General features: G+C 30.1%; 1 protein-coding gene and 1 non-coding gene across 2 annotated transcripts; one reads left to right on the forward strand and one right to left on the reverse strand.

Annotated features, from left to right (window-relative positions):
* The first annotated feature begins 14,415 nt into the window (after window positions 1-14,415).
* LOC123302706 (syndecan) lies at window positions 14,416-97,929 on the forward strand. Its single transcript, XM_044885752.1, has 4 exons — window positions 14,416-14,538; window positions 89,228-89,486; window positions 89,880-90,086; window positions 94,379-97,929. The coding sequence occupies exons 1-4, from the start codon at window positions 14,467-14,469 to the stop codon at window positions 94,546-94,548; spliced, it is 708 nt and encodes a 235-aa protein (XP_044741687.1). The 5' UTR covers window positions 14,416-14,466; the 3' UTR covers window positions 94,549-97,929.
* Window positions 97,930-109,038: 11,109 nt separating this feature from the next.
* Window positions 109,039-109,112, reverse strand: Trnan-guu. Its single transcript has one exon. It is a non-coding gene; the product is annotated as a tRNA-Asn (tRNA).
* Window positions 109,113-144,179: the final 35,067 nt, after the last annotated feature.

Genomic DNA, 144,179 nt, shown 5'->3' on the forward strand with positions numbered 1-144,179 from the left:
AGTAATCTTTGTTTATTATTTTTTTGTAAACTAATCGGCCAATTACAGCCTATTCAGACTAAAAGCATCTCTAATTTGTTTATTTAAAAATTAATAAAAGCCTTTCAGTTATAATTGAGGTTTATTTAAAAATTGCGTAAACTATAGACAAATAACTTATCGAGTATTAATAATCGGACTTGTTGGTGTCGGGTTAATGATATTTGACACGTTACACTCATTCCACTAGGCTTTAACACTTCTAGCAAAAAGTAAGCGGTTTATTTCATTTTCCTTAATAAGCGGTTATTTTTAACATTTTTTCCTGTATTCACACAGAGGAACTTGGGTAAGTGGGACCTGGATAAGTGAGAAACCTCCGTAACTGGAAGTCATGCCGTGGTCTCAACGCTTTGGCACTGAATTACCTCTGATAGTATAACGGAGCAAACTTCTATATTTGGGATTCGTTCTTTCGACTTTATCGACATAGCTACCTCTATAACTGAGACATCGAGTGATTTTTATTTGCATTAACCTCTGTAACTGAGATAACATCGTTTTGTTTTTTGTTTACTTACTTATTCTTATTCTACCCGCAAACTTAACTAATTTTGATCCTCAATGACCTTCAGTTTCGCTTTAACTTTATACGGATGTTTATTTGAAAAATGCCGAAACCAAGGCTCAAATCGCTATCAGTGCGCGAAAAATTGCCTCTGTTTATGAAAGTGGGACGACTCGCCTGTGTCGAATTTAATGAGTTAAAATCCACTCTTTGTAGAATTATTCAGAATAAACATAAAATTCAATCACACTGTTCTGAAGGACAAGTAAAACTAAAACGTAAACGTTTATCAGAATATTCTGAACAGTGTTTGCTAACATGGGTCAAACAACTTCGTAACAAACTGTTCTGGTAAGTGGATTGATAATTAAAGACAAGGCATAAGATTTCAAGCGAAGGCTTGGCTTTCGTAATTTTTGTATCAGCAGTAGTTGGTTAGAAGGTTTTAAAAAAAGGAACGGTATAATTTTCAAAGCAATTTGTGGGAAAAGTAACGCTGTTGATGTTAACAAATGCAGCCAATGGATTAAAGACCTGCCAGTTCTTCTGCGCAATTATTCTATTGATAATATTTTTAACGTAGGCCAAGCGGGTTTATTTTATGGTGTCTACCCGATAAACCTTAAAAGATGAGTCCTGCCATGGCGGAAAATTTAATAAAGAGCGCGTTACAGTAATTCTGGGTGCTAACATGGTAGGAACTGAAAAGCTGCCTATTCCATTAATCGAAAAATTAAAAACTCCAAGATGTTTAAAAGTATTTAAATTTGGCCTATTAAGCATGGATGACATCTTTTGATTCCTAATAAAGATTAAAACTCATTATTTAATACCTTATTTTATTTAATAATCACACCTCTGTAACTGAAATAACCTGTATTCTGACCTCTATTAATGGAACCCTCTGTAAATGAGACAGATATTACTTTATACTTGGAATAATTAAGTGAAATACCTCTATCATTGAAACAAATTTGCAGGTCCCTTGATGTCTCACTTAACCAGGTTCCACTGTATTATTGATATTCAGTTGTCGAGTCGAGTTGATAGTCAATGTTAAAATGTGATATTCAGTCACTATTTTTCAATAGTTTAATTCTGCGAGGTACAGTAAAAATTTTTCAAAACTATGCGCGCATTCGACCTGTACACCGCAATCTATATTCAGCGAGGCTAAACTTTTTCGTCGGTTTTTTCGTCGATGTTGTCTCAGGTGAAACTGCTAGAAAGCGAAGCATTTGAGGATGGATTTGGAATAGCAAGAAGAAGATGTATTCAATTTAAGGGATATTCTGTAGTAAAATTTAGTGTCAAATACATGAGAAAATTTGTTGTTGTCGGTGGTGAAAATGGAGGTACTTTTTATATTTTCTTTCATTTTGTTTCTTTTTTCTTAATTTTTCAAAATTTTTCTATGCATTATAAATCGTATGATTTATAAATAAAATAGTCCATTAAATAGTTTGGAGTTGCAAAAATCAAAGGACGGTTGGCTGATTTTGATGATTCTCGTGTCCATTGCTTTGTCTTAACCTTGCTAGTGCTACTGAAAATAAGGCAATAATGAAAATGGCGACCACCAGACGTAATATTGTGAAAAAGAAACAAATAACAAGTGGGATATCATTGTATAGCTATTAAATAGACAAATCGAGTTACGTAATAATCATTAAAATCGATTCACGCGTTTGGTCTCTAGAGCGCCACAAAGGACCAAACATACACTCATGGGCTGAAAATGAAAGTCGGCAAACTATGGTAAGTGAAGGGGTATCGTTGTATAGGTATTTGAAATCCCTAACTAAAAAGGGTAAAATAAAAAAAATGAAAAAATCCGACTGGGTTAAATATAAAATGAAAATAAAAACAAGTGAAAACAAACAATTGACTGAGTTAATTGTTGTTAATTGTTGTATATAATTAATATACAATTAATTCCCATATAATACATACTATATTTTCTTCATCTAAGAAGTTGAATGTATGGGTTATTCATTTTGCTAAATTAATTAAATGATTTGTAATTGTTTATTTTCAGATGGTTAAATAGAATGCGCACAATTTGCGTATAATTTGCGCTCTCATGGGTAAACAGAATATTTGAGACTGACTGAAATCCAAGATAATACTACTCTAGAGTCTAGACTGATTAAAATTAAATGGCTCCCATTCGACGCATTGAAGATTTATTGGCTCCTACTTTCCGAACGTTCGGGTAATTGGAGCGAAAGACACAATTCAGAATATTTATTAAATTTATCAGATAAGTACAACTTACGTTCGTAATAAATAAAAATTTAAATTATGAGTTAAACCCCACGCTTTCCTACTCACCAAGGCCTACAAAGACACTAGGTCCTTTGAAAAGTGCAAAATCACTGTAGCATGGTGCTACCATTGTGTACCCACGGTGTACCTACCCTCGTTATGGCCCTGACTTTGCATAATGATAAAAACCCTATCTGAAACATTTTGTACTGAAAAGTGAGCAGTCGGTATATAATGAATGCTACCCACATGTATGCAACAACATATGTTATACAGTTTAAATAATTCAGTTGTGAACTTTGTTTACACGTGTACGTGAAAAATAATTGAGTTTAGCTTTAGTTGCAATAAAATTTAATTATCTATTAATATTTAATGGCCACTTACCTATTAACTATAAATAGATATGTATAAATGTAGAACAAAGTAACTGCATTCAATCAACTTTTAATTGAAATCATCAATCCGAAAACTATTCAATTTATCAGAATAGTTAGTATGGTGATTTACCTGGAAAATCTGAAAGTGTAACGGCATTTTGAGATTTTAGAAAAGTCAAGGGATTTCTATATCGCTCAAAGCTTTACCAAAAGTAAATTATAGATTGTGTGTTGTTTGAAATTGATAATCGGTTTACTGTCTGAAACTGATAAGACAATGCTCAAGTTCTCTAGAACTTAATTCTGATGACCTGATTCTACATCTATATCTCGGAATGTATACAGTACAATATGTTCTATTATTGATATCAGAAAATTATACTAGTAAATTAAATTTTATCAAGACAAATGGAAAAGCTCTTTACAAAATTTAGAATCGTTTATATGAGACTCCCCTCTGTATTCTAAAGTGACACCTACTACGTTTAATGAGTTTGATTTGTCTGTGAATACACAAATCTTTCTATTTTTCCCATAGTCACATCTATCGAATTAAGCCTCAGATCGAAATTTGGTAAAGAGCTTTTACATTTGTCTTGATAAGATTAATTTACTGGTATAATTATCTGCTAATAATAATAGAACACCCTGTATATTCGACATAAATTTTAAGGTGTTTGTCTCTCTACAGTATTGTATAAAAGTTTTGGTTTATGTGCATGTATCGTGCATATAAACATACTTGTAGGGTAGGTAATCGGAAAAAAAAGACCCGGAAAAATAGATCGAAAATCTTATAGAGTATTGTTGCAATTGCGAGTGGGTTGAGTTTGTTGATTATAGAGATGTTAATTGGTTATGAAGTTTTAAGCCATTGCGTTCAAAAATGGAACTCTATTATAGAAATTTTTTTCGGTTTAATTTTTTTACTAAATCCGCTTATAGTAAAATAATGTGATATTTTTAGCTTTACAATACCACGCAACTATTTCTAATAATATTTGTATACAAAGTATAGTATATAATTTTGTTAATATAGATATCTCTCTTCAACCAAAAATACTCTAACTAAGTCGTTTCTGTTCAACAATAAAATTGATTAAATTTTTGTTATTATATCTCAATAAAGAAACGGTCAATAATTTTGTTTTTTTTAACTCGAAAAAATACATCAAGGATTAGTTAGTTTTTTTTCTAGAATTAAAAAACTTGTTGAAAAGACAATTTTTCCTTTGCTCTCTATGTTATCCAAATTTTAATTAAATTCATCTCGACTTAAAGACAGGCGGTCAATCGACTTTTATGATAATTGTATTATAATTATGATAAATGGCGTAGATCAGGTATGAGCAAACGTGGCTTGGAGAACTCCCTTAGACTTCTATAACTAACATACGAGTAAGACAGTGATAAAATAACCAGTGACAACCAAAAATGCGAGTAAGATAGAGATACAACATTTTTATTCTACCTATCTCATTACTATTAGAGAAACTGAGATAACTAGAGGAGTCGTATACCCGTCTCGCTTCCTCCTCTATGATCAATACGGACTTAGATAAAGAGACACACAATAAAGTTATAACAATGGTGACTTCGACTTAAAATAACTCGCCCATGTCTGGCGTAGATATAATTAGGGTCAAGTGGTGCTCTGTACCAGGTTCCCAAAATTTAGAGGGTCGTCTAAGCATTGAAAAGAAAGGAGCACTAAGCAGTCAGCTCCCGAAGATAGCAAACCTCGAGGCTACTCACAAGATTTTTTTATTTTTGATGATGTTAAATGAATATTAGCAATAACAGAACTCCTATTTTAAGACTTTTTAAGTTTTTTACCGTTATTTCTGTGGATAAAACATGTGTGAAATAGATTGCAGCACAAAAGTACATCTATAATATTATAAATAACTGATATAATTATATAATAATATACATTGTGGCTGCATAACCTAAGTTGGCTGCATATGGAAAACTTTTTTATTATAAGGTTTACGAAAAAAATTTATTTTTTATAAAAAGCGTTGCTTTCAATAATATTAACATCCAGCTATTCAATCTTGACATCGATGTATAGGGTGTCACAAATTGAAAAAGTTCGACAGGAATGCTAATGATCCTTGAGAAATGTAGACCATTAGGTACGAACAGATAATAACGAAAACGGTTCAAGAAGTCACTCTCGAGATATGTAGGAATCTATTTAAATAATTTTGTAAAAGAACAATTACATGTATAAAACACGAAGGTGGATATGATAAGGCAAAAACGAACTGTATTAATCTTTAGAACCTTTAGTAACCTGTATTACTCTTTAGAACTTCATTAAAGGATGTTCAAACATTGTTATAGAATTTTGATAAAATCATAAAATCTAATTTTATGCCCCGTTTTTTTGGCTTTTATAATGGTCTTTTTGGAATTTGTCCAAACATTAAACTGTTAATATCTGGAAAACGAAGAAGTTTACGAAAAAATCACAAAGCGCTTTTTTGACGTTAAATGACCCAAAGAATCTGGTGTAACTTTTATTTGGTTCAAAAAATTTAATTTAACTGTTTCTGTGGAGAGGGTATATCAAAATTGGACCAATAGGGTTTCTGGCAAATTCCAGAATATTAATCTATAAGCTTTTCTGAACAAGAATCAATTGACAAATTACGGTTCTCATATTTTGCACAATTCAGCCCCATCCAGCGCTTGCTCTAGGGGAGCGGAGGGTAATGCCGTACACCTAACTTTAAACGTGTATTTCTTCGAACCTACTTAATAGAATACAATGCTTTATGTATCAAGCCATCATAAATTTAGTCTAGTTTCATATAAATAATCTATTATTGACAGTGTCCAATATGACAGTGTCAAAATCAAATTATTCTAGAAAGTTATTTGTACGGAATTACCCGAGACTTGCGTCTAATTCCGTACATAATTTTAAGAACCTAAAAAGCCTGAAAAAAGGTATTTTTTCACAAATAAAAAAAATAATTTTAATTAACTGTGGGTAATCTTTTATTTATTCACAAGATATGCTTTTTTTTACTGTCTGGTAATGGAAAAATTCGGTGAGCTTAGAATCACTGCTTTTTCTGGAGACATGAGTTCTTGTGATATTTCTGATTCTAAATTTACTGCTTCTACTGGTGAAATGAGTTCATGTGATATCTCTGATTCTACATTTACTGCTGCTTCTGGAGAAATAATTTCATGCAATACTTCATTGCGGGTAATACCGTACAGTGTACGGAAATTCCCGAAACCGAATTCAAATTTCAAGAATGAGAATTTACCTAAAAAAAAATTCAATAAACGGATTATTTGATCAAAATCTTATTATCAAGATATTTATAGTCCGAAATATTATAATTTCATTATAAAATTTAATAAAAATAGGTACTTAAATCTTATTTTTTGATGTTTAAAAGTTGTAAAAACAAGCGCCAAATCACATAACATCTATTTATACCAAAATTATTACCCTTAATAACACAGTAAGTTAAGAGGCTACACTAACACTACTGCGCTAATGATTGACACCAAGCAAACGCACGCAGCTCAATTCCTTCAGGATAAACAGTGATGTACGGAATTAGCCGCTGTACGGTATTAGCCTCCGCTCCCCTACACGTAATAATTTAACCTTTTTATTTATTATTATTATTTTTTTGCAAAAAAGCAAAATGGAGGTAAAAATTTGGAGTGTTTGTTTTTTAATTATTGATTAAATTTAATAATTCGAGATTTTTAATTTTTTTTCTAGAATAAGAAACGCGTTAAAAAAAATTTTAATTTCTATATATCTTATATCAAAACGATATCGTTCTAGATTGTACTCACTGTATTAAATTATCTAATACGCTTGCTTGATAATTTTTGATTGTGGTAATATACATTTGATTTGATTTTTTTACGCAAGGTTGTGGAACAAGACAGTATGTTAATATTGTTGTTGGTCAGTTGATTTTATAATGGTAAGTATTTTGAATGGAAAATGAGGTGTAGGATGAAAGGTTTGTATATTATTTTCACTTTAAAAATATTAAGGGTTCCGTCGCCAAAAAAAGAAAGAAATTAATACAATTAATACAAAAACAAAACAAACAATAACAAATGTCGTAGAAAAGTGGTGAAAAAATAAAAAAACGGACAAACAAAAAAAAAACTCAAACTCAAATAATAACTTTTCGCAAACTTTTTGAAGACTAGCGTGTTTATCACGGCTCAAATACATAGGAGGATTCTCTTTAATGTTTGCCGCTGTGAGGGTTTTCGTGGCCGATTGAGTTCCACGAAAAAGACTTATGGATTTCGACATTTTTCTACTGAATTTATTAATCAAGGTCGTTTTTTCGAAAAGTGGTCGAGTAATATTTTAGAAATAATTTAGTAACACCTCGAAAGAATTTTTCAAAAATATTAATTAAAAAAAAAGTTACTAAAAAATTTCGTGAAAAAACCACTCTTTTTTCTTTTTAAAAGGAAGTTACACCGATTAAAATCATGAAAATATGTTTTAACGTTTTTTATGATTAGCTAAAAATAAAATAATAATATGGAAATGTCATATTATTTTTCTATTCAAGATAAATATTTTCCGATTTACTAGACATCTCTAATTTATTTTTTCTCGGATATATGATAATTTGAAATTAGATGCTGGTACTCGAATTGACTACTTTTATACAATTTTATTTATTATCTTGAAAATATTATTTTGAAGGAGCTACTAAATTGGAAATTGTTTTTAAGAAAATAATCTTTAAAGGTTTTAATTAATTTCCAACTTTTATCTTCATTGTAAACTGAAAAAATGTTAAAAAATTTGGCGTAAAATTGTTTGGCTTCGCGGAGCCCTTCTTATATATAAACTAAACAAGATTTGTTTTTCTTAAAAACAATTTTAAATTGATTAATAGCCAAAGAGGTTATATATAACATAGAGGCTTAAAAGCATAGGAAACGCAATAAGTGAAGAATTGACCGTTAAAAAAGCGCTTTATTAATATTTGTATAAACCATAGACATATGAGAATAGACTGATGAAGTGGGCGTGATCTGGCCAGACTCGATAAAAAGAGAACGATGCTCTGACGTACGTTTTGTTTCTTTTTATTTGCGTTTGTGCATTAACAGTCTTGGACAAGTGCTAACTATAAGTAGACAAGTGCGCCAGTAAGTAAGTCACGCCCAAAAAAAGAGACAAAACGTACGTCAGAGCATCGTTCTCTTTTTACCGAGTCTGGATTCTCACTTACACGATCGTCCGTTACTAGCGTGGTCTATTCTTATATGTCTATGGTATAAACACGTGTATGTCTGTACTCTGTACTACAGCAATACGCGTACTTTTTTTAGGTCTCTCTCTATAACGATCAACCGTTTGGATGCCACATTACGGTTCTATGTTGTTACTTCTGTGTTAATAACTCATTCAGAAAATCATTTTGAATGATTTTATAAAGAACTAGCCTTTTCCCACTGCTTTCAATTCATTTCTCTTAATTCAAAAAATGATTCCTTTAGTGAATTATTGATTCATTTAATTGAATCATTGATTCATTTAAAGATTCATTGATTCATTTATTTGGTTTATAGGACCACTTGCAATATATAGAAAATGTCAACTTTAAAGACAAATCCACCACATTTTATCTTTTAACACACTTCCACCCGCTTAGCCCGCCTTCTGAAGACCAACTTTACTTCTATCTCTTTCTTCCGAGGATCACCTGCCTTGGACAACAAGGTAGGCGGTTCTCGGTTACAGACATGTTTTATTCCGATATATGAGCTATATTTCATTAAAACTCATTCAGTAGTTTTCGAAAACGTCCAGCCAAACTACTACCTTTTTATATGTTTTTCCGATGTATAAGTTATTTTATTGTTAAATTTCATTCAAATAAATTCAGTAGTTTTTGCGTGAAAGCGTAAAAAACAAAGAAACGAAAGTTTTCGAAATCGTTCAGCTCAACTGCTATTTTTATAAATTATAGCCTATGTGTTTTTCTGATGTATGATCTATATTATTGAAAAGTATTATTAAAATCCATTAAATAGTTTTTGCTTGAGAGCTTAAGAAACAAACTGACTTTTGCATTTATAATATATAGGGAGAATATGGGTTAATTTGTGAATGGCTTATCGAAATGCATTTGAATACTATTACTTCAAGATTGTGTATGCACATACACCCATCTATTCGAACATTTTATTTAGATTCGAAAGGGCGTATATGCCATTAGTTTAGAAATAAAATTACATACACATACATACAAATTTTTTGCAGCGACAAAATTATATTATAACAAGTAAAAACAAACAATTGACTAAGTTAATTGTTGAAATAGCCTGTATAGTAAGGGTTGAATATCAGTGCTTACATTATTATACCATGCATATATGTAATATACATATAAGGTATACTAAATTTAGTCCCAAGTTTGTAACGCTTACAAATATTGATGCTATGAACAAAAGTTTGGTATAGGTGTTCATAAAATCCATTTCCGGTTGTCCGTCCGTCCGCCCGTCTGTCAACTCGATAACTCTAAAACGAAAAAAGATATCAAGCTGAAATTTTTACAGTGTACTCAGGACGTAAAAAGTGAGGCCAAGTTCGTAAATGAGCAACATAGTTCAATTGGGTCTTGACTTATGGGTCCGTAGGACCCATCTTGTAAACCGTTAGAGATAGAACAAAAGTTTAAATGTAAAATAATTAAATAAAAAAATTAACAACTTTTATTTGAAACATTTTTTCGTAAACATCAGTTTACCCGTGAGGGCTCAAATTAGGCGTAAATTGTATAATATGTATTATATAAATTGTATATGTATGTGCAATGTGATATAGTAATCAAGGCTATTTATGCATGGTATTTCAACAATTAACTCAATCAATTGTTTGTTTTCACTTGTTTTTCAATAAATTAAAATTGGGTCCCCATTAAAATTTATTTGGTTTCGAAAATTTTGGAAAGTATTATCTATTATTATTTTTTTTGTTTTTCGTGATTGTTTCACAAGACCACTATTTGAAACTATCTGCAAATTTTCAACTTTCTATCTTTTATTGTTTTGGAGAAATTGGACACCAAAGTTTTGTCCTAATTGCTTAAAAGTGACGTTTACGAAAAAATATTTCAAACCAAAGTTGTTTGTTTTTTTATAAGGAACATTTTGTATCTTTAAACTTGTGTTCTATCTCTTACGGTTTACAAGATGGGTCCTACGGACTCAAGACCCAATTGACCTTTGTTGCTCATTTACGTATTCGACCTTACTTTTTACATCCTGAGCTTGCTTAAAGAATTTCAGCTCGATTTCTCCTTTGAGTTATTGTGATGACGCACGGCCGGAAATGGACTAATTAGGTAATTTTATGAACATCTATACCAAAATTTTGTTCGTATCATCAATTTCTAAGCGTTACAAACTTGGGACTAAATTTAACCCTTGATATGTTTCATATTTACAGGGTATAACAAATCATTTGTTCTACTTATCAAGACCCAATTGAGCTATGTTGCTCATTTACGTATTTGACCTTACTTTTTACGTCCTGAGCATGCTATAAACAGACGGGCAGACGAACATCAGGAAATGGACTAATTAGATGATTTCATGAACACCTATACCAAAATTTAGTGCGAAGCATCAATATTTTTAGGCGTTACAAACTTGGTACTAAACTTAGTTTACCTTGATATATATTACACATATATAGGGTATAAAAATCGTAAATACGCTCCAAGATTAACTTTTTACCACATAGTAAATATTTTAGATGCTCCCATAAAAATATGCATTTTCTATTTTATTTTCATACCAGTTTATGCAATATTTATTACATTACTGTCATAACATTTGCTTAATAACATAAACTTTAAAAAATTCGAACGGACGTAAATCTCAAATAAATTATATAATATACCAAGAAGCATCCTGTAGGCTGTTTGTTATTGAAGGAAATTGTTGCATATGGTTAGGAAAATGAAATTTCCAATGCAGGTAAATTGAATCATTTAAATAGATACAATAATATAATATGATTTGTTTATACTTTATACTATGGGTCCGTAGTCAAATGGCAAACTCTTTTAGAAAAATTGTAACTTTGAAAGTCATTTTAAGTTTAGCGAAAAGAGACTTTGTGGTATTTTTTGTGATGTTACACTTTACTAAAACCTCTTTTTTTTTTGTTAATAAAAATTGGGTTCAATAAAAAATAACAATCAATTTTTGGATTTTATTTCAATTCTTTATCTTATATAATATTAAACTTCACGATAAGAAATTATTTTAGAAACTATGTATAATTATGGATGTTCTTCGAAAAGGACCAAAAAATTCTCGTTCTTAGGAAAATCTTTAAATCGTGTGTGGATTCTCAAATTCTCATGAATGCCCTATAAGCAGGTAAGTTTTTTAATAACTCTTACGCTGTTAAAGTTTGCGTTGAGGTGTTAAGAAGCTAATTTTCTTAAGAAAATTAGAGCAAGCAGCACTCTTTTTTCAATGAAATACATTTTAAATAATGAATTGCATGCGTTGGTTTGCTATTTCTTCTACAAGTGATTTTCTCTAAATCTTTAGGTATCTTATAAATAAAATTCGAAACAGAAGTCTCAAGTATGATCATACATTCACTTTTTGAGAAACTACCTTAAACACAAGTTAATTAAAAGTGAATAAAATATACAAAACAATTCACAGATTACATACGTTATTTAGGCATAGTGTTCTATGTTCGTAACGTAGAAATGTTAAAATACAAAGGCCTATGTATAAATATATACAGTGGAACCTGATTAAGTGAGACATCAAGGGATCTACAAATTTGTATCACTTATAGAGGTTTTCCACTTATCCAGTATCTCAGATATCCAGGTATAAATAAATATCTCCCTCATTTACAGAGGGCACCATTTATAGAGGTCAGAATATAGGTTATTTCAGTTATGGAAGTGTGATTATATTACCTATTTTTATTATGCGGAAAGCTAAGATACCATTAAAAGTTACAATTAAGGCCCCGAGCGGACTTTCTGCAAGTCATACAAGCCGAGAAAATAAATTGCGAAAAACGAAATTTTTTCACGATAAAACCTTGTTTTCTCGTAAAATGTTGAACGAATTTGACTTGAGCTAGTCTCATATTTTTCATTTTTTCTAAGCTCTACAACCCTCTATTTTTTGTTTTTTATGAAAATGCTTTTTCCATTTTTTTTTTTTTTTGAAAAAATAGTGTTTTTCTTACCTTCCCGATTGTTTTAATTTTTTTCATAAATATGTTTTCTTCAAAACTACTGTTTTCTCTTAATTTAGTGCAATAAATGAATCTAGAATTTTTTGATTCTTACGAAAAAATTGAGAGAAGATATATTTCATATATTTATTCATATATTCATATATTCAGATATATATATTCATATATTTAATTAATAAACTCCTTTATGCACCTCCCCCTCTCTTTCGGGGGTCTGAAAAACTCTCAAAATGAAAAAGACCTTTTTTTTCCAAATTTTGACTTTTAATAACGTATAAGGGGCTTTTTGGAGTTGCTGGTCTCAAATTTTCAGTCAAAATGTTTAATTTGTACTCCTCCCCCTCTTTAGCCCACATAGGTAGACCCCCAAAATGAACAATAGATAGCTTTTTTTTTAAAATTTAAACCTTTTTAAGGAATGAAATGGAGTTTTTAAAGTCGCCGATCTCAAATTTTTGATTAAATTGATTCAATCTTCACCCCCTCCTGTTCTTAGCTTACATAAGTAGACCGCCGAAACAAAAAATATATTTTTTTTTTTGTAAATTTAACCAATTTTCATCCCCACCCCCAAAGAGGGGGTGGGGGTGAAAATTGAATCAATCGGATCATGAGTTCGAGATCAACAACTTTAAAAACTCCCTTAAAAAGCTTAAATTTAAAAAAAAAAATTGGTAGGTATTAGTTATTTTGGAGGTCTGCTTATGTGGGTTAAAAAACGGGGAGGGGTAGCAACTTAAATATTTTGACTGAAAATTCGTTATCAGCGGCCCTCAAAAACCCCTTATATGTCAATAAAAGTTTTAATTTGCAAAAAAATTGTTTTTTTCATTTTGAGTGTCTTTTAGACCCCCCAAGGGTAGGGGAAGGGGTATAGAGAACTTTATTCATAAAAATATCTTAAATTTCGGGTTACTTTAGCATTTTGACTCTTTAAAAAATATATCTGATTTATTTTCCTCTTCATTCCGCTTCAAATCATATAGACTTTTTTTTAGGAAAATTTTCTGAAGCTAATGCAAAAAACAGCAACTCAATACATCCAGCAAACAATTTTTTCGTAAGAAAAGTTTCGTTTATTATATTTCTTATCTCGTTGAAAAAACGAACGAGTAATTTTTTTGTTAATTTTAAACTTTTGTGCCTGTACTAAAATGCAAAAAAAAAAAATTTATTCATTTTTAGTTTTCGTTCGAAATTTTAATGCAAAATGAGGAATAATCATTTATAGTGTGTTTACGATGATAAATGTAGCTAAAATTTTAAAAAATATAATTTTCTAATTTAGTGAAACAAACATATTCTTTTATATTACACCATAATCTTTTCAATGTTTACACCCAAAATATAAATTCAAAATTAGCGCCACAAAAACAAATAAAACTGAAAATTCCCCAACACACATAAATGTTTATTATACGAATATGACAAAAGTTGGCAGCACTGTGTATATTTAAGTATACATTAAAACCTAAAACTGTAGGTGTTTTTAACATTGCATCGAGCACGATATACATTGAATCGAATACACCAAGTGTAGTCTGAGATTGTGTGTGTTGAGAGTTGAGTTCTGTGTATTAAAATACATTACATTCGTATTCATTGATTTGATCAAACGGACAGAGAGCCTGAGAGGCGTTTTTAGTAGTCAACAGAGTACATAGTGAAGACATCTTTTTGTTAAAAGCATACCAAAACATCATATTATTTATAACATATACACATCAGTTTTTAAAAAAAAAATTTAATTTAGATTTCAATAAAAATCTGTTCGAAAATTCTAAAAACACTAATCTACAATGTTCGAATCCTTCTAAAAAAAAAATGTATATCTAAATATTAAATAAATAAATAATATAAAATTTGTTCTTAATTTTTTATGTGTACAAGTGCATTTTTAAATAGATAGCGAAAATTTTTTTGTAATAATTTAGAAAATAAAAATATATTTTTATTTTTTTTATTTTGAGTGAACTTTTTTTTTTGAGTATAAATTTTTTGTGATGTTGAAGCTTACGTACGTTTCGATAGCATGTACGCTAGTAATCCTTTTCGGATTTACTCACGCCGAAATGGTAAGTTTTTTTTCGAAAATTATCTTTTTTGGGTCGTTTTTTAATGTGGAATATACCTGACGGAAATAAAGGATGGGTTGTATTTATGTTTTATTGAGAGAAATCTATCATGTGTTGTGATGTCTCCAGGTATCATGATGAAGACAAAAGGTCTTTCTTATAATTCAAGACATGTTAAAAATGCCATAGGCTTTAAATATACCTTTTAAGGCATTAAAAATTCAATATTTCCAAACGTTCTTTATTTTTAAAACAATTTCATGTGGTATCAGGGCCGGATTAATCCTCAACGGGGCCCTAGGCAACCATCAATTTGGGGGCCCTTTTTTCACGCCCGTTCCCTTCTTTTTTCGATTAAAAAATACAAACTTAATCTGACTCAATGCAAAGTATACCTAACATCTCGAATCGCTCTTGTCGCGTTGTAGCTCTTTCAGCAGCTTTGATTTTTTTTTAATTGCGAGAAGGATCGTTCGGCAGAACAATTTGTGATCATTAATGTTAAAAAAATCCGAAGAGCTATTTCTGTGTTAGGAAATACATCGGCTAATTGATCTTCCATTAGAATCTTATACAAATGACTATAAGTTTTGTCAAAGTAGTCGGAAATGTCCTTTTTAGGAACTTTGTCTAGTTCGTCGGTCGTCGCCTTTTGAATGCGGCCAATTGAGTTTTATTTATTTGAGTAAAATTTATTTTCAGTTCTGATTATATTTCCTTTCACTCTCTAGAATTTTATGTTTGTAAGAAAATTTTAGAAGTCTTTTTCATTTTTTGGGGGCCCCCTAAAATCGGGGGCCCCAGGCAACTGCCTTTTCTGCCTACTTGTTAATCCGGCCCTGTGTGGTATATGTTAATTTTTTTTCAAAGAAATATTACAGGTGTTATTTTTTTTTGCATCACGCGAATCGGATTTTAAAATTTGCATTTTTTGATTCCAGTATATAAATTATTTAATAATTAGACCAGACTGAATTTATTATGCCAAGGATTTATTAATAAGGAAATTTTCAATTTTGTGTTTATAAGTGGCCTTGCTTTTAAAAAATTCATAACGAGATAGTTTGAGGATTGAGAAATTGTTTGAGATATGTTACGGTAAAAATTTTTTCATTTTTTGAAATGCAACAAGTGGAATTTTTTTGAGATCTTCATCAATTAAAAAATTGTTTTAAATCTCACCCGTGTGTGACGGATTCATAATCGCTTCCTGCTGTCCTATTGACTTTGCAAAAAATTATTTACATAAATCAGTCATTTAAAAATTAGTACAGGAAAATTAAATTAATAATTTTTATATCGGAAAAAATTCATACAAACCTTAAGAGAAAAGTTATATTTTGACAGATTGTGAGAAAATTAAAAAATAAAGGTTATACGGCCACTTTCAATGTATTTATTGCACGTACATAGTTGTAGAAATTAGCGCAAAAAAATAAAGGTTTGAAAAATTCATGTAAATCTTTGGGATAAAGGTATTTTTTGACAGATTGTCGAAATATTAGAAAATTAAAGTTATCCACTCACGTATTTATTACGTTTATACATTCACAATCATAATAAGAAGTAGCCAAAGTGAAGTTATGTAAAATTTTTAAAGTTAACGATGTTTTTAGTACAGTAAAAATGATATTTGTAGTTGGAAAAAATTCATCCAAAATTTACCAGAAAAGGCGAAATATTTAAAGGTTATAGAGCCACTATCTATGTAACAAATAAACGATCCAATTTGTTTTATTATAAATAATATCGAAGATAATAAATGAGAACTCTAGGATATTTCGAAATAAATTTCGATTTTTGCCCCAATTTCCTAGATCAGTTTTTTTTGTATTTTATAAATACGTATTTCGAATACCAAGTAGTCATCATCAGTAAGAATTAGCTAGTCTTGATTACTCCTATTATGAATGTTACTCTTTGCTAATTTGGTGGCGGACTGCAGTAGCTAATTCTTACTGATGATGACTACTTGGTAGTCGAAATACGTTTTTATAAAATACAAAAAACTGGGGCAAAAATCGAAATTTAGATCCAATTGTTATTCCCTTAAAATTAAGTAAATTATTTAGAATTGTTAAGGTTGTATGGATATCTTTAAGGCGTTCGTATGTGGACAGTTTTGGGCGATATAATAAGATCTAGATTTATTTCTGAAATGCGAATAAAACAAGTGAAAAAATGATTGAGTTAACTGTTGAGATACCCTGTGTAGGCAGTGTCAAATACCAGACCTTGTATTGTTTTATAAAATAGATTAATTAAAAAAATATAAATAAAAACATTTATGTCAAATAAACTGGTAATTTTCTGGCCACCCTTTCGAAATTTCGAAAAGTTTTCTATTTTTCTCCTTCATGTTATTCAACAAACGTCTATCTTAGATGGTTTTGGACAAAATGGAAACTTTCGTTTTAGCGTAATTTATGCCCTCACGAGAAAGCAAAGAAATGTTTCAAACAAAAATAGTACATTTTTTCATAGGTAACATTTTTTACATTTAAACTTTTCGATGCCCCTTTCGATTTACAAGATGGGTCCTATGGACCTAGACCTAATTGATCTATGTTGCTGGTTTACGTTCTAAGCCTCACGCATTAGTACGCCATAAAAATTTCAGCTCGATGTCTTTTCGTTTGTGAGCTATTGTGCCCACACCAAAATTTTGTTCGTTGCATAAATATTTCTATATAAGGGCCCCGGAAACTACCAGCGGCTGGTATTCTACCAACCAAAATAGTAAAAGACAAAAAGGTCGAGGCCGCCTCCCCAATCACCTCTCTTCTGTACACTTCGAGGAACAAATAAATACTAAGCAAATCAGAAGAAAAAAATTTCCAATAGCTTGTAAGGCAGAAAAGTTGAATTTCACCAGAGACTCCAGACCTTTCCTAAAGATCGAACTCACCTGTCCAATCACCTGGGTTTCTTCTGTGGACTTCGAGGAAGAAGTACATGCCAAGAAAACTAGAAGAAAAACTTGGCACCTTCAATCAGTTGATGACACTCCAGACCGGCCGAGTCCGTCTGTCCAATTACTCAGGCTTCTTCTGTACACTTCGGAGAACAATTTGACCTAAAAAAAGTAAACGTAAATAGATTTAAATTTACCTAATCTACTTCGGCTGGTGTCTTCAGTGGTGTCAACCCAAAATTTAGTTCCAAGTTTGTAACGCTTAAAAATATTAATGCTATGGACAAAATTTTGATATAACTGTTCATAAAATCACCTAATTAGTCCATTTCCAGTTGCCTGCAAGTCTGCATGTCTGTCTGTCCGTCTGACAACACGATAACTCAAAACCGAAAATTTCGTACGAAAAGAGATTTCAAGCTGAAATTTTTATAGCATCCTTAGGATGTGAAAAACTCGAGTTCGTAAATGAGCAACATAGGTCAATTGGATCTTGAGTCCGTAGGACACATCTTGTAAAACCTATGAGATAAAACATGAGGTTAAATGTAAGAAATGTTTCTTATAAAAAAATAAACTACTTTTGTTTGAAACATTTTTTCGAAAACATCACTGTTTAACCATGAGGGCGCAAATAATGTTCGAACATTGTATAGTATGTATTATATGAGAATATCAGTCATGCATGTATGGCTGGCTATCGCTCTTTTACTTAAATGACGTGGAAAAACAAACGATTCCGTAATCAACATTGGTCTATACATGATATTTCTACAATTAACTTAATCAATTGTTTGTTTTGATCTTTTTTTTATTGTAATTTCCGACCGCAATTGACTAACAAAAATGGATAAAAAATCGTTCAGTCGTCAGTTACTCAAAAGCATGTCAGATTTCTCTCAACGCATATTTTCAGATTTTAATTTAGAAAATTTGTGATTTGAAATTATTGCTAAAAAACAGGAAAAAGGTTTTTTTCAGACTTTCTTATCTTTCCCGGAATTGATCATGTAAACACTCGATGGAAATTAAGACTAAAATTTGTTGATATCTAGTTTTTGAGATATTGAACTGTCGAAATAAAAATTCAAAAACTATTTAATATACGCATTCGAGTCTCTATTTCGATGAAACTACTAACCAGAAAATACTCGAAAAATTATTATTGAGCCGAGATTTTATATAAAAAAGACTAACTTACTAATTTAGAGTCCTTGCTAGTTTAGTATAAGAGCGTCGCAGAAGACAATTTCAGCCTTTTCCAGAAAAAACAGTACCGTGCTCATACAAGGATGTGTGAGCATGGTAGCGGGGGCACAAAATAAAAATAAAATAAATATTTTTTCAATTTTGATAGTGAATCTATGCTATTCGTTGTGTGCGTAGTCATGGTAGGGATAATAAAATCGATGCCAGCTCTTCCAGTGAAAAATTTTGGCGATAAAGGAGGCTGTTATGATTAATTTGCAATACATGTTAATGTTATAGAAAATGTCAAATTAAAATTATTGAAAAACACTAATTAATTAAACTTAACGCATTAAAAGTTGTGGAAATAAGAAATCAAATTGCACAAATATTATTTTTCAGATGTAAATTATCATAATTATTTATTTAAATTTGTTAGACAATAATATTAAATTTTCAATGTAAATCATAAATGCAATCCATACAATTTGATAATTAAAATAGTGTATCGTTACCATGGAAATTCCTCCAATAAAACTCACACACGGTACGAATAACTTGTATTAATTTTTTAGCTTTCGATTTTTGGAAAACCAAGGCAGATATCGAAAATTTATTCTTATTTTTCGTCTACTTTCATGAATTTATAATAAAATCGATCATCAAAGTTGAAAATAAGATAAAAATAATTTCAACCCTAAATCTACCCTGCTCGTACGTCCCTTTCATGAATGGAGACACTTGGTTTTTTTCTTTTTCATGGCATTGCTAATATGTTTACTTTCTATAAACAAATTTTTTTTTTTTTCATTCGTTTGGTGAAAATTATCAAAAACTTTCAAAATATGTCGTATTTTGAGATTTCTCCATAAGAGCATATGTATTTTTATGTCGATTTCAATGATTTTTTCTTAAAAATTTGCATAGATAAGCTGAAATTTTAACCCCTTATTAAAATTTTTTTTGAGCCCTTAAGGTAGTACTATCAGTAATAGACTTTGCATTCAGAATTTAATGAAACTTGGCATAGTTGTCCATTATTATATCATAATTAACCAGTTAAATATTTAGGGACTTTCAGAGAACTGAAAAAAATATATTTTAAAGATATTTTAACATTGATCCTTATGGGAAATCACAGATTTTATTTTATTTCACAAAACTGGACGTTCAGATTTTCAGTTCTCTGAAGGCCCCTAAAAATTTAACTAGTTAATTATGATATAACAATGGACAACTATGCAAAGTTTCATTAAATTCTGAATGCAAAGTCTATTACCGATAGTACTACCTTAAGGTAGTTTTGATCATGCTAATCAAAATTTCTTATGGACTCAACCCTTAAAAACACGAAACCGAAACCAATAGTCAATGTGGTGTGTCCGGATCCTTTCGCCAAATTGAAAATGCTAAGGAGGCCTAAAAAATAAAGCATACTATAATAAAATTACACATTTTTACATTTTTCAAATATTACATACAAGACAAGAAAATTTTTAATTTTGATATGACCTTGACTTAAAAGTAAATTTTTTTTTTCTATGTATATATTTTGAGAAATTAATGACGTAAAAGTTAATTTCTATGGAATGCAAGTGGGATTTTTTATTTATTTTTTTTAAGTCCTGTTATTATCAAATTAATAAAAAACAAGTGAAAACAACACTTCACTTGACTGAGTGAATTGTTGAAAAACTCTTTATAGACAGTGTTGAATATCAGACCTTGCATGTATATGAAATATACCAAGGTATACTTAGTTTAGTCCCAAGTTTGTAACGCTTAAAAATCTTGATGCTTTGAAAAAAATTTTGGTATAGGTGTTCATAAAATCACCTAATCAGTCCATTTCCGGTTTTCTGTCTGTCAAAACGATAACTCAAAAACGAAAAGAGATATCAAGCTGAAATTTTTATAGCGTGCTGATGACGTAAAAAGTGAGTTCGATTTATTCAAAGAATGCAAAAATTTATTTCAAAGCATGTAGATAAAAAAAAAAAAAAAATAAAAAAACAATCCTAGAAAAATTTTCGAAATTTTTGAGATAAAATAATCATCTTATCTTCTTTTCAACTTTTCTTATTTATAAAAATAGTTCAAGCACTGATATCAACATTGTCTATTCGTTGTGTGCGTAGTCATAGTAGGGACAATAAAATCGATGCCAGCGCTTCCACTGAACAATTTTGGCGATAAAGGAGGCTGTTTTGATTAATTTGAAGTTCTTTACAAATTAATGTTATAAAAAATGTCAAATTAAAATTATTGAAAAACACTAATTAATTAAACTTAATGCATTAAAAATTGTGAAAATAAGAAATCAAATTGTACAAATATTATCATAAAAATTTATTTAAGACAATTTATGAGACAATAATATTAAATTTTCAGTGTAAGTCATAAATGCAATCCATAAAATTATATATGCATCCATACAATTCTATAATTAAAGTAGTGTATCGTTACCGTGGAAACGCCTCCAATAAAACTCACGTATGGTGCGAATACAGGATATATCAATAATGAACTCAGTCAATTGTTTATTTTCACTTGTTCTAATTAATTTATAGTTTTTATTTAGATTTGAATTATGTAAATTAATTTTCAAAGTTAAAAAGTCAATATAGAGCAGGCGCGAAGAAATTTTGTTTGCAAAATATGAGGATCGTTATACAAGGTTGCATATTTATCCCTGATCTCCTCAAGTTAGCCAGAATGTGTCTTTGTCTCGTACATGTTTTAAATTTGGTCTTTTTCCCAATATTTAACGGTTAATATCGGCGAACTTAACAAAGAAATCATCAGAAACTTTTTAACGTAAAATTACCTAACAAGTGACTTGAGTATTTAACTGTTTAAAAAACGAAAACTATGGCAATTACAGCAACATGGTCTCAATATTTTGCAAACGAATCTGCTAGCGCCTGCTCTAATAGGACAACACTGAACAGGAAGCAAATATTAATCCGTCACACACGAATGACACTTATAACAAATGATTTGTTATACCCTGTATATTTGAAATATTTCAAGGTATAAATTTAGTCCCAAGTTTGTAACGCTTAGAAGAATTGATGCTAGGAACAAAATTTTGGTAGAGGTGTTCATAAAATTATCTAATGAGTCTATTTCTATGTATCTGGTCGTGCGTTATCACAATAACTCAAAACGAAAAGAGAAATCGAGATGAAATTCTTTTAGCATGCTAAGGACGTTAAAAGGGAGGTCGAGTTCGTAAATGATCAACATAGGTCAATGGGGTCTAGAATCCGTAGGGCCCATTTTGTAAACTGTTAGAGATAGGAAAAAGTTTAAATGTAAAAAATTTTACTTATAAAAAATAATCATACTTTTGTTTCAAGTATTTTTTCGTAAGCATTACTGTTTAGTCGTGAGGGCGCTAATTAGGTTAGAACATTATATACCATGTCTTATATGGGAATATGAGTTCAATTGGGTCTTACGGACCCATCTTGTAAACTGTTAGAAATATAATAAAAGCTTAAATGTAAAAAAATAAGCAACTTTTAATTGAAACATTTTTACACATATTAGGTTAGAACATTATATAGTATGTGTTTGTTATATGGGAATATGAGTTATGTGTATTTGACACCACAGTCGTGTTATATATACACGACTGTGGATATCTATCAGTGACTATCATTTTTTTTTCTTACATGAAGTAAAATAAAAACGAACGATTGCGTCATCAACACTGTATATAAAAATTACTTTTTAAGTAACATGCTTTTAGTGACAATTTGTCCTATGACTTACACTCACTCATACTTGAATATTTGTAAAAGCTTGATGCGCTCAATGTCAGCGATGTCGATATAACGTGGATTTTGACTGTATATAGTGGGATAAAATTATATTTTTAAATAAAAAACTTATTTGACAAATGTTGTTAGTGGATTTCAAATACATGAAAAGCTTTTTGTAAAATCAAAGTTTTGTATCCTATTATATATGTATTGGATTATTCCTGGAAAATATATGAATGTATGATGCATAATATTTAATGCAACTAGCTCTCTCTATTGATATTGGATTACATTACAACATGTTTGACTCCATGTTCAAATTTTCATTCAATTTGTTACTTCATATATATAACAGGGCGATTCATTTTAATCGAATCTGACATTTTTCTTCTAAGAGGCAAAGTTCTAATTGCAACGAATATGTTATTACTTCAAGAAAATTTTAAGCAAGTAAATATTTTCGTTTTCCAACAATTTAAATTACTGGTTTATTTATTTTTCCCATAATGAAGAAAAAAAAAAAACATTAAATATGTTTATAAGGATGAATTCTTGTTGACTTCGAGTTGAGATATAGTTATTGACATAAATACCACGATACTCGAAATAAAATTGTATACTAAGAAATTCTATTTAAAAAATACAATTAAAAAACATACAACGGACTTACATGTCGCTAAATATCGATATTTCGATTGCAACGCAATCATCGTCAGTAGCAAAATGTTTTTTAATTGTATTTTTTAAATAGAATTTCTTAGTATACAATTTTATTTCGAGTATCGTGGTATTTATTTCAATAACTATTAAATATGTTATTTATTTAATTAAAATGTTCTCGTTCTAGTAGCTTAAGGCGTAACCAATTCCGTCCGTGGTATGCCTAGGGTAGCGGATTCGACTCCCGGCGTCACAAAACACATTAATTTAATTGATAGTTGTGATGGGTTGGTGTAGTGCATGGAATATGCATGAAGGAAGGTGCACTCAGCCTCTGAAAATAATTGAGTAGCTGACAAATGACATTATCAGCCGAAAAAGGTGGTAAAACACTTATGTGGTATCACAATGGGCTTTATAGCCTAAGTGTGCCCTTCGTGGACAGCCAATATAACATAACCTAACCTAACCTACTTTAAATGTTTCGTTTTTATACTCTGTATATATGAAAGATAGAGTTTAGTCCCAAGATTGTAACGCTTAAAAATATTGATGCCACGATCAAAATTTTGCTACAGTTCATCTAAAAAAATATGGGTTTTTATTAAAATACAAATTCAGTTAACTTTCATTTAAAACCGTAATAATGGGGTTTAACCTCCGTTTCTCTGACATATACGCCTATAACAGAGGCCACCCACATCATTACTTGTTAATCTTTATTTATTTAGTTACAAACATATTTACAATTACATTTTGATGTGGGTGGAGTCGGTTACTTCGTTCTTATCCAAGCGACGACAATGTGATCAATTCTGCACTCTCGTAAATTATAAATTGTTCACACTGCCGCTGCCTGGATTCGAACCCGCAACCTAAGTCTAAATGGACAAACAGACAAAGACAAACGCCTTAGACCGGTCGTCTATTTAGACTTAGGTTGCGGGCTCAATTAGTGTGAACAATTAAAATAATAATCATGGGGGCGGTAGAATTGATCACATTGTCGTCGCTTGGATAAGAACGAAGTAATAATAAGCATATGTCAGAGAAGCGGAGGTTAAACCCCATTATTATTATTATTATTTAAAACCGTAAGTATTATAAAAAAGTTAAAAGTAGTAATTATGTATATTATATTAATTATAATAGAATGAAATCGTTATTTGATTGGCGTGAAACTTAATTGATGGAAAAAAATATTTATAAAGAAAAGCGGTTTTCCAGAAAAGAATGGTTAAAGTTACAATTGAATTTCAAGCACTGCGATTATACTCTTTTATATCTTTTATTTATCGATTTGAAATTTGGATATGTTATAGGAACTCATATTCTATCTGCCCTGGTTATTTTTATTTCTCGAAAATCCTATCAATTTTCACAATTTTCATTGTTTACACTTAGGTACTTTTTCGTATTTCACTATACCTGGATGTGAACAATGAAAATTGGGAAAATTAACAGGATTTTCGAAAAATGAAAGTAATCAGGACAGGTAGAAAATGAGTACCTATAACATATCCAAATTTCAAATCAATAGCGTAAAGAGTATAATCGCAGTGCTTGAAATTCAAATGTAACTTTAACCATTCTTATCTGGAAAACCGCTTTTCTTTATAAACATTTTTTTCCACCAACGAATGTTTAAGAGGAGTCTTAAAACATTATTAAGTTTCACGCCAATCAAATAATGAACCTGAAGTTGGCAACTAAAAATAGCCGCTAAAAAAAAATAGTCGAGAAAATATAGGATAAAAATAAACATTAATTGTGACTTATAATGGAATAATTTAGAACGCTATATTATAAGATCAACTCCCAGTATCATTAAGCTACCCATAAAAAGTGAAATTAATAAGACAATCTTGGGAAAATCATCCTCTTTGTATCATTTTGACCAACAGTTTTATTTTGCTTACGCTAGTTTTAAGCTACGTTTAGCTATGAGTAATGAAAATAAGATATTCAAACGAAAAAAATATGGAAAATTACGGAAAATATGTAAGAAAATTGGGAAAAATTTTTTTTGGAAAATTTTCTTGAATGTTGAAAGACATACGAATGTGTGTGAGTACAATTTTTTTGTGCTCGCGAATTTTCTGAGTGTTATTTTTACGTTGCGGGTGTTTTTTAGAAAATTGACAATGATTTCACGCCATTGAAAAATGTGCATAGAACTGTTTTAAACGAAAACGGTCGGGCTCGTTTAAAATGGATCACCCGATATATATAATCGTATAATATGTATGAATGAAATAATCGGATTTAAAAAACTTTTTGTTATCCCATATATTATTAATGTTTTGTTTTGGAAACAAAATTATAGTTGACCTCAGATTAATATGGTGTCAAGTTCAATTTTAATTTTAATTTTCCTGTTTTTCATTTAGTTATTTAAGCTTAACTAATTAACGCCTTTGTTAAATTTTTGTTTAAACAAATTTCCTGAAAATGATTTATTATTCGTGAATTTTTATTCTTTAAATTTTAAAACGAGCAGTTTCTCTGAATGTAAAGATGTATAAAATTACAGACAAGTGAAATTTACAAAATTTAAAAAACCCCCATCAAATGCGAATTATTCCTTGTAAGCGGATTTTTGGAATCGATTTTGAAGATCATCGCCAATTTGTTAGTTTTTCGGATACGGAAATCTAAGTTCGTACTTGAAACATGGCTAAGAACACTCTCTCCTAAATTACCTTTTAAATGAAAACAAAAAAATTAAAATCGGTTCATGCGTTCAGACGCTACGATGCCACAGACAGACAAACACACAGACACACACACATAGCGGTCAAACTTTAACACCTCTTTTTTTAGTTCGGAGGTTAAAAACAAGTGAAAACAAACAATTGATTGAGTTAATCGTTGAAATAATGTGTACACACACAATATTTGGTTTTCGAAAATTTTCGGAAGTATTTTCTAGATTTTTTTTCGTTTTTCGAGAGGGTTTCGAAAGATCACCAGTTGAAGCTACCAGCAATTTTCAACTCCCCACCTTTCATAGTTTTGGAGAAAATGGACATCAAAGTTTTGTTTCAAACAAAATTTTTTTTTGTGCGAAACCTTTTTTGACATTTAAACTTTTGTTCCAGGGGCCATTCATTAATTACGTAAGCACGTAATTACTGAATGATTCCCTATCTTTCACAGTTTACAAGACGGATCCTACGGACCCGCAATCCAATTGACCTATGTTGCTCATTTAAGAACTCAATCTCAGTTTTTTTGGTCCTGAGTACGCACAAAAATTTCAGCTTGTATATCTTTTCGTTTTTGAGTTATCAATAATTCAATCAATTTGAGTAGTAAGATCAATATTTTTAGGTGTTACAAACTTGGGGCGAAACTTAGTATACCTTGATATATATTTCATATAAATAGGGTATAAAAAGATACAAGTATGTGTTATTTTAACCTCAAAATTCCAGTAAAACCGCCAACAAGGTTTTTTAAGCCCTATTTGCAGCTTATTAGGTTTGTAAAAAGTTGCGATTCGTTGAACATTTTTAGACAACTTGTGTTAATTAATTGCCTATATTACAAACATATTTGGATGAAAAAATTCTCTTTATATACAAAATTTATAGGCCTTGTTCATGGTTTTCTTGGCATTTTGTGCCAAAATACGTACTCTCTAAAAAAAAAAATAAATAAATAAATCCAGACAGCGTCTTTTTTTTCTAGAAAACAAGAGAGACACTTTCAGGAATTGTTTGAATACCTGAGCAAATCCTTTTTAATGAGGTTTTACTATAATAACACCTACACAGATTTCTAGCTACGTGACTTTATACATGCGACGTACTCATGAACTAAGTATTAAAAAAATTGTCTACAATATTTTAAGAGTGCTATTTAAAATGCTTTTAAGACGATGTTTTTAAAAATAATTATTCTGGAAAACTCGTGCATAGAAAAATAACGTTGGTGTCGCTCTATATTTTCCAAACGCCATAATCTGTAAATCAACTAACTCTTTGTCGACTACCCTCGCACTGTCAACAATATTGATGCAAAATTACTGACTCAGTATATAAAATCGGATCCCCGTTCAAGACAATAATACTGGTCAAATAATATCATGATTTAGACATAGCATGCGTTTAAAAAGGAGCTCAGTATTGGGTAACCATGGGTTCGATAAATACATTGATAGATCTTTTTTTTTATTTTTTCATATCAAAATTATTTTTTTACCATGTATATATGAAATATATTAAGGTATACTAACTTTAGTCCCAAGTTTGTAATGTTTAAAAATTTTGATGCTACGAACAAAATTTTGGTATAGATAAAATCACTTAATTAGTCCATTTCCGGTTTATGTCTGTCCAACTGTATGTCTGTTTGTTCGTCTGTTAACACGATAAATCAAAAACGAAGAGCGATTTCCTATAGCTGAAATATTTATAGCGTGCTCAGAGCGTAAAAAGTAAGGTTGAGTTCGTAAATGACCTAGGTCAATTGGACCTTTGATCCGTAGGACCCATCTTGTAAACCGTTAAAGATAGAACAGATGTTTAAATGTAAAAAATGTTCCTTATAAAAAAATAAACAATTTCTATGAAACATTTTCTTGTAAACATCACTGTTTACCCACGAGGGCGCTAATTAGGTGAAAATTTTGTTGTAAACGTCTTCTTTTGAGCCTTGGAATCAAACATTGTTGTCACGCTCATATATCCTTAAGAATTCCATTTTTAAAAATGGACTTAACCTTCATGATCAAGGCTAATGTCAAATCCAAGGTCACCCTTATACAAACGAAACCGTACAACTTTTATCTTAAAGGTGCTTTTTCCAATCATTATTTTCTAAAGTTCAGAGAGGGTTTCGAACTTTTTGAACACGTTGTATACATATTTGAAAAATTATACTTTTCTAATATCCTGTGTTTTTTCGAACCAAAATCGAATTTATGAACGTGAAAGAGTGAATGAAATATTTTTTGTATAAAAATAGCATAAAATTCGTGGAAAAATAAACATGTATTTACTTGAGTTATTCTATTTTCAATTATGCAGTGTTTAATAATTGAATATCCAATTCCTGGTTGTTTGATTACCTATAAAAAAATTTTATTTTTTATTTTTATAAACAATTTTATTAAAAATGTTTTCTATTATTAGAATTATTCGGTTTAATTTTATCTAGGAAGTATAATTTTTTTTTCAAAACATTGAATTGTTTTCGAAAGTAATTTAGAGATGGGAAATTATTAATTGTTTCTCTATAATATTGAAAATAATAACATTGAGCCATGAATAAGTTACAATAAAAGCAATTTTTGAATGTTTCCTATTTTGAATTTATTCACACTGTAGGAAATGTAGAACTGGCATGGCCAAACGTGACTTAGAGAAGTCCCTCAGACGAGTAAGACAGTGACATCCTAACCAGTGACAACCAAAAATACCTGAGAACGCTATAAAAATTTCAACTTCATATCGTGCTTCGTTTTTCAGATGGACAGACAGACAGACATACAGATAGACAGACAGACGGGCAACCGAAAATTGTCTAATTAGGTGATTTTATGTACACCTATGCAAAAATTTTTTTAATACCATCAATATTTTTATGCGTTACAAACTTGGGACTAAACTTAGTATACCTTGATATATTTCATATATACATGGTATAAAACAAATATTTCAATAGTACAATAAAATTAAATAACAAATCATGGTAATAAAGAAAAAAAAATTGCATCTTTGAGTTATTTGTCAAGTTGTAAAAACTTCATACCAAAAAATTGCCCCTTAGAGGGGCGGGGGCTTAACCCTCTTTTTTGGGGACAGTTTCCTGCCGCTTGATTTCTTTTAAATGGATATATGTCTAAAACTTTAAAATAATTTAACTGTTCCTCTTAAAAACGTTGTATTTTTGATAATAGACTGAATTTCGCAACTAGAATGCACAGAATTAAGGCCATATCGTCGAGTCGAAATCACTCATTTTCTTCCTTAGTTTGTAGAATATCTCATACCATTTGATCATCAAAGGTGTATTGGCATATCGCTTATCTGGTTCATGATATTTAGGTTAGTTCGTTTGTATTGAACAAAATTTTAGATAAAAATATAAATGATGAGTGCAATGAGCAGTCACACTCACGGGCGTTGTCGGTGTATATGTTACAGTTAAAACTCTTAACCAGTTAAAAATAATTTTAACCGAAAAAATCAGTCAATAGTACTTTTTGACAGCAGTCTTTCGACAATAGTACTTTTTGACCGCAGGCTTTCGACAATAGTACTTTTGACTGAAATAACAGTCAAAAGTACTATTACTGAATGTAACTGGTCAAAATTAGTTTTGACCAATTGATTTTCCTTGACTAACTGCTGGTTGGGCGGTAAGCGCGCTGAACGCCTGGGCCTGGCAGTGTATCACGACTACTGCATCAGCTGTCACAGTGGTGAGGAGTGGTGAAGAGCTGGACTTATTTGAGCCAGCCTCTCTTTGACGATGTCTCCCATCTAAAGTCCGCCGACGTCAAAGCACTCCTGCCGTTCTTAAACAGCTCCAAATGGTTCATGGAGTAGTGGCCCGGGATGGGCCTACCGTTTTTCGAACCTTATGGTCTAAGTGCGTCCCACCCCAGGACAGCCACTCTAACCTAACTTAATCTAACCAGATTTACCTTACTTCTACTTCAATTATTTTAACGTAAAATTAACTATAATGTAATTGTCTTTTTTCGTTATTTTATTATCAGTTTTTTACGTATTAATTGTTACTTAACAGGGGTAACATACACAGGGGTACCTCTCGATCCCGGCTTGAACCCCATGTAAAGTATGACCAACCCGTGAATCAGTCAGCCAGCTCAATCAAGGTTACCGCAAGAGCGTAAAAACCTGCAGATTAAAGACATGGCCAATTCAGTCAAAACCAATTTTGACCGCAAATTTACTGAAATTTTAACCACATTTTCTTTGAGTTAAAGTCTACCTATACAAAAAATTTTGAGCCTATGAATCAAGCATTGTTGCCATGCTCATATATCATGCTCATTAAAATGTTAATCGTTTCTTGTGAATGCGTATGTTAATATACGAATACTCGTCACTTCACTAGTACATAACAAACATAACAGCATATACATAGTCAGTTATACTCATAAGACTAGTATTTAAGAAATTTGAATAATAGACACGACCAAACCAAGACCAATGCATCGCAACGTATCGTATCGATTTAGATAACCTTGACATATCTGTATGGTATCTGATAGTAGGGAATCCTTTATTGTATTTGTATTTAGAATCAAACTTTTACTTATTATTTACTACTACACGCCAGTCAAATCCTACATTAAAATCGCAAAGAGCTATTAGTATAGGAGCTCGCAACGTTTTCGAGAGAGAATTTTATTATTGCTGATTTTATGATATGTTGTTCCCCTTGCTCTTTCTGTTAGAGCTTGGGCGGTCTGGCTGCCAGAAGTGGTTGCGTTTAGTACTGCGCAGCCTAAATGTACACGTCATAATAGTAAATTTTAAAAGAATTTTTTATGTCTGTAATTTTAATATTATATTATTTAAGTATACAAAAACCTAAAATTAATTTGCCAGACGGTAATTCGGTTGCTAAACCTTGAAAAAAAGCGAAAAAGTTATGAAAAATAAATGACATTTGTTAAATATATATCTTCTGGCAAATTAATTTAAGGTTTTTGTATACTTAAATAACATAATATTAAAATTACAGACATAATAAAATTCTTTTAAAATTTAGTATTATGACCTGTACATTTAGGATGCGCAGTACTAAACGCAACCACTTCCGGCAGCCAGACCGCCCAAGCTCTAAAAGAAAGAGCAAGGGAAACAACATATCATAAAATCAGCAATAATAAAATTCTTTTTTTGCCGACGTTGCGAGCTCCTGTACCATATGTAAAGCTTCTTTATTGGTATGTTATTAGTTTCCCTTAGAGGAGTGTGAAACCATGTTTTGCAAGCAAAAAAAAAGTTGTGCTACATGAAAAACTGCAAAATTATCGAATTTTCTTCAATTTTTTAAAGTATTTAAGAGGAACATTTTTTACATTCATTTTTGTTCTGTCTCTAACGGTTTAACAAAAGCATAACCCAAAATTTTAACATTTCTGAAATTTTTCAAGCATTATATCTCAAAAACTATTAGACATACGGAACTGTGGGTCGGCTTAAATTGTTCCAAATTTTTCGACTTGCTTACGCGTTTAAAAATCATAGTTTTCAAAAAATTCCATAAACATTTTTCTGTCCTTAGAAGCGTTTTGGTTTATCATATTAATTTAAAATAATTCATTTCTTTTAAAGTACTCTATATTTGCTGAATTTAAAAATATTGATTTACGCATTACGAAGCTATGCGTGAATAAATACCGAAGACATAAATCTATACGGGTCAAATAACCTTATGATAAAAAATTACAAACAAAATCGTTCACAAATTTATTATAAAAAATATACGAAGTATATAGGGTGTTATCAAAAAAATATCTTATCAAATCAGACTATAAATATATACTAGCTGTTAAACCCGCTTCGCTGGGTTGTTTTTGCACATTTAAATATCAAAATTGTTAAATGAAAGACTTTTTTTTAAATTCTCTCTGTGTGTACGGAACAGTAAGATTTTTTTGGCCGATCCCAATATTATGTCTACACTCTCTGTGTGTACGGAAAAGTAAGGGAAAGATCGATAGAAACCCATGGAACATTCCAGAATATTCGAGAAAGTTCTAGAAAATTCGATAGAAATCCATAGAACATTCCATAATGTTCGAGAAAATTCTAGAAAATTCGATAGAAATCCATGGAACATTCCAGAATTTTCGAGAAAAATCGAAAGACATTTGCGCCAGTAGCGCCATCTAGTGAAAATTGTACTATTGACAGTGGGGCCTATTGTACTATTAGAACTATTTTTTTAATCTATTTTCTATGAATTCCTAGATCATTTTTAATTCCACCCCCCACCAAACTCCCTTATTCACAATGGGAGCCTAAGGGCTACCCAATGACATAATCCCCTACCGAAGGTCAATGGTTAGTTTTAGGGAAAATCGGGGACATACAAACAAACACTCTCTTTTTATATATATAGATGAATCATTCTACGATAAGAGATATTTTTGCATAGAGAAAAACGCCACAACAAAAATTTTAGAATTTGGATCTAATTATATAAAATTTTTATTGAAATAAGTGATTTTTTCACTTTTGCAAAGTGACAATTGAATTTTTCATTTTTTTATGGTTTAATAAGAGAACAGGGAAAAGATTGCAGTGTTTATATGGAGTAGAGTCTTTTCCCTGGACTCATAAAACCTCTCCCTGGATAAAATTTTTACTGAACCAACTCATTTATGGACATCTGCAAAGTCACAACTCTATTTTTCATTTATTTATCGTTTTATAAGAGTCCAAGAAAAAGATATCAATGTTTATATGGAGTAAAGTCTTTCCCTTGGACTTTTCAAAAACAAGAAAAAGTGAAAACAAATAATTGACTGAGTTAATTGTTGAAATACCATGTATAGATAGTGTTGATGACGCAATTGTTTGTTTTTTGACGTCATGTAAATAAAAAATGATCCACTTTTAAATAGCCACACACACATAACTGATATTCCCATATTAATACATACTATAAAATTGACACCTAATTACCGCCCTCGTGGGTAAACAGTGATGTTTACAAAAAAATATTTTAAGTAAAAGTTATTTATTTTTTTATAAGAAACGGTTTACAAGATGTGTTCTATGGACCCAAGACCCGATTGACCTATATCAAATTGACGTATAAATTTAAACTTTTACGATATTTTTAAAGCATTAAAAAAAATTTACGTGATACAAATATTATTTTTATTCATAACTTGGATTTAAATTCAATGAATATAAATTAGTTGCTAATTTGATTAGTCATGTGACGGCCGAACTACTTTAATAATCTCAATATTTAAAACATTTCGGGTTAGTTCGACCATTTACAACTCAAGAACAGCTCGATCCATTTCATTTTATTATTATTTTATTAAAAGCTTATTTAACTTGCAATGGATGTATGTATGTTACGGTGGCTTCCTTGAACTCACTTTTGAAGTAGATATCTTCAACCGATTGAGCTGAAATTTTCCATACACATTAAGTTTGGATGACAATGCATGGTAAGCCACCATATTTTATATAAATACATTTATTTAGTCTTAAATTAAAAATTTTGATAATTAGAAATACTTTAAAATTGACAAGTTTTTATTATACTTAATAGTAGAAAATAATTTTATCTATAAGTCACTCATACCCGACTATTTGTAAAAGCTTGAGGCGCTTAATATCAAGGATGAACCGAAAAGTCATTAGGAATGTGGAGTAGATGAGGCGTTCCGATTTATTTTTGATATTTTAAATTAACCGCCTTAAGCTTTTACAAATAGTCGGGTATGAGTCTCATATAAATAAATTTATTTTCTACTTTTTAGTTCAATAAAAGCTTGTCCCTTATAAAGTATTTTTTATTAATTTTTTTGTTTGTTTTTTGTTTCACTAGTTTTTTTTCAGTGTTCATTCTGTATTTTATATATATAGATTTTTTTTTATTTTGGATATCAGTTACAGAAATAAATAGTATTTTTAAGTACATAAATTACATAAATATTTATAATATATTAAATATATGCAAAATAAAATAAATTTAAAAAAAAATATCGTATATCATACCAAAAAATAAAAATAAAAATATATATATGTCGATAAATTTGTTTGTACAAATAATGATTGATTATATATCTGAAGAATATTAGTCAAATATATATAATACGGCTCATTGATAATGATACTTATTTTATTTAATACAGATTACACAGATAGGCTGGTTTTTATACCATGTATATGAAATATATCAAGGTATACTAAGTTTAGTTCCAAGTTTGTTACGCTTAAAAATATTGATGCTATGAACAAAATTTTGGTATGGGTGTTCATAAAATCACCTAATTCCGTCTGTCATCACGATTACACAAAAACGAAAATATATATGAAGCTGAAATTTTTATCACGTGCTTAGGATGTAAAAAGTGAGGTCGAGTTCGTAACTGAGCAACATAGGCTAATTGGCTTTTGGTTCCGTAGGACCCATCTTATAAACCGTTATGGATAGAAAAAAAGTTTAAATGTAAAAAATGTACTTTTGTTTGAAACATTTTTTCGTAAACATCACTGTTTACTCGTGAGAGCGCAAATTATGCGCAAATTGTATATAATAGTAATTATTATATGCGAATATCAGTTATGTATGTGTGACATGTATGTATGTATAATGTGACAGTCATCAACACTATCTATACATAGTATTTCAACAATTAACTCAGTCAACTGTTTGTTTTCACTTGTTTATATAAAAAAAAATGCGCTGAATACGATGATCATAGAAATTTGTAAACTATGGGCTTCATTATTAAAAATTATGATTTTTATCAACCATCTTTATTGTTTATGAAAGCCTTTTACTTCTTAAGGAAAACGGTACGTCGGACAAAAAAAAATTAGTTGCTAAAAAATTAAGATTTGAACAAAATACGTTTGGGAATAACTGCGACTTTGTTTTTAATCTATATCCGTGAATAATTTCTTCTAATGTTTTATATGTATTTGTAAAATGTGCGTGACTAACTCTTAGTTTTGTGTAAACACAAATTGTCACTATTCGTTGTGTGCGTAGTCATGGTAGGGACAATAGAATCGATGCCAGCGCTTCCAGTGAAAAATTTTGGCGTTAAAGGAGGCTGTTATGACTAATTTGTAATTCTTTACATGTAAATGTTATAGTAAATGTCAAATTAAAATTATTGAAAAATAACAATTAATTAAACTTAATGCATTAAAAATTATGAAAATAAGAAATCAAATTGCACAAATATTTTTTTATACCATGCATATATATAATATGCAAGGTATACTAAGTTTACTTTCAAGTTACGCTTAAAAATATTGATGCTACGAACAAAATTTTGGTATAAGTGTTCATAAAACCACCTCATTAGTCCATTTCCGGTTGTCCGTCCGTTTCCATATATATATATATATATATATATATATATATATATATATAATATTTGAATACATAACACTATAAAATTATCACTTTGTCCAGTTTTTACATTCCGTAGCACACTAGTTATAACTAGTGTGCTACCTACCTTAAATGCTATACTACCTTAATTGATTCATTAAAAAAATTAAAATTAAGGACCACTCGTGCGAAGCCCCGGGCACAGCTTTTATGTATACACGGTAAGTATTATTACCACCGTATATTGCAATGTAAATAAAGGTAATATATGAGACGACACAAGTGTTTAAATAGTACGAAAATACAAAAAAATTATGTAATATCAGGTGATTAATATAATTGAAACAAATAAATTACGTCAGCCTTTCAGGCAGGCCATTTAAAAACAAATTATGTATATAATTTTTATAAATGTGTTTTAAGAATCGATTTTTTTGCCGAAATTAAAAAAAAGACATCATAATTTAACTTGAATCGCCCTAGCCCAATAATGTTATTGGAGTAATAGATATAGTCGATTCAAAATATTCTACAAAACTCGTAGCCGTGCTGAGTAAACTTTTTTACCGATTTTTAGCGGCCAGTTTATTGACTATTTTTATATAAAAGAGTTTTATTTTTTTTTTATTTCCCGTTGGAGCGGTCAATACCCCTTGATCTACTGGTGAAAGTAAGGGAGCTTGGTTGTGGGTGGCAAAAATGTGAAAAATATATATCTGTCCTTTTCTTACTCATGTGAACTTTCGGAAATTTTCAGAACAAATTTGTACCTTTGGCTAAATAGTATTGATTCGTATGCGAAATTTCGAAATCTCTGTAAGTGCAGTTTTACTGTCACTGGCTCCCGGGCTGTAAGTAACCTGTGACATACAGGACATAAGAACTGGCAGACTTTTTTCATGTTTACTACTTCTGAGATAAAAATTTTATTTACTTGTCTGTGAGTGTGTTAGTATGTTTGTTATGATGCCTTTCAATTTCAAATAAGTCAATATTTTTATTTATCATTTACTACAAAATAAATATAATCTACTTAAATAAAATTGTACTGAATTTGAAATATATTAAGTGTGAATGTATCCCGCCTCTTAAGGATTCAAACCAAGAATTTTATTCTAAAGTCTTTTTAAAGGACTCTGCCCACAATACATTGATTTTTGGTTTCGGTTAAAATTTTTGGAAAACTATGAATTAACATAGTTTTAATCGTGCTGATCAAAAGTTTTTATGGATTCAACTCTCAAATACTTCCTTTCCAAGCTACGGCCCTTCAAAAGTTATGCCTACACTAGATATTGGTTTTTGGTTTCGATTAAAATTTTTTGAAAACTATGGATTAAGGTAGTATGGGTCGTCAACAGAACAACAACAGTTTTTTCAAAATTTTAAATAGCATAAAAAATTAAATACACACATAACCATAATTTATCATAATAATTAAACTGATTTTATAACAATTAATAATACATAAAATTATATTACAAAAAAAAATTAATAGTATTTTGACCATTCATTTGATTAGTTATTGTAGTTATAATTCCTATGTTATCGACATATTATACTCTAGAAATCTTCTGTATCATAATGAACATAATGGATTTGGCAACGTTACAACGGTTTAAAGCACCGAGCTATGGTTCTTTAAAATTTTCGGAGTCGATTATCTATTTTATAAAAACATTTTTTTGTGACATATTAATTAAACTTGTCAACCGATGTCAACGACATCTGTTAATGATTTTTAAAGTTATCATACTCATAATGAGACATACTGAAATTACAATGTGAATTATGATTATTCTTCAATATTTTTTGATAATGATCGATAACATGTTTTAATATATATATATATATATATATATATATATATATATATATATATATATATATATATATATATATATATATAAATATATATATATAAATTCTTTAAACTTTAAGCTTTTTTTTGGTGCTTTATTTTTTTTTAAGAAACGGAATCTTTGAACAAATTATTTTAAAATTTTTATCATAAATGTGTTAAAAATTCACAAAATTAATCATATTTATTATTAATAGAATATCATTTTTTAATTAATAGTAATATAATTTTCAAATAACAATTATAGAGAATTTTATTATCTACAAAAAAATTCGTATTATCATATTTTTCAAGGTCAAAATGAAGCCCATAAGAAATTTTTATATATGAAATATGTCTGAATATGTTTACTTGAATCCCAAGTTTGTAACGCTTAGAAATATTAATGCCAATTTATTTTATTTCGTCCGCCATTTATTTGGTTTTCGAAAATTCCAAAAAATTTCTAATTATTTTCTAGATTTTTTTTCGTTTTTCGAGAATGATTCAAAAGACCACTAGTTGAAGTTATCTGCAAATTTTCAACTCCTTATCTTTTATAGTTTAGAGAAAATGGACAACAAAGTTTTGTCCTAATTTGCGCCCTCAAAGGTAAGCAGTGATGTTAACTAAAAAATTTTTCAAACAAGTTTTTTATTTTTTTATAATATACATTTTTTACATTTAAACTTTTGTTCTATTTCTAACGGCCAACATGATGGTTCTACGGACCCATGAAACAATTAATCTATGTTTCTCATTTACGAACTCAACCTCTCTTTTTACGTCCTGAGCATGCTTTAAAAATTTCAACTTGATATCTCTTTTTATTTTTGAGCTATCGTGATCACAGACAGTTGGACGGACAATCGGTAATGGACTAATTGATTTTAAGAACACCTATACCAAAATTTTGTTCGTAGCATCAATATTTTTAAGTGTTACAAACTTCGGACTAAACCTACTATACTTTGATAGATATTTAATATATACAGGGTATAAAAATAACATAAGCTCTCATATTCAACATTGCCTGTACAAGATATTTTAACAATTTTAACTCAATTATGTTACAAATACATTTTATACCATGCATATATGAAATATACATAGTATATTAAGTTTAGTCCCAAGTTTGTAACGCTTAAAAATAATGATGCTAGGAAAAAAATTTTGTCATAGGTGTTCATAAAATCACCTAATTAGTCCATTTCCGGTTGTCCGTCCGTCCGTCCGTCTGTGGACACGATAACTCAAAAACGAAAAAAGATATCGAGCTGAAATTTAGAGCGTACTCAGGACGTAAAAAGTGAGGTCAAGTTCGTAAATGAGCATCATAGGTGAATTGGGTCTTGGGTCCGTAGGATCCATCTTGTAAACCGTTAAAGATAGAACAAAAGTTTAAATGTAAAAAATGTTCCTTATAAAAAATTAAAAAACTTTTGTTTGAAACATTTTTTTGTAATCATCACTGTTTACCCACGAGGGCGTTAATTAGGTGCAAATTTTATAGTATCTATGTATTAATATAGGAATATCAGTTGTGTGTGTGTTTATTTAAAAGTAAATATCTTTTGTTATTTACGTGACGTCAAAAAAACAAACGATTGCGCATCAACACTGTCTATACATTTTTGTATGTGTTATGTGATAAAGAAATCAACACTGATTATGCATGGTATTTCAACAATTAACTCAGTCAATTGTTTCTTTTCACTTGTTTAATTTTATTATGATGTGAAATAAATTAATGCCTGTTTTAAACTATATAAATGCAATATAATTTTACACAAAGAAAAACTATAGTAGGCGTTCTTTTATTGTAAAATTGGTTTTGAAATAGATTGGCATGTCTGTCAACATTTCCATCAAATAAACTGAAAATATTTCATAATAACGTCATTCAAATTAATCTAGAAAATTATTGTTAAAATTCACTTATTTATAAAAAATTATTTAATTATAAATTTGGATATTTTCAAATACACTGAAAACCATCGACAAAATTAGTTCTGGGTCATTCTACGAGAAAAGGTAACATATGTGGTACTCATTTTGCAAGTGAAATTTACAAAATTTAAAAAATATCTCCCCACAAATGCGATTTATTCCTTGTAAACCGATTTTTGGAAACTTAGCTATAAAATGTTCTCAATCAAGTCGGTTCGACCGTTTAGGGGCTACGATGTCACTGAGAAACACACAGACACGCAATTAAACAATTTAAACTTATAACACTCCTTCTAAAATCAATATCAAAGTGATGGTCAAGGAAATTAGATGAGATGAAAAGGATGAAAATTTCAGCTTAGGTATCCATGAAAATTAAAAAAAAAATATCATTGAAAATCGATATAAAATAAATTGCTCTATATATTTAATAGAAAGTAAACATATTAGCAATGACCTAGAAAAGCAAAAAACCAAGTGTCTCCATCCATATAAGGATGTAGGAGCAGGGTAGATTTAGAGTTGAAACTATTTTTATCTTATTTTCAACTTTAATGTTGAATTTTGTGATAACTTCATGAATGTAGACGAAAAATAAGAATACAATTTTTGGATACCTGCCTTGGTTTACCAAATATCGAAAGCTGAATAATTAAACAAAAATTTCCATTTTCGATATTTTGAAAATTACGTCAGATATCGAAAAATTGTATTCCTACTTTTCGTCTTCGGCAAGTTATAACGTAATTCACAATCAAAATTGAAAGTATCAGGTTTTTAAATTTGTGCCCCCACTACCGTGCTTATACATCTTTAATGTACTTTATAGAACGAATCATAAACTGCGTCAATTTATTAAGGGAACAAAATCTTTACACAAAAGTTAACCTAAATTTCAAACAGATGTCCCCTGAAAAATCATCGAATTCGGAACTTCAATAGCTGAATTGAAAACTTGTACTTTCTAGTTTTGGCATCTATTGGTCAAAAATTTTTATTACTTCTTGCCACTTTGCACCTAGGGTTGAAAGGATGCGAAATGTTTTCTCTAAATTTTATTTAAAGTTTAGAAGGGTATCAAAATTTTAAAAATTATTTTACCTCAAATTTGTTTAAATCACTGGAAAGCTTGTTTATTTTCTTGAAAATGAGCTATAAAAAAAATTCCCGGTCGAGCTTTCTGGACCAATATATATGCTTCCGAAGCAAAATTGACACTTCTGAGTTTAAAACCCTCCATCTTTTGAAATAAACATCGCACTGAAATTTTTGCATGTCGTTCGAATACTTTAACTAACTCCTTTAATGAAGTAACAATTAAAGATATGCACATTCGATAAAATTGATAGTTTACGAACCAAGTACATTAATCTCATTTTGTAGACCTGTCAGTATACTAGTAATGTCATATTCATATTTCATCTAGAAATAAATTGATTACGATTCATTAAAAATTAATCTCATATTTAATTAAAACTTGTGAGTGATAGAGCTCCATCACTAAGGTCACATTTCCCTATCATTAGATACTAGTCCCCAAAAAATAAAGTGACATTGTATTAATTTTGAAAATTCTGTATTAATTCTTCCAAATCAATTTTATCCCCTTCATTCAAAGTAATCCCCTCCCTATGCAATGCACTTATGCCAACGGATTTTTCGGATCTTCGAAACACTGGTTGTAGTCACTTTCCGGGATTGCCTTTAGTTCCGTCTTCGCTGCGGCTTGAATCTCCTCTATCGTATCAAAACGGTGTCCCCGGAGCGGTCTTTTGAGCTTGCTGAACAGCCAGAAGTCGCGCGGCGTCAGATCAGGTGAATACGGTGGTTGCGGAACGATATGGGTTGAGTTTTTGATGAAATGATCACCCATTTTTAGTGCAGTATGGGATGGTGCATTATCGTGGTGTAAAAACCATGAATGTTCTTTCCACAATTCCGACCTTTTTAGGCGGATAGCGTTACGTAAATGATGTATAACGTTCAAATAATATTCCTTGTTGACTGTTTTGCCGGGCGGAAAGAATTCATAATGCACAACAAACGCGCGCAGTTTAAATTCATATGTCACCTTATATTTTTTGACACAGTATTACATTGAAATCGACATCAGATCAAAAGCATATCGACTTTATTCTTTTTTTAATTTTTAATAGTAGTAACTACCTACATGTTTATAGATCCAAAACGCCATAAATCGTCATAAGTCTGCATTTACGGAGAAAATATGAGTATAAAAAGTGAACTAGGACTATATATGGTAATATTATAAATAATTTTCATGTATTCATATTCAATATTCATATTAAAATGATTTTTACAGAATTTCTTTAATATAGTCTAGAAGCCCAGTCACGTTCCGTAGGCATTGGATGTCTATGACTACACCCAAGTTTTTATACCATGTATATGAAATATACCAAGGTATAGTAACTATAGTCCCAAGTTTGTAACGCTTAAAAATAAATGTTTAAATATAAAAAATGTTCCTTATAAAAAAATATAACAACTTTTGTTTGAAACATTTTCTGGTAAACGTCACTGTTTACCCGTGAGACTGCAAATTATGCGCAAATTGTGTAGTATGTATCATATGAGAATATCAGTTATATATGTGTTACATGTATGTATGTGTAATGTGACAGACTAATTAACACTGTCTATACATGGTATTTCAACAATTAACTCAGTCAATCGTTTGTTTTCACTTGTTTTTAAAATGCATTTTTATACGCTGAATTAAATTTTCGAAGAAGTTTAGTGATACCAAAAATTGTTATAAATTAATAGAAAAGTTGACTTTATGTTGATTACACTACCACATACATACATGTCACACATACATAACTGATATTCCTATATTACACAATTTACGCCTAATTTGCGCCCTCGTTGCTTATTTTTTGATAAGGAACATTTTTTACATTTAAACTTTTGTTCTATCTCTTACGGTTTACTAAATGAGTCCTACGGACCCAAGACCCAATTGACCTATGTTGCTCATTTACGAACTCGATCTCACTTTTTACGTCCTGAGTACTCTGTATAAATTTCAGCTTGATATCATTTTTCGTTTTTGAGTTATCGTGTTGACAGACGGACGGTCAACCGAAAATGGACTAATTAGGTGATTTTATAAACACCTATACCAAAATTTTGTTCGCAGTATCAATATTTTTAAGCGTTACAAACTTGGGACTAAACTTAGTATACCTGGCATATTACATAAATACATGGTATAAAAATTGGTTCAAACAATTGATATTGCAAATTTTGAAAATCAGTTAAATTACTAAAAAATGCTTAGACCGAAAAATGGACAACGAATAGGGAGCATGCCGGCCATCTGTAATTACCTTTTGATAATTTTTTACGGACTTGTAAATGACCATTCTTCTTTACAATACATTAAACCTTTTCTCTTTTGCATTAAACGAGCCACAAAACCGTAAAAAATCATTATCCAATTCAAAAAATTTTGAATCTCGTCAAAATTTAGAGCTAATCAGTTTTTAAAATTGAATTCGGCATATAAAAATTCTTTAACAAACCTCGGTGTAACCATAGATATCAATCGGCTACGGAATGTGTAGCATGGCTCCAAGACTTAATGTTTTAATTGACATAATTAAATTATAATTATTTTATAAATAGACATTAATTGCATTGAAAATCTATCAATCCAATGATATTATATTATCATCAATAAATAATTCGATAAAAACGCATAACTGAAATTTTATTAATACTCAATTTAAATCGTTTGAAAGTAAATTAATTTCCAATACACAATATTGATAGCATTTTCAAATGTTAGGAAATAATTGAGGTAAACTTTTATTGAGTAGTCAAACCAACAATTAAGGATGTAGAAGTATCATAGAAGCTTCCTTGAATGAAAAATCAATAAAAATTGTAAAGATAAAAACAAGTCCAGTAATTAAAAAAAATTGAAAAAAATACACTTGCACCAGAACTCGGACCCGAACTTTTTTGATTCATGCCAAGCGCCTTGGCCAGTTTGACCATACAAGCTATAGATACAGAGTGTAATTATTTAATTATTTAATTTATAAATAGGGTATTCAACTATATTTGAAAAAGTACTTCAAAATGTTGATTTTGCTAATAAAAAGCAACCAAAAATTTATTTCGGAAAAATACACACGCTTTCTTGCCAAAAACTTAAATTTTAACCTTTTTAAACTGTCAAAAACTCGGGCATCCAATTTGGTGATGTAATATCGGTATCATTATACGAAATAACTCAGATAAGTTTGACAGATATATTCATGACAATTAATTATAATAAATATAAATATTTATTATCTATGGATATATTATACCCAGCTGTCTACACTGAACTAACTGGTCTATGGTTCATACCGAAACGACTTCACATCAGGGCTTGTCCGCGTTTTGGTCACATGATATACAGTTTAAATATTACGATTTTTAATTTTAATATTATAAAAGAAAAACGTGCTTTTATGACTCGAAATCAGAATATTTAAGTATATTTTTACATAAATTTTAACTTTTTTCAAATTTCATAATTTATTTTTCACTACCGAAAGTACCATATTATATAAATTAATTGCTAACTTGACTAGTCATGTGACGGTCAAACTAATTTAAGAATAATTGGCAAGATGTTTATTTATGTTTACGCCATTGTGTCATTAAACATCAATTATAACCGAAAGACTTTGGCGTTTAAAATTGTATACAAGTTTTAGTAAACAAAACAAATAACAAATAAACAAGTCCAGTAGTTTACATAGCGACTTAAGCAGTCGACACCCAATATTGGGAAGCTTTGAGCCGGTCTAGATTTTAATGAGTACCGACTGTTAAAACAGCCATGTAAACTACTCTGAAAAAATTTAAAATAATGACAACCTTATCCCGAAGTTGGCCGTTTCATATTGAAATAAAGTAAAAATACTTTCAATGATTGGAACAAGTATAGCAAAATATTTTTATTAACAATAGAATGGGATTGAACTTAAAATATGAATTCATTGATACATAATCACTGAAGTTAATTTAAAAAAATGATGGAAAATGAAATTACACTTAGTTGGAGTATAAAATCGTGTAAATAAAGTGAACCGATGAATTAAAAGACAATGCATTTGCTTTAAATATAGGATTTGGTTACTACGAACACATACCTATCATGTCAAGTCCATGTGCGGTTGAGTCAATTACATGAAGATTGCTGTTATTAATTTACAGAGAGTTTTAAATCAATTTATTTATGATTTTTATAATATATTATATATTTTTATAAATATATAACAACCATCGGTAGGTAGCTCAGTTGGTGCAGCGGTGGACTTAAGACACTAAAACATTAGTTACTAAAATTTTGGTATAGGTGTTCATAAATTCAAATTATTAGTCCATTTCCGGTTGTCTGTCTGTCTGTCGTCTGTCCGTCTGTCATCACGATAACTTAAAAACGAAAAGAGATATCAAGGTGAAATTTTTATATCGTGCTTAGTACGTAAAAAGTGAGGTCGAGTTCGTAAATGAGCAATATTGGTCAAGCGGGTCTTGAGTCTGTAGTACCTATCTTGTAAACCGTTAGAGAAAGAACAAAATTTTAATTCGTTATAGTAAAATAAACAACTTTTGTTTGAAACATTTTTTTGTAAACATCAGTGTTTACCTGTGAAAGCACAAATTATGCGCAAATTGTATAGTATGTATTATATGAGTATATCAGTCACATGTGTGTGACATGTTTGTATGTGTAATGTGACAGAGTTATCAACAACACTGTCTATACATGGTATTTCAACAATTAACTCAGTCAATTGTTTGTTTTCACTTGTTTTTATTTAAATTATTAATTTTTATTTCTTTTTGTTTTAGGTAAGCTGGAGTATATTTAATAATTTTATAATACAGAGTATTTTGGGTAAGAAATTTTTATTAGATAGGTAATGGTATAGATAAAGGATTACCGACAAGTAATGTTTTTTTAAGAAAACAAAGTTTTTACTATTTTAGTCCAAAATATTATGTGTTTAATATTAAAATGCATTAACTTTTCAATCAACAAATTTTTTTGAATCAAGTAAAAGCTATACCAGGTTCTTTGGTTTATTTAACGTCAAAAAGGTTCTTTGTGATTTTTCAGTAAACTTCTTCGTTTTCGAGATATTAACAGTTTAATGTTTGGAAAAACTCCAAAGAAGCCATTTTAAAAGCTAAAAAAACAGGGCATAAAATTAGATTTTTGAGTTTATCAAAATTCTAAAATAAAGTTTGAACATCATTTAATAAAGATCTGAAGACTAATACAGGTTACTTCATTCTAGAGGTTCATTTTTCAATTCTTAAGAAGATGCTTAATTCCCATTATTAACAATGAGTAAGACAGAGATACTAAATATTTTAGTCTTACACACTGTTATTAATAAGAATTATCTTAGAAGAGTTAAAAGTTGAGGCTTTAGAATTAAAGATACTGTAATTTCTCTTCAGAACTTCATAAAGGATGTTCAAACATTATTTTAAAATATTGCTAAGCTCTAAAATATAATTTTAAGACGCGTTTTTCAGCTTTTAAAATGGCCTTTTTGGAGTTTTTCCAAACATTAAACTGTTAATATCTCGAAAACGAAGAAGTTTACGAACAAATCACAAAGAGCCTTTTTGACGTTAAATAACCTATAGAATCAAGAGTAATTTTTACTTGATTCAAAAAAAAAATGTCATTTAAAAGTTTCTTTGGAGGGGGGGGGCCGTTATAGAAAAATTGGACCAATAGGGTTTCTGGCAAGATTCACAATATTAATCTATAAGCTTTTCTGATCAAGAATCGATTGACAAAATTTGGTACTCATATTTTGCACACTCAACCCCATCCAGCGCCTGTTCCAATAGTGTAGTTAATCAACGTAAAAAATCAGGTCGAGGACAAATAATGTATAGAAATCCAAGAATGGATTTCCGGACTACTATACGGTATAAAGATACTTTGGGACTTATCCAAAACATATCAAAATACAGAATTAATATAATGAAATTTTCATATTTGAGTAGTGACGCATTCTGTTGTAAGTCTTCCATATTTGCTTAGACATACATCTATATTTAAAACAATCATATTAGTCCCGGCAAAATCCGTCATTGAGCATGCTTAGTTTTCGGAAGGAAAATTTTTCCATGATCCGGTTTAAAATATGCTCCTGAACGTAAAAGGGCAGGTTGCCGGTGTGTAACCCGATAGGATATTGTTTAAACTATTTTCTTTGAATCAAATCAGTAATAAAAACCGAATTGTTTCGGGAAAAATTTTATCATATAATTGGGGTCAAAATTAACAAAAAATGTTCTTTTTTTCTCTAAACCTTCCAGTTTTTTGAGTAAGAAATTCGTAAAATTTGATAAAAACGATTTTTACGATTTTCATTCCTTAAAAAGTGTATCAAAAAATCAGATTTTTAATATGTATAGAATTTGTATTTGTAGTGAAAAGCTTACTCAACAACATCCAACACAAATTTTAGGTCTAATTGCATTTTAAGTGCTTAATTGTTAATTGTTAAGAGAGCGGACGAAAAACCATCCCACAACAATGATTTTCTGTTCTATACATGCTAGAAAGATTCGATATTCACCAATGCAGTAGATTTAAAGTCAAATTAACCGAAAATTTGCCAAAATTTCATTTTCCACAATGCAACCCCCAGAAAAATTGGAAATTTGCGTTGTGGAAAATAAATTTTACGAATTTTTCTGTTAATTTGACTTTATTTCGAGTCTATTGGTGAAAATCCCATCTTTCTAGCATGTATAGAACAGAAAATCGTTATTGTTGGGTGGCTTATCGCGTGCTTTCTTAACAATTAACAATCAAGCACTTAAAATACAATTAGGCCTAAAAAATTTTATACATACTCAAAATCTGATATTTTTTCCTAAACTTTTTAAGGAATGAAAATCTTATAAATCGCGTTTTTTCATATTTAACAAAGTTTTTACTCGAAAACTGGAAGGCTTAGAAAAAAATGTCTAAGAACATTTGTTGTTAATTTTGACCCCAATTATATAAGAAAAAAAATTTTAAAAAATTTAATTTAAGGTAGTACCAGCATGAAATCACTTTTCGACAGATTTGGCCGAATTTTTTTTCTCGGGTTTATAATAGCTTTATTTATGAATTCCTAAAATTTCATAATTTTTGGCCGTTTAGATCGCGAGATATTTAAAGACAAAGTTCGCGATTTTGAGGGTCATGTCCCATTTAAAGCATGTAAAATGTCCGGTCTCTCCAACTATTTTTTATGATATTATTATATATTGAAGAAAAAGTAGAAAAAAATGTTTATACAATAAAATTCTAAAAAAAAAAATTTAGAAATTAGTTTTCACTTTCGAGATATTAATTTTGACGTAAATTGATCGAAATTGGGACGTTGGCATAATTATTTCCCATTTTAAACGGTCAAAATTTCTGAAACTTTGGGAATTAATAGTAAGCATTATTAAATTCTTAAATTTAATTTTTCGTTAAATTCTGTCGAAAAAAAAATTGTACCATTGCTTTAACATAGAAACTGCAAATACCATGCTGGAACATCGTTAAACACACAGGAGCATGTTTTAAACGAGACCCTGCAAAAAATTTCCATGCAGAAATTAATCATATTTAATGACGGATTTTGCCGGAACTAATTTATGTCAATTCAATAACTTCTTTGATTAAAAAATATTTTGAATAATATAATTAGTAAGTAATTTATAATAATTTTTTTGCCAAAACAATCAAATGAATTATATTCAAATAGCACAAAAACTCACAATGGTTGTGCTGTGTGTTATGACTACGACATTCTGTACCATGCACTGGATCCACGTGCTTCCTCATGCATTTGCGTTTTAATGTAATAAAGGGTTTTCCATTTAAAATAATAGAACTTAAATTAAACATTTTGTGCATGAGATATTAGGAATATTTTTTGAGTTTACTTCTTAAGAATCGATTTTCATTTAAGGCTACCGGTAGGAAAAAAATATGAGTAGTTTTTGGTGCGCAAACTATCGTATACATCTTTCACTTTTTAGTAATACGTGTGAATAACTTGTATACTTGTGTGCTGCCCATAAAGCATCTATTGTTTGAAACTGACAATAACTTGTCGGACACAGCACACTATACAACGCTTAGGAAGTAAACTCCAGCCGTACGTTGGAGCTGGCACATATTTTTTTTTTTTAATTATTTGAAAGAGTATTTTATGCCAATTTGATTTGTTTTTGTTCTACGAACTAAGGAAAACAATCGAAAAATAGCATGCATATAACCATGCACTACACCAGCCCATCACAACTAGTAATTGGTCAGTACAATAAATAAACCTAGAATTTTTTTAATTCTTTCGAAAAAATTGTTTGCAAGGTGTATTTAATTGCGGGTTTTTGCATTCTCTTAAGAAAATTATCCTAAAAAAGTAAATGGTTTAAAGCAGAACTTTCTAGTTTTAACCACCGCGTCATTGGGGTTAAGGGGTTTTATATCGCAAAGTTAATCAGAACTTTTAAAAGATTTTAAAAAAGTCAAATGCTAAAGTCTCCTTTACACACCTCCTCCCTCTCCCTTTTGAGGGTCAGAAAGACTCCCTAAATGAAAAAAAATCTTATTTTTTTGCAAAAGGGAGTTTTTTGAGTCCCTGTTTCGAATTTTTAATCAAAATATTTTATTTGTGCCCCTTCCCCTGTTTTAGCCCACATAACTAGACCCCCGAATTAAACAATACTCTTTTTATTGAAAATTTAAACATTTTTAAGAAATGTAAGGGAGTTTTTAAAGTCGCTGATCTCGAATTTTTGATAAAATTGATTCAATTTTCCCCCCCCCCCCCCTCTTGTAGCTCTTACATCAGTAGACCTCCAAAAAAAAAAAAAAAAACATTTCGTTTAGTCGCCCTATTAGCTCAATTGGTTAAGGCGTAACCGATTCCGTCCGCGGTTTGCTTAGGGTAGCGGGTTCGATTTCCACCGTCGCAACAAAATTAATTTAATTAATAGTTGTGATGAGCTGGTGTAGTGCATGGTATATGCATGAAGGAGGTGCACTCAGCCTCTGAAATTGAGAAGCTGATAAATGAAATTATCAGCGGAAAGGTGGTAAAACACATATATGGTATCAAAATGGGCTCTATAGCGTAGGTGTGTCCTTCGTGGACAGCCAATATAACCTAACCTAACTTTCCTTTAGCCTCTCTCCTGGACTAACTAATTCCCATAAAAAACACTCAACCTAAAAAATGAAGATGAGCTTACTGTAAAAACAAAAACAAAAAATGAACAGTTAAGTAAGTAGGTGTTGTATTTGATCTGAAACATTTAAAAAAATAAGTTGTGGTGGATATGATCCTTTGAGACCAAACCAATTTATAATATAACTTCAACCTGTAGAAACTCTGTATATATGTAATATATTATTATATCAAGGTATACTAAATTTAGTCCCAAGTTTGTAACGCGTAAAAATATTGATGCTACCAACAAAATTTTGGCATAGGTATATATAATCAACTAATTAATCCATTTTCGGTTCCGTTTGCCTGACTACACGATAACCCAAAAATGAAAAAAGATATGAAATTTTTAAAGCGCGTTTCGGGACGTAAAAAGTGAGGTCGAGTTCGTAAATGAGCAACATATGTTATGTTTCTGAGCAAAAAATGCTAATGAGCTGCTCATGTAAATGAGCAAAAATTAGGTCTTGGGTCCGTAGGATTCATCTTAAAAACCGTTAGAGGTAGGACAAAAATTTAAATGTAAAAAATATTACTTATAAAAGAATAAACATCTTTTCTTTAATACATTTTTTCGTAAACATCACTGTTTGCTCGTGAAGGCGCAAATTATTATATAACAGTATACAATATGTAATATACATTCACGACTGTGGCTGTCTAAGAGTGACTATTTCTATTTACTAACATGACGTGAAAAAACATACGATTCCGTAATCAACACTGTCTATACATGGTATTTAAAAAATTATCTCAGTTAATTCACATGTTCTTTTTATTCTATGACTAAAAACATTAACTTTCTTTCAAAAAATTTTTAAATAAAGAATTTTAAGCAGATTGTTTTGGAAGGAAAGATTCCACTTGATATGTCAAGGTCATTTTGAATCAATACACCATGATGCAGTTCTTACAGTTCTTTTTAAATTTCATTCAAATATTTTTAAAATTAAAGTTTTTTTGTAAAAATAATTCTATGAATTGATCTCAGTCTCTGAAGTCTCGCATAATAAAGAGTACTAAAACTCAGTACAGCTACAGACAACACCCATGGTGATTGATATTTGGCATATTTTTTTTACATAATACATAAATACACAATGTCTCAAAAAAATGTATACATTAATGTACACTAATGCGATGCAGGAATGAAAAAGCTGAATGAAATAAAGGCGTAAATTCAAGTCAGAACGACCACTTATTTGTTATTTATCTGGGATTTAAAAATCTGTAAACAAAAATAAAAATAATTAGTTTCTTTTAAGGTAGTACGAGCGCCAATGCAATTTTAGACAACTTTAATTTAAATACGAACCATTTACTTAAACAAATTTTTTGGTATATAAAAAAAATTCAAATCGATATCTCTTTTCGTTATTAAGTTATCGTGTTAACAGACAGACAAACGGAATTGGATTAATAAGGTTAATTTTACGAAAACCTATACCCAAATTTTGTTTGTAGCATCAATATTTTTAAACGTTACAAACTTGGACCCCCACACAAAAACACAGTTCGCGGTTCTCACCACTATAAATGCGGCTCTAGTGTCTGTGGCCCGCCAAAATTTAACTCTTGACCCACGCCAGTTTTCAAGTAAATTAATGGTAAAATAGGTCTAGTTTTAAAATAAAAATAAATTTTTGCGTTTTATCTCCTATGTTTTCACTTGAATGTAGCTTCAATTCATACATTTCTCATTCACCATAAACCAATTTCGCTCCCTTTTTGCCATCGGCTGGCGACGCCCTTGATGGACACTTCTATACTACCTTAATTTTCACTTGAATGTAGCTTCAATTCATACTTTTCTCATTCACCATAAACCAATTTCGCTCCCTTTTTGCCATCGGCTAGCGACGCCCTTGATGGACACTTCCTTACCTTAATTTTTTTATATTTTTAATATTTTTTCATAATAATTTCATATGTTACAGGCATAGATATATAACATACTAGAAAGATACCCGCCCGCTTCACTGGGCTTTAAAGTAAAAAACCACCGCTTTATATCCTCCACCCTCTCTTGATACACAGTTTTCAATTTTGTTGAATGTAAAAAAGTCATAATTCATTGAATATATCAGAATAGTTGGCCATGATTTGTTTGATATTTACTATTTTAAATTTTTACAGAATTCTTTAATTTATGGTTCAAAATGATGATCATAGGCTCTATCTATAATCATCATTTTGAACCATAAATTAAAAATTTCAGTAAAAATTAAAAAAAAATGGTAAATGTCAATTTTTAAATATCTTTATAAATTATAGTTCATGTGTTATTCTGATATATCAGCTATATTACATTACAGTTTCATTAAAAACAATTAGCTAATTTTGGCGTGAAAGCGTAACAAACAAACATGCTTACTTGCACATTTATAATATATAGGATAGATAGAGGATCTATATGGCGTTAAACAGCGCCACATTGAGAGAGGCTGGGAACAAAATAAAACCATTAAACCCATATGTTATATGTTCTAGTTACTTATTTGGTGGCGCTAGTATATATCTCAAATATATCAAAATTTAACTTCAATTTCAAAACATGGTATCCTCTATCTATATGTTATTGGCGACCGAAACGAGCCTCTACCAGGTTAAAATGTAACTTTTTGGTGGTAAACTTGTCAAAAAAAATAAAAAAGATTTAGACATGAAATGAAATGTTGTAGTTCCATATTTATGTCTAGATGTGTTATCAATCATTATTTTTAGAAAAAATTATATTAATAATAAATAATAAAAAACAACAGTATTTTTTATTTATTACATGTATGTATACAATCTATATATATATATATATGCAGAGAGAGTGGCACCATCTGTGAGCTAAATCTAATACTAATATATAATTGGCTACATTTAATATTAATTTTAATTGAGTGGCCATCTGTAGATTTTTGCAAGTATTAAAAAACTTCATAATGAAAAATACAAAAAACGTGATAACAAAACATAAACAATTAATTTTTGCAGTTCTACAGTAGAATAACTTAAAAATTTAAGTGATATTAATACAAGTAATGAAAAAATTTTAATTATAGTTATTATAACTTTTAAGTTATTTATTAACTAATTGTAATCGATCATTAATGCGTGTTCATCGGAAACGACGAAAACAAAATCAAGAAGAATTATATCTTTATCAAGATGATATTAATTTTAAAATGTATGCAGAAAATTTTGAGATTGCTCAAAAGAATTTGAATTTTGACGTATGTAATGTATGTCATCGTCGTTGGTTTGATTTACAAATTAATAAAAATGGGTTTTGTTGTAAATTTAAAATAAAAATGAATTGAATATTTTCACAGCGGATAATAACATGGATCCTGGTTTACAACATGATGTTTTAAAGAAATTAACGTTTGTTGAGGAACAATTAAATAAAAAATATTTGTCAATAATTGAAGTAAAATTTTATATTAGAAATATCTATTTTATATGATACCATTCGCGAGCCATTACAAAGTTATACTTTTAGCTAGTATATATATCCATGGTTACAGGCATAAAAAGAGTGTATAAATTTTATTTGGGACACTCTGTAAACTGTTTATTTTTTTTAAATGTATGTCTTTAAAACTAACACACCTACCTGCTTGCTTTGGTTTGCCAGTATGACGCTATTTTATTCATATTCCCAGAATTTATTATATTTTTTTATGGTTGGTATGGATGGTATGCTATTCAATGTGAATTGAATGATGTCAGATATTTTTATGAGCTTATGTTTGAAAATTATCTGGAAAGTTTTTTTATATTACCCTAACCCAGAGATGGATATTATTCGAATAATTTTTTATATGAATAATTATTCAAATAAACAATAATTCATTATTAATTTATTCGCAAATAAATCAATCGCTATTTTATTCGGATAAATCCACTAAAAATATCACTATGCTACAAAAAAAAAAGTAAACGGTCCGAAACATCGGACAAGACTTTATTATATAATAAAATTGACATATTATTCATGTAATATTTTTATTGAAAGCAGTCAATTGTAAGAATTATTTGAAAACAAGGAAAAGCTTCAGTTTCTTAACTTCAATAATTTGGCTTAATTAAGTTGAATTTATTTCTTATTTTGATTATATGAACAATTTGAACAATGATACAAGCATAGCGGTATATTTGGAATCATACGGTAATGAGGAACAGGCTTAGATATTTATTGGATTTAATATAATATTTAGAAGGGTGTAGTTTGGTAAGGGTGAGGTTAAAATTACCAAGTTACAAAAGTTACTTAAAAAGACATTTTAAATAATATTTGATCACTATTGGGTAGGGTTGATTTGACCACTTTTGACGATTCCATCCCCTCCAGCTCCACGGCTCCAGTTTGGGGGGGGGGTCCCAGAGGAGAGTTTTATCAAACCTAGGACCTTGTTGATATAAACTCTGATACGAAGTTTCATTGCAGTCCCCTCAGCCTAGAAAATCCCATTTTCCTGTATTTGGAAAGGTTTTCCCTAGGGTATGGGCCTCCTCGAATGTTCCCGGATATGTGGCTTATACCAATCCTAGGAACACCTTAAGGTCTAGCCTTGTGCCAAGTTTAATCGAAATCCTTATAGCCGTTTTTGAGAAAACCCCTGTTTTAGTCTAGAGGAAAGTACCCTTGAAAAAAGGCCTAGGGAAAAAATGAAAATATCATCTGGAATTATGACCAGACTCAACCTATGTACCGAGTTTCAGAAAAACCGGTTGAAAATTGAAGGCTCCAGCTTGGTAACAGACACACCGACATACCCAACATTTTTTAAAAACCACTTTTTTGGAATCAGGGACCCTCAAAACGTGTATTTCCGTTGAAACCCCGATATCGATTTTTTTTTCGATCGCAATACTTTATTTTATTTATAATATAATAAAGTAAAAAAGAAAAAAAAAATTGAAAGCACTTTTTGAGCGACCTGGCAGACGTTGTAGATCTTGGTGAGTACATCATGAAAATGTATTTAAAAATTGTCTAGCACTCACAAATTGTGAAGTTATTGCGAAAAACCCGTTTTTCATGTATATCGCGCACTTAAACAACTGTAGCTCCGGCAATTTTTAACCCCTACAAAAAAAAGAAGAGCTGTTATAAGTTTGACAGCTATGTGTGTGTCTGTCTGTCTGCCTGTTGTTAGAGTAATATATAAGATTCGGGGCAATTCATTCAACGAATAAATTATTCGAATAAGAATGATCATTTGATAATTTTAGATATCAGATATTTTTATGAGGTTATGTTTTAAACTTATCTAGAAAGCTTTTATGCGGAGGTGCTTATAACCTTTACTATAAATTTTACCACTTTTGGTACCCCTGCAAAACAAGTTTTACGTCCTCATTCGTCTAGGACTAAATATTTTAGAGATTAAATAATTAATTTCATGTAAAACGTAGAAAAGAAGAAAATAACGTAGGTTTGTTTATAAAAATTCGATATAATTTCTAATAATTTAATGGCCAATAATAATTATTTATTTATCGTTATAATTAGACGTTGGAAATGAAATAGAAACAATGATATTTAAATTATTTATATCAGATTTCCTACGCAAACAAATATTTAATTTTCTTAACCTCCGTGTACAAGACTATTGAGAGAGTAATATGAGAGTTTTAAAAACTATTATAACAAGTGAAAACAAAGAATTGACTGAGTTAATTGTTGAAATACCATGTATAGACAGTGTTGATTACTCTGTCACATTACAAATACATACATGTCACACACATATATCTGATATACCCATATAATAATACTACAATTTGCGCATAATATACGCTCTCACGGGTAAAAAGTGATGTTTACATACAAATGTTTCAAACAAAAGTTGTTTATTTTTTTATAATGAACATTTACATATAAACTTTTGTTCTACGTCTAACCGTTTACAAAACCCAATTGACCCATGTTGCTTACTTTTTACGTCCTAGGCACGTTATAAAAATTTCAGCTTTATATCTCTTTTTGTTATTGAGCAATCGTGATGACAGATGACAGACAGACAACCGGAAATGGACTAATTAGGTGATTTTATGAACACCTATACCAAAATTTTGTTCATAGCATCAACATTTTAATCGTTACAAACTTGGGACTATACTTAGTATACCTTGGTATATTTCATACACATGGTATAAAAATTCTTAATATGGAAGCTTTGGCTTCAACAATAGGTTTGTTCGACAGAAATGGGCGGTTCTACAGCGTCTTAGTGATCACAGACGATGTCTTGTAAGAAAAGGAAATTTTCGCAGGATCCCGTTTAAAACATGCCCTTGAACGTAAAAATTCAGTTTGTAGGTGGGTAACCCGGTAGGATATTGTTTTTTAAACAAATAAGTAATATTGACCAAATCGCTTTGGAAATTTGTATCCTATTTTGGGGTCAAAATGGTCTTAGACATTTTTTTCCATACCTTCCAGTTTTCGGGTAAAAATTCGTAAAATTTAAAATACGCGATTTTTACGATTTCATCCTTCAAAAAGTCAAATGAAAGAATCAAATTTTTAATGTGTATAAAAATATTATTTATAGTGTAAAGCTTACTCAACATCCCGCAAAAATGTTTCGCCTAGTGGCATTTTAAGTGCTTGTTGCATTTGATTTTCAACAATCGATTTAAAATAATGTCAAACTAACAGAAATTTACCCCCATCGCAACTTTTCGGAAAATTGGAAAAACTGCGTTGTGGTAAATGAAATTTTTCGAACTTTTCTGTTAATTTGTATTTATTTCGAGTCGATTGATGAAAATCCTATCTTTATAGCATCTAAAAAACAGAAAATTGTCATTTTTGGGTGGTTTTACGCGCGTGCTCCTAACATTTAACAATTAAGCACTTAAAATGCAATTAGGCCAAAACTTTTGCGGGATAATGTTGCACCACTCCGAGAAAGTAAAAAATTTCAAAAAATACTTATTTTGATGTGAAAAGAAAAACCCCAAAGTTTCGCTGTCCGAACTTTTAATCCATATAACAGCCTTTTTTAACAGTAATACTAAAATTTTGTTGGTAACTTCAATATAAGTCTAAAATTGCCTTGTCACTCGTTCTACCTGAAAGATTAAATTATATTTGTACGGATGTTATGTGTCTGTGGACACCAAATTTTATTCGATATCTATTTTAAATCCATGATTTTTACATCTATATATAGACAACTCACTGCGTGGTAGAAAACATAGAAGTATTGTTTTCTATGTTGATATTTCACTGGGCTATTACGATTGAAGATGGGTGGTTGGATTGAGTTGGGTGAGTTTTTATAAAAAATAATATCTTATAGTCAAGCAAAATTATGCAAAATTAAAGAAACTTTCAAAAACTGCTAAATTATTTTTAATTGTCATACCATCATCTTAAACCAACAATTAAAAGCATGGACCAGCTACGAGGGAGGGCGAATCGCCAAAAGCCTGTTGGGTGAAGGAAACTTGCTCGGTAACAGAGCCGAGGAGATCTTGAAACTAAACAGAGCTGATTTTAGAGTCATCGTAGAGTTACTCACAGATGCGCAGAAAATTCAGAAGAAACATCGATCCAATTTCAGCGAAAGAAATGGTTTGGTCCGGCCATAGTCCAAGAAGAAGTCCAAGAACCAGAAGAAATTAGGAAACTCAGCGCTAGGCAAATCCTGGGTTTCAGTACATCAGTTGGTTATAATAGCCACTGAAAAGCGTAGCGGGGATAGAGTACAAGGGTCTATTTGGCTAGGTGCTCTGAACCATTGCTTCGAAGCGCGATGCTCGAGCATGGCCCACTAGCCTCCATACCATACCATACCATACCATACCATACCATACCATACCATGTATATTCTTATACGTTTATGTTTCTGCACCCTTCTCTAGTGGTCGCATTTAGGTATCATTTGAAAAAAATTTGGCATCAAGATGGGTTTTGGTATTTGAAAGGTCAAGATCGTTAATGTGAAAAATCGACAGATAAACAAGGCGGGGGAGGGGGTTACGCAAAGTACAAAATTTTGCTGATGTACTACGATTTTTTTTAACTGGCAAGACTTGTATGTATTAATTTAGGAATTTGTGTATGTTTGGTCGAATTTCGCTGAAATTTTGCATACACGTTAAGTTTGAATGACAGTGCATGATTACCTAAGTGACGTCATTCCATACAAATTACGTAGGGGGTTTCCAATTAAATAATTTTGTCATAATGGGAAACCCATTACATAATTTTTTTGAACTGTTATAAAAACTTTGGTGGTTTTGAAAAATTTATTTTTTCGAATTTATGATAATTTAGCGGAAATGGGACAACAACTAAAAATTTGTTTGTGGAATGTTACAAAAAGTTTGATGGTCTTAAAAATATTATTTTTTCCATATTGTGCTAATTTTTGTATTTTTGTGTTACAGTAATTTTGTAGTGGGATTTCCATTTGGTTTCCCACTGTGGGAAAGTTATTTAATAGGAAACCTACTAATTGTTGTGAACTGTTACAAAAACTTTGGTGATTTAGACAAATCTATTTGTTCGATTTTGTGATAATTTAGCGGAAATGTAATATGAAGTATAACCAAGGTATACTACGTTTAGTCCCAAGTTTGTAACGCTTAAAAATATTGATATTATGAACAAAATTTTGGTATAGGTGTTCACCTTATTAGTCCATTTCCGGTTGTCTGTCTGTATGTTGTACTCGTCTATCCGCCTGTCAGCACGATTACTCAAAAACGAAAAGAGATATCAAGCTGAAATTTTTAAACCGTGCTTAGGACGTAAAAAGTGAGGTCAAGTACGTAAATGAGCAACATATGTCAATTGGATCTTGGGTCCGTAGAATTCATCTTGTAAACCGTTAGAGATAGAATATCAGTTTAAATCTAAAAAATGTTCCTTATAAAAATAAAACCAACTCTTGTTTGAAACATTTTTTCGTTAACATCACTGTTTACCCGTGAGATCGCAAAGTATGCGCAAATTGTATAATATGTATTATATGGGGATATCAGTTATATATGTGTAACATGTATGTATGTGTAATGTGACAGATTAATCAACACTATCTATACATGGTATTTCAACAATTAACTCAGTCAATTGTTTGTTTTCACTTGAGTATTTTTCGAGTCACGGGCTATCAAAACGGCTCTAAAATGTTCTTCGGATCGTTCCGATCAAAAGCTCTCACGACCACAAAATTTTTTAACGGGTAGTTTAAGATTATATAACTATAATGTTTGTGTACCTTTGATTTCCCGTAGCTCGAAAAATACTCGTTAAAAATTTTTGTGGCCGTGAGAGCTTTTGATCAGAATGATCCAAAGAACATTTTAGGATAAGTTTGAAAAAGCTTTTTTCCCATCTAATATTGCGGAGTCCTTTGTAAATAAAATTTAGTAAACAAACATAAATAATAAATTATTTTATTTTCAAAATCCTTGTAAATCCAGTTTATATGCGTTGGATGTTATAAAACACAAAATTAGATTTTCTCAGAAAATTTAATTGAGCTTGACATTCATATATTCACCAACTAATTTAGTTTTGATAAACACGACATCAATAATATGGATAAATGTTTTTTAAATCGGATTTTCGAAAACACTAATTTTACATCGAATAAACATAATATTGAGAGAGAGCTTCATGCCATAAGTGTATACCTGCAAATTTGTTAAATTTGAGCCAATATATTCCATAACCCAAAAAACATTAGTTTTGCAGACAGCCAAGTCACACAACATTAATAATAATAGTATAGAAATCGCAGTAAGGAACTTCAGACTTGGAACGACTTTGTCTAGATTTCATTACTTTTTAGAGATAAACAAGCAGCTCCATCGAGACTTGACTAGTTTTTTACAGAATGTTTTTGGTGGGATTTCACTTCTTTCTATAGAATCGTGGGCATATTGATTTATTTTATTAGATTTTCTTATTTGACATTTGACACAGTTTTTTTCTTTTTAGGAATAGTTTTTTTATTATTACAAATCTCTATTACCGGTTCTGATTCTTATACAGTAGCAACAGTTTTTCGTATTGCCAATTCGCGTTCATTATTTATTCTTTTTGGCGGTTTAATTTCTGAAAGATCGACGCGGTATTTTCGCTTAAGCCATTTACGCCTACGTGCTTTACATCCGGAGGGGTCTACATTTACGCCTTTGTAAAGGCGGTATGTCGATCTCTAATAGTTTGATTGGGCTCTTGTGTTTTCTAATCAGGGTCACCAGGTACTCCAGATCTTCGATTATCCTAGTTTTTATAGTTTTCCCTTTATGTGGCCATCAAACCCTAACTCTGTACCAAAGTTCAGCTCTCTGAGTTTATGGGAAGTACTAGTTCTATTCTGATGATCATTAGTGAGTGAGTGAGAGAGTGTCATAAATGCAAAACTTTGCTTTCGCTTAACTTCGGAACTAAATGACCTACAGACTTGAAATTTTGGATTTTAAGTATGTGATTATAGCTTACTGGATTTCTGCGTTCTGGTCTTATCCAGAGATTCTCAAATAGGGGCCTGAAAGTGCGGCGAAATGGTTCCAGTAAAGGATGGTACGGCAGTGCTTGCTTCGCGCTCGACTTGGCGAGTATTTCACAAGTAGTGCATTGTCTTTAATAAGCCAATTAGGCTACAGAGCGTGCCAGACTATATACTTAAATCCCAAATCATAACCCTCTTCTGGCGCAGTCGGGTGAAAAACTACTATTTGCAAGAAAATATGTCCTTAACATGGGCGCAAGTAAATTTTTTCTTGGTTCAAAAAAATATTTACTTGCTTTGCTTTAATTTTTAAGCAGTGAACTACTTCTCTAAGTGAATTAAGTAAATTTGAATTTTTTTACTGTTTAATAATTAGAAATTTCCAACACTTCAATCGGTTGCCCTGGAAAATTGTATCTTGGCAAATATACTCTAATGGCATGAAGCACTCTATATGTAATGCAATCCAATATAAGGATAGAAATGCATTAAATATATGCCATTCTACATTTTCCAGAAATAATTGGATAGAAAATTAGCTGGATACAAATTTTGATTTCAAAAAGGTTTGACATAGATGTAAAATTATTATTTCTGGGAAAAATCCTTTTGAGCAACTGTGTGTTTAATTGAATGCAGGAATTAAAATATTTGTTTATTATAATATACGTTATTTTACCTATTAATAATTCTATGGAATAATTTTATGTTAACAAATAAAACTAGATGCTCTTAGCAACAGGAGCAACAAATTCTATGGCCTAGCATACACGTTCTGGTGACATTTACCTTTATAGGTAAACCGAAATTTTTCTACAAAACGCGATAAAAACGTGTTTACTCGTTAAGTTTCGAACGAATTAAACTTTAACTAGTCTCATTTTTTTCGTTTTTGTTTTATCTGTCTACAATCCTCTATTTTTTATCAAAAAGAATTTTCCGTTTTTGAATGAATCGTCCATGCGCATAATTTTTTTAACCAAGAAAGAGCTGATTTAATTGCTTTTAGAGACAAAGGTGATATGCCTGTTTCAAGACGTACTGCATTATCTGTTTGTATTCCTTGGCAGCTGGACAAGTTGCTTCAAAAACCCGACTTGGACGGATTCAATTATAGATAGATAACGAAGACTCCATACTGGGGCACAAAAGAGTAGGGTATTCAATATATACAATGAAAAAAAATTAAAATAATGATAACATCATTTCTAAGTTGACCGTTTCATATTGAAATTGTACAACAGAATGGGATTGAATTTAAAATCTGAATTAATTGATACAAAATCACTGAAGTTAAATAAACAAAATCATAACTTCTATGAAAGAGATTGATTTTAGTTTAAAGTCATGCATTTTATTGATGGAAAATAAACATGTACTTAGTTGGAATATATAATCGTGTAAATAAAGCGAATAGGCGAATTAAAAGAAAATTGCTTTCCGTTTACTTTAAATGTAGGATTTGACTACTACGAACACGTACCTGTCATGACTAGCCAATGTGCGGTTGTGTCAACTACATGAAGATTGTTGTTGTTGAGAGTTTAAAATAAACTTATTGATCATTTTTATAATATATAAATTATTTTTTGGTATATAACAAGCATCGGTAGCGCAGTTGGAGCAGCGGTGTGCTTAACAATAAAATCAATAGCAATCTTTAGGTCCCTGGTTTAAGTTCAATTCGAAGGAATGTAATTTTTTTAAATAAACCTAATAAGCCTGCTCATGTGGTCCTGTCAATGCCATCAGTATTTTATTATAATATTCATAAGTCGTAGGACCAATCAAAAAAAGATTGTTTGAATTATATTGCATTTCAAAACAACAATATTTGAAATTTGTTAGACAGTATTTTACTTTCATACAAACAACTCATGCGTTTGTGTCAACTTCACCACTCAACCCCGTACGGTAGTAGTATCATATTCGGAGTCCCATTCGCCATATTTGCTATCGCGATAGGTTTTTTTTCCAGTGTACACCTGAGTATTCTTTTTAAGGGTAAATGGAAGAATAGAAGACTTTTAAATCGTCCCTGGTAAAGAATCGATCATTTTTAATCTAATTCGCACAATAGATACCATTTTTAACGAAAAACACTGGAGTATAATAAACGTTAGATGGAGTATGGGTGTGTACGCTAGAAAAGCGTCTGAGTGGTATGTTCATGTTATCTTTCCGCTCTTCCGACACAAACACACCCAATTATTTTTTCAAACACCAACGTTAACTATGAATATTATTACAGTGAAAATGGTATAATAAACGGGATGGGCTAATAACGTTTTTTTTTTTAATCATGAATTTTCTTCTATATATTTCCTTTGAATTTTCTTTTTTTGTTAAATTGAGAGAGTATTGTCGAATACGCTTAAAAATATGTTTATTTTTATATTTTTCTTTAGAAAAAAATATCTCTATATATTATAAATGCGAAAGTAAGGATGTTTGTTTGTTTAATTGTTTGTTACGCTTTCACTCTAAAACAAGCGAATGGTTTTTAATGAAACTGTACAGCAATATAGCTCATACTTCAGAATAACACATGAACTATAGTTTATAAGGATATATTATAAAAAAAATAAAATTTTGACATTTACTATTTTAAATTTTTACAGATATCTGTAATTTATGGTTAAAATGATGATTATAGATGGAGCAGACCTCTATAATCATCATTCTGAACCAAAAATTAAAGTATTCTGTAAAAATTTAAAATAGTAAATGTCAAACCATTTATGGGCAACTTTTCTGATATACTCAATGAATTATGACTATTTTACAATTCAATATGGACAACAAGAGGAGGCTATAAAGAGTTTTTTTTAATTTTAAGCCCAGTGAAGCGGGCGGGTATCAAGCTAGTTATAAATAAACTCTTGTAATCGTATTAAGAAAAAAAAAATTTAAACCTCCCTAAAAGTTAGCATTGTGATCCGATCGACTTCAGACAAATAATTTTAACACACTGAAAAAACAAATTTTAATAATGACAACCTCATCCCGAAGTTGGCCGTTTCATATTGAAATAAAGTAAAAATACTTTCAAACAATTACAGCTACATATTTGTATTTACAATAGAATGGGATTGAATTTAAAATAATTCATTGATACAAAATCACTGAAGTTAAATAAACAAAATCATTAATTCTATGAAAGAGATCGATTTTAGTTTAAAGTCAGACATTTTATTGATGGAAAATAAATTTGTACTTAGTTGGAATATATAATCGTGTAAATAAAGCCAATCGATGAATTTAAAGAAAATTTCTCTGCGTTTGCTTTAAATAGAGTATTTGGTTATGGTGATCGCATATCTATCATGTCTAGTCCATATGTGATTGACCCAACTTCATGAAGATTGTTGTTACCAGTTACAGAGAGTTTGAAATAAAAATATTGATCATTTTTATAACATTTACCATATTTTTTAGTATATATATAACAAGCGTCGATAGCGCAGTTGGTTAAGCTGTAGACTTAGAAAACTAAAATCGATAGTAATCCATGTGTCACTGATTCAAATTCGACTTGAAGAAATCTAATTTTTTTTAAATAAACCTAGTAGCATATATAAACGTTTAATTTTTTTACTTGCACGTGTAGTTGTGACAATCACATCAGTATTTTGTTATAATATTTATAAGTGATAAAACCAATCAAAAAATAATGTTTAAAACTATGTTGAATTTCAAAAGGACAATATTTGAAATTTGTTAGATAGTGTATTACTTTCATACAAACAACTCATGCGTTTGTGTCAACTTCACCACTCAACCCCGTACGGTAGTTGTATCACATTCGTGGCACCATTCGCCGTATATGATCTCGCGATGAGGTTGAGACAACCTCATATCGGTTGTTATTAAGAATTTTTTTTTCAGTGGAGAAATTCCGTTTGTGCGACATACCTTAAGGTTGATCGACCACTGAGCAAATGTCTAGATAAAATTCTGAACTTTTGAAATGATATTAATTGCTAACTCTTACATATAAAATAATTTGTTGAAAAAATCTGACGAAGGGTTTTTGTGTAATCTAAGTATTAAAAATAGTCGAGGAAACAAAACACTAAAAGCAGTCAAAGTTCCAAAAATTTTAACAGTAGGACTGATTTGAATGCAGTTTTCTGCATTCGATTCGTTATAGCGAAAGGAAATTTTATGGCCTAAATTCATTTATAAGAAGTTTAAAAATAAGCAATGTATATAGATATCTGATTCGCCAGTAGAAATGCGTCTCATAATTGTCTGTATTTACAGGACTATATTGTTAATTCAAAATTTTTGTGAACAGATTCTCAACGGGAGAGATTTTGACCCCCAACAATCCTCCTCCCGTACGAACAATCCTGACAGAATGATTTCCTCTTTTATGCTAATGATCAGAAGATAAATTTGTTATTTTGTAATTTATAAAAGATAACTTTTTTTTAATTAGCTAAGACTTAACTATCCGGTGTTGAGTATGCTAAAGTTGGTAAGATGTTTTATGTGTGTATCTTAACGTTGCTGAGAGTTTGTTTGTTTGATTGTACACGCAAATCTAAAGAACTACTGAATTAGTTCGACGCAAGTCCGAAAATTTGAACAAGTTTGGAATCATTTTCAGTACCCTTCATCTCATTGTGAATTTAATATATTTACGGTTAATTTAAAATGCAAATTACATATTTTTAACAAAATAGCGTCAAAAATTTTCTGGCGCTATAACGAATCGAATGCAGAAAACCGCATTCAAATCCGTTTTACTGTTCAAATTTTCAGAACTTTGACTGTTTTTAGTGTTTCGTTTACGCGACTACATTGAAAAATTCTTTCAGTGTTGGATAGATCTGATAATTATCACAAAAAGGTCCATCCTATGAATATATCTGTCGAACTTATCTGTGTTATTTCGTATAATGATACCGATATTACGTCATCAAATTGGATGTCCTCGTTTTTGACAGTTTAAAAAAGGTTTAAAATTTAATTTAAGTTTTTGGCAAGCGTGTGTTTTTTTTCGAAATAAAATTTTGGTGGCTTTTTATTAGCATAATCAACATTTTGAAGTACTTTTTCAATATAGAATACCCTATTTAAGCGAGACGCAAAGAAATGGGAGGCTCGCAAAGTTTCTTACCCGTAGTAACTCAAGCGTGATCAAAATTTTTTCATATTATTGAAATTTACATTTTTTAGCATGTAATTAAAACCCACCAAATATTAATCTGACGCTCGCGAGTTAATTTATCTATCGCAATTTTTTTTTACTAATCTGACGGTCTGCCCTACGCGGGTCCCCCCATATTTAGCGCTAATATTTGGGTCGAAGGTACCCCACATATCTTAATCTGACGCGGTTGAGTTCCTACAAAAATCCCCTCTTGGGCACCACTACTATAATTTCTTTTATGACCTTAAAACTACGATCCTCGAATGTTTCTCATACCCAACACCGATCAAGCCCATTTTCTCATCTAAATAAAAAGTATGAAATATTGTTGATAATAAATTTCTTGTAAAACAAGTAATTTTCATTAATAATTTGTGTATGCAAAATTAATGAACACACAATCTCTTCTGCGATGCACTATGCTATGCTAATAATTATTATTTCGTTGTTTTTTTTTTTCAATTAAATTAAAAAATAAAAATGTTTAGTAATCAATTCCGATATAGTCATGCGTCAGTCAGGATGTCTTTATTTAGAAACCGTTATTCATCAGAACATGCAAGGAATTGACAAAAACATATTTATGTTTTACAGGGCTGCCAACAATAAATATGTATTTTTATTTTCTTAACATAGTAATGGAATATATTTAAAAAATCGATATTGAGTTTACAATAGGGTTCTACTATATTTGAAAAAGTACTTCAAAATGTTGATTTTGCCAATAAAAAGCCACCAAAAATTTATTTCGGAAAAATACACACGCTTTCTTGCCAAAAACTTAAATTAAATTTTAAACCTTTTTTAAACTGTCAAAAACGCGGGCATCCAATTTGATGACGTAATATCGGTATCATTATACGAAATAACACAGATAAGTTTGACAGATAAATTCATAGATAGCTAATTATAATAAATATAACTATTTATTATCTATGGATATATTATACTCAGTGTCTACACTGAACTAACTGAAGGTCTGTGGTTCATACCGATATGACGTCACATCAGGGCTTGGCTGCGTTTTAGGTCACGTGATATACAGTTTAAAAATTACGATTTTTAATTTTAATATTATAAAATAAAAATGTGCTTTTATTACTCGAAATCAGAATATTTAAGTATATTTTTATATAAATTTTAACTTTTTTTAAATTTCATAATTTATTTATTAATTTCATAAGTTTTAACACACCTCGGATTCTAAAAATACCGTTTCATTGTTCCCTACTCAATATTTCTTTAGTTTTTTTGAAAACAATGAAAATTTAAAGTTGTACAAAAATGTATGGTGAGAATATCTGTGTCAACACTATATCTGGAAAAGGGACATCCATAAGTTGCGTGAACATTTTTTTGTTCAAAGTAGACGCCTCCCTTCCTCTTAGATGAGATTTAGTGAGATTTGTTGGGACTCCCTTCCCCTTCATCCATAAATTGCGTGAAAATTTTTTTATTCAATGTAGATCCCTCTCTCTTCCTCCTTAGATGAGATTTGTTGGAAACACTCCCCCCCCTCCTAGGTGAAATTTTTTTTTCAGTATGAAAAATAAAAAGAATGCATTTGACTGTTGAGTTTACGGAAAATCATTAAATAAATAAAACTTTCCGCGAATATTTAGTCTAATCCACAAGTAAATTGTACAAGCAGCAACGTTGTTCAATTTATTTACGTGTTGTGACCATTGTGCTTCTTGCTATACTATGTACACGGATAAGTTGATACGTTGTCAGATTTACTGCGCTAATACATTTACCATTTAGAAATCTATATTTGTTTTCTCTTTCTAATATATTTCGTACTCTCATTAGAAATATGTATCTTAATCTTGCAAAAAATTGAAAATTTCTTGTACAAAAATAAGAAAATAAATTCTATATAAACATATGATCTGAAACTTCTATGTTTCAAGATTTTCGGTCTTTAAGTTTTGGGAGACAATTGTTTACTTATTTTCTAATTTTTATCTGATCGTAAGTGTCCTTTAATTAAAAAGAAATGAAAAAATAATTTTTTCTTATATTCAAAATTTATTAGATATGTAAAAATTGGTTAATGATGACAATAAAATTAAATCGTCATTGGGTTGAAGAAATTGCACTTTTTATTACTTACAGCATATATGGTCGAACTGATAAGACGCTTGGCACGAATCCAAGAGACAAGGGTTCAGTTCCTGGAATCTGTGTTTTTTTTCAATTCAATTTTGTGTCCTGGACGTATTTGTGTTTTTGAATGTATCACCTTATTTCTAATTTTATCTCTCGGGGTAATATTGAGAATACAGCTAACCATTCTTCTCTGACAGATATCCAATTTATTACTAATCATGTCTGTTAGAGCCCAAGATTGACATCCATACATTAAACCTGATGTTATGCATGTACCAATGACCTGAGCTTTCACACTTAAAGAATAATCTCTGCTCAGGACTTCTTTTAGATACCAGAATTTCTGCCAGGCTTTGGCGCAACGATATTGAATTTCTTTGTTATAGCGATCTTTAAAAGATACAATTTAACTCAAGAGCCCGTAGTCTTCTACATACACGATCTAATTATTTTCTACAGATATTGGTGAATATCTTTTCCGATATAATCTCCGTTTTCTGTAACAGTGTCCCATTTTTGAAGGCAACGACTAAAAACTTCAAAAGCTTAATAACTCCTCTATAGTCGACAAACTCAACCCAACCAACTCGTAATTAAAAAAAAAAGAGATATAAAAAATCAATATCGGATGTGTTTGGGATTTATATTTCCGGATCTATTTTTTCCGTCGCTATTTTTATACCATGTATATGAAATATACCAAGGTATACTAAGTTTATTCCCAAGTTTGTAACGCTTAAAAATATTGATACTATGAACAAAATTTTGGTAAAGGTGTTCATAAAATCACCTAATTAGTCCATTTCCGGTTGTCTGTCGTCTGTCTGTCCATCTGTCATCACGATTACTCAAAAACGAAAAGAGATGAGCAACATAGGTCAATTGGGTCTTGGGCCCGTAGGACCCATTTTGTAAACCGTTAGAGATAGAACAAAAGTTTAAATGTAAAAATGTAAATGTTAAAAATGTTCCTTATAAAAAAGTAATCAACTTTTGTTTGAAACATTTTTTCGTAAACATCACTGTTTACCCGTGAGAGAGCAAATTATGCGAAAATTGTGTAGTATGTTTTATATAAGAATATCTGATATGGTATGTGTCACATGTATGTATGCTGTAATGTGACAGAGTAATCAACTGTCTATACATGGTATTTCAACAATTAATTCAGTCAATTGTTTGTTTAATACATACAAAGAAACAAACGGTTAAATATTTTATGGCTGGTTCACACTATGATGAATTAAATACAATATTAGACACCCCTGTATAAAAGACAGAGACAAACAAATAAAAATATTATTTATTTTATTTTATTTTTGATATATTCTTCAAAGTAAACACATTCAATAGTTTTTTTTTATCATTTAATAAAATCGTATATATTTAGTATTTATCTGAATACATATATATTTCTTTTTTGGCATATTTTTCTCAATAAAGTATTTCCCCGAACAGTTGTTTATGTATTAAAAATGGCGAATGTATTTATTTATTATTTTCAATGTCATTCTCTATTGTAGGGAAGCACGTAAAATCACATTGGTTGGAAAAATTTTTCGGATTCGAAGCATGAAATTAGAAAATTTCTTGGATGGGGTAATACGAACTTATATGAGCATTTTTTGAATAGCTAATAATATTTTAGGGAGCTGCATAAGTACCCATTCGTCGCCAAAAAATTTCGGATTCGTAGCATGAATTCAGAAATTATTTTACAAACTAAAGGAGAAATTGAAACTGATTTTGGTTCGACACTTTTTTTACATTCTATTTCCGAAATTGAGTCAATACTCAAGAATACTACATCGTTTAACCTATATTAAGTGGAGCACTCAAATTCTTTTAAAGTTTTAGATTTATGGACTTAAAATAAATCAAGCGTCAGGAAACTGAAAGTGTGGACTGAACTGTGGAAAATTTCAAACATGCAATACTTTTCCCTTTTCGATATTGAGTTTAATTGTAATATTTTTTTTCATAGGTTCTTGGGCCGCACCGATAACTGAGATCATTAGCAGCTCATATTGTTACTATTGTTTCTTATTTTAATTAATTTTTTCTTTTACACCTTTAGGAAAATTATTACCGAATTAAAAAAACGAAAAAAAATTTAGTTTCGAATTTTTATGAAACAAGTTAAAATAAACAATTGACTGAGTTAATTGTTGAAATACCCTTGTATAGCAAGTGTTGAATATCAGTGGTTGCATTATTTTTTTTTTTTATAAATGAGAAGAGTAAAAAACCAATACAATTATGCCGGCCTTTCAGCAGCCATTTATTTGGTTTTCGACAGTATTTTCTAAAATTTTTTTTCGTTTTTGGAAAATGTTTCACACAAGGTCACTAGTTGAAGTTACCTGCAAATTTTCAAATTTTTATCTTTTATAGTTTTGGAGAAAATGGACACTAAAAGTCCTAATTTACGCCCTCACGATTAAACAGTGACGTTTACGAAAAAAGTTTCAAACAAAAGATGTTTATTTTTTTATAAGAAACATTTTTCATATTTAAACTTTTGTTTTATCTCTAACGGATTACAAGATTGGTCCTACGGATCCAAGACCCAATTACCCTATGTTGGTCATTTACAAACTTAGCCTCAGTTTTTACGTCCTGAGCATGCTATAAAAATTTCAGCTTGATATCTCATTTCGTTTTTGAGTTATCATGTCTATAGAGAGACAGACAGACGGACGGATAACCGGAAATGGACCAATTAGGTGATTTGATGAACAACACCTATGCTAAAAAATTTATTCGTTGCATCAATATTTTTAGGCGTTACAAACTTGGGACTAAACTTAGTATCTTTGATATATATTACATATATACAGGGTATAAAAATTTAACCATAGGGTATTTTACTATATTTGAAAAAGTACTTCAAAATGTTGAATTTGCTAATAAAAAGCCACCAAAAATTTATTTCGGAAAAATACACACGCTTTCTTGCCAAAAACTTAAATTAAATTTTAAACCTTTTTTAAAATGTCAAAAACGCGGGCATCCAATTTGGTGACGTAATATAATAATAATAATAATAATGGGGTTTAACCTCCGTTTCTCTGACATATACGCCTATAACAGAGGCCACAAACATCATTATTTATTAATATTTATTTATTCATTTACAAACATATTTTTACAATTACATTTTGATGTGGGTGGAGTCGGTCACTACGTTCTTATCCAAGCGACGACAATGTGATCAATTCTACCGTCCCCATTAATTATATATTGTTCACACTGCCGCTGCCTGGATTCGAACCCGCAACCTAAGTCTAAGTGGATCTATGGATATATTATACCCAGCTGTCTACACTGAACTAACTGAAGGTCTGTGGTCCATACCGATATGACATCACATCAGGGCTTGACCGCGTTTTAGGTCACGTGATATAGTTTAAAAATTACGATTTTTAATTTTAATTTTATAAAATAAAAATGTGCTTTTATGACTCGAAATCAGAATATTTAAGTATATTTGTACATAAATTTTAACTTTTTTCAAATTTAATTATTTATTTTTCACTACCGAAAGTACCCGATTGGGTGAGATGTACGAAAAGCTTTTATTTCCGAGCGATTCGGGACATATCTCGAAAATTACGTCTTTAATCATCAATCGAGCTAAATTTTTAGCTTTTTTTTTACCTTAATTACAGTATATCTTCAAATTTTAGGCGTGAAAAACTCACATGTGAAAATGCAAAAAAATTTTATCCGAGATTTTTTCCCGACGACTTTGAGCTTATGTGCTCCTCTAATCTGTTTGTTATCATAAATATACACATTCCTATTTTGATGCGACAAAAGGTATATTAATCGAGTATGAGTGGTACTTTATTAAAACGGAATGCGTAGTGACTCACTAAACTATGTACCTGACGATTTATTCTTCCACCCGACACCCGAGTATTATTTATTTGAATGGGAAGTGACGGAGCTATTATTATTTTAGGAGAATGGTTTTTACTGCATTATGCTCTTATTACGATAATTCTACTCGAGTGCATTTAGTACAATTGGAGTTATTTTAAGCTTTCTGTAAGAAAATAAAAACTTTTAGAAGCAAATCATATTATTCTTGGGCAAAAGGTCTCTTCCCCCTATTTCGACCTTTCTGAATCCGAATATGCCGGTTGCCCAACCGAAATCTCGACAGGAAGTGAGATATTCAAGATGGCGGTCAGATTTTTGCCCCTTTTTTTAGTTTCTCAATATAAGTCCAAAACTATGCTTTTTTTTAGAAAATATTTTATACAAATTTTTAAAATAGAAGAAAATTGCTACAATTTGAGATCAAAACCAGCTCTGTAGGTTTAATACTTACTATAGTTTAGATACAGCTCTCGTAAAATTGGTAATTTTTTCTTAAAAAAGTGAAATTTTCATACTTGGTCTATTTTCGACTCAGATATCGAGAAAAATACTCATTTTATGGGTGAAATCATGGGAAAAAATATAAGCAAAGAACGATGTCTTTAGGTCATATCATTCACTCACAAATCCTAAAAACAAAAAAAGAAAAAACTGCATTTTTCGCCAATCTGCTCTGTTTAATTTTCATAATGGCTTGAAAGTAGTTTGAAAGGATAAATCATGTACATCCATAATAGCCCGAAAGTGAATCGCAAAATAAAGTGACATCTGGAGTCCGTGGCGATCAACTTTTAAGTTTGACTACTCTAACTTTTAAGTTTGAAAGACTTACTCGGTAGAGATGCTGAAACTTGTATACTACGATTTCACATTAGCTCTGATGGGCTGCTTCTCCTCTATCCTATCCTCTTTGGTACTAACAACATGGTCAAAAAGTTAAACCAATTTCGGATATATATTTTTTGAAATATTACAATTTAAATGCAAAAAAACTTTTCGGAAAAAAAATGGCTTTATCGTTAAACAACTCAAAAAATAATAAAAGTCATTTTCAACATATATATCCATCCATCCCCTCTGGACAAACACACCAATCGGCACCATATTACCATATAACTTTTCATTGAAATCAGTGCTATAGGTCAACATTTAGAGATTTCGACGTTTTTTCTCCTTGTATAATAATACTGTACCTACTGGTGTATAATATTTGAGTCTTGGAAAACTATATTTTCACACTGGCAGAATAGTCACGACAAAATCCATCATTCTCATTGAGCATGCTTAATTTTCGCATGGAAAAGTTTTGCAGGATCCCGTTTGAAGTATGCTCCTGAACGTAAAGGTGCAGGTTATCGGTGGGTAACCCGGTAGGATATTGTTTAAACTAAATTTTCTTTAAACGAGTAAAGTAATATTGACCGAACCGCTTCGGAAAACATTTTATCATATAATTGGGTCCAAATTAACAAAAATGGTCTCAAATATTTTTCTCTAAACGCTTTAGTTTTCGAGTAAAAGATTAGTAAAATTTGAAAAACTTGATTTTTAAGATATTTATCCCTCAACAACTCTCTTGAAAAAATCAGATTTTTAATATGTAAAAAATTTTTATTTGAAGTATAAAGCTCACTCAACAACAAACCGCCTTACTGCATTGTAAAGTTTGATTGTAAACTGTTAAGAGAAAACGCGAAAAGCACCCAAAAATGACGATTTTCTGTTCTATACATACTAGAAAGATGGAATTTTCACCGATCAATTCGAAGTAAAATAAAATTAACAGAGCAGTTCGAAAAATTTCTTTTTCCACAACGTAACTACTCGGAAATAAAATTGGAAAAACGGTTTTTGCGAAAAAAATCCTGTAATAGTAAAAATATAACAAATTTTTACTCGAAAACCGGAGTGTTAAGAAAAAAATGAATATTTTTTTTGTTAATATGGAACCAATTATATAATAAAATTCCTAATAAGTCCTGAACCTTTTGGAATATTACTTATTTGTTAAAAAAAATTATTTTAACCAAAATCCTACCGAATTACCCACCGTTTTTTTACGTTTACGTTCAGGAGCATGTTTTAAACTGCAAAAATTAACCATGCAAAAGATAAACATGACGGATTTTGCCGGGACTAGAAAAAATACCTAGGTACAAGCAAAAATTCAAATTGATTCACGGAAAAACGCCGAGGAAGAGTTGTTCGTCTCCTTCTCCTGCATCGTTTTGACATGGTGGCATAAGAAAATTACTTGAGTACATTTTTTGATAACATGGGACAGACTAATTAACAAATTTTTATCTTTTTCATGTAATTTTTTAGCTCAAAATATCATCTCAGATTTGATATTTCAAGAAAATATATTTTTCTTTTAAAAATTAATATTTCGTTTTTTGTTTTTGTTTTTTTTGCAACCTCCCTGATACACAGTATTATGTTATACCTTTAGACATGCGTATATTAAAACTGGAACATCTAGAATTTACTAACAGATTGAGCTCGTAGTCACAATGTGTTTCGAGATACATTGCTACCCATTTTACCCGTAAAACTGCTTACTTTGTTATATTGATTTTAATTGTGTGAATATTGTGTGCGCTTTCAAATTCATAAAAACAACTGAAAATTTTAATCCTCGAATTTTATCTTGTGAAACGAATTTCGATAGTGCAAAAAAACTTACAGGGTTTGTAAATTTTTTAATTTTACTGTGAAAATGTTGAAATATTTGCATGATTAAACAAATTTTTTTTGTGCTTTTGAAATTTCTTATTGTTTTTGAATGAAATTTTTGGTTAACTTTGTTTTTTGTAAAATTGGAAGCCATAAAATATTATTCGGATTGGAGTCCAATTTCTTTGAAAATATGGATGCAGAGAGCATTGTCTAGTGAAATGGGTTCAAAGTTGACAGGTGTGTTAATGTAGCCTCAAAAGATTTGACCTATTGACCAATATGTTTTTTTAAAGCTCGACAAGGTGAGCTTCCTTACATAACACTTACATATAACAATTGGTTTTTTTTTTAATGCTTTTATATTTTTGGGGGTTCCATTAAGAATACTTTTATTTTGAATCTACTTCACAGCTTCCCAATTAGGAGCTTTTTAGATATGCATGTAATTCTTTTGAAGAAATGTTCTTGTTTTTCAAAAATTATTATTTTTCGCTTTCAAATGACTTGGAAATTTTTTGCACTTTTTGTTTATAAATCCAAAAAATCGAATGATAGAGAAATTTTTAAGAATAAACTCATTTTTCTTAAAATTTTAAAGAAATAAAAATATGTATATGAAATTATCTGAATCGATGTTCATAATTTAATTTCAAAATATCAAATTGTTTTGGTGCGTTTATTAGATAATATCGTAATTAAAATGCGCTTAATTAATCATGCAATTAGCATGCAATAGGTCAAACAAGTATGTAAACAAATGGTCAAGTGTGTGTTGTACGCTTCAATCCTTAGGGTCCCGTAGCAAGTTATAAGTATTATCAAAGATAATAAATGCAAACTCTTAAGATATATCGAATTAAATTTCGATTTTTTCCCCAATTTCCTAGATCAATTTTGTAATATAGAAATACTTATTTCGACTACCATGTACTCATCATCAGTATGTGCTCTTATAAAGAGTGTATGTTACTCGTTACTTATTTGGTGACAGTCTGCACATTGATGTTTCAGGTCAAATACGTCTTAGAATCTATACTTTTTAGAATCTATAGTTCCTAGCCTAAGCTTTACCTATAATACATTATCTTAGTAAATAAATGCATCGATGGAAAAATCTTATACAAAAAACCATTGATATCAAAAACTTAACCTAAGTTGGACGGATAAGCTGTCCCTAAAACTAGACCTAAAAGAAAAATTTTTCGAATTAAGATTACACCGACTTAGTTGTAATCGACATCATGTAGCATGCGGTATCGTTTCCTGATAAACAACGTACGCAGGTCCAATTGGCTCAGTTCCTTGATTACCGGTAAAGGATTTTTGTGGGATGATTTCAAAAGTATTTCGAAATGGTTTGGATTTTTGGGTGGCGCTAATTTATACTTTTTAGTGTCTGGCCAATGAAATGTTCGAGTATTTTATCGTCTGATTATAAAACTAAAAATAAATTATGAATCTTAATAATTTTTCACTTTCAAAATTTATTATTATTTCTAAAAATTCAACTTAAACTTTGAAATTTTTACCAAATCCGAATTTGGATTAGTGTCCTTATCAAACTCCATTGCTTCATTGTCCAGTTTTTGAATGTAGATGCTTTCATAGACAACTTATGGGGTAGGGTTGGTTTATCCAAATTTGCTCGAATAATGCGAGGTGCACTAAAAAAATTTAAAATGAATGATCTCATTCCGAAGTTGGCCAAACAATTGCCTAACGATTGGAACAAGTACAGGTAAATATTTTTATTTACAATAGAATGGGATTGCATTTAAAATATGAATTCATTAATACAAAATCACTGAAGTTAAATAAACAAAATCATTACTTCTATGAAAGAGATTATTTTTAGCTTAAAGTCATGCATTCGTTTACTTTAAATATACTATATGATAACTACGGACACTTACCTGTCATGCCTAGCCAATATGCGGTTGTGTCAACTACATGAAGATTGTTGTTACTAATTGACAGAGAGTTTGAAATAAACTTATTGATCATTTTTATAATATATAACATATTTTTTGGTATATATATAACAAACATCGGTAAAGCAATTGGTACAGCGATTGACTTAAGATACTAAAATCAATAGCAATCCATAGGTCGCTGGTTCAAGTCCAAATCGAAGGAATGTAATTTTTTTTTAAATAAACCTTATAAACCTGCCCATGTGGTCGTGTCAATCACATCAGTATTTTGTTATAATATTTATAATTAGAAGAAACAATCAAAACAAGTGAAAACAAACAATTGACTGAGTTAATTGTTGAAATGCCATGTATAGAAAGTGTAGATTACTCTGTCACATTACACATACATACGTCACACATATATAACTTATATTCCCATATAATACATACTATATGATTTGCGCTCTCACGGGTAAACAGTGATGTTTACGAAAAAAGTTGTTTTTTATATTTAAACTTCTGTTCTATCTCTAACGGTTTACATGATGGATCCAACGGACTCAAGACCCAATTGACCAATGTTGCTCATTTACGAACTCGCCTCACTTTTTACGTCCTCAGCACGCTATAAAAATTTCAGCTTGATATCTCTTTTCGTTTTTGAATTATCGTGATGCCAGACGTACAGACGACAGACAACTGGGAATGGACTAATTAGATAATTTTATGACCAGCTATACCATCATTTAAATTTTGTTCATAGCATCAATATTTTTAAGCGTTACAAACTTGGGACTTAACTTAGTATACCTTGTATATATTTCATATACATGGTGTAAAGATTGTTTGAACTATATTGCATTTCAAAACAACAATATTTGAAATTTGTTAGACAGTATATTACTTTCATACAAACAACTCATGCGTTTGTGTCAACTTCACCACTCAACCCCGTATGGTAGTTGTATCACATTTGTCACCCCATTCGCCATGTTTGATCTCGCGATGAGGTTGATACAACTTCATATCGGTTGGTATTAAGAATTTTAATCAGTGTGTTTAGTTCAAATGTACTGATTGAAAAGTTCGTTCAATAATTATTTAAACGTGGCAGTACAATATAAATGATAAATGATATATAAACAATCCAACCTACTTAAGTATTGAATTGATCGTGGGTGGGTGTACACTGTATACTGTTGACTGTAGTGTGTCATTTAAATCAAGTTTAAGGTCGCAACATCTGTTCTCTAATTAGGAAAGTGGTTCATGTTTAAAAAATATTATTCATGTCAAATTGTTTATTTTCATTTTATCATGCAAAATGTATAAACAATAAAATCGTTTTCACTTTGCACGATTTATTTATACATTTCACGATTGAAATTTTCTCAGAAAAATTTAAGTGTTCGATTTATTGTTTTAATAATTTTAAGTTAATCATTTTTGAAAAAATTGTGTAGAAAATTTTTTAAGCTATAATTTATTAGCGAATTGCTTAAGGAAATGGAGTTCTTGCTTTTGTACTGGAGTTTTAAAAAAATTTCTGAAAATGGTCATCGATCCTAAAATAGATTTAAAATTTATGGGTGTATATACATACTAGCTTGAGACCCGCCGGTTCCACTGGGCTCTGCGTCTCCAGATCTCACTTATACCCCTTTCATAACACTCGAAGGGATTGATTAACACAGCTAAAATATATGCACAGTTTTCAATTTTTTTAAGTGTAAAATATCACATGAATTGTTTTACTTTTACTATTTTAATTTTTTTTACAGTAATCTTTAATTTATGGTTCAAAATTATGGAGCAGTAAAATGTCAGATTAAATTTAATTTTTTGTTTAATATATCTCTATAAATTGAGCTCATGTGTTATTCTCATGTATGAGCTACATTATTGTTAAGTTTCATTCAAATCCATTCATTAGTTTTTGCGTGAAAGCGTAACAAACAAAAAAACAAACATTCTTTCTTTCACATTTATAATACATATATAGGTGTATGTTAATGTGTCTGTAAACTCTCTAGCGGTCGCAATTTAAGCCCGATTTGAATAAAATTTTGTATCAAGATGGGTTTTGGTATTTGAAAGGTCAAGTTCAAATTACAAAATTTTTAATTTTTTCTAAATAAAAAATATTTTTGTATTTTTTTTTTTTATATTTTTTTCCCTAGACGCTTAGTTTTCGAAATAAAAATTCTTGGAAAAATGTGTTATTTTTTCAATCTCTAAGGGAATTCGCTAAGCTAAACCAGCTCTTGCGCCACGAATTTTTTATTTTTCTTTTGCATTTAGCCCGTGCAAAAAGCTACAACTTTGATAACAGATATTTTTTTAAATTGATGGGCAAAAAATTTTGAATCTTATAATTTTCAAGCTGGGTGGGTATTCTTAACAACTATCCAAAATGTTATTAAGTTCTACATAAAAAAAGGTTTGCGAATGCACTACCTTAATTCATCTTTTAAAACTAGTTTTGTAGGTCATGAAGATGACAAAATGACACATTCTTTTATTAATCAAATGGAACAATTTTATTTTTGTCATTTTGTTGAATTTTTTTGCATGTACGACCTCAACATGCTTTGAAAAGAATGTATACTTATTTTGTAATAGGTGAAATATTTTTAACAATCACAATTTCATCGTAACAGAATGTTCGATTTACATCTAGGCTTATAAATATCACGAGTATGACAGAGTACATGCGTTAAGCAATCCATCTAAGTAAGAGGTATGATAGGTGTTATATGAAATTGCAAAAGTGACTTGTATCGTGGCTTTTCTGTCGTAGTTCATCTATTCAACTATTGCAACTATCTCAACGCATATCGAAGCTTCAACACATGTATATAAATTCCTCTCACTTAAATGCATTGCTTAACGCATGTATTCTGTCATACTCGTAATATTAACGAATGATGAAAAAAACTGAATTTTTTTGTATAAGATTCTGCTATTTTCACCATGGTTTCGTTAGCTCCTAAAACTAATTTACAATTAAAATTAATTTCTTGACATAATTACCATTTATTAAGTGCCAAATTTTCAGGAACCTGCAGTATCCCTCGAAAAAAATCTAGTCAAAAGTTAAACGTGATTTATTTACTACAAGATTAAGGCCATAAATTAAACAAAAATAATTTTCTTGCTTAGGAGACATATTATCTTATTTTCCCACAAAAAGCCCTTCTTAGAATTTGTCCCTTGAGTTTTATATCAGGATCCTGTTCAATGTAAAATAAGCGAATATTCAAAATCATTAACGCGGAGCGTTGTAATTCAGCTGGGTCAATTTTACGTATAGTCGCAGAAACGATGCAATGAAGTTCGAAAAATTTGAACATTAAGTCGGATTTCAATGCGGTTTCGGCATTCAATTCGTTAGAGCGTCAGAAAACTTTGTGACCTAAATTGATTTGTAAGAAATTAATAATTTGTAATTTTCTTAAAAAATATGCATCTTATAATTGCATTTTAAATTAACCGTAAATATACTAAATTCGCAAATCGGTTAATAGTGATGAAAATCATTGCAAATTTTTTACCCAGGGGTTTTGGATGTTGCTGGACATGAATATCGCGCCAGAAATGATCTCCGAGGTACCTGGAGTTTTCGGGAAATTTGTTATATAAGCGGTCCAAACTCGTTACTCGGGAGTCGCTGTGCACGAATATCGCGACACCGCCGATATTCGTGCGTATTTCAGTATTTCTTTTAAATGGCCATGCCGCTCTATTAGCTCAGTTGGTTAAGGCGTAACAAAATCAATTTAATTAATAGTTGTGATGGGCTGGTGTAGTGGATGGTATATGCATGAAGGAGGTGCACTCAGCCTTTAAAATTGAGGAGCTGATAAATGAAATTATCACCGGATAGGTGGTAAAATACATATAGGGTATCATAATGGCTCTATATAGCCTAAGTGTGTCCTTCCTGGACAGCCAATATAACCTAACCTAACCTTTAAATGGCCATAAATTTAAAACGTGAAAATTTTTTTAAATGTCCCAATTAAGAAGACTAAAAGACGTTATATTCTTGGTAATAGACTGAATGTTAAGAAAAAATGTGATACCGAAATCGTTCATTTTCTTCCAAATTTTATAGAACATCCCATATAAAATAAAAACTGAAAGAAATCACAATACTTGTATATTATAGCTGCGTTTACAAAACTTTGAACAGTTTTAAATTCTATATAGATGGTCCAAAAGTTCGTGGAAATTTAAAACGGTTAAATAATCAGTGAACGCTTCCAACAAATTAGAACGACGGGCATGGCCCTTAGATTAACCATTAGGCAGAGTAGGCAAAAGAAATAAGACAAATTTACAAGAAGGGCTCCAAATTGATTTACGATGATTTAAAAAAAATAAAAAGCGGTTCCGAGAATTGCATTGCCTAGGAGAGTCGCGACATGGTTAATCCGACCCTAGCGGTGCAAAGACATTTTAAGGTGATTTTCGCATTTAAAATTTGTATATAAAAATGTACTTTAGTATCATAGAAATGCTTTCCTAATATTTTATTAAGAAATACGAAGTAAAAAAAATTTATAGCCGTGTAACGGTATCTGCGTATAATTCAAATTGGTTTCTATACAAAACTGCGCGCTCTAAAAAACTATATATGTGTTTTTCTCGAAACAAAATGTTTTAAACTGGTATAATGTTTTTCTGATAGTACTTATACGCGACCTATTTTTAACAAACCAAACAGTTTTTGAGTAGTTACTATAAAAACTAGACAATAAACCTCTAGAAAGCTAGAAAACAAAGGTACCTTCACCCTAAAAAATAGTGTAATTTTAAATTTTAAGAAAAACGTTTATAAAAATAATGAAATTTAACCTTTGAAAGGTTTATTGTCTAGTTTTTAGTCTCACAAATCGAAGGAAGGGTTTTAATTTTTTTTAAAAATGTACACATGAGCTTCTAGGCTACTCAACCTATACCTAAATCCGCCTTCGTTGATGGAAGTCATTCTAGAATAAATGTTTCCTATTTATTGTGACCAGTAATTCTGACTCCCTTCTCTCAATATTGGTCCTCAAAATTTTCAAACCTACATAAGAAAATCCTGGTATAAAGGAGAAGCATGCTATAAAAAATGCGATCTTAATCTTTCTGGAATGACATTATTAAAAGGACATGTCAAAAATAAAGCAATTCCATTTGAGATAAATAAGAGAAGTCAATTTGAATAACAATTTAGTGTGTGTCGTCTTTGTGACCTACATAAGTTTTCAAAGCGAATTAAAGTACACACCACCGCACATATATTAGTCTAGGCGCTAAGTGACATTTATTTTATGATACCATAACCGTGCACTGGCTGGTGAATGGATAGTATTAGATATGATTTTAAAGATAAAACTTTTTATTCTTTTTCACTTGATGATTCTAAGCATTTTTTGATTTCTAATTTTTTTCACCAAACCTCACCGTTTTCGATATACAACGTGTTCTGTTATTTACTTCAGACACCTAGCTTCCGAAAATAAGCTCATCAAGAGCCACAAAAACAATCTTTTCCAAATTTGGATTTGAGGCCTAATTTGGGAGATACGGGTATAGCAAAAATTGATACATTTGTTCATTCACTGACTATCATTCGATAACCAGTAGCCAATGATAATCAGTATATATTAGTAAAGAGAGATACCAAGCTGAAATTTTGATAGCGAGCTCAGGATGTAAAATGTGAAGTCGAGTTTGTAAATGAGCAACGTAGGCTAAGGTCTTGGGTCCGTAGGATCCATCTTGTAAACCGTTAGAGATAGAAAAATGTTCCATATAAAAAAGTAAACAACTTTTGTTTGAAACATTTTTTCGTAAACATTACTTACCCGTGAGAACGCAAATTAGCTTAGAAAGATTATATAGTATGTATAAATAGATTACTATTGTTTATACTATTTATACGTATATTATGTATATGTTTGTTTGTTCATCTTTCTTTACTTACATAACGTAAAAAAACAAATAAATGCGTATTTCAATCAACACTGTCTATACATGGTATTTCAACAATTATTCAATTGTTTGTTTTCACTTTTTTTTATCTATTTTTAACCTTCGGGGGTATCAAATAAAAATGCATAACGTGTACATTACAAAAATGTAACTCCTACGCAAAGGGATTTGGGTGGGACAGAGTGAAAGTGGGGATGCTATCGAGTAACAGCTAGTATCAGTACCTACAAATAAAAGAATCTAAAAAGTTATAATCATTTATAATTTATGATTTTAGAATTGACCTTTAGCTCCTAGACTACATACCATATGTATAATATTTTTTTTTAAATATTTATTTTGATTATAAGCTAAGCTGAGTTAAGCATCTAAGCATGGTCAGTCAGTTTAATATCATCAATTTATATAAATATTTATAATAATTTCTTCGAATCCAATTTAAATGTATTACTAAACGTACGATAGGTAGGTATATACAATCATATCAGTGTACTAACTGAATAAAGTAAGCTGCCTATGTCCATTCAAGTAATTGCATGCAATTTGTTTAAGTTAATTCAAGTTCACATCTCATCTAGATCTAGTCATCTCTATCTATGATCTCTGGATGTAATCTAATCATTATTGTATAATGTTAGCTTAGTAGTTGTATCAATCAATCAAAGTTGTTTTATGTACATATGTATAGAATAATTGAAATATTGAAAACGTAATATTATTTGAAAAACACGTATACTCCTCTGTGTCACAAAATCTGCACTGAGCAAATGTAAAAAAGGTGCCCTATTTTTATACCATGTATATATGTAATATATGTCAAGGTATACTAAGTTTAGTCCCAAGTTTTTAACGCTTAAAAATATTGATGATAAAAAAAATATTGGTATAGGGTGTTCAAAAAATCGCCTAATTAATCCATTTCCGGTTGTTCGTCCAATTCAAAAACGAAATATGATATCAGGCTGAAATTTTTACAGCGTGCTCAGGACATAAAAAGTGAGGGCGTTCGTAAATGGGCAACATAGGTCAACTGGGTTTTGGGTCCGTAGGACCCATCTTGTAAACCGTTAGAGATAGAACAAAAGTTGAAATGTAAAAAATGTTCTTTATAAAAAAATAAACAACTTTTGTTTGAAACAAACATTTTTCCGTAAACATCACCCGTGAGGGCGTAAATTATATAGTATGTATTTTATGGGAATATCAGTTATGAATGTGTGCCATGTATGTATGTGTTGTAATGTGGCAGTGTCATCAACACAGTCTATACATGGTATTTCACTAGTTTTCTCTAAAATATGTAGGCTCGCCCCCCCCCTGGATCGGCCTTTGTCTACACAATGGCTTCCATGTATGGCACAAAATCACGAAGGTGCTTAATTTGCTTCAGAAGTTTTTTTAAGGTGGTACGAGCGCCAAGGCAAACTTTAACTTGTGGTTGAAATGATTTGTACTTTATTTTCAACTTTGATAATGAATTTTGTTAACTTCATGAATGTAGACGAAAAATAAGAATTTAATTTTTCATATCTGCCTTGGTTTTCGGAATATCGAAAGCTAAATAAATAAACAAAATTGTCGATATTTTGAAAATTATTCCAGATATCGAAAAATTTTATTCTTACTTTTCTTGTTATATTATCGAAAATTGAAAATTTTAATTCACCATTAAAATTGAAAATATATATATTTTTTTAAATTTGTGTCCCCACGACCGTGCTCATACATTCTTTATTAATCGGACACAACAGATTTTTTTTGTTTCCAATAATTTACTAAAGTGTTAACTTTAATTTAAATAGTATTTTTTAATTTCCACAGACTAGTTTTGGAGTAATCTATGAAAACATATCATCTATCTACTGTTTTCTCATTAGATCAATGTTTAATATGCCTACTTTTGAAGTATTTATTTATTTATATAATCGGGCAACCCTACTTAAAATTTTCAGAATTACTTTAAAGCGAAGTTGGTGGTTAACTGCTAGTATTAAATATTTTTATGCATTATTGCATAATACATTTCTGTAAACTTGTGCTTTAAGATGAATGTGCCAGCTATTGAAAACCTCATTAAAATTCATATGAAAATCCTTGAATATTAAAAGATGAGACATTGTAAAGAAAAATAAAAGTAATAATTAAATAAATATGTCATGTCAAATACTCATACAACTTCCATCCACAGTTAAGGTTGTATGGGTCGTCAACAGCCCATCTATTTATTCAAAATTTTAAATATCGCACAAAATTTAATACACACATTACCATAATTTATCATAATAATTAAACTGATTTTATAACAATTAATAATACATAAAATTCTATTACAAAAAAAGTAAAATAGTATTTTGATCATTCATTTGATTAGTTATTGTAGTTATAATTCCTATATTATCGACATATTTTACTCTAGAAATCTTCCTTATCATAATGCAAATAATAGATTTGGCAACGTTACAACGGTTTAAAGCGCCGAGTTATGGTTATTTAAAATTTTCGGAGTCGATTGTCTATTTTATAAAAACAATTTTTTGTGACATATTTATTAAACTTGTCAAGCGATGTCAACGACATCTGTTAATTATTTTTAAAGTTATCATACTCATAATAAAACATACGGAAATTAAAATGTGAATTATGATTAATCGTTAATATTTTTTGATAATGATCGATAACATGTTTTTTTTTTTTATATATATAAATTCTTTAAACTTTAAGTTTTTTTGTGGCATTATTATGTGAACACAGTTTTTTGTGAAAGATGAAAATTTTGGTCTTGTATAAAGAATAACGCACGGGATTCTATTGAGCCAATGTAAAAATTACGATTTTTAATTTTCAATATTTCATTAAAAAAGTCGTTAAGGCCACCTCAAACTTGAATAAAACATTATTTAGATGCTTATTTTTAATATAGTAAAAGGTTAACTGTTCTAAATTTATTTTTATATTTTACCCATACTACCTTAAAAAATAAGAAGATTGATAAAATTTACCTGAAACCTCAACATTATTCTGTCTATGGAAGTAAAAATGCATTTAATACAATTATGAATACACTTAGATAGAAGTCCAAATGTTAACAGTATATTAACATTTTTTCTTCATTATGTATGTAGTGATAAAAGAGACAGTCGTATCACGAGTTTTCTATAAATCGTGACAATTTTTCCTTGAATTTTATTTTATCTGATAAAACTTGGAAAATATTCATGAATTATAACTAACAAGTAAAACTACAAACGTTAAAAATAGATTTAGATGAGGCAAATAAATTTTTTTTACAATTTCATAGGTTTTAATTTTTTGGTGCGGAATCCTAATTTTTTAAACCATTGAATCTAAACCATTCTCGAATCCACTTGAACTAACACACAAAAATTTCATCAATTGTTGAATTGTTTTGATAGAAAGTGGAGAATTTTGATAATATGTATATATGAATACTATATCAAGGTATACTAAGTTTAGTCCCAAGTTTGTTACGCTTAAAAATATTGATGCTTGGTATAGGGGTTCATAAAATCCATTTCCGTTTGTCCGTTTGAATGTCTGTCCGTCCGTAAACACGATAAATCAAAAACGAACACAGCTGAAATTTTTTTTGTTTGAAACATTTTTCCGTAAACATCACTATTTTTCCGTGAAAGCATAAATTGTATAGTAGTTATGTGTGTGTAACACATACATACCGTATGTATGTATGTATGGCTATCTAAGAGTGGCTATCTTTCTTTACTTAGCTGACGTAAAAAAAAACAAATGATCAGCATAATCAACACTATACATGGTATTTCAATAATTAACTCAGTCAATTGTTTGTTTTCTCTTGTTTAATTACAGCTTTAAAACTTCATAAGGACACATTCAAGGAATGAATGTCCGACAATATTAATATCAGAATCGAACAATAGATGGCAGACTTAAGAGTTATAAGAGCTTTTTTAAGTAAGACAGGCGGACATGACAAAATTATAAGCCATTGAGCAACGGAATCCTAAAAAAATTAATGTTAAACAGTACTCTCATCAACAAATAATATATTAGCTATTAATCAGATGAAGGAATCAAATAACACAATTATGAAAATTGTGCGTAGACCCAAATACGTTTCTAAGGTCATGGCCCATTCTCAGAATATGTCTACCAAATATTTAAAACGTATAAAATTAAGCTTTTGACCCTAAACATAATTACCAATAAAAAAATATATATAAAAGCAATTACTAATAAAAATATATATATCTAATAATGTTTACTCATTTGACTTATACGCAAATTCTCATTACATTCATTTATAAAACACACAAAAATTTCTCAATTACTCAGTAGACAAAAAAATAATACAGATTTTAATCTATAAATAATAATTATGTCATGTTTACTTACAATAGGGTATTCTACTATTTTTGAAAAAGTACTTTAAAATGTTGATTTTGCTAATAAAAAGCCACCAAAAATTTATTTCGGAAAAATTCACACGCTTTCTTGCCAAAAACTTAAATTAAATTTTAAACCTTTTTTTAACTGTTAAAAACGCGGGATTCCAATTTGGTGACATCATATTGGTATCATTATACGAAATAACAGAGATAAGTTTGACAGATATATTCATTGACAACTAATTATAATAAATATAAATATTGATTATCTATGGATATATTATACCCAACTGTCTACATTGAACTAGCTGGTCTATGGTTCATACCGATATGGCATCACATCAGGGCTTGCCCGCGTGTTAGGTCACGTGATATACAGTTAGAAAATTACGATTTTTAATTTTAATATTATAAAAGAAAAATGTGCTTTTATGACTCGAAATCAGAATATTGTAGATATATTTTTACATAAATTTTAACTTTTTTCAAATTTCATAAATTATTTTTTGTGTTTCATAAACAGGATATGGATCTATTTATCGATATGTATCCTTTATTTCCAATCACTTTTATTTATTATTCATGTTTGTTTACTAAATTTGTATACCAATTTTAAACGTCAAAGTTTGTATACCATTTTTTTTGTAAACATCACTGTTTACCCGTGAGAGCGCAAATTGTATAGTACGTATTATATGGGAATATCAGTTATATATGTGTGACATGTATGTATGTGTAATGTTACAGTGTAATCAATACTGTCTATACATGGTATTTCAACAATTAACTCAGTCAATTGTTTGTTTTCACTTGTTAAAATAATAAAAGATAATTAGAGGAAAGAAGTTATAAACATTTAAGTAAGAAAAAATTTCCTATGCGTTGAACTTTCGATTATCCTGGTTCGACTGAACTGAATACAAAATAAAATAGGGTAATCTTAATAAGGTTCTTAGGGGATTAATGCAATTGAAAGACACTTGAGTTTATAATCTTATCAACTTGAAATTAATTGAAATTGTCATGTTTTAATAAGACGTTGAATTTATTAGTTGTAAATAATTTAACTTAAGGTTGTTGTCGCCATATTTGAGTAGCGTCAGAAAATTCTAAATTTTTTTGTACTTACTAAAGACATGATTATACAATCACCCTTAAAATTTGAATCTGATTGACCGTCTAGAATCCGAGATAAATTTAATTTAAAGTTCGATATTTAACATGTATGGTCTACACTCTTTATACTTTTGCATCAGTTATTTATTTATAAAAAACAAACTAACTGTCAGATATTTTCCAAAAACTAACAGTCTATTAATTGATTTGTTTCGATTCTAAAAAAAAAATATATAATAATTTTCTCGTCTAGTTATTTTAAAAAAATGGTTTAAAGTTCAACAATTTATAAGCAAGTATACATAGTAGCGAGTAAGACAGAGAGAAGTAGTCGCGAATCAGGCAGAAGAGTGTTAGAATTGGTGTTGTATACGTACACATGAATATTGTATGTGTAACGTCTCCACGAGCACAGCTTGCTTAAATATTATGGATCACATGCTTGCTTAAATATTATGGATCACTTAGCTACAAGCTCGTATACTTTTACAGCGCGCATATTCCATAATATTTATATATTAAAGGAAATATTCAAATTTTAAACGGATATTTTTTTAAACAAATAAACCATACTCAATGAATGATTTAGGCTCCATTTTCACGGCCATTTTGACCTTCGACAAAAAACTTCCTTAGGCAAATAAAAGCTTATCCTGAGTACTGCGAGATATTCCTATTTTTCGAGGTATAAGGGGAAATTTTCGATATTTGAATAGATAATAATAACACTTCAAATGATAACAGAACGATCAAATTCGTTTTGAAGTTTATGTAAAATTTCCGGTTTAAATTAAATATAATTTTTATAAAAAATAATACTTTCTAAGGAACAAGCTGTTATTGTAATAAAAATTAGAAAATAATTTGGTTGTTGTAAAAGCTTGAGGCGCTCCGAATCATCTAGGATATTTTCGTTTATATTTTATAAACCATTAAAATTTGCTCAAACAAATAATACTTTTCATCCAAGTATTTTAAGCATTAATATATTTTGAAGCATGGGCGTCGCCAAGGAGGGGGGGGGGGCAGATACGGGCAACTGAAAACAAGGTTATTTAAGAAAAATGTTGCAAACAAAAGTTGTTTACTCTTTATATGAAACACTTTTTACATTTAATGTTTGTTCTTTCCCTTGTGGTTTGCAAGACTAAATGGACCCATGTTGGTCATTTTCGAACTCAAACTCACTCTTTTGGGTCCCGAGTACGATATAAAATTTCAGCTCGGTGTCTCTTTTCGTCTTTGAGTATCCGTCTTAACGGGAAGATATACGGAAATGGACTTATAAGGTTCATTTTATGAATACCTATATCAAAAATTTGTCTATAGCAACAATATTTCTAAGCGTTACAAACTTAGGATTAAACTTCTCTGATATATTTTATATATAGGGTATAAAAACTAAATAAAATCATTTTTAACAAGTTTTTTTGGCAAATGGCATCCATACGATGAAAGGAGATAAAAGGAATAGTAGAAAAAGAGGACCTCTACACGAAAATACAAAAAAGAGTCCACGGTTCACACCCTTATTAATACGGATTCTAGTATCTGTGATCCTACTCCTCCTCCCCCCCCCAAATTTAACTCTAAATTCACGCCGCTTTTCAGGTAAATTAATGGGAAATAGGTTTGATTAAAATAAAAATACTTTTTCCATTTTCCCTTGTTTTGAAACATTGATACTAAACTCGATATACACAGTGTATTTAATTGGTTGCTTGTTGTTACTTTTCTTGTTTATTGCACTTTTCACTTACTAGCTTTTTAATAACAAACCATTAAAAAAATTCGATATATTTTAACATTTTTAGTTGTATTATTGGCATCGACATTTTTTGGCACAATTTTGTAATTTTATAGAAATGGTTTAAAATATGATAATGAATAATGACACAACGTTAACAAACCCATAAAATCAGAAAGACAAAAGATGAAAATAAATATTAAATCAAACTTTTCAACATTTATTATTTCACAGTTTTTGCCTGTAAAACGTAAAACTTGGCAACATTCAATAATATATACATTTTTACTTGCTTGTTCGAAATACAGGAAGTATTGTAATCAGTGCCGCATTTAACATTTTGTGGCTGCCTAGATGGCAGCTTTATCGCTACAGAAACCGCAATTACTGTTTTTTAATGATTTTGCTGCACCTACTACTTCGTTAAGTCGAATTAATTACTGTTATGTTAAACTTTTTTTTAAAACTCGAAATATTTTTTACTCGAATTTGTATATTTTTTAGAATTTAGAAGAAATTTATTTTGGATTTTTTGTTTTCAGGGATCAGATAGTGGGATAGGAGCTGGTGCATCAGCTTCTACAAATCCAAACAGAAGATCAACATACGATAATTCATCCCCAAAAGACGATTCACTCATTGACATTGACGAAGAAGCAATCGAAGGTAGTGGAGGGGGAAGTGAATTACAAACAGATCTCGAATCAAGTGGTTCTGGTTTTGGACCGGATGATGAAGATGATGTATCCGGAAGTTCGGATATCAATCATGATCTAAATAGTTCTGGTGAAAAGAAATATAGTAAGTTTTTCAAATGTACAATTTTTTCCAAATTTGAAAGCTCAGCATCATATTTTGATCCGTTTCCTGTTAGCAGGAAACTACTTTTTCGTTCAGATTATTTTGACTGTTATTCAATTCCAAGAGATATAATTTTCCAAAGCATTATCAGAAAAACATATTTTCCCGGCCTTTGACCTAGAATAATTTTTTTTTGCGCACATGATTTTGCGATTTTGCAATTGATTTTTTGTAGGTCATGCATCCCAATAAAAATACTACCGGGGGAAAATCTTCACTTGGATTTTTTAAGTAGATCAGAGGTTTTTTTGTCTTATTTCGCTGGATTAAATTTGTAACAATTACTTTCTAATAAAATATTGATGATTAAAATTCGTAATTTATTTGTTTTAGACATTCCAAAGAAGATAGACAGATTACCAGATGAACGAAACAACATCGATAAGGGTGTAAAAATTGATAACGACTTAGATCATTTAGATACCAAAGTATCAACAGTTGATGGTGATTCAAATCAATTGAATAATGATGTATTCATCATGAACCCAAAAACGGAGGATCGTGCTACATCATTCTTTGCACAGCCTGGCATCCTTGCGGGTTTGTTATTTTTTTATTTTATGATTTTTACACACAATATGGCGTACACATGGTGATGATAACAAATGTGATAAGTGCAGAGTCAACAAATTGAATCATTATCAGTTAAACTTTGATGGATTTGATGCCATGCTCAAATCGACTGTAATCAAATTGAATCAATATCCGTTAAACTCTGGGTGTATTTGATGCTATGCTCAAATCTACTATAATTTAAGGACAGTGCCTCGAAGCTTGTATACACATTTTGTCACCAGAATCGGAGTCCATTCAAGTTTACAGCCACGAAAATTTGATAAGCAAGTCTCCGACATTGATACTACTCAACTAACCTTAGCAGTCATTTAGCTGAAATTGTATTTGAGGTTATTTCTACAAACTAAGAAACTTATACAGGGTGCCCGTGACTCGGTGGTCATAGCTTAAAAGTTTATTCTTTGAACAATTTTAAATCGAAAGTGCCTTTTGGATTTTTGTCCAAAACCCAATAGTTAAGAAGTTATGGGCACTATTCAATTTAACCAATGAGTAAAGCAGTTATTAATTAAAAATTAAAAGTGGCATATCTAAGCCAGTTTTGATGCTAGAAAGTTTAATAAAAAACGAAAATGTGCAGAAGTACATCAGCTATTGCTGTATAAAATTACCAAAACATAAACTAATTTATCCAACAATGTCTTTACTTTGTTGGTTAAGTTCAATAGTGTCCATAACTCCTTAACCATAGAGTTTTAGACAAAAGTCTAAAAAACACTTTCGACTCGAAATTTTTCGGAGAATACTCTCTTAAGCTATGACAATCGAGTCACGGGACACCGTGTATATGAAAATGTACACTGAATTTCGAAAAACCTGTACATTATGAAGTTCAGGGCTATATTTTATTTAAATGATACAATAATTCTGACTCACTGTTTAAAAATGTAACAAATGCACAATATTCACAAAAATAAGGTCATTGATAAGGTGTTGTTCCCTTATCAATCATCTATCAGGAAATATTTTATCTTAAAAAAAATCGTCAAATAGGCCACAAAAATGTGATAAAAATAGCAAAATTAACAATCGAGGATATTCGATTATTTATTCAAAATTAAAATTTCGAACTATTAATTTCATAAAATCGGAATAAATTTTACGATTTAGCTACAGATTTTAAATGAAGGGTAATTTTATCGAAAATTATCCCTCAATTAATAAGATTGTATCGCATATGATAATAAGAATCTCTTTAACGATTGCGTGAACGAAATTTATTTAAAATTTACACCAAATTCTATCCGCTGGCGCAAGTCATTATGATAGCACAGGCTAGATCCAGGTCCGTGCGCATGGGAAGGAGTTGGGGGGTCACAATCCCCTTTCCCCCTTCCATGGCTAGTCAAATTTATTTCGACATTTATTGATTTTTGATCCGGAGAGTGTTGACCTTGGATTTTTTGTGTAAAAAACCATGCATTGAAATTATTGAAAACAAAAATGTCAGTATAATAAGTATATCAATCAGAGCAAGAATCGTTAGTGAGTGTAATTAGGGTGAACCCTCAAACGCAGAAGAATTTTCGGATCACCATCTAAATACCGTAGTACATCGATTTTTTTCTGACATATTTACAAAATCGTCACGCTATTTTATCAAATTTAGGTTGTCTCTTTCCCAATAAAATCAAAAATTTTGATGAAGACTCTTGCGTTCAACTTTTTGAACCATACTCTTCAATTTTTTATGATTCCCGTCACATCTGAATCGACGAACATTAACTTTGGCACAATTGCCGGACAGGTCGTCAAAAGTTACTCGAAACACTCGATATTTGTGATAGAATGCGGCAACAGTGATGAATGAATGGTCTTTTTTAATTTTGCGTCGTCTCTAAACATATCTTATATCGACAATGTCTGATGATCGCCTAAACGGTTTAGCCTCGTTGATTATACATCGCGACGTAGAGGTCTTGTTGATAATTAGTATCCAGGGGTTTTTGGATCGCTAAATCCAAATTGTATATGAATTGTAAGCATTTTCGTGTTTAAGAAGATATATCCACCAAATCTGGGGAGAGGAGGGAGTAAAATAGCTAAAAATAGAAAGAAAATTTAAACTTTACTGAAAATTGGTATCTAAGAGTTTTTTTGTTCACTGAATCCATATATATGCCATTTTTCAGTTTTTTCCCATAGTCAAACTCTAAAAATCACATTTTAACCCCCCATTTAGGTTCTTATAGTGCTTTTCAGGGGTTGATTATGTGAAAATTTTAAAACTGTCATTTTATATAGATTCAACGACCCAAAAAATCCCGAAGACACATTTTTAGTAATTTTCATTCTATTTTTAGCTATTTTGTCTCCGGTTGGGGAATATATCACTTAATTACGAACACTTAAAATTTTAATTGGGATATATCCCAATCAACACATCTAAATCGGAGATGTGGGTCAATTTTTCCAGATCATGTGACTTTTTTGGTTCGTGTAGAAAAGATTATCCCTAAAAAATTAAAGAAGTGTCGTAATTGGCACTAATTGAGGATTAAACTGTACTTAATTTTCCTTTTCCCTCATGCGTATATTGTCGATTTACCGTTATCGGAATAATCGAGATATCTAAAATTATCAACCGCTTGTAAGAATTTTATCTTGCTATAACGGGTAATATTTTTAGCATATTGATTTAAAATTATCATTTTAATTTAAGTTGGTAGTCGAATAACCTTAAGACATTTCAAATTATGCATTTTTAGAAAAATGAGTTTGATTGTTTGAGCTAATTATTAAAAAAAAAAAATTATCACACAGTTGATTTGATTATACAACAGTTTGGATTAAGATAAAATTTTGAATTGTTTCATTGTGAATATATCTAAAAGTCTGACTGCAATAAAAATTTATTATTCATAAAATTATTTCAATATTTTACTTGTAAAATTTGTGAACAAACGATCGGCACGTGTTTAAAATATTTGGCATAGAGAAATTAAGATTATCCGGATACTCTCGTCATATAAATCAGGCATGGGCAAACGTGACTTAGAAAAGTCCCTGAGACTTCTGTAACTAAAATACGAGTAAGACAGTGACAACAAAAATTACGAGTGAACCAGAGAGAAAAAATTTTTTTCTACCTATCTCATTACTATTAGAGAAACTGAGATAGGTAGAGAATCGTATACCCGTCCCGCTTCCTCCGCTATGAGCAATGTCGACCTGGATAAAGAGGCACACAATAAAGTTATAACAATGGTGACTTCGACTTTAAATAACTCGCCTGTTATAAATGTCTGAATTTATAACATGCCTGTTATAAATGTCTAAATTTTTTAAATGTTAATTACTCGGCTCTACAGATTCGAAATCGCCTTGATCTCAGTTGCAGCTGTTAATCTAAATTGTTCTCTTCTAGAACTTTTCGCTCGGTCCAATTCTAAGTTAATATGCTCAGACGTCATCTAACGATTTCTCCTAACAAACTCCTACTGTCATTTAAATTGTCAAGCGTGATTTTGACATAAATATAGAAAAATTGAATTCCTTTCACGATTGGACCTAGAGTTTTCTTTCGCCAAAAAAATTAGATGGACATCTCAGAAACTATACCAATCGTGAAGGGGATTCAATTATTAGGTCAAAATTACTTTAGAAAATCATTTTTATCAAAATTTTTGTTCTGATTTGCTGCCTATTTTAATTAATAGCTAACTATCCGTGCATCGTATCAAAAAATTGAAGAGGACTTTTCGTCCTAGAATTTTATTTTCTACCTGATGCAACAAAAGCGTGCGGTACTTACAGGACACCCTGTATAAACCCGGCTTAATTGTTCGTGAGATTTTATGATCACCAACTGTAATTGACGAAATATCTACGATCTACGATATGTTGACATCAGAAAGAGAAGGAACAATGATTTCAGTTCATCATTAATTCAAGCCAGCTCAGTGGTCGTGCGATTAAAATCGTCTTCGGCTACTGACTGGGAGGTTGCGGGTTCGAACCAAGCAACAGCAATGTGAACAATTATCATTAATGGGGCTGTCAAATTGATCACACTGTCGTCGGTTGAATAAGAATGAGGGAAGCGACTCCACCCACATCATGCAAATTTAATTGTATATTGGATGTAATTTAAAATAAAATAAATAAAGATTAAAAAATAATGATGTGGCATGGCCTCTGTTATAGATTGTTATCTGAAAAACGGAGGTTAAACCCCATTATTACTATTGTTTCATCATTAATTCAAATAATAAATATTATTTTTCTTTTTTTATGTACAAAATTTGAACGAGCAGCTGTCATTGGTGGTGCCGTAGTTGGACTATTATGCGCAATATTAGTGGTTATGTTCATCGTATATCGTATGCGTAAAAAAGATGAAGGATCATATGCGTTAGATGAACCAAAAAGATCACCGACTGTAAATTCATATGCGAAGAACTCAAATCGAGAATTCTATGCTTGAATTCATCAACGTTCTTCGAACAAATGCAACATAAATCCAAGCACAACAACAACAGTAAACAACAACAAATTTCCATAACAAATTTTTTGCAAAAAATTTAAACAAAAAAAATGAAAAACTTTTTTAAACAAAACTAAAAAAAAAAATTAACGAGAAAATTTAAAAACTAACATAATCGACAGACGGTTCAAAAGGAAAATAATTGTATCTCGTTACGTCTGATCGACAATAAATAATTCGTAAAAAAATCAAAAAAAAAAAAATATTTATATATAGAATGGGAAAAAAAATGAATGCTTCTTCTATTTTAACAATTTAGTGGTTTTTTTTATTTACAAAAAAAAAAAGTTACTAACATTTTATTAACTGTAAAACTACATAGTTATTAATATGCTATAGACTGCAAAAATTATGAAAAAATGGCAACTATAATCCTAATAAAAAAAATGAAAACAAAAATATTTTAGAGACTTGTAAGTACTTGTATGTAACAAATTATGAACGTAAAATGGCGTGAGTGTTTCATCCATTTTATATTTTATTACTAAATACAACACATTTATTTAATATTCCTATATTGCTAATTAAAATGGAGACGTCATTTTTTTTACATAAAATGTGATTCACATCCATATGAAATACGATGACATCAAAATATTTTTATCATGTTTATTACATCAGATGACGTACGTAAGTGTGACCTCATAGTTAAGTATGATATTGATGACGTAAAGTTTACATAACCTAAAATTTCTTACATAAATACCAAGTCATTTTTGGTGATATCATGATATTTTGTGAGGTAAAATTAACTTCATATTTATAACATCAGATGGCGTTACTAAAAGTGAAATGTCATACATTTTATGTAAGTATGTCACTGATGACGTCAAGTTTACATAACAAGAAATTCGACGTAATATTTGTGATATCATTTTGACTTTAAAATATAATTTTCATATTACTTATGTTGAGGTCAAATTAACTTCATATTTATTATATCAGATGGCGTTAGTAGTTAGTAGTATGTATGAAATTGATGACGTCAAGCTTACATAATAAGAAATTCTTACATAAATACGGTGTAATATTTGTGATATCATTTTAACTTTGAAATATAATTTCCATATGTTATATATTGAGGTCAAATTAACGGCAAATTTATGACCACCTCATTCAATTTTACGTAAAAATGATGTAATATATGTGATATCATTTTGACAAGAAGTGTAATTCAGTATAAATTTTACATAATTTCTTGGATCTCCATCCGTAATTAGCAATATAGGAGTATTAGATATATGACTAAATACATTAAAAAAAATCAAAAAATCAGCTCGCTCTCTTTCCTTCTCTCTTCGTCGTATCACACACATTTTCATCTAAAAAAAAAAACGCTGTTTTTTATTAAATAATATGTGCGCATGTGCATGCGCATATTATATCAATGTGTTCACGCACATTTTGTTATAAACATGTGTGCAGTACGATTAATATATATATATATAGTCACATATATATATTTATAAATACATATTAAATTGCCATTGCGCACTATCAGATGAAGTCGTTTATCAAAAAAAAAAAATGTATGAAAAAAATAGTGCAGGTTTTTTGCAATTTTTATAAAAAAAAAAAGTTTAACATATGAAAAAATGTTTCCAATGATGGATTAATCAATTGTTTTGAATAGTGCGATTCCTTAGCTGGAAATACGATTCATTCTGAAAGAAAACATGAAATTTCTATGAAAAATTTGTATATACTCTCATTGTTGGGAGGAAAAATCAGTTTTTAGAAATTGTTCCTGAAAAAATTTATCATTGTTATAAAAATTTTTGTAAACAAAATAAAATATCATGCAAAAACTATTGGAGATATCGGATGCGAATTTCTTTGTTCAGGGATCATTTTAAGCTGTATGTTCTAGACAATATTGACCAAAAGAAGTCGTCTAATTAAATTTACCATTTCTGCAGTGCTGGTAGATTGTGCGGAAATAATGTAAACTCGATGCGTGTGTTAAGGAAAGTGGGAATACTTTTTCTATCGATCAAAAGCAAAAGTGTATTATCAAAAGCAATCTAAACCAAACCAAATTTCTTATCCGTCCTTCTGTATGCATTGGAATCGTGGCATGGCTAATTTCCAAACAACAAAAAGTGTATCGCTTTTATCTATTAACCACTGCCAAGGCCATATTTTTCAGCCTTTCTGGATTTATGTGTTCAAAGTAGTGATCTGTACAAACGGGTTGAATATTACTGCATTTCAGAGATGAAACTAGAGAGTTGTTGGTCATATTAACCATTTCAATAGAATGTATTTTTTCGGTTGAGTAAAATCAATAAAAATAAAGTGCTTCATGAGAAAACAACATCGTATCCTGAACAAGGAAGTCAAATCAATTAGCTCGATATGAGTTGTAGGTATGATTTCACATTTACGTTCCACACACCCAGCAAAATAAATACTCGATATCTGGATTTAGAGACAGTATTGTCCCTACGGATACTTTTCTTTAAAAAATTGCAGTTGAAGTTTCATGTTTTCCTGGAATTTTAATATAGGTCGAGGAAAATGTTAAAAAAATAATCTGAGTCTCTTGAATTGAATTCTTAAGACCTAATTTTTTATCGATATCTCGGTATATAGGTTTGCTTTACCATGGTAAATTTTTTCCAAGCGTATTTACCTTGAAACTTCAACACTCCGACCCAACAAAATACGGACCCAACGTAAATGAAAAATCTCTATGATTATAGACTACAGTATATCATGTATAGTCGTTGTTAAGCAAGAGCAGCTTGCATTTGTTGACACCTACTACGTGATTGATTTTTGTGCATAAATATTTCTAATTTTGTGATTTACTCACCAGCGCCGGCTCTACCCCAATCAAAGTAGAGCGAGATAGTCTTTCGAAGCCTTTTTCAAAAAATTAACTTGTATTTCAATAATCAATACTTGAAATATGAAATTGTTTTTCGCATTTGGCATTTTGGAGCCTCTTGCAACCTGAGGTCTGGAGCTTGCTCCACCCTCGACCCGGCGCTGTTAATCACGCACAAAAAGCACACTTTTGTACGTTACCAATCGAAAACATACGCAACAAAGTTGTATATCAGTATCATTTTGAGTCAAAGTGTTTTACAAACGACCAAATCAGGAACCAATTGAGGAAAACTGATTGAAAATACACAATCAAAGTTTCATGTTTTCTTTCCGATCAGAATCGTTTAACTGACGTTTGTTTTTCCAGCTAGGGAACCGTCCTACATACATACCGTATGTGTTTTTTAAGTCTCTTGATTATGAATTTTTATAAAGTAATGTATCCAAAAACCGCAATTAATTAATTTGATATTCTCCCATTTTATGTTCCAATCAATTTTTTTTTTTAATGTTAATAATATTTAATAATATTGAAATATATTTTTATATAATTTAAAATAATTTTTCTCTGTTAAGTGTTTTTATTATAATTTACTTTTTTTTTTCAATTGTTTTTCATTTGATATATTGTGTAGTCAACAAACAATTCGTAGCAAACAAAATGAAAATAAAAAAGCAGACACGACGTAAACAAAATAAAAAAAAAATAAAACAAACAAAAAATGGAAAAAATATATAAATATATATATTTTTACTTTTTCATATTTTTAATGGAACATACGGTATATTTAAGAAAAACAAAAAAAAAAAAAACATAGTCTAAGAAAAACTTGTATATAATTAATAATGAAAACAAAACAAAAAAAAATCATAATAATTATGTAAGGAAAATCAAAAAAAAATTCAAATCAAAATTTGGAAATTTTCATGGATTTATTAATTTCACTTTTTTTGTCGCGTCAAAATTTTTAACTTCTTAATTAATACATACATTAGAGTATGGTGTAATCGGCAAAGTTCAATCGGAATAGTGTAATCGGAAACGGGAGGCGCTGGAGGGATTTGAAACTTAGATGAACAGTGGGTCTCTTAAATTCCAGGGTCTAAATTAAATGACAACTGTCTAAACTAATTTTTTTTTTTTAAGTATATATTTTGGAAAATATAGTTATCGAGTTGGAGTATCACGTCTGTGAAAAACCAATGCAATGAGTATTCTCTGTCGCCATAAATTCTTATCGCCATAATGAGATTAGGTATTTTTACTTTTCTAAAATCGAAATATTTAACCAATTAAAACGATAATTAATTAAACTATTATTTAGATACTCGGAATATATCAACGTAAAATTATATATTTTAAAATTGTATATTATCGGCGTTCACTTTTAAAGATTATAAAAATGGAAAATTGTTCACACCATGCCAACCTTCGGCGCAGAACGTCAAGGAATTTTTTCGCTCAGATATCTGAAATTACAACATTGTTTACAATTCTATTTGGATGAAATTCTGTGCCGTTGAATGTATTTTATCTATTACAAAATCTTAAATTATGGCATGACAAAAGTTAAATATAAATAAATAAATTAAACTTTCCAAATTTGATTTTCGTTACAAAAAAAAGAAAAAAATTATAAAAAAAAACTACTACTACAAAAAGTAAAAAAAACACTGCTATTGCAGACAAATAGAGCCAATATACTCCCCTTTTTTCTCCCGTCTCACCAAAAAAAAACCCTAAATCCACAATTTTCCTTCTCAAAATTGAAAATTTTTTTTGAAACGTATTTAAAAAAAAAAAAACATATATTTAGTGTATTGTTATATTGATAAAAAAAAATTTGCTTTAAGAATTATGACGGCGTGTCCAATTTAGCCCTACAGAAAAAAATTTGTATTTCTTGAATACTCATACATGTAAATAAATAATGTTTTTTCCCTAATAAAAAAATTTCCTTCGTTTTTTCCGTTTACATAAAAAAAAATTTGGAAAACCTTGTTATTATATAAAAAAAAATTTCATGTAAGGTAGGGTTAAAAAAAAAAATTATGTGTTAACGATTATTTTATCGAATCATACAGTGAAAATTCGTGAAACGCGATTAAATTTTAGAAAAAATTTAAATTTTCATCACTTAACTACGTTTTTAATTTCAAATTTAAAAATTTTTGAATGTTTTTCATTAACATTGCGATTTTGTTTGTGCATTTTGAGATTATCCGAAGCTATGGGTGCTCAGCACACATTTTTACAGAATTTTCCAATCTTCAATAGTTTCTTCGGTAACTACGTTGAGTAATTGCATTTTTTGAAACCTTTCGATGAACTTTTTCTTCTCTTGTGGGGCCGATGGATGATCTTGGTCTTTCATAATGGTTCTTCAAGACATTTTGGACAGTTCTTCCTCAAACTTCTCTCGTTGGTAAATTTCGTTTAAGCTTCATTTGTTTTTTTGGAATGTTTTGTATTTTGACTAAGTGTTTTCTCACTATCGGCTGAATTTTACTTAAAAAGTAACTTTCGTCGAAGTGAAACAATTCTAACTCGATAAATAAAAATTCAAGAAATTACTTTATTGGAAAACACTCAAGGAGTTTTGAATTTGAAATAAATTGTTCAAAATTTTAATTTTTTCTACAAAAAACCGCGTTATATGAGATTTTTTTGGCATTGCAAATATTTTCATCACGGATTTTAAATAATTTTTTCGATAAATCGATCGTATCTAAAAAAAAAATTAAACCCTCTTAACCGTGTCGTATTTTTATTGCAAACAGTAAAACTGGGAATCAATAAGATTAATAATGTTTAATAGATGTACAAAAAAGAGGTTTTGCTGTACAACTTTAATTATTAAAAAAAAAAGGCCGTTCCACTACATTTAAACAAAAATGAAAACTAATTAAAATGAAAATTAGAGTGATATTTGCACCAATCGTTGGCATTTAATTTTCGCTAAATATTTTTGTTTCAAGATTTTCTTATTTTTCTTTATTTTTCCTGAATATTTTTGTATGAAATATATATTTTTTTCTAGAAATTTACGTGTGCGCAATTGGATTTTTTTTCGTTTATTTTTTGTCAATTGTGTCCAATTTTTCAAAATAATTATTTTATTCAAATCAGTGGTTTTTCAAAATGTTTTTTTCGTTCTTCGGGGGTAATCAATGTTTTAGAATCACTGAATCTTTAATTTTTTTAAAATATATTAGATAACTTTTATTATTACGATAAGATATTAATTTATTTAAAAACTTTTTTTTTGTGTTTTTTTAAATTAAAAAAATAGAGCCATATTCTGTTTCATGGAGATGTCTCTAAAACCTCCATAGAAAATATAAAGTCAATGAATTGACTTTCGAATATTTTCTGCGGAGATTCTAGAACTGGGACCATGGTTACAAAACTGTTATTAATATTTTTTTTTGAAAAAAAAATATAAGTAATCATAACCAGGCAATAATTGCAATCAAAAAAGGATTCATTGAAGTCGTGTCAATGTTCTGACGGATTGTAAGCTAAAAAAAATATATTAATTATGTGAGATTTAGTTTTCAACTAAATTTAGTACACTTGGAGCGTATCCTTTGGTTTAAGGTTTAATCTACAATCATTTTGTTTGCCGATTATCATTTAAAAATCCGTCATACCGTTTTGGATGTAGAAAACACTCAATAATACAAAATTTGGAAAATGTAACCCTACTTCTGTACAGTCGAGTAAAAAGAATTGAGCCGCATTTACACGTAGTTTTATTTTTTTAAATAATCAGCGTGGTACATTCTATTTTACTCGAATCTACTATCAGCTAAATTTGGCATCCTTGGAAGTACACTTAGCCTTAGCTTATAAATAAACAATTTAGGAATCCATAAATGAATTTATTGTAATATAATTTTGACGATTCTTAAAATTGATATGGTCCGGTTAAAGCGTCGAAGTACAACTTTTAATTGGATGCTGTTAAAAATAGCAGTTGATTTTCTCGGAAGATGTTGTACTGATGCACCAATCATTTATTTAAAGAAGGGGGAAAATTTATGGGTTGAAGAATAGCGAAACACTGGGTCTGTTTCAATCATACAGCGAAAAGGATAATTTACTTCTATGACGCCTTAAAAATAATAGTCAATTCGCGATAATTATAGACAAAAATTTGTTCAAAGTTCAACCGTGCACTTTAAAAATGGTTATTTAATTTCCGTTCAATCTGTCTGAATTCAAGATGGTGTTTTCACTTTTAAATAATACATTACCCCTGGTTACTCGATACGAAAGATACTTTATCGATATCGGGTTGTTAAATGACTTGGGAAGACATCTTTATTCTAAATTGGTTTTATTATTATTATTATCAGCCAGTCATCTCATAGGCTGGGCAAAAGCCTCCTCCAGAATACACCATTCGTGTCCAATAGATACAAGCTCATCGCGTCATATTTTATTTGGGCGAACTGTTCTCCGCGTTCGGAGAATTGCCTTTATAGCGGTTTAGAACGACCATTGTATAAGTTGTTTAATGTTTATGACCAACATTTCATGATATCAGCAATATGGCGGTGATTGAAACCGGGAATGTCTCTTAACACCAGGTTGTTTTCCGACAGTAACGTGTAAAGGGAAATTTTGAATCACAATGACAATTCCACCATTTCGATAACGACAAATGACTTATAATTGTAGATTAGATTTTAGAAAAAATTCATGCGTTACTTTTATTTCAAATGGTACCTAAAATGTGTAAATTTGGGTTGAAAAATTTTTAACTAATATTTAAAACTTTAAAAAAAAATCCTAATCACTTTTTTTACTAATTATTAAATAAGGAATTACCTACCCAAATAAATTACGTAAGTTAGTAAGACTGTTGTTAAAGTGTACTCAGTTTAGTAACGATTTTCCGATTTTATTCAAATATTTTTTCACAACACAATTTCAATGAATTTTCATATACTAAAAAAAAGAAAACAGTCAATCTTTAATGTCAATTCCCAAAAATAAAATTTTTTCTTTTTGACTGTTTTTAAAAAAAATGTTTTTTACAATATGGTGGCATAATGTTTTATTATTATAATTTTTTTTTAATTTTCCAAGAGAAAACAAAAAAAAAACATGTATACATATTTTTGTGCCATTAAAATTATGGTTTTCTGTATGATAACTGATAAGTCAACCGACAATTCAAAACTAATGTATGTAATGCAAAAATAAAACTTAAAAAAAGGAATTCCATTTAAATTGTTGAGTTTATTTTTTTCTATCTTTTTCGGTCGAGGAAATCTTTGAGATAATGAAAAACTTCGTATACTTGTTTGTGTATCGACTTGAGTTGTGAAATTCTGTTATGTCGGAGGAGTTATCGTCAATTTTTCCTATAATTTAATCAAATTAAACATTGGACCATGTAACAAATCAGGTATAAATGTAAAGGCAAAGTTAAATCCAAGTTTTCAACGCAAGGAAACGACCAGATCATACCGACAAATGAGCAAAACCTCGAAAATTTTAACCTTATTTCAGTTTTTGCCGATTTTGACCTGGAAGGACTTGTTTTTCACCAAAAACTGTATTATTTATTTTTAATGAAGGTTAAATTTGCAACAGTTTGAGATTTTTAGGATCGTTTTTTTTATAGGACCGATAGTTTTGGAGATATACCTTTTTTTTATCTCTAACGGTTTACAAGTTGAAATTTTGCGTAAAATCTTGTAGCTTGATAAAATAGACAAACTTTGAAAAGCTGTATCTCCGAAACTGTTGGTCCTATCTCAAATTGTTGCAAATTTAATCTGCTTTCAAAATACCACCATTTTGGTGAAAAACCAGTCCTTCCGAGTAAAAATCGGCAAAAACTGAAATAAGGTCAAAATTTTCGAGCTTTTTCTTATTTTTCGGCATGATTTGGTCGTTTGCCGAAGTCGAAAACTTGGATTTAACATTGCCTCTATATTGTAAACAACATAAAAACAAAACAACCCGATTTGATGCAAGGTTCACCCCCTTTTCATGTACAATTTGACTGCATTACTATCGAAAGTTGAGATTATGATTATAGTACGATATAACGTTTGTGTGTTCTATATACAAATAGAATAGCCATGAAGAGGTTACACAATTGGTGTCACTCGCATAAAGCAGGAGTGTCGGAATTGGTTATGTCCTAGACCGGGTATCTAAAGTATCCGGATTCGAATCCCTGCTTCTGTGTAATTTTTTCGTTTCTATTTTTTAAAATTATTGTCAGTGTTCTTCAATTGATTAAAAATAAAAGAATGTATTGTGTCAGATTAAAATAGAACTTGGGGTAAGTATGTTTATATTTCGTGCTTAGATAACAAGTAGTAAAGTGCAAAAAGTAAAATCAAAGAAAAGTGAAATTCAGATTCAGGAATAACTGGAACTCATGCTCCCAACACTTTGGCACCAAATTACCTCTGTTAGAGGGACGAAGCAAACCTCAATATCTGGGATTCGTTCTTTCGAGCTTATCGTTAAAGTTACCTCTATAACTGAGACAACGAGTGAATTTTATATGCATTAACCTTTATAATTGAGATAACATCGTTTTGTTTGTTTCGTTACTTACTTATTCTTACTCTACTCGCAAATTCCGCAGTTTATTTGAAAAATTCCGAAACGAAGGTCCAAATCGTTATCAGTGCGTGAAAAACTGAAGTTAATATGTGTTGATGAAAGTGAGAAGACACGCGATGAAGTCTCTGTCGAATTTAATGTGCCAAAATCTAGTCTTTGAAGAATAATTCAGAATAAAGATAAAATTCAATCACAATGTTCTGAAGGGCAAGGAAAACTAAAACGTGTACGTTTATCAGAATATCCTGAACTTGAACAGGGTTTGCTAACATGGGTCAAGCAACCTAGTAACAAAAACGTTCGGGTAAGTGGACCAATGATTAAAGAAAAGGCACAATATTTCGTTCGAAGGTTCGGTTTTCATAATTTTTGTAGCAGCTGTGGTTGGTTGGAAGGGTTTAAAAAAAGAAACGGTATAATTGGAGAAAGTAACGCTGTTGATGTTAACAAATGTAGCCAATGGATTGAAGAATTATAACTGTCTACCTGATAAAACTTACACCTTAAAAGATGAGTCCTGTCATGGGTGCTAAAATATCAGGAATTGAAAAGCTGCCTATCCTGTTAATTAAACTCATTATTTTATACTTTATTTTATTTAATAATCGCACCTCTATAACTAAAATAACCTGTATTCTGACCTCTATTAATGGAATCCTGTGTAAATGTGACAGATATTTCTTTATACCTGGATATCAGTTCATAATAACAATTGCAAAAGGGTAAAAAGGCAGTATTTTATCTTTCAATGGATAAAAGCAGTACACCTTGAATATGCTTTTTTACTTTGAACAATGAATTTACTGCTTTCATTTTAGAAAAATGTAACCAATTTAAAACTTTCGACAAACATAAAAAATACTATCTTTCCGAAATAATATTCTAAATGATTGATTTTGTAAATAATATGTAAAAAATCATTAAAGGATTTACTGACATCAAAATTAATAAAGACACTAAGTGAAGTTTACTGCGTTTTCTTAAGCACGGCAGTATGGTTAAAGAAAATTTTTGACATGGTGGCTACATTACTGGGAAATTTAGAAAAAATATACTGGCCTGCATAAAAAGTGGTGCACTTAAAATAAATTATAAATTTTGTCGAAATTTCAAAACTGAATTGCAATTTCTAGCTTTAGAATCAATATCTCTAAATAGTTTTCCGTTAGTCCGTCGTATAGTTTCATATAGTTTTCCATACAATTTTTTTCTTAAATTTTAAAGACTGTGTTTTACGGAAAAAGAGTACTTGTGACCCACAAATGTAGGAGGACAACCGAACGAGTGATTTAAAAACATACAAAAAGATAGAAATTTAGTGAAACTCGCGCACTTTATTTAATCTTCAAAGTGCTGGATAATTTTTTTAAGACAACTCGGCGATCGCAAATTCGGATTTAAACTAAAAGGTCCATATCTTGAATTTTTTTCCTAGGCTCAAATCTTAATGTTATGCCGCCCTTTACACCCATATATATATATATATATAAGAAAATCTCGTGCAAATATATAAGATTTGCCGCCCTTTACACTCATACTATATAGAGAGCTTTTTCAAATATGAAACTAAATTAAAAAATTTAATCGAGGAAAATGCTTCAAACGAAAAATATTAGTTTCAAAGGGACACATCTTATATCGGCATCGAATTCGATCTAAGGTTTCAGGTTCATTTAAAGCCTTTCTCTAATTCATAACTGACAAATCAACAATCTCGGAAATGTTTCAAACGATTTTCATGAAATTGAGTATACAGAGGTTTTTTGGGGCGAAAAGTCGATCTAGCTAGGTTTAATTTTTAAAAAACGTTGTTTTATCCATGTTTTCAGGATAAATTGAGACATAAATTGCAAAATATGACTCTTCCTGACATCTATTGGTGTGTATTCTAATTAACGAAATAAAGTACATTACCGGGACACTCAAATTGATATTTGTGTGGAGTCATTTTAAACGGTTCTTATATTAGTGATAAAATTTATATCTTTTTAACTAAAAAATTACCGATCAGAACTCGATCATTCAGGTACTATTATTTATGCCCGGAGCGGTTAAATAGCTATATCGGGCCCTGCTGATGGTAAATTATAAACGATCAGCCTAGCCTCAAATACAAGATTTATTTCTTTGGCGGTTAAATTTTAAATTTACTTGACATTTAAATTTTGACTTTTTATCCAATTATACGGTGAAATAAAATACGAGCTGGATACAGAAGATAATCAAATTACTCTGGTTTTGTATCCAATTATTCCATCTGGCAGCTCTGTTTATCATGATAAAATGCCATTAAAATACATTTTAGGTTAAAACTCGGCAATTATAAATTTCGCCTCTCGGCATATCAGCTATTGCGTCACGTCATAATAATTTTTTTGTTGAATAAATGGTAAACAATTTTTTAATTGCAGTGATAAAGTTTTGTTATAATGTTACATAAAATATGATAAACAATTTAATAAATTGTTTTATTGTGGAATTCCATAACAAACACCATTTTTTAGCTCCGTCACGCTGGAACTGGACATGAAGAAAGTCCGGTTTTTTTTGTTGATAATATTAAACTACAAACGATGCAATGGATTGTAGTGAAATTTATTTTTTATAGGGGAAGGTGGTCTAAAATAATCCCCCTAAGAAAAAAATGTAATTTATAGCCAAGCTATTCGAGATATGTACAACGTCGAAATATTTTCGAATTCTCTTGATCTGTTCAAATTTTAAGAACTATTCAATATTTCTCAAAAGGGATTGTTTTGTCCGACCTTGTAAGAATAGTGGGTAAAATGATCCCATTGCATTTTTTATCAAAGAGTTCACATAAAATACTAACTGTTCTTTTACATTGCATCAACGATTAGTATGAAAACAAAAATCACTGATAAATTCATCTAAATCGACACATTCAAGCTACGTGATGGGGGATCATTTTATCTATTATAATTTTATACACAAAATAGGGATCATTTTAGCCTACATAAAGAGGATCATTTTACCCGTAATGAAATATTTGAATTTCGTCATAAAAACTGACCTTAAAATTTATTATACGCCTATGAAAATGCGTTATAATATTATTAAAAGTCAACAAAACCAAGAGTAAAAACAGCCAGCCGGCAAAAACTAGTACAAAAAAAGTAATTTTACGTTGAAATTTGTCTTACCATAAATCATCATAAGCAGTATAATTAATATTTTTGATACAAAACACAAATTAACTTATACATCACCATGAGTTTTTGTTGAACGATTAATTTGGTCGCGCGGAAACCATCTATCGATAAATATACTAGAAGAAGAAGCTTTAATGGTTTACTTTAAACAACGAGGGATCAGTTTACACTGAGGGATCATTATAGATCACTTTCCCCTAGTAACGATATTTATCAAGGAAAATCCATAATTTAGAACCAGGATGATGAATAATTATAATAAGGAAATTAAACGTATTCAGATCTGTTCTAAATCGTTTGTAGTTTAATGTAGTGATGAGAAAAATAATTTTCAATTTATAGTATTTAAAAAAAAAAAAAAAAAAAAAAAAAAAAAATAGAAAAAGTAATAAGATAGTGAAGTTTTATTACCAAAAATTAGGCTATTTTTTGATAATCAAACTAAAATTCCATTGTTTTATTACACTTGATCAATTTTTTCAAAAAACTGTTACTTGAAAATTATTTTTCTCATTATTTCATAGGCGTCGCCAGAGGGGGGAGCAGTTTCAATGTATAGGGTACAAAAACTAAATAAAATCATTTTTGACAACAAGCTTTTAGGGGTTATTTAGAAAATAGGGATCATTTTAGCCTATATAAAGAGCGTCCATACGATAAAAAAGGGAATAAAGGAATAATATAAAAAAAGAAATTTTTAGATAAGGCCCCCACACGAAAACTCAAAAAAAGTCCATGGTTCTCACCAGTATCAATCCGGATTCCAGAGTCTGTGAACCCCTCTAAATTTAACTCTAAATCCACGCCTGTTCTCAGGTAAGTTTAATCTCAAGTTTGTAACTCATAAATATTTCTATAAATGAAATATATCAGAATATATTAAGTTTAATCCCAAGTTTGTAACGCTTAGAAATATTGATGCTACAAACAAAATTTTGATATAGGTATTCATAAAATTAACCTAATTAGTCCATTTCCGTTTGTCTGTCAAATTAATTCAAAAACAAAAAGATATCGAGCTGATTTCTTTTTATATTGTGCTTCGAACCCAAAAAGTGAGATTGGATTCGTAAATTGGCAAAATGGAACCATTGGGTCTTGTAAACCAGAAGAGTTCGTAAATGACTTTGTTATCCCGTGAGAGTCTAAATTACGGCAAAAATTTAGTTCCTTTTTTCTCAAAAACTATTAAGGATGGTTAGATGAAAATTTGTAGGTAGCTTAATTGATTCTAATTTCGTACTAAACTCCCTCGAAAACTGAAATTTGGAATTTAGTATAGTTTTACTTTTTTAAAGCAAGTGGGTGTTTTGAATCATTTTTGTGAATCTCTAGAGGGGGGCAGATGCCCCTACCGACCCCACCCCCTCCGGCAACACCAATGGCTACTGTACATGTCCAGTACATAGAGTCAGTACATGTTATTATTACACTATTATACATCTCATAACCTGGAAGCCTTAGATCGAAACTTTGATCGGTTAGTATAATTTTTTTTAAATAAAATTATGTAGGTAAACAGCGTTAGGATGTTGAAACTCGTATACTCTTTTTTAACATTGTCAGTAATGAAAGCCTTCTCCTGTATCTTATACTCTTCGGTCTAAGGTACCAAAGGTTTGGTAAACTTTCAACAGCTTAAAATTTTTGATGAATCAAGTCGAAATTCGATACGTTTCTAAGACAATATGCAAAAAATAAATGAATTTTTCTCAAAAGGTTACAATAGGGTCAAAATTATCAACAACAAAAAAAAAGTGTAGCAATATAAGCACTCGAGAAAAATTATTTAGAATAATTTTGATTTTCAAATATAAAATAAATCGCCCCCGGGTGGGCTCGAACCACCAACCTTTCGGTTAACAGCCGAACGCGCTAGCCAATTGCGCCACGGAGGCTCATGTATGTTCAATGAATTGAAATCTAGATTTTAATTAACTAATTTAATATATTAAAATTTAACATTTTAATGCAATTTTTTTGAATATTTGATAGGTTTGAGAAAGGGTTGTTAAGTATGTTTCATTCTCCTATTCCCACCCTAACTAAAGAGTGGGGGGGGGGTGGTTGTTGTATAAAAAACCGTTATTTTTGAATCCATTACTAAACCGATTTTAAAAATTCTTTCTCCTATAGAGAGTATTTTTACAATTAACTCAGTCAATTTTTTGTTATCATTTCTTTTTATTGAATTGCGTATACTTCAAAGTTGTACCACATAAATTTGAAGAAAAAATAATTTTCGGCCCTAAGTTTGGAAAAATAGGCAATGATGGATTTTCATCTGTGGACCGATTCTTATGTATGTTCACCGATTTCGGGAATTTTTTGTTTGGAAGGATATACTTTCCAGGTAGTTCCGTAATTGCTCACAAGGAAATTATCATTATTGGTTGGAGTCAATACCATAATTTTTTGAATTGGTTATATTTTTGCGAAATTTTGTTTTTTACTTTTTATGACGCGATAAAAAAAAGTGAGTATTATAAAAAATTATTTTATTTTGTAATACATAGGTAATTTTTTATAATATCTATAGACTTTGCTTATTAATTAAAAAAAAAAAAAAAACCGTGAGAAGCAGAGGTCTATAACTAAGGTCATATTTCCCCCTCATTAGATGCTTTTGAATGAATTGGAATTTTTGCCCTTTCATATTTTTGAACACATAAAATATTTACAAAACTTTCCAGTTACTATAATATTATAAAAATCTCAGAAAAAAGTTCCTGAATGAAAATTTACTTTATTTTATGTACAAAATTTTTATACTGGTTGTTTAATTTACATCTTGACATAGTACATCTCCCATGAGTATTAGAGAGTACCTATGTATACATGAAGTAACCCGTACAAGAAACAGGTATGTTTTCTTGCTATGGGTTGAATGTAGCTTCGATAAGCGCCAAGTTGGATACAGCACACACAGCAGCAGTAGAATCATACAGCTTAAAGGGAACCGAATCTACAACACTTTCAAGAAACATGTAACACCTATTCGCACCGTGCGTGAGTTTTATTGGAGGCATTTCCATGGTAACGATACACTACTTTAACTATAGAATTGTATGGATGCATATATAATTGTATGCATTGCATTTATGACTTAAATTGAAAATTTAATATTATTGTCTCACAAATTTAAATAAATAATTATGATAATTTACATTTGAAAAATAATATTTGTGCAATTTGATTTCTTATTTTCACAATTTTTAATGCATTAAGTTTAATTAATTAGTGTTTTTCAATAATTTTAATTTGACATTTTCTATAACATTAACATGTAAAGAATTGCAAGTTAGTCATATCAGCCTCCTTTATCGCCAAAATTTTTCACTGGAAGCGCTGGCATCGATTTTATTTTCCCTACCATGACTACGCGCACAACGAATAACACCTCTTTCTTACACGCATTGCTTAACATATGTACTCTGTCATACTCGTGGGAGATGTCTATGCCAAGATGTAAATTAAACGCATGGTATATTAAAGTTTGATTTTATAAAAACTAAAAGTTAAAGTGAGGTAATTATTGTATTTTTATATTCATAATAATATTATTTAATGCTGTGATAATATTAATAATTTGTAACGTATACAAAAAAAATTGCTTAATTTATATATTTATTGCTATGGAAAATTAATTAATTAGCTTATAATTATATTAAGCTTTTATTATTTTATATCAAAATCATCTAGTGAAGTTTTTAGGAAAAGTGTCCACATAAGGAGCAGTGCTGGATTTACACTAGGGTCAGTCGGGGCTAGTGCCCAGGGCGGCAAATTTTCTAGGGCGGCAAAATTTTGAAAGTGAGACAACATTTTCTATACAATATATAATTAACTAATTCTTTTAAATAAAGATTTTATCTTTCAAGAAATATAATTTATGCATTATGTATCAAATTAAAATTTTGTATATTATAATATATTAAATTTAAGTGAAAACTATTAAAATAAAATTAATTTATTTCCATAAAGGTTTGAACAAATAAAATTTGATACTTTTTTTTTCTGAAATTGATAAATTAATATAGTTTTTTTTGAAGAATTAAAAAAATTTTTTTTTCTCATGTTTATTGAGAACTCTAGACATAAAGCTGAAGATTTGCTAGTTGCTGTATTATCTGTTCTTCAGTTTTTTTATCTTGATCTCTCAGATTGTCGAAGTCAGTCATATGATAACGCGAATAATGTATCAGGGATTTATTCGGGCTTACAGGCAAGAATTCATGAAATTATATCTTGCAGAACATGCTTCTTGTGCTGCTCATTCTATGAATTTAGTTAGTGTTGAATGCGCCCCACAGTTGTAGTAGAATGCGCCCCAGAAGCTGCGCCATTCTTTCATACAGTACAAACTTTATACAACTTTTTTACTGCATCGACGCATCGCTGGGAAGTCTTACAGTCTCATACTGAAAAAAGAATTGCGTTAAAAACTTTATCTGCAACCAGATGGTCAGCTCGTTATGAACCGGTTCTTTTTTCTGCAATTAATTAGTTATTCTAATTCTTAAAAAATAAGATATCAAAACTATTAAAATAAAATTTCAGTCATAGGGCGGCATTTTCTTCAGTGCCCCAGGGCGGCAGAAATTTAAATCCGGCCCTGATAAGGAGCCCAAGGTAGATTGAAAAACGATTATGCTCACTAATTTTTGCGATGATCGTTTAAAGTCTCCAGTCATAGTACCCACAGTTTTGGTTAAAATTGTGAATTATTTTATTTTAAAATTGCGATTTTTAACACAGTACTTTATGGAAGAACTCACAAAAATCATAATTGTACAAAAATTAATCGGTGATGGAGGTTCAAAAAAGTTTTTATCGTGAAGAAAATTTATCACAGATTTCGTTTATGCAAAATAAAAAACATAAAAAAGTCAAATTGACGTATAATTTTTATCTTTTACGATATTTTTAAAGGGTTTTATTAAATTCTTATACCATGTATACTTGATTCCATAAAAATCGCCACAGTTAAAACATCTAAGCGTACTCATCATATGTTATGTTATAATAGTAACACTTAGAATGTTTTAAAACGAGCGTTTTTTTGACATAGAGTATATATGAAATATACCAAGGTATATTAAGTTTAGTCCCAAGTTTGTAAAGCTTTAAAATATTGATGCTATGAACAAAATTTTGGTATAGGTGTTCATAAAATCATCTAAGTCCATTTCCTGCTGTCTGTCTGTCCGTCTGTCATCACGATTACTCAAAAACAAAAAGAGATATCAAGCTGAAATTTTTATTGCGTACTGAGGTCGTAAAAAGTGAGGTCAAGTTCGTAAATGAGCAACATAGGTCAATTGGGTCTTGGGTCCGTAGAACGCATTTTGTAAACCGATAAAGTTAGAACAAAAGCTTAAATGTAAAAAATGTTTCTTATAAAAAAATTAACAACTTTTGTTTGAAATATTTCTTCGTACACATCACTGTTTACCCGTGACATGTATGTTTGTGTAATGTGACAGAGTAATCAACATTGCCTATACGTGGTATTTCAACAATTAACTCAGTCAATTGTTTGTTTTCATAATTTAGATTTAAATTCAATGAATATAAATTAGTTGCACAGAACCACTTTAACTCTTAGAATGTTCTGCGAATTTTCTGAATTGTGAAATTGGCTACATGGTAAAAAAACATTAAAATGTGGGTAAAACATTAAAAACGTTTTTGCTCCTGCAGTTTTTTCGCTTGATTAACATCGGTCCGTATTGAATTTTTATACTAAGAAAAACTCATAATTAACTAAAAAAAATTTGGTTGAAAATAATTTTACTAATTCTTAGGGTTCCGTTGACAAAAAATTAACTTTCTTTTTGATCGTGTCGTTTCTATCTATTTCAAAGATTCTAATATCATCTTTTACTCAATTCTAATGAATTTCTATTGCTCGATAGATCGAATAGCACTTAGTTAGATATTGATTTTTACTTATTTTTCTCCTTAGTATGGAGGGTACACTAATTAAGGGGAACCTGCTTTAAAAGGGATCAAAGTAAAAAAGTGTCATGCTGAAAGCATTAGATAACACTTCTATAACGGACCAAAATGGCGCTTGTGTAGACAGAGTGTATTTGATATGAACTTCTCTATAAAACTCAGGGCCGGATTTACACAAAAGGCCCATGGGCAATGGCAAAAAATGCCACCCAAATTTCTTCAGCTAGTTCAAAAGTATAAAACCGCGGACAATTGAGGCGGTTAGTGACCAAAATGAACCCCTTCAGGTCGAAGTATGAAAAAATATTAAAAATTCAAATTTTTTTATAAACTTGCCTTTCAGTAATTGTAGGATTAACATTTGGGGCATTTTTCTAAAATTTGGGCAATTTTTTTTTTTAATTTTAATATTTTTATTTAAAAAAAAAAAATTGTTAAAAATGTAATTTTAATTAATTTTTGCATTTAATTTTTAAAAATGCCCAAAGTATTAATTCTGCAATTACTGTAAGGAAAGTTAATAAAAAAATTGGATTTTTTTATATATCGCAGATTTTTAGTTATATTTCGATCTGAGGGGGTTCATTTTTTTTTTCAAAATACGTATTTTTATATTATCATCAATTTTCTCGTATAATGTTCTCAGCGAAAATCAATAATTTTCTCAAAAAACCGCCCATTTTTTAAATTTCTTAAGAAACCCGACAAAAAAGATCGTTCCTGGGCAAATTTTTGTGCAACCTCTTTGGGTTTTTGTTTTGATAACATTTCGAACTCACATCCATCGTCATGAAGTGTTTCCTTCAAAAAAGTTTTTTTTCAAATAGGGATACTGAACTATTGTGGACCTTTCTAAATGCAGGGTGAAATTGATTATAAAATCCGGGTGAAAACAATAAATTTCTTTCAAAAAGTTAAACAAATTATAACGAAATACATTTAAATTTTGGCACAATTTATCTTAAATCTAAGCGTTTTATTAACTTGTATAGTCTAAGTTACATGTTTTCATTCAGGTGTGTGCAGATTAATAACAAACAAGTTGCATGTTTTTTCATCCAGATGGGTTTTTTTTTGAGCTATATACTCCTAGTGTTCCATCTTTTTTTCTGAGTGAAATACAAGTAGGTAGCACACAGCTGATCATCGATTACATCAAACTAAAAAAATGGGTAAAATTTTTACAATAAACAGTAAATAAGGTTTTGTTGTTTTTTTTTTTTCGGTTCGGTATAAGTTTTTAGTCCTAGGTTCGTAGTTCGTCATATAAAACGTATGATTGCGTGTATACATAATCATCCCACGCAAAGAATATCGGTTGTAAAACTGATTATAAGCTACATGCTACTATTGATCAATTTTCATTCAACAACACAAGGGGCCCGAACCGAACGTACACATATATTTCGTTAATTCTTAAATCGACGACGAATTTATACGACCACTTTCATACACACAATATTGTGCTCTATCTCTGTCCAATATTTACACAGCTGTCTCTTAATACACTCATAGACAAATAAATTGTGTTATTCATATTTTTTGATAGTTATGAAAGATGACGTTCATATAAAAAACCCCGGGCAACAAGTAATTTTTTTATTTTTTATGGATGTACGAGCATCAAGGCATTATTAAATAAAAACTTTGATTTTTAAGTCTAAATCGATTCTGAAAATTTTAGAAGGAGGGGGGGGGTTGTCCAATTATTATATTTATAATAAAAAAACCCGTTGTGTACGATTAATTAAAGATGAACACGGTGGTAGAGACACAAAATTAAAAAATATTTTTTTAAATTTGATGGCGAATTATGCTATAATTTGACAATATAAGACGAAAAGTAAGATTAAATTTTTCGATATCTGGGATAATTTTCAAAATATCGAAAATTGAAAATTTTGTTTAATTATTTTGCTCTCGATCTCGAAAAACAAGGCAGATATTGAAAAATTTTATTCTTATGTTTCGACCACATTCATGACGTTTCAAAACAAAATTCATCATCAAAGTTGAAAATAAGGTAAAAATAATTTGAACCCTAAATCAAAAATTGTCTTGATGCTCGTACTACCTTAATATTTTAGAATTATTTCTTCCCACTTATGCATCGCTGATTCCAAATCGATCGCACGTATTTTTTACAAACTGCAGTTTTTATGCATAGATCTGGATCAACCATGCTGGAATTTACTTCATGGGACCTTTTTACCCCTTTACTCATTTTTAAGTTTCTAAAATTTATTTTTTTTACCACAACACCAAATTACCCACCAACCAATTTTACTTACCAAACAATTTTATGCATAAAAACTTTTTTGTGAAGTTTTTTGGGGCTATTTCGTTTTTGGGATGTAAAATTACTGCCTTCCTCCAGTAAAATTAACCTTCTTTGCGTTTGATTAAGTTTATGAACATCTAACTGGAGTTAATTGTTTAAGTATCTTTAACACACTGTAACCTATTTCAAAAATTTTAGGCAAAGTTTGTGAAAAGGGATCATTTTTTATGCTAGATGCCCTCATAGTTCCAGAACATGATGCTTTTGATAAAATTTGCTACTAATATTTATCAATTTGTTATCATACATTTTTTATTCCATTTTTCCAGTACTTAATAGTGCTACCCAGAGGCGGATTAGGAACTTTTGCACCCATAGGTAGTTTCAAGTTCTTTATTTCTTAGAACCTGTAAAATCGTGTTGGTTGTTCGCGGTAGTTCTCCAGCTCCTAATGAGAGCGAGGATTGTTACATTCATAAAATAAGCACTTTTCCAAATCCCAAGAATATATCGTGACTAACATGCTTGGTCTTTTTCGAACTTCTTCAGTGTTGCTTCAAAACGGAAACTCACTGTAAAAATTGCTTTACAATTCTGGCCATTTTTCAAGTTCAACCATAAATCCAGCGGCAGATTTAAGGGGTGGCAAAGGAGCAGTTGCCCACTGGGCCCTCAAAATAGGGTACAACAAAGGAACCCGAAGTGCTTTTACGAAGACTAAAATAAGGAGAGAGAGGAAAGACGAATTTGTATAAAAGTTCATGAGTGAAGACTTAAAAAAAAACGGCCCCAAGAATAGATTTTGTCCATTGGGTCTTTTTTCTTAAATCCACCGCAGCACAAGTCCATCTATAATTACTAAATACACTGTCACTCTGAATGTTTCTCGGCCAGAAATGAAGAAGTAATGTCTTCGGAAGATTCACCTGCTACGATCTTTCTCTTCCTTTGGGTCCTTTTTCTATTCTTTGACTATTGAGAGTTCCAAGGCTTACTATCATACATTTGAATAACCTTACAAATGTCAATATCAACGGGCAATAATTTTTTGCATTCTTACACTGTTAATTTTATTGTTTGTTTAAAAGCCTCCACTCTCGCGTTTCTTTGTAGCCTCGCGCCTGTAATATACCTTATGTACCTTTAATAATCTGTCTCTAATGCTACCCCCCCCCCCCCAAGTATTTATAGAGTAATTTTATCCAGATATTTTTTTAGATTTTTGAATCTCTGAGTTGAAAAACTGAAAAACTAGCATGGAAGAACAATATTCTCACACCTTTTGGAGCTGAGGAAAATCAATCTATTATATTTTCTCTTTTTTTATACTTGTTCAACGATGCTAATTTTATCATAATTGAATGAAAGATGATGTAGTTATAAAAAGGGTTTTGGAAATAGGGACAGGTGAGCATGCCAAAATTTTAACGATTTTGCGATTTGAGAACGTAATTTTAATTGAAATTCAAAAGTTTTAATTTTATATTTGATAGAAAAACAGTCTAATTTAACTTAATTACAATACTTCTATAACTATAAAAAAATTTGAACGACTCAGTTCTATTGTCCGTGAGTGTATATCCCTAATCGTTCCCATACAATTGAGCGCAACGCGGACGATATTATTTAAATGCATATTATTTATATGATAAAAAAAAATTATTATTATCAATTAAAAACAATTGAATAGCGTTTATAAATTTTTTTTAAAATAAATTTTTCAAAAAATATTATATTTTGGTTGATAATTCAGAATTCGTTTACAGCCTTGATTGATCGCGCTGCTTATTGTATAGATGAAGCGACGTCTGGAACCAAAATTGGACGCGCCTCGCCTCGACGCCATCTTCAGTCATGCGCCATTTCGACGCAGTATTTGACGCTGATTGACCTGTATGTTAAAATTTACTTGTGATAGATCAAAGGCAATACTTGATTATTGTCCTCTGTTAAAAAAAAAATAAAACATCGAAAATTCGATGTTTTATTAACGAATTTGATATTAATATAAACAAAAACTCAGTGTTATAGTTTTACTTTAAAATGTGTTCGATTCGAATAATATCATTGAAATAGTAATTTTGTATTTAGTTCGAAAATATTTTTCGAGTGATTTCGAAATACCTACATGGAATGGTTATTGTGAGAATTCTAGCTCAATTAATAACTGTATTCTCGTATAAAAGTGTTGTTTTAAGTGACAAAATTTTATGATTTGGTTCGTAAAAAAATATTTCTATATTTATTTATTTATTTATTTTAAAATATAAATAAAAGGTCTTGTATTATTCTCTGTCATAAATACAAAAAACGAGTTCTTTTTTTTGTTTCGATTACTCGATATTATTAACAATGTTTTTTTCATTACAAAAATCAAAATATTTTAAAATTCAAAACAATTGTTTTTATAATTTCATTTCCTGTTTATCAATGAAATTCTAATAATTTTTTTTTAGTTTATAAAAACATTTAATTTTTCAAAACATTTTAAATGTCTGTATTTATTAATAATAGGTATTTTATTCGCGATAATAATTATTTTTATTTTTCTAAAGAAAATATTTTTGCGTGAGAATTCGAACATTCGAGCTTTCTAATTACATGTCAGTTGAGACAAAATGTATCATTTATAAGGTAATTGCAAAATTACGGGTGTTTTTTTATATATATTTTAATCGATTTTTTAACGTAGGCTATAAAATAGGTTGAGAAAATTACTATTTAATTTTCTTTAAAAGAATAATAATCGGTAGTTTCCGAGCGTTTATCTATCCCCTATATGTATTATAGGTTGTGAATTTTTTATGTCAAGTTAACAACAATTGATTTAAACCGCTCTCACGACTATGATGTCAAATTTAGAACAGTTCCCCCAGGGATTTGTAGGTTAGGTGTTTTTAGCAATATAAAGGAGATATAAGGTGTAATTATAAAGTAGTTTTTGGAAAATTATCCTACATTTTAAATATATTTTATATGAAATTAATTATCTTAAGGTAATTTTCTTTGTTTTCACCGTTTAATTTTGTTTCTTTAAGGTAATTTTAACAATTACTTGGAAATTTAAGTCCCACTCAATATTTTTGTTTGTTTATTTTATAGTCTAGGCAATTGATATTACATTCAAGTTATAATATTTGCGGTAGAAAAAAAGCTACATCTTTTTAAAAGTTCAATCTTTCTCAAGAAAAGTTTATGATAAATTTTTTTACTTTGATTTCAAATTTTAATTATAGATTTTGTTGAAAATTGGACAAGTAAAAGTATCAATTTTTATTTAGTTTAGTTTTGGAAGTATCGAAGCTTGAAAATGAAAATTATCCTAAAATGTTCTATTTAGAAATTTCTTTTAGGCAGTGTTAGTACATTGCAGCCATAACATTTGCTGTAGAGAATATTTTTGTATCTTGATATTTTAACATCATCATCCGATTTGTAAAAGTTTAATTTAAAAAAATTAGTTCTTTTTCTATTCTAATCTCGTGAATGGCTTTCAAAGAGACCCTGTGTTAAAGATTGAAGACCTAATTTCCAATACAATAATTTAATAAGAAAATTTGCTGTGTTGTTTCCAATTTTGATCGTTATGAATTCTGTTCCAGCTCGTCGTAAAGAACTGACATGTATGTTTATATAAAAATCCTAATCGTCTGATGTTTAGTGAGAAGACTGACAAGACTTTTTTCCTCTCCACTTGGCAGAGAAACCCGGTGTTTTTGATATATTGGATCATGTGTTACAGGAAGGAGAAACAATATAATTTTTTGTCTAACCTCCTAACCAGAGGTGAATTATCCATAAGGCAAAGTAGACATGTGTCTGCAGCAGCGTCGTCAACCCAAAATTTGTCTAGGTGGTAGATATGATTTAAAAAGTTGATAAAATTCTGCTTAAAAGTTGGTAGATCTAATTCTAGATCTACCTTTATGTATATACTTTATATCTTTATATATATACATACTCAAAGTTGGTAGATCTACCAACTTTCTATTCTAAAAATATTCAAAGTTGATAGATCTACTAACTTTCTATTCTATAGATACTCAAAGTTGGAAGATCTACCAATTTTCTATTCTAAAGATTCTCAAAGTTGGTAGATCTACAAACTTTCTATTCTAAATAAACTCAAAGTTGGTAGATCTACCAACTTTCTATTTTAAAGATACTCAAAGCTACCTTTTTGGAGGTTAAGAAAGTACCTTTTTTGGAGGTTAAGAATCATTATTGAAAAAAGGGTTGCTGGAAGGAGTTAAAATTAAGATGAAATGGGTGGTTATACGATCATTTGGTACACCATAACAACCAGTTAGAAGGGCAGACAAAAATTTTAAATTTTCTTTCCTGTAATCGAAGTACAGATTTCTTAGCCATGTGTAGAGAAAAATAAAGATTTTCTTTTTATACATGCTAGAAAATGGGATTTTTACCTAATGACTCGAAATAAAATCAAATGAACAGAAAAGTTCTAAAAATTTCATTTTCCATAACGTAAGCCCCTGGAAAATCGCAAAAAACCGTTTTTAATTTTTATGGGCAGGAGTTGAGTTGTGGAAAATGAAATTTTTCGAAATTTTCTGTTCATTTGACTTTATTTCGAGTCGATTGGTGAAAACCCCATCTTTCTAGCATGTATAGAACAGAAAATCGTTATTCTGGGTGTTTTTTCGCGCGCTCTCTTAACAATTAACAATGAAGCACTTAAAATGCAACTAGGCCAAAAATTTTTGCGGTATGTTGTTAAGTTAAGTTAAAAATCTGATTTTTTCATACACTTTTTGAGTCATAAAAATATTAAAAACAGTTTTTTTTCAACTTTTATTAATTTTTTATTTGACAATTGGAGGGTTAGAGAAAAATGTCTAAGAATATTTTTTGTTAATTTTGACCCCAATATATGATACAATTTCCAGCAAAAAGGGATCCAGGGATCCAGCAAAAATTTTTCATGCGATAATTATTCATGGTCAATGACGGATTTACCGGGTCTGTAAATTAAAAATATTTATTTCGATCCATGAACTGTCATATTGTTACTGCTAGCCGCCCTAATGAGAATTATAACTTTAGAGAATATCCCACAGGGATTTTTAGGTTATTTGTTTATAGCAACGTTAAGAGGATTATAAAGTATAATTAAAAGTATGGAAACTGTAGCTATACATAATAAAGTTAGTTACTTTAAACTGACTATCCGCAGCTTCGTCCATTTCAACTATACAAACATGAATGAATTTCATTCCATTTTCCGTGGTGATATACGTATTCCCTTGCCTGGGTTCATTCATCGTTGTATATTTGTGACAAGTATGTGTAGTGTATACAGGCTGTTCTATAATTGTCTGCAGAACTTCGCTTCCTGAATAACCCGAGAAAAAAAAAGAAAAAAATGTTTTTTACCAAATTTGGATCTGAGGCCTTATTTACGAGATAATTAACCTACTTTTATATTATAATAAATTTATAAAAAATAAATTCATCAAAATAAATTTCATCCAATGAAACACTGCTCAAACAGAGCATGTGTTTTTTCTAAATGAAGTGATCTGAATACGAAATTACTCTAAAACATAATCTTGTCTAATCTCTACTAACTCTAAAAAAAACTCTAAAACAAAATCTTAAACATCGTATCAACTTACGTTTTCAACACAATATACATAGTATGGTTTGTCCGTGAGTACAGTGTCCGTTGCGATAAGATATGCGTAAAAAACTTAATTTACAAAGAAAGGGAATGTATTAAAACTTGGTTTTTATGGGATAGTTTTTATAATAATTTAAGTAGCCGAATAGAAGTTTTTTTGTAGTAATTTTGCATTTAAGTCACTTCTTCACACAGTGATAAAACATATCTCTATTTAAGTAGTGTTTTCTCTATAATATTTACACTCATAGAATTATATATTTACACTCAATTGAATTTGCTTGTATCACACAGTAATAATTGAATGTATTTATAGCTTTTGAATTTTTAATGTTAAGCTGTCAATTATAACCGCTCTCATGAGAACAATATCATATTTACAAAATAGTTACCACAGGGAATTTTAGCTTAGGTGTTTTTAGCAACGATAAAAGGGAATCCAGAGAATAATTAAAAGTATTTTAGGAGATTTTTAAAATTATCATGGTTCGATGAAATTTTGAAGGGCAGCGGGAAGGATAGGGGTGTGCTATAGATCCGTTTTGTAGCACCTGTAACACTATTTTAATTTTCACGCTATTTTCAGGGGTGGGGGTAGTTGCGTATATTCATATATTTATCTGACGAATATACATTTGGAAAAAATATTTCTTGCTTCTGTTTTACCCACAAAAAGATTTTATTAATAACATATTTTGTGCGCATATTCTTTGGAAAAGAAATTAAAATTTTAACTTTATTGTGAAAGCTGTGAAGCTTGACTTGCTTGATCGTAAATACGGCCCTGGTTCAGTTTTCAATACAATTATAGGTTAGTTGATATTAAATTTTTCATACTAAACAAATAAAAATACCTTTTAATACTACTCACATCTTTCGACTCGTATTTAGAACAGCTCCCCAAAGGTTATTTTAGATATTTTGCTAGTAAAAGGCGGAAGGGAAAGATAATTTAGGGAGGCTAACATTTTTATAATTTTATTTGTTATTAAGAAAGGATAATTCTCGTTTCAAGCAAGCGTTTCAAACAAGTTATTTAATTAATTTTTTTGGGCTAGGCAACTACTATTACATCGAAGTAATAACATTTGCTGTAAAATAGATTTATTAACTATACCACTGAAAATAACAATTAACAGTTCATTATTTCAATATCCTGTATGTACAGTCAAACCTAGATTAGTGACATTCGTTTAAGTGAGAGTAATTGCCAGATACGACATGCCGCTACTGGTAACACTGGTGACAGCATAACCTACCTAATACGAATTTAATTTTTATTGATAAAAAAGTAATATTTCAAAAAATTATCCATAACAATTTGTTTGTAAAACTTAATTCATTCATAAAAAAAAAAAAAAAAAAAAACAAATTTCGATCACTTTGAAAGTTTTTCGAGAACAATTTGACATTCTCGCAATTTCCGACTCTGCCCGAAGCTTCAATCAGAGGTTACCAACAATGCAACGTAATGTCTGACATCTGCTTCAGAAACGTCAAAAACCAAAGTTTTTTTCTTTTTGGAAAGCGCCGTAATGTAATTTTTTTTTTCCATAAACAGTATCTGTGATAAATTTTCTTAAAACTTTTTTATAGATCTAAGTTTTCAGGTTAAATTAAGAGACTCACTCTACTCACTAACAAACATTAGATGAACGTTTGAAATGAAAAAGTTTTAAACAGAATAGTTTAAACAGTAATTGATAGTTGTTCATACAATTTGAACTAGAATGGTCTTTATGAAAAAACAAACCACTTTTATTGGATTAATTTTTGCCTGGATTTCGCAGAATCTCTCAGTTCGTTTTAGCCTAAAATTTACGGTTTGCGGAAAAATATTTCGAACAAAAAATGTATCCATGTATCTATTATCAGTTATGGAGTAGAGTGAGCTTGAAAACCTAGGTCACGTTTAATGTCTGAGTAAGATGTGCGCCTATACCCTCAAAATTTTTTGCTTGAAGCTTTTTTATCGAAAAAAGTTATTTTTCGAGTTTCAAGCATATGTCAACTTAAAAAAGACACCCTGTATACAGGGTATATGTATTATATGTACAGTTTCGCTTAAATACATGGATTCCAATGGTGTTTTTTCAGTATTATATTTTATTTATAAATTATAATGAATTTTTCCATACAATTCCAATTTTCGGAATAGCCCTGGTTTTATTGTGTCCCGATTATTGAGATTACTGTATTACTGTATTATATTTTAAATATTTCCCGCCCGCAGTTTCCAAATCACTCTCTTTCAGTCATTCAAAAATGATATTGTTTGTTTGAATATAAATCTAGAATGATTCATTTCTTGGGGTGTACAGTCTCGCTGAAATACATACATTTCAATGCTGTTTTTTCATGTTTTATTTTATTTGTAATGAATTATTCCAAAGAATCCCAGTAATTGAAACAAATCTAGTAACCTGAACACCCGTGGTTGATATTGAGCCCGATTATCGAGATTCTACTGTATATAAAACACCCTGTTATTAAAAGTATAAACAATTACGGAGATTCATTTACATGTAGTTTTATGGAATCCTTTCTCAACTCAGGCAAGGTTAATACATCCAGGATCTCATTTACATACACCTCCCATTTTATCTACGCATCTATATATAATACAGAGCGTTCCAAAATATTCTATGTATACCTATACAATTTTTATGCCTAGAACACGTATACACTGCAAGTTGCTCCTCAAAGACGATTTCTTAAAAAAGGCCAATCTTTGATGGAGGGAGGAACGTACTTGTGGTACTACAAGACAAATATGGTCTGAGTACAATCGTAGGCGTTCTGAAGATCTATATCACTTCTAAGGGCCTCTATTAGCAAAGTTGTTGCGACTATTACAGGACACTGATTGGGCGGCAGGCATGCTGAGCGCCTGGGTCTGGCAGTGTATCACGACTACTGCAGGAGTTGTCACAATGGTGAGGAGGAGGAGACAATGTCTCATATTTTTTATCACTACCCAGCTCTTGTCATGATAAGATGGATTAACTTGAGCCAGCCTTTCTTTGACGACCTCTCCTAAAGTCCGCCGACCTCAAAGCACTCCTGCTGATCTTAAACAGCTCCAAATGGTTCATGGAGTAGTGGTCGGGGATAAGGTTGTCCCACCTCAGGACAGCCACTCTAACCTAACCTAACCATAAAATTTTAATGCTTAGTATACTTATAATTTTTATGCCATTGTAAAGTTAAAAAATTTAAAGTAATGAAAAACGATGTCTCTGTCCTTGGAAGTTGATAATTTTTTGGGAGTGTAGGGCTCAATAAAGTGTATTTTGGCTTTAATTTTGTAGTTACCGACGTTTCGACATCAATTGGATCTTCAACTTCCTAGGACAGAGACATCGTTTTTCATTACGAATCCTGGGGGATTTTTTACTGACATTGCTAAAACATATGGACAATAAATTAACTAACATATTCAAAATAATGTGAATAAATGTTTAAACACGTGATTAATCGTAAGTATTCAGATTATTGGCCATTATGGTCAATTTGGGAGAAAGTTCACTAAGTGTGTTTTAGGAAGTAAAAGTTAGCTACTAAAAGTAAAAATGATATTTTGAGGAATTGTTGGTTTTCAAGCATTTCTTATGCTTAAAATTTGCATCGGTCTCAACATGCTGAGACGAGTTTCGATGGAATCTTTTTCTCTTGTGAGGCTGGACTTTCTGGACAATTTCTTGTTCCTCAATCTCATCTCGTAAACAAACAACCGTTATATATGTTCGTATGTATATGTATACATATCGTGGCAATTTCATCAGAGTATACCTACATTTTTTCGAGACACTTTGTATAAGATAAACTGATGTGCATTACATTACTATGCAAAAATAAAATAATTTTAATGAAAATGAAACCTTTAAATGGAAGTGATGTGCAAAACTTTAACTTGTGAAAATGTGTAATGATAATTGCATAAAACTTTTGTTTTTATGAGAATTCAAATCATACCTACATATTTTACTTGGATGTACCTACATGTCTATCGTAGTTCATTAAAAATGTATAAAATCAAATGTTGGCCACGCTTCAGTAATTTAATTCGAATTTTTCAAGAAAATATGCAATAATTTTCCGCAGGGAAGCATGAAGACAGACATTGTGTACAATGAGTCTCAAAACGATCGTATTAAAGAGTAGGGTAGAAAAGACTCAAAAAGTGCTCAGAATAGTCCAAAATATAAATTTCAATTGGTTTAGTCGCTCTGGCAGCTAAGTTGGTTAAGGCGTAACCAATTCCCTCCGCGGTATGCCCTGGTAAGCGGGTTCGATTCCAGCCGTCGCAACAAAAATTTTATACAATCCCAGTCTTTAATGTGGCCCTGGTCTTATTGCCCGATTATCTAGATTACTGTATTTAATATTTTAAGAATTTGCCGACTCACATTTTTGCCGCTTCGGGCAGTTGTCAGGCTGCCCCCCCCCTGGATAGGGCAATGACATTAAAGAGGTAAAAGGTGAGAGGGTGAACATTATTTTGATATAATATTTTTTTGCCTTAAAATCGTTTTAGAACTCATATATAAAAAATAGAAACATTTTTTTTTCTTATTTCGTAGGAAAACATGTAAAGTGGGGATAGGTATGGAATCAATAGAATAATTTGCAAGCACGGAATTAGGTACGGAATTTTTTATGATCGTTTTCATCCTTTTCTTGCAACCACCCGATTAGCACCTAATTACCACGTTTAGTTTATACCTGACTAAGCATTCATTCTAGTTTTAGAGAGACCTGATTTTTAGATCCGTGGTTTATGTTCCGAAATTCGAGGCTTTCGTTTATTAATTGAGAAATTTCACGATCCAGACAGTATAGCACTTAATTAGCACCTAATTGTGTTTCCATAATTTTGCTTACTACACTAAGGACCCAGACCTTTTTTGCAAATCATTTTTAAGTACTTAAAGCAAATAATAGCCGGTCTACTACACTATTTCCGAGCAGTTGAAGAGTTTACCACCCTTCAGACAGTTTGGGTAACTTTAGAGCCGTTAGTATAATTTTGGCAGCTGTTGAAAAAGAAGTCTGGACCTGGTTGTGGTAGGTACGTTTGAAAATGATTTTTTGGAATGAATTTTTTTAAATGTACTTTAACTTTAGATCGAAGAAAAAAGTCTATAATATATGTTTAGCAACGTTTAATTTTTTTATAAGTATAACAAATTATAATATAACAAATATACAGAATGTTTGATTAATATCTAGGCATATAAATATCACGAGTATGACAGAGTACTTACGTGCGTTAAGCAATGTATCTAAGTAAGAGGTATTATAGGTGTTATATGAAATTAACTCCCACTCTTCAAGCGTCTTACAACTATCTCAACGCATATCGAAGCTTCGATACATGTATATAATACCTCTCACTTAGATGCATTGCTTAACGCATGTATTCTGTCATATTCTCGTGATATTTAGATGCCTAGATGTAAATCAAACATTCTGTATACATTTTAATAACGATAATAATTGTTTATTGGAGCGAAACTTCTACACAATATTACATCAAATTTAATTTGAAGCTATAAAACCTATATAGTCTTTTTAAGTAAGTATAAAAGAAATCTCAAAAAAAAAAAAAAATTAAAGTAAATCTATGCAATAGTTTTAGGGCGACACTAATAGCAACTGTTATTCTCGCCCGTGCCCAAAAGTTGTGGGTGTCATAAGCGTGTTAAGCGCCAGGGAGGTGTGGTAAGCAAGGGTTAGCATGTATTATTTCATTATTATTTTCATTGCATTGCTAGCATCACATAATGCTAGCAACTTTGAGTATTGAAATAAATTTCGATTTTTGCCCCAATTTCCTAGATCAGTTTTTTGTATTTTATAAATACGTATTTCGACTACCAAGTAGTCATCATCAGTAAGAATTAGCTAGTCGTGATTACTCTTATTATGAATGTTACTCTTTGCTAATTTGGTGGTGGACTGCACACTGATACTTTCGTGTTCTTACAATTTATACTGTTCACAGTATCTGTCAAATTGTTTATCATTGGCGTATTGCATATCAATTGTAAATCATAAGGTCAATCATAAGGCTTAAGGTCAAATTTGACCTTAACCTCCTGAAATCAGTATCGAATCCTTGCGAATTAGACGCTTATGAAAGCATCTACATTCAAAAGCTGGGTAATGAAACAATGAACTTGGACAAAGGACCTATTCCAAATACGGATTTAATAAAAATTGCAAAATCGTGGTTGAATTCTTAAATTGTTAATACGTTGTAAAAATAAATAATTATTTTCATGATTTATTTATAGTTTGTGATTTAAGTTTGGTTTGTAATTTATTATTTAAACGTCAAAAAATATTCGAATAGGCTTGCGCACAAGTATCATGCCTATTGGTCTAGCACTAGTCAGCTGATGGAAGCTGATTGGCTGGCGCCAATGATATACAATTTGACAGATACTGTGAACAGTATAAATTGTAAGAACACGAAAGTATCAGTGTGCAGTCCGCCACCAAATTAGCAACGAGTAACATACACAATAAGAGTAATCACGACTAGCTAATTCTTACTGATGATGACTACTTGGTAGTCGAAATACGTATTTATAAAATATAAAAAACTGATCTAGGAAATTGGGGCAAAAATCGAAATTTAATTCGAAATATCCGATAGTTCTCATTTATTATCTTCGATAATATTTATATTTGAGTATTGAGTTGTGATGTCAGTTACAGAGAAGGGGAGACCGAGTACAAAAGTAACATTTTGTACTTTTACCTTCGTTTCTGGTTAGGTGTTAGTATTTTAATGAAATTATTATATCCATATATAAATTCCGTGTATGCTCTTTCCATTAGTATCTTCATTTTCCTTCTAATTGTATATTTTGTATGAATCACAGAGACTTAAAAAAAAAGGTAAGTTGTTACTTTTGACCACGCTGGCAGATCGAAAGTAACAGGACAAAGAGGTTTCAAATAAATATGCTATAATATATTAAATCCACAAATGACTTAATAGAAAAGTTTATATGAAAAAGAAAAATAAACATTTGCATTCAACAATTATATATTTTATGAAAACAAATCAATGTTATTAACTCCTCGAAATAAATTTTTTCAGTTTAAGTACTGAGATCTATAATTATATGATAATCAATTACTTGTGTATCCACAGAGGTATGTTACTTTTGTACCCTACCACATTTTTGGTAAAACAATAAAGATAACCGTAAAACGGATAGTGGTAGGCAAAAACGAATTAAAACACTGTACAATCAATCTAATCAAGAAATCATATGCAAGCATTCAGATTAATATCAGGCTATTCATACGACGTAAATATCAAATAAGTAAACTTAAAAATACTTACTTTTGATTTGTAAAATCACGTCTTGTCCTCTCACAAAACCTGAAAGCGGTGGGCGTACGCATTGACGGATTGCAAGTAAGGAAAGCGCCGCCGACTATCACTTGACGGCAGTAAGCGGTTTTTCGACTGTTAGATAAGCCTACAGAGCATTTTTTACTTTTAGACCCGCCGTTAAGTTTTTGTACCCGGTCTCCCCTACCTTATTTCTGACTTTCGTACTTAATTAGCACATAAAAAGTATCTAATTTGGCATTTTTTAAATGTGATTTTCGTAGTGCGTCGCCGGAGTAAAAGAGCTTAATTTTCAGTTTTTTGTTGTTGTTGATGTGCCAATAGATTCTAGACTATAACGTTACATATGAATTCGATAACGTTACGAACAGAATGAGTACTTAACAAGGTCAAAAGTGTATATAAATTTATTAACCAGTTGAATAACTGGATTACCTAATTATTATGTTATTAGATTTTCGGTAACGTTATGTAAATATTATTTTATACGCTCAACGATTTATAATAATTGTTCAATGACGTCGACCACAAGGTACTTATCTATAGGAAAACATGTCATATCGATTTTCAGAATAAATGCGATTTATGTTTATTATAGTACGTATACATGAAATCGATATCGTTTTTAGTAGAGACGACTCTTTTTTTTAAATTTGTGATAGCTCCCGACGCATCATGTTCAGAATTTTTTTTACGATTATCCACAATTACTTTTTCATCCTAAAGCTGGAACAATATTTTTTAATTAAAAAAATTACATATTTTACATTACTTAGAACACGGGTCGACAACCTTTTGAGTCAGAAAAGTCAAAAATTACAATTAACCAAATTTCAAAGTTTTTAAAAAGCCACAAAAATTTTTCTTGTCAACAATAAATAGTACCTGATTTATAGTACAGTCAATCTGGCATTTTGACTGGAAAAAATTTTAATGGTGGATCTGAGGTTATAGATCGTTAGGGGGGCATGTTAACTTAAAAAAAAATTAAGATAATTTTTCGTTTCAGCTATTTTTGAGAAAATCCAAAAAAATTTTGGAATGCGTTTTTCTCGGAATCTATTGGTTTAAGGGAAATGTTTTTCAAATAAAAAATGTAGAGGACATTGTCAGCTACATTTTATGTCATTAGAGCAACGTCATACGAGTTAAATTACAAAAAGTAGGTGGCGCTAAAGTATCAAAAAAAGGGTTTTTCACGATTTTCATTAAGAAAAAATGATTTTTTTTGTAAAAGTGTAGATGAGAAAGTTGTTTGACTCAAAATTAGCTTCAACTTTTATTTACACAATTTTTTTGTAAAACTTACTTATTTATGAATAGATATTGTTAAAAAAATTTTATCACCTCGGGGGGGGGGGGGAGGTGGCTGGAGTGTGACTTGAGTGAGTGTATTTCATATTTAAGATATAGTTTCTAATGCTAAAAGAAAGAAAAAAATTAAAAAAAAGACATAGTACCAGGTATTAATTGGGGGTTGTCGTAAATTAGGATAACTGTTTATAAAATGAGAATAGAGCGCTTTTGTGACAAAATTGGCAAAAATCACTTAAACTGAAAACAAAAATTATACTCAAATTCAGGTCGATAAGCCTGCGTGTCTGCAAGACCTAGTCTAAACTAACATTGTGTTACAAATTTTGCTGTTATACTAAATAAGTGCAATAAATAAATTATGCATCAATGCATTCTTTTAAAAGCTTTTTACCTCCATATATCAAAAGCTTTTTTCGTTCTGTAATTTTAAAAGTAACTTCCTAGCAGAAGTGGAGCTTTTTGGACCGAGGCAGGAACTTGATAATGACGCTCGATCTTTTCAGCGATTGAATAATATTTATTGAATTAATCTTTACATATTAAAAAAATGAAGATTTTATATAGAAAATAAATATACTTTATGGTTATAGGTTATGTATCAATAAGAATGCTTTCAATAAACATTATAATATAAATAAATAATAAAAAAGGTATTTACAACAACGTCATCTTGATTTATTAAACTTATTATTAAAATTAATTCAGAATTATTAATTATTCTCACTAGAATTATTTTATTACACAAATATATATTATGATATTGAAATATTTTTGACAAATAAATTTCAAAAACTCGTAGATAGGTTGAAAAAAAAAGAAAAATTCATAATTCGAAAGCAGATAAAATTATGTAAAGATAGAAAAAGTTTCGATCACATATATCTTTTGAAAAATAAGAGTTATTTATGCATGAAATCGACCATGAGCAAAATGCTCATGAAGTGCTTACGGGTTATGTTATGAAAATGATCTATAATGTACTTTTTTTTATGTCACAGAGTATATGTTTTTAAGATGACGCCAAATGTGAAAAGGAGCGTTCATTCGTTACTGAATCACAGGCAAAACTGTCAGAGTGCGAAGCATTTGACATTTGGAAACGCATCTTTATTGCAAATATTGAGTGCTTCGATCGAATTCTTGACGTCCTATCCGGCATTACGTTTTCGTCAAAGCTGAATTTCGTCAATCCAGATGCCATGGGAATTACAGTGAAAAATTGAATTGTCTAGTTCAAAAATTTGATCTCAAGATTCTTATTCATTCTGTTGAGAAAGTGGCAAGCAAAATTTGATAAAATATTGCCATGATTCAAAAATCAATCTGTAATCTTCAACTGAATCGGTCTGTAGAAGAGCGTTGAGTTTGTTATGATGCGAACCTCCGCAATTCTATGTCCAATTTTTCTGCTCACGGTTTTGAAAATTTTTAGAAATTCTTCTCCAGCGTTTCTTTTTCTTTCGATCAAAACCTGTATCTCAGCCTAAGCCAGTTCGATAACCTCCAAGTTTTCCGATTGCCAGTTCGATAGCCTCCAAGTTTTCCGATTGAAGTACTCGATTCAAAGACAAAGTCAAAGAATGTACCGAGTTGGAAATATGATCGATATCTGACTAGTCAGTGGAAATGCGTTTCATAGATGGGTGCATTTACAGGACTATATTGTTAATTCAAACATATGTGGAGGGATTCTGAATGGAAGGGGTTTTGACCCCCAAAACCCCCTGCACATGGACCTGCTATAATGAATGTACGTTCGGTAATTTTCAAAACTAGCAGATTACACATAGTATAAGGCGAACGGCTTACGCCCTTTCAGAGCTTTGCACTCGAGTGTCAGGCATTACAGGTTAATATGACCCAGTAATACTTCGAAGCATCTTTAGTATATTTTGTAGTGGATATGTATATAGAAGTCATTTTAGAGTTCTGCGTTCATACTAGAGATTTTATGAAATGTGTCTGTTTTAGTTTGTTTCTTTTTATTCAGTGTAGAAAACAGACTGTAGATAAAAAAGGATAGTGCAATTACAGTGACATAAGATTATACTTTTCTATCTTCAGTCCGTGTAAAAAGTGTAGGTACATACAGTAGGGTACTAACAGAGCATTTCCACCATTAGGAATCAACACAAGCCATCATACACATAATTGCATTTGTAAATAATAAATATTATTTTATCAGATTTAAAAAATAATATAAAAATAAAAATACAAATTTTTATAGAAAAATATGTAACATAATAGCAGCCAAACGCAGCGGTGCTCGGGTTGAAATACATCTTAGGCTTCAACTAGTGGTCTTGTGTAACATTAAATTTTCGAAACCTAAATAAATGAAAAGGCCACCATAATTGTGTTGATTTTTAAACTCTTCTTATTTAGTATACACAAGTGAAAACAAACAATTGACTGAGTTACTTGTTAAAATACCATGTATAGACTGTGTTGATTACACTGTCACATTACACATACATAATGTCACACATACATAACAGATATTCCCATATAATACATACTATATAAGTTGCGCCTAATTTGAGGTCTCACGGTTAAACAGTGATGTTTACGAAAAGTAGGGTAAACAGTGATGTTTACGTTGACGGACGGACAGACGGACAACCGGAAATGGACTAATTAGATGATTTTATGAACACCTATACCAAAATTTTTTTCGTAGCATTACTATTTTTAATCGTTACAAATTTGGGACTAAACTTAATATACTATATATATTTCATATATACATGGTATAAAAATAGTGCAAGCACTGATATTCAACACTTTCTATACACGGTATTTCAACAATTTACTCAGTCAATTGTTTGTTTTCACTTGTTTTTAAAAAATTAGAAAAGTTAACATAGTAAATAACCATGATTGTTTAAATTCATTCAATCTGCCTTGTTTTCGAAATATAGAAATTTTGAACATTACGTCAGATATCGAAGAATCGTATTCTTACTTTTCGTCATAAATCGTTAAGTTATAACATAATTCACCACCGAAATTGAAAATGAGCTCAAGAGCTTCAAATTGTAAAAATTGTGCCCCTACTATCGAATATATACATCCTTAAGATATCTATGATTTAAAATATGTCAGTTTTGGTCAACTGACATATTTAACCCATGCAAAAAGGTCCAAGTTTGATGTTGTATTTAGCACCTTTTTATGTAAACCCACCTTTTTACAGAATGAAATAAAATTTTAAGTAGAAGTTAAGAATAACCTTCCATTGGAGAACTGTTAAATAAAAAATTTTTTGCCCGTTAATTAAAAAAAGATACCGCTTTTAAACCAAGACCTTTTTGCGTGGGTTAAATATGTCAGTTGACTAAAATTGACACATTTTTAATCATTGATATCTTAAGGATGTATGAGCACTGTAGTGGGGCACAAATAAAAAAAATTATATACACACAGTTCGATTGACATCTAAGCATATAAATATCACGGGTATGACAGAGTACATGCGTTAAGCAATGCATTTAAGTAAGAGGTATTATAGATGCTATATGAAATTGCAAAAGTGACTTGTATTGTGGCTTCGATGTCTTTTAAGCTCTACGACAGTTATTCTATTATATGTCTGCAGAGGTGGGAGTCAACACATGTATATAATACTTCTCACTTAGATGCATTGCTTAACGCATGTATTCTGTCATACTCGTGATATTTATATGCCTAGATGTAAATCGAACATTCTGTATATTCAATTATTCTACCTTAAAAAAAAGTTAATATTTCAATTCATTTATTTCAAAGATGATTTATTTATAAATAAAAGTCCATCCTTAATAAATTAATAACAAAACTAATAAATTTAAAAGTACAACATTATGACGAAAATCGTACCTACTTGAGCAAAGTTTTTATATAAGATGTCTTCATGACTAGCTACGCTACTGATAAAGTGATTCAATCAAAAGCGTCCTACAGTTTTTACTGAAATCTAATATTAGGTATCCAGTGGGTATTCGTATGTCAGATAATAACTTAAGAAATTTTAAATTTATATTATATTCATTACATAAAATGACATTTCTATTTAAATACTTGCTTTCTTTTGCTTAATTTTAATAACTTTAATAAATTTTATTCTTGAAATACGAAATAAATTTTGCTTCTGTCGAATAAGAAGATGAAATTTGTATATTTTATCCACACTGACGATTTTTCTATCGTTATTAATTCAAAAGCTAGGTGTACTAGGGTACACCTAGGGTATTTTCGGTAGTGAAAAATAAATTATGAAATTTGAAAAAAGTTAAAATTTATGTAAAAATATACTTAAATATTCTGATTTCGAGTCATAAAAGCACATTTTTCTTTTAAAATTAAAAATCGTAATTTTTAAACTGTAAATCACGTGACCTAAAACGTAGGCAAGCCCTGATATGATGTCATATCGGTATGAACCATAGACCATCAGCTGGTTAAGTGTAGACAGTTGGGTATAATACCTATATCCATAGATAATAAATATTTATATTTATTATAATTAGTTGTCTATGAATATATCTGTCAAACTTATTTGTGTTATTTCGTATAATGATATCGATATTACGTCATCAAATTGGATGCCCGCGTTTTTGACAGTTTACAAAAGCGTGTGTATTTTTTTTGAAATATTTTAAAATGTTGATTTTGCTAATAATTTTATTAGCGAAATCAACATTTTGAAGTACTTTTTCAAATATTCTACTACCCTATTATTTTATTTTATAATAGAATATCCCAAAATGCACAAAAATTTGACTCTTAAAGCCTGGATAACTGGGAACAAGAACTGGTAACAGGTACAAAAGTCACACATCCTGATTTATTATAAACTAGTAATTAGCCGACCGCTTCGCTGAACAATTTCAACTTTAAAAACAAAGACCACTACGTAATAGCCTTCATTTCCCTTATTCACTTATTTCCCCTTTCTTTCTCCATTTTTCCAATTAAAAAAGAAATAGAGCTCATTTTACTCGCTGATAATGTAGGTTTATATTAATGAAATAATTTTTAAAATCGGTGCAGTAGTTTTTACCAAATGTTTTTCTTTATAATATTAGTGTAGTAATGTATCCATATATTTTTATTTTTTATACGCATGCGGCAAAAAATTTTTCATAGCGCAGGTATGGTACTTTTTGATTCAATGTTAATTATCAATATGATATCGAAGTTTATGAGAGTCGGTCCTAGAAAAAGTGAAAAATTTTCTGCTAATCTTTTCTAAATGTTGCAATAATTTTGATATTAACATTGAATTTCTAAACCATAATAAACAGTTAAAAAAAATTTTTTTCGTCAAAATAATTAATTTTTGACAAACTTAAATTCGACTTGAATTGCAACTTTTTAAAAACTTTTCTTTCCTTTATAATAAAAGAAGTATTTGTTTATTAACTCCTGTGCAACTTGCGAATATTTTGTGAATGAGGTGAATTATAAAAATTGAATTCAATCCATTTATAATTTTTGTTTTGGAAAAAACTTTAAATATTGTGAAAAATGTGAAAAATTATTCCATGATAAATATGTAATCAATATCGATCTTTAAACTAAAATAATATTATTGAATTCTAGGAATAAATTATATTAAATTAAATTATGAATGCTTTAATTTGATTTGATTTCCTATATTTATTTTAATGGAAAATCATATTATTCTCTTTAGATGTCGGTAAATAAGAAATTTTTTGTTTTATAATTTTCTCGATAGAAAATTGGTTATTTGGGGGGAAAAAAGTCTAGGAAAACCGCATTCAATATTCAATTGTTTTTAACTACCGGTATCAACTCGAAAAATGAAATTTCTATTTGCAATATTAATAAAATTAGCCTATGTGTAATGATATTATAGCACCCGGTATAATTTTTTATCAAGTATAATCCATAGAGTTAATACATATAGAGAACGCAAGGGGTCTACTAACTTTTAAGTGAATGCGATACGTGGAGCAAGAGAGAAGACTGCCAGTGAGTTCCTCTGTGTCCATGTAATAATCATATTACTTGTGGACAAAAAAATGCGACACTTTGCTGTACATCAGATATATTTGGTGCCTGCAAATTAAATTTTCATTAATATGTGTTTTAATGGCACCAATTACATCTGATATACAGCTTTGTCGCAGTTTTATTGCCCGCAAGTATACATATATGTATTATGTATTACACAAATTAATCCCATCCCTATCTATTTTAATATATAATTTGATACCTCCCACATCTAAGTGTCTCTGTATTGGTGAAATATTTTGATTAATATGTATTATTTTTTCGTTTTCTTTATAAATAACGACAACAAATTTTTTTTTTAGTATTCGCTACCCAATTAAATCAATTTACAATCGTTTTTTGAGAGTCCCCTCTATATTCTTAAGTGACACCTACTTTGTTTAATGAGCTTGATTGGTCTATGAATGCATAAATCCTTCTATTTTTCCCATAGCCACATCTCCCGAATTAGGCTTCAGATCGGAATTTGGTAGAGAGCTTTTCCATTTATCTTGATAATCTTAATTTACTGGTATAATTTTTTGCTACCAATAACAAAACACAATGTATACTTATCTAGCTAGCTATCGTATTATAAAGCTAGCACATTACGTACAAGTATATGTGTTAGACAAGGGCACAGAGGAACTCACTGACAGTCTTCTCTCTTGCTACGCATATCATATGTTTTGTTCCAGTGGCGTGCTCTACGTATTGATATCTCTATGGTATAAATATCTAAATATAATATACAAATATGTGTAATCGGATATTTAAGAATCGTTAGTTTATAATAAATCTAGTAAGATTGTAAACTGAGGATAAATTGCGAACGAACAATAAGTTTAATGTTTGCAAGTCAAATTGTTATTTAGCTCCTGAAAATAAAAGTGCTGAATGGTTAAAGAAATGGTTATTCTATAATGAATTTGTTTGCCATTTGATAAATAAGGAAGCTAATTTTGCACAAGTTATTATGGTGTAGTTTTAGTGTTTAAATAATATAGTACTTGGATGACCGCCATAAATTTTATCACTAATATAAGAACCGTTTTAAATGTCTCCACACAAATACCAATTTGAATGTCCCGCTAATGTACTTTATTTCGTTAACTATGGTAAACACCAATAGATGTCAGGAAGAGTCATATTTTGCAGTTTGTTTCAGTTTTTCCTGTAAAAACGGATAAAACGACATTTTCTAAAAATGAAACCTAGCTAAATCGATAGAATTTCTTGAGTACATAAGTTTATCTTGAATTGGTACGAAGGTGCAATCAAAAAACCGTGATTTAAACTTTGATTTTTGTCAGAAAAGTTCTTTTTGTTATTTAAATAATAAATTGTACTAATTGAAACTAGTATTTAGTCTGTAAATGAAGTGTTCAAAGTTTAGACGAAATCGGTTCAAAAGTTTTCAAGAAGTTTTGATTGCCGACTTTTGCCGAAGTTTTGAGGAAAATGCGATTAAAATTTGGATACATGAATAAAATAGAGAAAAAATACATGGAAAAATAAATGAATAAAATACAGACAAAAGAACTCCCGGAGACTCAATTGTCTAACTCGGAAAGTTTTGCTTCTAATGACTTCAAATTTTCCGAGAATATTATACGTTGTAGATTCAGAAAATAAAAAAATCTATCTTCAGACCCATGTTCCTCCTTTATAAATACTTATACATTAATTTAAGTTAAAGCAAAGTTATGTACAATGAGTGAAACGGAGTCCGGATTTGAAAAAGGCGAGACGCGATAATTAACCGTAATTACGTTAATAAAAAAATAATGAATCATAAAGCTACAAACGTAATACGTATTATTTGTTAGTGAATGTGAGGAAAATAATATAAGTCTGAATGGATAAAATAAATAGTTAAAATTGCAGATAGGCGACTATAATTTAACTAAATTTCTAGGAAATCGACCATCTGATAAACAATACCATTATGCAAAAAATATGTCATTATGATTGTTTCCATCTGATAGCGTCACGTGGTTTATGAACGTCGTTGAAGTAATTTTTTAAAATTATAATTTATTATTTTATAATAAACGGCACACTTTAATTGCTTTGTTTAATTTTTGTATTGTAATAAACTTTTAAGGCATACCATTACCACTTTTTCGAGGTTTGAATTTTTCTAAGTGAGCTCAGAAGTCGGGGTATTGACCAAAACTACAATGGATGGTATTTTTAGGTTACTGATCTAAATCTACAAAACCTATTTTGATTTTTTTAATAACTTCATTTTTGGGCCTAAATTTTACGATTTTTCGGAAATGATTAATTTTGGCGTCGGAAATGGCGATATTCAAAAAAATCAAAAGCGATGTGAAACAACATAAAAATCACTATCTTTCCCGGCATACATTTTACTTTTAGAGTCTACCTTCAACTCGAAAATTGTGCGAGTGTACTCTAGGTACAACTTTTGACTGAAAACTTTTTTGATCTGACCCCTTTGTTAAAGCTAGACTCAAGAAAATCGAAATTTCTATGTTCAATTCAAATTTCGCGCTTAAAAATAGCCATATCATTTTTTCCTCTTCTCGGGTAACAAAATGACCCCAAAATTTGTATTTGCGCACAAAATTACTCTTTAGAAAAATATTTCCAGCCATTCGCAAAGAAAATCAATTAAACCTACCAGGTGACTGGGCTATTATTGAAGGATACCATACTTGCTCGCTTATAAGCCAGTGTTTTTTACGAGCGTCTCGCAAATGGATGAATTGAACTTTACGCTACCGACAAAAACTGTGGCATAATCAAGTGTTACTAGATTTCAATTTGATTTTATTTAATTTAGCTGCAAATTACTCATTTGACTATACTTATATAATATCTTTGCACCAAGAAAATGTCGGTTGGATATCGTCTTTCGATAATATCTCCGTTTTCTGTAATAGTGTCCCATTTCGAGAGCAAGGGTTAAACACTTCAGAACTCAATCAACTCCTCTATATTCGACGAACTCAACCCAACCAACTCGTAATTACAACACGAGTTACATATGATAAATATGAGTACACTAAAAGAACAAATTATGTATATAGCCACGACTCTACTGACTAAGCTATCCGTACTTCAAAGTAATGACTTTAATGTAACATACATAATGCTAAAATACATCTCATAGTATGTGTCATAGTCGGCAGCCTAAAGCCTAATACACCCTGTTTATGGTAATAAACAATAAAGTTTTGTGATAAGAATCGAAAAATATTCGTGTAACACTGCTGCCTAGTAGTTTTTTTATCGTCTGTTTAGTGAGCTTGAGAATTGAATGTTGGCAACACTGTTATTGGATTATACATACTAAATTTCATGAAAATCGTTGGACCCGTTTCTGAGATTAAAGTTACCGAGAGAAAATGACGTTTTACTTAAAATAAATCCTTGCTAGATCAATTTTCTCCAATAAAACCCCTGCATATTAAACGTGTGTTACTTAACAACGCTATCTACCGAAACCTATTTTTAAAAACTCTTTCCAATTACAAAAAAAATATAATATTATTACTCGCCAATAGATGGCAGTAAGAGTCACATTTTTCAGTTTTTCCTGGAAACACGGATATAACAACATTTTCTAAAATTAAAACCTAGATAGATCGATTTTTCGGCCTAAAAAACTTCTACCTACGATTTTTAATGAAAATCTTTGGAGCCATTTCCGAGATTGATCAAAACGCGAGCTAATTTTTCTTAAATTTCCCAATTGTAGTCAGGATATAAAAATTTCACACACATTAAAACGATAACTGTATATGAAAACATTTAACCAAAAATTAAAAGTTCAAAATTTAAATCAAAAACAAAATTATAAAATTTAAGGTCCTAAATTTGTTAGAAAAAATTATATGTGAAAATCGTTAGAAAAACGTTAAATGAACGAAAATAAAAACGGTAAATTGTAAATGTTATTGTTCATTCACAATCTATAGTCCGTTTATAATCTAACTAGATTTATTATAAACCAGCGATTACTCATTTCGGTAACATACATATTATATACCTCATATTAGAAAATATTTGTGTTATGATATTATACTGTATTAATAACTGATTTTTAGATTAAAATATTGAAATATTTTATCCATTAAATCATATTATTATCAATCAATTCCAATGATTGTTATAATGAATTATAAATATTAAATATATAATGTATGATAAATTAATGGTAAATGAGTGGATATTTTTTTCGGTATAACAGATTAATCTTTCATATAACACTTACGATAATTTCAAAGGCTGCATGCCAGAAGGGTGTATCCGCCGGCTTGCCGATTTTGAGCTATTTACCAGTGCATTACATTTGTAAAAGAGTACACTGTGTCAGATTTGAATGGGTGAAGCTAAAATATTTACTGACGTATAAAATATAAATCTTGTGGTGTATGACTTATGAAATATTTCTCTCATATCAATAGGGCGTATCGTCCCGGAAAATTGAGAATGCTTAATTTTCGCATGGAAAATTTTTACATGATTCCATTCAATACATGCTCATGAACGTAAAAGTGCTGATTGCCGGTGGGTAATCCGGTAGGATATTGTTTAAACTAATATTGACCGAATCGCTTCGAAAAAAATTGTTCCTAGACATTTTTCTGTAAGCCCTCCCGTTTTCGAATAAAAAATTCAATCCTCAAAAAATCAGATTTGTAATATGTATAAAACTTTTTTGTGTGTAAAGCTTACTCAACAACATCCCGACAAAAAAGATTATCTGTTCTATACATGCAAGAAAGATTCAAGAAGGGATTTTCACCAATCGACTCGAACTAAAGTCAAATTAACAGAACAGTTCAAAAAATTTCATTTTCCACAACGCAACTCCCTGAAAAATAGCAAAGACCGTTTTTCCAATTTTCGTTCAAGAGGGGGTGCGTTGTGGAAAAAGAAATTTTTCAAAGTTTTCTGTTAATTTGACTTTATTTCGAGTCAATCGTTGAAAATCCCATCTTTCTGGCATGTATAGAACAGAAAATCTTTTTTTATGGGGGGGTTTATCCGCGTTCTCTTAGCAATTAACAGACACAGACACTTAAAAGCCAATTAATCCAAAAAATTTTGCGGGATATTGTTTAGTAAGCTTTACATTACAATATAAATTTTATACATATTATAATTTTGATTTTTTTTACTCTAAAACTGGAGGGTGAACTCATTTGTTTGAAAAAAAAACTAGTTTAAACAATATCCTACCGAGTTACTCACCGACAACCTACACTTTTACGTCCAGGAGCATGTTTTAAACGGGATATTTTCCATGCGAAAATTAAGCATGCTCAATAAAGGAGTTTGACGGGACTAGTGTGTAATTATAAATAGCGAAGTTATGGTTTATACGACTTTTGAAGCTAAATATAGTGTTTTTGGTTAGAAGGTTTCGGAGAAAGCAACGAACCAGAAGAGGGTATGACAAATAAATAATAAATGTTGTAAACCGGTTTACTATACGAGAACAGGTTGTTAAGCTGGAGGAACGGGAGTTCAGGTTGTAAAGCATCGAAAATTGGTTGTCCGCAATGAAAAAAAGACTGCATTTAAATAGATACCAAGCCCTTCGATTTTTCTTTCACTTCCCCACTTCCAAACACCAATCCACTCCCTTAACCGTTATCGATTCTACTCTCTTTTTAAAAAAGTTCGACAGTTTTTTTTAAATCCAGCACTTTTTATTTTTTAACACTAGGTAGTCTACTAATTGAGTAGTTGTGGAAATATTGGCATATGCATCCTGGAATATTATTGTAGGAAATTAAATTACGTAATTATTTTCTTCAATATCGGTGCCTAGTTACCGATTTGGGAATATTGAACGTTGAAGTATTTCATAAAATACCTGAGGGAGGGATTAAATTAAGCGTTATTAGTGTGTTACATCGTTAGTAGAGATGGGTAATATATACTGTCAGTTGTAATACCTGAAAAGTACCTGATTGATAAATGTCCATACTTTATGGATGATGTTCTTCTCTAAGCCTGGAGCACAATATGCGGTCACTGCTTAATGGCTCATGATTTTCGACTTTCGTATTTGCACGGATTTTATTTATTTATCTTTTTTAAAATTATTAGTGTATTTTAGTATTTGACATCTAAGTTGAGAGGATTTTTATATAATGTATATGAAATATACCAAGGTATACTAAATTTAGTCCCAAGTTTGTAACGCTTAAAAATATTGATACTATGAACAAAATTTTGGTATAGGTGTTCATAAAATCACCTAATTAGTCCATTTTCGGTTGTCTGTATGTCTGTCGTCTGTCGTCTGTCTGTCTGGCATCACGATTACTCAAAAATGAAAAAAAATATCAAGCTTAAATTTTTATAGCGTGCTAAGGACGTAAAAAGTGAGGTCGAGTTCGTAAATGAGCAAAATAGGTCAATTGTGTCTTGGGCCCGTGGGACCCATCTTGTAAACAGTTAAAGATAGAACAAAAATTTAAATGTAAAAAATGTTCCTTATAAAAAAATAAACAACTTTTGATTGAAACATTTTTTCGTAAATATCACTATTTACCCGTGAGAGCGCAAATTAGGCGTAAAGTTTATAGTATTTATTGTATGGGAAAATCAGTTATGTAAGTGTGCCATGTATGTATGTGTAATGTGATAGAGTAAGCAACACTGTCTAGATATGGTATTCCAACAATTAACTCTGTCAATTGTTTGTTTACACTTGTTTTTTTTTTTTTAATTTTATTTTTCTAATGTTACTACACAATATATTTAAAAATTACATTGCTTCCCATCCTGCGCTCTATAGAGACAAAGTAGAAATGTTCCTGAAAACATTTTGCGCAAAAATTCCAGTTAAGCTAAAAATTGGTTCCTACAAATAATATTTCAAAGGTCCATTAATTATTTTCTTTTATATATTTAGTTTAATTGTACTATATCTAAAAAAAAACTATTAATTTTTAGCTCTAAAACGTAAAATAAACTGTAATGCATAGTGAAGAGTCATTGAGCTCAATTCAAGAAAAGATGCAAATGATTCCTTGAATGTTTATTCTTTATATTCAATTAAATACCTACTTATCTATTATAATGTTTTATATTACTTTTAGTCATTAAAAAAACATTTTCCTTTAAAAACTTATAAACTTGTATAACATCTTTCTAGGAAGTAGTTAGTTTTAAAAAATTAAATTTATTTAAAATTAGCTTGTTACTCGCTTGCTTCACTGGGCTTAAAAGTAAAAACTACCACGCCTTCACCGCTCTTGATCTCACTTATTCCCATTTCATAACACTCGAAGGCAGTGGTGGATTTACACTAGGGGCAGTCGGGGCTAGTGCCCAGGGCGGCAAATTTTCTAGGGCGGCAAAATTTGGAAAGTGAAAAAATATTTTCAATACAATATATAATTAACTAATTCTTTTAAATAAACATTTTATTTTTCAAGAAATATAATTTATGCATTATGTATCAAATCAAAATTTTGTATATTATAATATAGGAAATTTAAGTGAAAACTATTAAAATAGTTTAATTAATTTATTTCCATAAAGGTTTGCAAAAATAAAATTTGATATTCTTATTTTCTGGAATTGATAAATTCCAGAAATATAGTTTTTTTGAAGAATTAAAAATATTTTCAAATTATCTATGTCTTTTTGATAACAGAAACTTTAATTGATCAATGAATTTTCCTAAAATTGGAGAATTATCCAATAACACTAATTAATTTAAATTTAAAAGAACAGTAATAAATAATATGTAATACATAATAAATTTTCTGCAATTAATTAGTTATTCTAATTTTTTTAAATAAGATATCAAAACTATTAAAATAAAATTTCAGTCATAGGGCGGCAGAAATTTAAATCCGGCCCTGCTCGAAGGGATTGTTTTACACAGCTAAAATATATGCAAAAGATGCATGCAAATGATTTTTTTTGTAAGAAGCATTTTTTACATTTGAACTTTTGTTCTATCCCTAACGGTTTACAAGATGGGTCCTACGGACCCAAGACCCTATTGACTTATATTGCTCATTTACAAACTCAACCTCCCTTTTTACGTCCTCAGCACGCTAATTTCAGCTAAATGTCTCTTTGCGTTTTTGAGTCATCGTGATTACGATCGGGCAGACAGACGGACAGACTATCAGAAATGACCTAATTAGGTGATTTTATGAACACGTATACGAAAATTATGTTCGTAGGGTCAATGGTTTTAAGCGTTTTAACTTGGGATTATTCTTACTATATCTTGATATATTTCATAAATACATGGTATAAAAATTATAAGAGTACATAGTTATATAATACGTAGTTATATAATACAAAATTGATTTAGGAAATTGAGGAATGAATCGAAATATAATTTAATATGTATATACTCTATAACTACTATATTTCAT

This window comes from Chrysoperla carnea, chromosome X, assembly GCF_905475395.1.
Source record: "Chrysoperla carnea chromosome X, inChrCarn1.1, whole genome shotgun sequence".
Classification (NCBI taxonomy): domain Eukaryota; kingdom Metazoa; phylum Arthropoda; class Insecta; order Neuroptera; family Chrysopidae; genus Chrysoperla; species Chrysoperla carnea.

Excerpts from the sequence above, each read along its gene's own strand:
- LOC123302706 (XM_044885752.1), top strand. The coding sequence starts at position 14,467 with ATGTTGAAGCTTACGTACGTTTCGATAGCATGTACGCTAGTAATCCTT. Across the intron at positions 14,539-89,227 it reads GATTTACTCACGCCGAAATG|GGATCAGATAGTGGGATAGG; the intron begins GTAAGTTTTTTT and ends TTTTGTTTTCAG. Across the intron at positions 90,087-94,378 it reads ACAGCCTGGCATCCTTGCGG|CTGTCATTGGTGGTGCCGTA; the intron begins GTTTGTTATTTT and ends TTGAACGAGCAG.